The following is a 121,896-nucleotide window of genomic DNA, read 5'->3' as shown; positions in this document are numbered from 1 at the left end:
GAAAGAGAACATAAAAACAGTGTACACATGCTTCTATCTGGGTAATTTGTTTGGACCACAATTAAGTAAATAACCAAGAAACAGTTTCCAGAAAGGACAGGGCTAAAGAAGTGAACACTTAATCAGCCAGTTTCCCTGTTTCAGAATCTACAGGGCAACATTTGATTGGCTAAGACTGGAAAAAGTCCCCTGCAGGTGCATCATCTGATTGGCTTAGCAGGAAGGCCAGTTACATTTCGACACACACTCTTCATCTTACACAAATAAAGGTACGATCTCTCAGTGACACATGTACTGTAGGTGCTGTTACCTGAGCGGAGGTAGGCCTGAGCAGCAAACATGAGGACACGCACTCTTCTGTCCATAACCCTGCTTGGCCTGCTGCTGTGGGCCTCCTGCAACCGGGCCGATGACAATGACGCCAAAACTGACCAAGAGACCGAACTAGATGAAGAGAAGACATCATCAGATCCTCCAGGAGAGACAGACGAGGAGGAGGAAGAAGAAGAGGAGGCACCAAAGAAAGAGAAAACGGAGGAGATAGAGGAGGAGAAAGATGTCATGGTTCTCCACATCAACAACTTTGCCAGAGCTCTCAGTGAAAACCAGTTTTTACTTGTCGAATTCTGTAAGTATCACTGTACTATTGTTATTGTTACTATTGTTAAACAGCAGTATTTACCTTTATGTCGAATGACGTCTCACTCTTACTAAAATCTTTTTTACACCAAACAACAAGCTAAAATAGAGTGCGCCTCATTTTCTTATTTACACATAATTAATGGAGCAATGCATAAATTAAATAGAAAAAAAAAATCAAAAAGTGAATTCCTGTGCTACAAAAACGACATTGAAGCTGAAGAAAGCCACAGGAGATGAACCAAAGCCGCATGAAACGTTAACTTAGTTAAAATTGAGTTGTTTCGCAGAATGAATGTAAAACTGTTGCAGTTTTCTTTGATGTCTTTCTGCTCTACCCCTCAGAAGTACTGAGGCGTTATCACACAAATGTGCACACATGGCCTCTCCTGTCCAGATGTTCTCTTGGGTCAATTCTCCCACAGATGAGTTCAGCACAGCGAGGGCAGAGGTCCCAACAAGGAAACGAGCAAAGGGGATAAAGGAAAGCTTGTCCCAACTGCCACTGTTGCTATCAGCAGCTTATTTCCATGTTTATCTGAACATGACTGGCTAAGAGCAGAGGACTGTGGAGAGGCTGCAAAGTTATTTCAGTCCAATGCTGCATAAAGAAGATAACTATATTATGTGTGTTTGTGTGTTTGTGCAGATGCTCCCTGGTGTGGTCACTGTAAAAAGCTGGAGCCGGTTTACGCCGAGGCTGCTGGGAAGCTAAAGACGGAGGAACCTGCTGTGCGTTTGGCCAAAGTGGATGTCACAGAGGAGAAGGAGCTGGCTGATGAGTTTGACATCAAAGGCTTCCCCACGTTGAAACTGTTCGTCAAAGGAGATCGCAAGCAGCCTTTTGACTACACCGGTAAACATACACCACACACAGAGAAACACTTTTCAGACACTGTTGAAGCTGCTGTTCAGCTTTTCAGATTCACAGCTGTATGTGCCAATGTCACCACTAAGCCTGAGTGTTACCTGAACAGTCACCTCTGTGGCTAGAGTGTATGTGTGTCTGTCTGTTTGTTTGTTTGTTTGTTTGTTTGTTTGTTTGGGTTTACCTTCCCTCACTGAACCTGTCTACCAGCTTTCAGGTCCTTCAGTTATATGATGGTCTCATCTGTTCATTTTCTTTTAGCATCAAGTCAATACAGTTCGACTGAAAAATATGCTTCTTTATCCCAATTGTTCAGGAGTTCAAAGTATATAGATACTGTTTGTGAAGTGGACGTTTATGCTTTTCTTCAGATATGCTAAGATTTGCCGAGCTTAGTGTAAAGACCAATTTAACTCACTGTATGTACTGTAGGTACTTTGTTGTTAAGTGTAATACAATAGACAGATTAATAAATAAATAAAACATTCCCCAACCCATAGACTAGCTAAGTACTGGCTGTAGATTTATAATTACGGTGTCACTTTACAATAGTAAAATACAAACATAAGAAAGTGATTTTCTCAATAAACTCCAAGCAGGAAAGGGTAAATGCTCCCCAGAATTATTTTCCTTTCATTTATAAACTGGATGCTTCCTGTATGCTTCATGTTAGCTTAAATACACACAAGGAGTCTCTCAGCAGGAAATATCAATCACTATTAAAATGTAATGGTGGCAGTTTTTTAACTAGCAAGTAGGCCATGACAGTTGACTCTTTGTTCAGTCTTGATGCTAAATTAAGCTAACAATCTGGCTCCAGCATCAACGTCCACAGGCGAGCAATATTTGTTGAACTAAGAGCATGCAAGGCTAGCTGTTTCTCTCTGTTTAGGGCATTTATTCTAATCTTGGCTAACTGGCTGCTATGCTTCATTTTTTTTGCGCACATAACGCATCAATGTTGTCATCTAACGACAAGAATAAAAGCACATGTTTGACTATTTCCCAAAATGTTAAACTGTTCCTTTAATGCTGTTTTATAGTCCAGTCAAGTTTGACTCATTTGTCAAACACATTTAAAAAACAGCAAAACCAAAGCAATTTTAATGAACAATTGTCATAAGTACCTACAGTAAAGCACATTTACAGTTCAAATCGTGACTTTAAATGCCATGTCTGAGTCATAGTGTGTGTAAAGTATAATCGTGTACCTTACATGTTTAGAGTTTGTTGTGTGAATTGTACATAAACACACCTCAGCCTAATTGGTCACACAACAGCATTTTAATTTAATTAAATTCACTTCTTAACCTGTTTTAATCCCAAATCATATTTCGTTAACACACATGAAAGAACTGTTGACTTGATTTGTTTGTGTTGTGTGTTTTTTTTTTTTTTTTTAAGGTAAGAGGTCATTAGAGGGAATAATCCAGTGGATGAAGCGTCGCGTGGGCCCTGGTGCTGCAGTGCTTGAATCCACCGACTCTGCAGCTCAGTTTATCGATTCCCATAACATAACTGTTGTGGGATTCTTTGAGGTATGTGTATCTTAATTTATCTGTCTCACTAAATAAATCTCAAGATTGTGTACTTATGTTAAAATGTTGATATTTGTGTCAGAATCTGGAGAGCGAGGCGGCCAAGACGTTCAAGGAACTTGCTTTGGATGTTACTGAAACTGAGTTTGCTCTGTCAGCCAGTCCTGAGGTTTTCCAGAAGTATGAGGCGAAAGCCAACACAGTGGTGCTCTTCAAAAAGGTATGAATAGTTTTGATACTAAATAAAATACACAGTCATTTTTATCACAGAAAGAAAAATCCCTTGTACAAGGAGTCATGATGTTAGTGTTGCTGCCATCTAGTGTTTAGAGGAGGTGCATATAGAAAGACAATTATGAGCCCTCACAAATCGACATATTTGCATATTTCTCTGTCACATCTTAGCCTGCTTTGTTTACATTTAGGGGTTTATGTTCGACTTTATTGAATAGCCTATATGTTTGAGAGTGGGAAAGCACTGTTAGTGTGGAGATTTGGATTGGGCAGAAATGTATTTGATCTAGCTCCTTCAAAATATTATATTGAACTTTAAGATTTAGATTGAGGGCTTTTGTTTAGAAGAGGGACAAGGCTTAAGCAACGTTCATTTTTATTATCTATATATAATATGAGGAAATAATTGTTTTAATCATTATAATAGTCAGGATAGTTACCAGGATCACCAGGTCAATATGTTATTTTGTGTTATCTCATAATTTGCCAAATCTCTCAAAGTACCTGTCAAGTGTTGAGTTACATCTGTGTACATTTTTTTCCATGATACCTAAGGTTTCTTGTGTGTGTGTGTGTGTGTGTGTGTGTGTGTGTGTGTGTGTGTGTGTGTGTGTGTGTGTGTTTTGTTAGTTTGATGAAGGCAGAGCAGACTTTGCGTTGTCTGAAGATGGGACACTAGACAAAAAAAATCTGACCGACTTCATCAATGAAAAAAGTCTGCAGCTGATCATCCCATTCAGCCAAGAGGTAAAACGCACACATATGTAGACAAATAAAAATGTTTACAAACTAACATAAATCCAAAATTCTATTCAAATGATAATCTCTTTTTTATTTCAGGTTGCAGATAAGATCTTCTCCTCCAACATCCACCTGCACAGTCTGTTGTTCATCAACTCATCTGTGGACAGTCAGACGTCTCTGATAGAAGAATCCAAGACTGTGGCCAAAAAGTTCAAGGGCAAGGTAATAGAATGATCTATAGCAATCTGTTTGAGAGTGGTCGGTGCGTTGGAGAGTGTCTTTAGAAATAATGTATCGACAGAATCACATAAAACTTCATTAACCATTGTTGCTTTTGTTTTTGTCTTGTTTTTTTTGTCCCTTCTGTTTTTCATAGATGCTATTCATTTCAATAGATGTGACTGAAGCTCTCTCTCATGTGCTGAAATACTTCGGCGTGTCAGAGCAAGACGCCCCAACTTCACGCATTGTCAACATGGAGACAGGAAAGAAGTTTGCCATCGCTTCTGGGGATCTGACAGCAGAGTCACTGGGAGAGTTGTGTCAGGCTGTCCTGGATGGCACTGCTAAGGTAACACAAACACACATTGTTTAGCCCTGTCTAAAGGTGACTCAGACACAACATGAAAAAAACACATTTTCCCAATTCCCAAGCAGCCACAGAAACTCAATTTTGATCTTATAAATAAAAGATTATTTAATTTTTTTTTTTTTTATATCAGGTTACATTTACATATCATTCCATCAGGAATTAACTTCAAGGTGAATCAGGGCCAACATTACAGACAAAACAAGTCTAATGGAGAGCTAACCGAAATGGCCCAACCTGAGAAATCAAATAAACCCAAATACAATCAACTTACCGCCTTAACTTTCAAAAACAGGAGAAAACAAGGTTAAATAAACTGGCGATTCACCCCATATCTCCTAAATTCTAAAATGAAGGATAGGAAAGGGGAGATATGTGACTGTGTAGTTTTTAAAGAGTAGTGCTTCTAGTCCATTAACATATTTTTAATGTTTTAATATCATATGTAAATTTCAACATGGAAGAAGTTAATGCTGTTGTATAGTCTAGGGGGCGGCAGTAGCTCAGTTTGTAGGGACTTTGGTTGGGAACCGGAGGTTCGCCGGTTCAAGTCCTGGTGCGGATCAAACCTGGAAGTTGGTGCCCTTGAGCAAGGCACCGAATCCCCAACTACTCTGGTGCACTCTCTGCTTAGCAGCTTTTTTTTCTTCTTTTAAAAAAAAAAAAAAATGGTATCAAAATAAAAAAAAAAAAAAAAAACAGTTGTATGTAAATTAGTGTATATTGTGTTTCTCTGTCTCCTGCCCAGGGACTACAGATGTAAATTAGCTGTAGCTAACTCTGGTAAAGCTAAGTGGCTGTACACTGTCCCTGTCAAAATAAACCAATAAATGAATAAATTAACTCGTTGCAATACCTTCATGCTCATTAAATAAGGAATGACTTCCGTTGCAGCCTATGACCTGCCGAAGCCAGAGATCACCTCCTGTGGTTGGCACTCAAACAGAGAGCACATACACTGATGAATCCAACAAAGCCAGTCTGAGGCAAAAAATAAACCTCAATACAACTAATAACGACCACAGACATAACAACATTAATGCACATGTTTAATATTTAGTCAAACAGCAACAATAAACCCAAAATCTTGTGTTGTGTTGCAGCCCTACTTTCGTTCTGAGGACATCCCAGAAGACTGGGACAAACTACCGGTCAAGGTTCTGGTGGGGAAAAACTTTGAGTCTGTCGCTCTGGACCCGACCAAAAATGTCTTTGTGGAGTTCTGTAAGTCTGTCTGCACTGTCAACAAAAAGGTCAAACTGGAACATTCATTTCAAATGCCTGGTTTCCCTTTCTAAATGTTGTACAACACCAACACAACAACTATTTTTTGATATCAATATTTTTTCATTAAAATTAGATTTAAATTGAATGGGTACAACCCCCGAGCTTCCCAGGTCACACTTTAGATTGTGTATAAGAAAAGGGTGTAGTGTAAGAGCCTTACATTTACATTCTTTGTGAATGCCAGTATGGAGCAACTCCACTAGTTGCAAAAATAAGTCTTATGGTATAAAACCAGAAAAAAGACCCAGCTAGCTAAACTAATAATTACCTTTTCAGTGAATTACGTATTTGCAGATATATAGCTGTTTGACCCTCTAACATTGTGTGTGTGTGTGTGTGTGTGTGTGTGTGTAGATGCTCCATGGTGTGGACACTGTAAGCAACTGACTCCCATCTGGGATCAGCTGGGTGAAAAATATGCAGACAATGACGACATCATCATAGCAAAGATGGACTCCACAGTGAACGAGGTGGAGTCTGTTTCTGTTGAAAGTTTCCCAACGCTCAAATATTTCCCAGCTGGTGAAAAAAAAGAGGTACTCACACATACACTCATAATTCCAGAGATGATTTATTCAGGGATTTATTTCATCCTGTCCTGTAATTTTCATTCTTATTCTCCTGTGTTGTTGTCCTGCAGGTGATAAACTACACTGGGAAAAGAGATCTTGAGACCATGTCTAAATTCCTGGATAACGGAGGAGTGTTGCCTAAAGAGGATAGTGATGAAGAGGATGACGATGACTTGAATGACGATGATGATGACGCTGAGGAGGAAGAGAAGAAGGATGAAGACACTGATGATGACAGCAAGGTTTGTATTTTTACCACTATGTATTTTTCTCATCAAAATTAATCTACTTGACTCACCATCCTTCTATCAAATGTTTCTCTCTGTAGGAGGCCGACGAGTCTGAAGATGGATCAACCGAGAAGACATCTAAAGATGAACTGTGATGTCACTTTGGTTTCCAGTCAATCGGGATCAACCTAGCATCTTTCAATTTTTTCATATTAAAATTAAGTTGGTTTACAAACATAAATGCGAGTTCCACACATGACTCATTAAACAGGCTTACAGTAATGGGTGTCCTCATTCTTATATATTTAAACAAGACAGCTCTATACAACACATACTCCCTTTTAAAAAATATGACATAAACTCAATAGAGCTTTCTATAGCCTACTATAAATGTAAATTACTATAAATAAGTTACATTTGCCTCCTAAGACTACTTCAGACTTTTTTAAACAGAAATGAATTATAAATAAGTGTTGCAGATATATTGGCACCATAAAAATCAACATAATCATTACTTCAGCATTTTGAAAAAAAAGGAACAAATTACAGAGTAGGAAGAGATTGTATTGAACTGTGAAGAAAGAAGTGTGGATAGAAAGAACAACAATGTTGATACAGTGAAGGGAAAAGAGCAAGATGTAGGATAGAAACAAAGTGTGTGTTTCATATTCCTGAATGAAATCTGCAAAACAAACAAACACATGCTGGTACAAATGATGACTGAGAATAAGATAGCTCAGTTTGTTGCCAGAAAAAAGCATCATGTAATATTTGAGAGAGGATAAAGGAGAGAAAAAGTTCAATTTGAGTATTCAAGATAATGTCAAATTGTTTGAGAAGAGAAAGAACATAATCGTTTTTTATTTGCCAGACTTCTGCTGATTTCACTGTGGAAATAAATGTGCAAAATAAAGATGTATAAAAACAGCTGTCCCTCACTCAAGATTTATATGTGTTCCCCTCAAGGCTTTGAATATCCCACCAGCTGAGCAGACAACCAAAACATTTCTTTGTCTGCAAGGTTGGTGATTGTCTTTCAAATCAAACTCTGCTAAATGTTTTTTAAGTTTATTTTTAAGTCAGGCATTAGCTCCTCTTCTGTTTAGACAAAATTGTTATTAGGATTGAATTCATCCATTCTAGTGGACAAAGTTAATACTTAATCTAATCTAATCAATAATTAATGAGTGGTTAAAGATATCAATATGTTGATACATTCATACATACAATACATACATCTGCCTATACTGTTTATATTCTGTATATACTATATATATATATATATATACATAGTATACATGTATATACAGAGAGAGAAAAAAATAGTTATAGATATATATTATAGATATACATCTGTAATGAAAAAAGTCCATTAACACTTGCTCAGAACATATGTCGAGATTGATGCATCATGTGATGCAGAAAAGATGTTTTGTAAAGTCACATGTGTTTTCAAAATAACATTGAAAAAAATGAATTTATGGTTCAAATGAACTCCTCTGGTGCATTGAGGTAAGCCCAACTATATCTAGCTGGTAGTGCTCCACCTCCCGCACCAGTTCCACGTCCCTAAAACCAGTCTGTGCTGCCAAGCGATTAGCATACTTAGGCCCCAGCCTATACCTGCTACCCGGTTTAGCATGTACCCAACCTCCATGCCTCTCCCTGTGGGTGTTGGGCTACAGGGTGTAATACATATTTGTATTTATAAATTACTTAAATCAAATATATGAAAATGTGAATAATAATTTCATATATTTGATCAAATTTTTGTTTTGACCTAATTTGTGCTTTGGTTTGTAGTTTTATTCCTGTATGTATTTAAGGAACAAGAAGAAATTACAACTTAATATTTTGTCAGTTTCGGTACTAAAAATAAAGTTGATCAGTTTGTCATAAGAATTTAGAGTAGAGGAACAGATGTCTGTTATGAAAGATATAAAGTTACAAGCTAAGCCTATAGACGAGGTAAACAAGTACACAGAGCTGGTTTTCAGTCTGTGGAAAGTAAAATGTTTCTAATTCCAGAGGAAAACAGGTTCAGCAGGTTGTGATGTCACCACTATGGTACGTGTTCCCTCCTGCCAGACAATCTTCCTAAACGTCCCAGGTAAGACCACTGCTTTCATCTATCTCAACTGTGGAATGACTGAAAAGAGGACATTTAATACCCTGCAGGCAGTTTTTAAGAGTTTATTCTATGTGGATTGCAAACCTGTACTTGTTTGGACCAGATACCAAGGACGGACTTCTTCTTGTTTATATAAGAGAGGAGTGTTGTGTGATCTGGAATGACTCGGCTACTTTCAAGTGTGTTTAGTGGCTACAGTTGGTTTTAGGTATCATATTGGCAGGGAATCACAGATTGAGGTAAAGTAATGCAGTGAGATGACATGATTCAGGATTACATTGTTACATGTTAGGTATAACTCTATGATATTTTGAACCTTAACATGTTATTCTAAGAATTTATGGAGATGATGACCTAGTTTAGACAACAAACATACTTTAACTACTTCAATAAGAGTTTAAAGATTTGATATCTCTAAATGATATATGTTCTCTTGTATAAACTGTGCTCTGAAGTTTAAAAATATAAGTTATCCAACGCAATACTTAGTAGCAGACAAGGAATTAAAACATCTTTTTTTAAACAGTATCACATTTCACTTGGCAACAGTCACACAGTGTCACAGTGTGTTAATGTCATACTTAGAAACTAAAAACAAATACTCTGTCTTTAAACATCTGTGGCTCTCCTCACAGTTAAAACAATATTATCTGAAGAGTGCCTCACTATTGTCTGATTTATAAAAATGGAGGGAGGAGGTGACACCAGAAATTCTCACAAAAATAAGAGTATGAGCGCATCAGACTCAACTACAGCAATCAGATTCGAGTCTTTAGCCTCTGTATGATGGTGCCATGAGGGCTAGCTCTGACATACTGGCAGAAGACTATAGGAGACAGACTGTGAGAATCTGGCTCCATACTGTACAAATCATTTATATTCAGAGTCAGCCTTGTTAATGTATCTGTAACACTCAGGATACAAAATTTACTTTACTTTAAATAAAATATGTATTTATAAATAATAAATTATCAAAAAACAAGATGTAACAAATTAAGGTGTACCGAGTTAATGTAGGTTAGACTCTTGGAGCTGGTGGAGAATTAATCAAACACACAACACAGAATGTTGATAACCGGTTTTGTATTTCAAAGTTCAATTTTTAACAACAAAAAACACTTGAACTTAATCAAGGACAATCCCACAATTAAATAAAAGAAAATAGGCCTTCAATTCACAGATTCTTAAGGGCACCTTTTAACCTCCATACAACATATGCTAAATATTCCCAATTCTATTCGTATAAATCAATGCACCAAAACACATTACACGTACTGCTGTTATTTGTTATGTGTGTGCAGAATGTCCAAAGAATTCAGATGTTTATTTAGGTAGGGGAAATCCTACCACACCCTTTAACCACAGCTTGAGGCCTGCCTTTTGAGGGAATCTTGAGTCTTTTGAAGTTGCTCCTTTAGCTCGCCATCTTCTTGGCTCCGGCAATATGGCCTGACCTGTTTAGGCAAACAGGTAACAAAATCACACGTCTGCTCAACTTGGGAGCAGCAATTTAATCAAATGTTCCATTGTGGATGTCTCACCAGTGTTCAGTCCTGAAACATTCCTCCTCAGCAACAGCAGCTCCTCAAGGGCTTGAAGTCTCAGTTCAGTTAAGTCCAGCTTTGTGTCCAGGGTTGAAAGCACAAGTTTTTCTTTCAGAAGTTCTCCTTGACTGTTTTAGGAATGTCTGTGTCCTGCTGCCTTCTGACGGACTGCTTGATGGGTTTCAATCAGGTGATTAGTGCAACTGGGGAAAGGGGGTAGATGCCTGTTGGCTGCAGACTGCATCCAATTGGCTCAGGATTTGAATGACAGATGCTGTTGTCCGGTACATTTAAGCCAAACTGTTGTGTTGTGTGAGGTTTTGGTCTTGATAGTAAATTCATGCTAGAGAGGAGCTGTGTCAAAAAGTTTTTGACTGGGATTCCAAAAAAACTTCTTTTTTTTTCACCTTGCATGTCCAGTGACATCATAAAAAACAGGCGGGAGAACAAGACAGATAGCAGTGACAAAACAGCACAGTCACTGCCATCCCCTTTCAACAATAAACACCAATTACCCCTAGTGGGATTAATTAATGAATGAAAAAGTATTTCATTAGAATTTATTAAACCTCTACAGATTCTGCATACAAATTCAAGAATCTGAAAGCACACGGCCAACTGTTGGTCTCTGAAGTGTTCTGTTTTTTGGTTTGTTGTATAAGTAGATAGATAGACTAAATTTAGTACACCTAATTAGAATTAAGAAACATGTTCCCATTTTTTTTATTTAACTTGGTGTTAAAGTTCACAAGAAAACATTATATTTAAAAAAAAAATAATAATAAAGCTAATTTCTGAATTAAAATGTAATAAATGTGTTGTCCCAAGACAATGATGTAAAACAAAACGTATTGCATGTTGTCAGAAAAAGATCATCTTTGACAGCTTTCGTCTCACTGTTCTCATTGTCTTCATCAGTGGGTTGCAGTTTGATCGCACTCAGTGAATGGGGAATGATCGTTTTGATCTTCTCTGCTGAACACTTGCTGTTGTCCGCTTCGACAGGTTAGGTCCACTGATTTGTTTCTGCTCCACATTCAGTATGTGTACACCAGAGCTCATTATACCTGTGGATGAAAAGTGGTCAATACCGCTGAACACTTGTGAAGACAGTTATTTAAAACAACAACATTAAACTCTTGTTCCTTAACCTCTGTTTCATAACTTTGCATCCAATTGAATTTAAAGGGTTATAAATCCAGGTCTGAAATGATAACCTCTTAGAAGGAATCAAGCAGAAAAGAAATGCAACACAAAGAAGAAAAAAGCTGCGAAAAGTCAAACAAGTGTGCGTTTGTGTTTACATTACATATGAATGATCTGCTGTCTCCTCTCTTTAGCTTCCTGTCTGACTGGATGATCCCCTGATGGAACCCCCTTCATATGAGGAGGCCCGTCTCCACCCTCCTGCTCTGCACATAGAAGGATACAACATCCACCCTCCCCCTTCATATCACGTCTCCCTCCGCTCTCCTCCAACACCTCCACCCACCTACGGAGAAGCAGGTAAAAGAAATCTCCTTCATCTTTTTAATACCACTTCTATCACTGTCAGGTGATTTGAAAACAACCTCTAAGTCTTTGTTTTGGCTCTATGAGCTTAACTTTCTTACTCTGTTTTTCAAAAAGAATCCCATAAGAATACCCAGACACAGCAGACTTTGTGTTAATTAAGTTAAGAACTGATGTTTCTGGGGCGATGGTTGAGCTCGGTTAGTAGAGGATGCGCTACATATTACAGAGACTACAGTCATTGATGCATCCCTCGCAGAGTCGTATCCCAGCATTGGCCCTCTGATGCATGCCTACCCCACTCTCTCCTCCCTACATTACCTGTCTCTATTCAGCTGTCCTCTAAATCAAGACCAAATGTCCCAAGATTAATAATTAAAAAAGTTACGTTTCGTCTCTTTCCCTTTTGCCTCTTAGTGAGGTGACAGAAACCTGCCATGTTTGCTTTGACACACTGTTATGTTGTTTGCTAACTCAAAACACTGAATACTGTTCAATGTCAACTTTTCTTTTTTTTTTTTTGTGATGCATTCATGAGTGGATTTAAATGGAAATAGTCTTATTCTACTGGAGTTGAGTCGTGTCTGTTTCTTAGAAACTGTTTGAGGGTATATCTATCATCCTTTGTGTTCAGCAGTAATTAAGAATAATTAATTTGTTTGTTTGATGGAAAAAAGTTAGAAACCGAGCACAACAAAGCGAAGAAAAAGAAAAAACTGAGAAAAGAATGAAATTAGTCAAATCTGAGTGAGGTTTGAGCGAGTAAATTAAAGTGAACCCGAGATAAAATGGAGCAAACAATTAGTTCGAAAGTTGTCATTATAGAGGCACACATGAAGCTGTTTTGACTCCAAGCCTTGGCCCCTTGATGTCTAACCCCACGCTCTCCCCTTTTTTCCCCCTGTCTTCAGCTGTCCTATCAATAAATGCAAAAAGGCCCCAAAAAAAAACTTAAAATAGAAAGGTATTTTGTCATTGTAAAATGTAAATACGTGCATACTGTAAGCACTTTTTCTTTCTAGTAGTAGTCCAGCAGGATCCATTTCCTGTCCTGACTCCACCTCGGCTGCCAACTGCTGTGACATCACCTTCACGAAACACTGGAGTCATAATCCATCCAACTACACAAAGTATAAATCTACTACACTCTGAATTTGAATGCATACCAGACAAACTGAGAAGGTAATTCATAACTCATTTGCATCTTGTTTTCTTCCTGATATCCCCCCATCCTTCCTGTACCCTCTGAATGCCAGTCGGTGTATCATCGTCTGTCGGCGGCAGACAAACGCAACCAGTCGTGACACAGCCGCAGCCTGTTCCTGTCGCATTGACATATCTGGGAGACGTCCCAGCCGTGGTACACTGCCCACACTGCCACCGTGTTGTCACCACCAAAGTCAAATACCTGCCTGGGACGGCTGCCTGGTGCATGTGTTTACTTCTCTCCTTGATGGGGTGAGACACAAACCCACACATGCATGATTTCTAACGTCAGTGTGCTAAACAAAGCTTCATCTGTGTTTTCTCTTGGCATGTGTGTGTGTGTGTGTGTGTGTTTCAGGTTTATTTGCGGTTGCTGTCTGATCCCGTTCATGACACGTAGCCTACAGGACGCACATCATTCCTGCCCGCATTGTGAAAACCATCTGTACACAAACTCAAGATGACACTGTCAGGATTAATACGACCCCTCTCCTCCAAGGATCAACCCAAAATCTCATAACATTCATAACATATTTTTGTCGCAGTATGGATGAATAAAATGTATGTTGTACGATAGGAATGCAAACAGTTCACTGCATAAGCTACTCAGTGAAGTCAAAGTGAATATAGGTGATAAAAAAATGTATTATTTAAGGTTTTAAAGGAAATATTGATCAAAGTGAAGGACAGACCTGTAAATTTAGCTGCAGGAGCTTTTTAAAAAGTGTCCTCTGACATTATATACACTTGTTACTCTAAGAAGTATGGTCACTGTTGTCACAATCTTGTAAATTCAAGAGTACCCTTGCTTGCATTTATGGCAGTCAGAATTGCTGTCTTTAATATGTTATGCCTAAAAACATTTTATTTTCACCTTTTACTACTAACCTTCTTTTCAAATACCATCTCTGACTGTTGAGATGGTCGAGTTTTACAATTCTGGAAAATGTAAGAGTTCTTTAAAGAGTGGACAGGCATTTCTTTTGTAAGAATGTATTTTGGGGTTTATAATTCAATGACAATGTCAATATCAGAGTAAGAGGGTTTGTTTTAGTTGTGCACCACTTTACCAAATGGGTGCAGGATGTTCTACAACAACAGCTAAACCAAAGTGAACAGAGGAATTTTTTGGCCTAACCTTTTCCAGCTACGGGATTTAGTTCATAGTTTACATATACAAATGCATTTTCTATATTTAATATCAAAAGATCAAACTGTGTTACTTTTAAATGCATACAAAGTTACATTTTATGTTTACACTGATGATCAAATGGGCAATTTACCAAGCTTGGATGTCACACATGATTTTATTTGTTAAAGCCAACAACAACACATTGACTTGACATGTTATCTTTCCTGTCTGAGTGTGCACTGAACGCACCACTGACTTCTCCTGCACTCTACTATTTACTTTATTGCACATTTTAAGCTGGCTTATATAGCACCTTTATCATTTTTATTAAGTACATGGAAGTGAAATGACCTGATACAATTCCAGTTTGAACTTTGCCCACCTTGAACACGAGCTTCATGAACACCTGTGTGGCTGTGCAGGTCCTTTAAGGTACAAACTGCTACAACTCAAATGATCTGAAAGAAATTTCAAAACAAAGAGGTGCACAAGACGATAGCTATGTTAAATATTTTAATTGTAATTAATTAAATGCATTTTATTTTTTTTTAAATCAGTTAAGTTTAATAATTTGATTCATGCAAAGTAAATAAAGATGTATGATTAAGAATTTTTAATGATTTCAACTAAATCATGAATTGCTAAGTACATCACTTACAGGATGTAAAAACATGGGCCTATGAAGTTGTTTCGCTAGTGATATAAACTTAACATACTGTGATATAAACCTGCTGTAAATACCTGGTTATTACCTGAAATATGATGCTCAGAATGCCTGCTAAATAAGTCTTTCTTTTTTAAGATATAAATGTTGTCATTGTATTGTTATTTATCATTCTATCATGTTGATAGAGAAATAAAAATGTGTCTTGATTACTCTAACAAAGGTGTGAGGTTGTTTTATCTTATGAGTGACTCCTACATATGTGAAAATAGGCTTTAGTGACAGAGCATTATGAGCGTGTGTGTTTCTTTGACCTTGTTTAGGCTAACTGTGTTAGCACAAGGGCATTTAGATATTAGTGATATACTTGATAGGAACAGCAGCCAATAGCAGCGATACAGCAAAGCTCAGATAGCAAAGTTAATCAGCAACAGACAGGTGGGTCTAGTCGGCAGATAACAAGAGCATTCACAACTACAAGCTCAGCACTGATACACACACACACACACACACACACACACACACACACACACACACACACACACACACACACACACACACACACACGCGCACACAAAGACTCTTCATATATGCCTTCCCTTCCACCCGTCCCTCCACACCTACCTGAAGCTTCTTTCTACACCTGATCCATCAGTCTGAACTGTCATGAGGACACTGTTGCTGCTGGGGGTGTGGGCTTTGTGTCTATGTGTGTTTGTCGCCACTGACACACAACCTAAAGGACAGGAATACGACTTATCCCCTGAGAAGGATGAGGTTTTACAGCTGACGAAAGGAAATTTCAAACGGGCACTGAGAAAATATGAGCAGCTGCTGGTGTACTTCAGTAAGTAACACACAGAACAGGTTGACCCACATGTTTGTTTGAGATGTGAAAGACACAACAACAAAAGAAAAAAGAAAGCTAAACAGCCACTTCACAGCAGTCGATTTATTATTTTCTTTATTCCTACTCACTGAAAGTGTGTCTGTTTTTCTGTGTGTTTGTGTAGATGCTCCTCTGACTGTAGAAGGCCATCGGGTCTCAGAGGCATTTGAAGGAGCTGCTGCAGAGCTTCAGGGCTCGGAGGTCAAACTGGCAGTGATTGATGTGAAAAATGAGAAGAACCTGGCTGAAGAACTAAATGCAACAGACCACACTATCAGGCTGTACATCTCTGGAGATAAATACAACCCTGTGTCCTGTCCTGGTATGTGCAAAGGAAACAAAACAGTACATGATTTATATGTATATTCATTTAATTGAATGGCTATGGTAAGCAATTAAAGCACATTTGTTGTAAAAAAAAAAAACTGACTTTAGCCTTAGCAATTAGCTTAGATTAATGCTGAAAATTTGCACATAGCTGTCCCAGAAACATAAGTGAAATGTGTATAGACATATATTTATTTCTGAACATTGCCAAATTTGTAAATTAAATGCAGAATGTTATGCCTTTTGAAGCAAGGAATAATATCCGATACATCCCGCATATCATCAGTATAGCCCCACTGTAAAATCTGTCTGTTAGAATCCTGCTGTAACCCATCTTTTTACCTCATGAAAAAACACTTAAATGTGTTGGCTAGTTTGCTACTTCAGTAAAAGGACAACTTGTTTTGCTTCTGTTAATGTACCGATTAAACTCTTGGGTTATAACATTTCACTTAACACATTGGAGCATACTTTATACTTAAAAACAGCCACACTAGCTGTTTCCTGACCCTAAGCTAACCACCTCCATGGCTCTAGGGATAGCTAAATCGTGGAAATGAGAGTCGAATTGATCCTTTTTTCTAACTTGTGGCAAACATGCAAATAGGCACATTACCTAAAGTGTTTAACTTTTTGTGTAATATCCATAAAGCTGTTTAATCATATGTACAATTCTACAATTCACTGACAAGACGCTTTTATCCAAAGAGACGTACATCAGAGAGTAACAACAACACAAGCAAGGGTCTAGAAAGAAGCAAACAACGTCAGTACTGTAAGTTAGAACCAGCAGCTTTCACAGGTGCTGACAGGCAATGCAGAGAGGCGTAACACAACATCGACAGCTGTTCTTGAGAGTTCTAATCAGCATGAAAACCATCCTAAATAACATCATTGTCATTATCAAACAAAAGCACAAACCGTCATTATCATCATGAAAATCATCATCAGTATCACTAAGTGTGAAGGTGTTCATGAAAGAGCTGGGTCTTTGTAGTTTGGCTACAGTATAAAGGGGAAAGCTGATTGGCTGGATTGTGGTTTAGCTCCTCAGAGTGCAGCCTCCATCTTGACCTGGCTGAAAAGGAGAGTGGGGTCTGCTTCGGACCTCATTACCGATCTGAGCCAAATAGAAGCCAGAGAGGAACTAACAGTGGTTGGATTCTTCAAGGTGAGTAAGAACAGTTTTCCTCAGCTCCTCATTGGTGTTGCAATTGTCATCAAATTGTCTGAATATCATTTTTTTTTTTTTTTTTTTTTTTTTTAAATATGTGTGTAGGAGCTGAACCAGGAGTACATCCAAGTGTTCTACGCTGCAGCAACTGACCTTCCTGATGTTAATTTTGCTGTGACACAGAACATCGAAGTTATCAGCAAATATGGTCTCACATATGACACTATATTTCTGCTTAAAAAGGTAATTTGAATACATGCCAGGCACAAACACGTCTCTGATGAAATGGTATGTATGTTTCAGAGTACTGTGAATGCTCCCTCGTTCCTCAATACCTTTAAACATTTTTATGAAATGACGAGGAATAGGACTGGATTTGACTGGAGGTTCATCACTTCTTATCTGTGTGTTTGTGTGCTGTGTTTGTGTGTGTGTGTGTGTGTGTGTGTGTGTGTGTGTGTGTGTGTGTGTGTGTGTGTGTGTGTGTTACTGTTTCTATGTTTGGCTGCTACAGTCTAAGCTCACCCAGGCTTATAAAATGATGCCTCAGACGGCTAAAGAGGAGCTCATCGTTTTTATCACTGTCTACCAGATGGATCCCGTCACTGAGTACACTGGAAAGGTACAGTAGAGTATGGATTCACACTACTGTCCATGTGGAAATGTTATGTGGGTTTCTTTTGTAATCAATTAACCGAGATAGAATACTTCTCGATATCTATACATTAATAATTTGTGTGATCTTTGTCGTACCCCCTTTTTCATGTAAATGTGATGAGTATCACAAATATAAGCTTTTTCACCTGATTTTTATATTTTCCCCCTCACATTTAAAATCTCCACCCAGGGAGGGCAGCCTATCTGGCAAACAGACACAGTTAATGATTCTATACATATGATAGAATGAGTTTGGGTTATTAGAAATTAAGCTGAACACACTTGGGTAAAAATCACAAGCACGCCAACTGACAACAGACAAATGGCACTGAAAGAACCTCCTCATCGACTGAAGTCTACACCTTCTGAGCACTGTGTGTTACTTAAACAGATTAAGTAAGGGGAGTTGTCTTTCTATAACAAAACAAGCAGTTGTTTCATTTGCATGGTGTCATATTTTACTAGTTAAAGGGAAACTTCACCCGTTGAAACATGAATCTGTACTGACATTGGGTCATACGTGTAGTAGAAATGTGAAATAAATTTTGAAGTTGGTGCCTTCTTGGCCGAGAAAAGGCAGAAAGTGTCTTTTTGGCTCATGTGGATGAAAGACACCAAATCCCAGAATGCACAGCACCGCAGGCCACTCCCACTAAGGTCCTCTATTTACATACATTTACTACAACACATACTGCCGTTTCCTCAACTGATTCCCAGATTTCTTCCAGAAGGAATTGGTATCTTGGAAATTCCTGGCAGAAAACAGACTCTATGTCCGTGTCCATAGGCAAACAGTGAGAGCACCGACACTACCAGTCCGCCCCATCGTCCTCACCGCCGCCGACAGGCTGGTGTTATGTCCCTGCTGCAGCAGCCGAGACACAAGGCCTGCCTGTCGGCGGCTGTGAGGAAGCTGACTTTATTTTGCAGCTCGTAGAGATAGCCACAAACATCTGATTCGAGCACAAGACCTTCAAAATCCCCTTCATCCATATCAGTTTGAAGTTGAAACATACTTTTATCAGCATTATCAGCTTTCTCCATAGAGCCTGTTAGCATAGCTTCCAAGCAATATGGCGGACGTTAAGTTTCGTTTCTGGGAGTGAGTTCCCACCCACTGATCTGTGATTGGTCTGTAGCTTCAGTGGTTGAAAATATGAGGAACTAGGCGTTGTAGTTTCACACCGCTAACCGCAACAGCTTCCGATGACGCAAAATGATGATTTTTGTGTCATCAGAAGCTCCTTTTCAGACTCAGAAATACAAAGATTTCCCATCTCAGGAGGAAATGAGGGCGGGATGCACGACCATTCAAAAATACTACCAGGTTTCTAATGATACAAAGCTTAATGGAAATAGGTGAAGTATCCCTTTAAGTTTTGACCGCCATAGGTTTCCTTTACTTCTCAGTAATTTGAATAGCCAACAGTGAAAACCGCTGAGAACATTTATTATTTATTTATTATTATTGATTTATAGAAAACACAACCTTATCTTGAATGGTTTCATGTCATTCTCTCTTGTAGACAGCCCCTCAGATATTAACATCACCTGTGTTAAACCACGCTCTGCTGTTCATCAAAGAAAGCTCTGCTGATTTCAAAGAGATCCACTCTGCATTTCACAACACTGCAGAAGCGTTCAGGCTAAAGGTATAGAGATCAACGACACACACACACAAGGGTGATTCAAACACCATCCTTCAAACACATTTTAGAATAATATTCTTGTTAGTCATTGGAGCACTTCAACTCTGCATGTGTGTGTTTCCAGATTTTGTTTATTTGGGTCAACGTTGAGGAGCCACGTAATGGCAGGATGATGGAGTATTTCCGGGTTCGGGATTTTGAGGCTCCTCTCATTCGACTGGTCAACCTGACAGACCATATAACCTACCACCTGCCCTCTGAAACTCTGGACGCAGAAACCATTAAAACATTCTGCCAATCCTACCTGGAGGGCACTGCTAAGGTAACCAACGCTGTCATCTGGTTGTGATACATGACAGGAAGTGGAACAAATCTAATCCTTATATAAATGATGTGTTTGTGTTCATGTTAACATCACAGCCTAAGATGCAGAGCGAGGAGATACCTGAAGGATGGGAGGAGCAGCCGGTGAAGGAGCTGGTGGGAATGACACTGGAGGAAGTGGCCTTTAACCCCAACAAGACTGTTTTTGTCCTCTTCTGTAAGTCAATACTCCTTCATTTAAATACTGTCCAGGAAGCTTGGAGTTTATCATCTGCAGGTATAAACAAATCTGGGTGAATACCACGGTTGGAAACCAGCACCCTCCACCCGCCAAATGCTTGTGTTTGGTGTGAATTTGCTCTACTTATTAGCAACAGTGGCTGGTAAATATAATGAACATAACAGAGTGATTTGTCACAAAAACAATGTCAATTGAACCCCTGTCTTCTGCTTTTTCTGCTCTGACTTTGTGAGCAGAGCGATGCTGATACGCACGCTCACTGACCAAACGGCTCTGCCTCCTTCTTGTGTCGGAGCGAGTTTCAGTGTTTACAATCATAGGCATGTGCTAACATGGCTTGGCTGAGAAGTGAACACACAGCGAGTTATGAAAACATCTTTCTATGGTTTCATGCGCTCACATAAGTTGAGTATCGCTTTGAGTATCAGGCTTGTTTTAGAGGGAAAGGTTGGTGGGTGGGCACGCTAGAACATGCATTCATAGGCACAATTGCAAAATGAAACTCACTTTCCAGCAGAAACCTTAACGATTGTGAAGACTCTTCAAATAAGCTTATATACTTTTAAACTGCAACTAAATCTGCCTCTGAGGACATGGCTGCAATAGAAGCTCTAACCAGCCTCAACATGATGAACTAAAATAACTGGGGGGGGGGGGGGGGGGGGGAAGCAATCACTATGGAGAATTTTAGCACCTTTAAGCTCATTGTTTAACACTATTAAAGCAGGAAACTGTTGTCGTCAAAAAGCTCTCATGAACCTTCTTCTCACCCAGAAACAAGAATCAGTAAGATACAAAATTAGAGCTAAATAGTGTAACTGTTTAACTGACCCTTATCAGTTAACCAGATATATGGCTGCCTGTGATTGATAATGTTGCTATGGTATGCTGCATTTGTGAAACACTGGTTTCTAAGACATCATCAGATAAAATGGTGGTATCGGTTGTGTTTGCATCAGCTTCTTACAACTCACATTTACCTTATTTCTCAATGGGGATCTCAAGCGGCAGTATTATTATGATGGTAAAAAGGAAGGTTACATAGTGTTATAAGTGCATAAGTTAAATGAAAGCAAGACTTACTGTATGTGTAACTGTTTCACACGTTTGTTTTGGAGAAAGGTCCAAAGTTGTTTCAGGAGATATTGACAATAAAAAACTCTGTTGGGGAGGTGTGTGAGGACATGTTGACAATCCTTGCTTCCTGGGCTAAACTACTGTTATTATACCACTTGTTCACACCACTTGAACGTAGAGGCCCATACTGAATGTGTATTTTAGATCTTCCTTACAGTAAAGCGTCCCACGCTGTGTTTCCTCTGTGGGAAGAGTTAGCTGAGGCCTTAAAGGACCGAGAGGACATGGTCATCGCTCGCATCGATGCCTCGGCTAATGTCATCAACATGTCGATGCTGGGCTCGTACCCATCTCTCTGCTTGTTCCCTGCTCTGTATGCTGAAAGGGTAAGCAGTCCTTTGGTTATTTTGCAGCATTTATCTTTATTGTCAATATTTTTCTGTTTATGATAATTTGACACAGTAAAGACATAAAAAATGTAGAGGGATGATTTTGGGGACATTATTTCCCTTATGAATTAAGAGCATACATTGTTTAAATTATAGATACATAGTTTAATAAATCCCTTTAAGTCTTACCCATTAGAAAAGCAAATATTAGTAAAATAACTGATCCAAAGTTTGATGTTTGATATCCTATCCCTGTTCTGTTGGGTTAACTTAACAATTACTGAGGTAATACTATTGTGTGTGATATCTGTGTTTCTATTAGGTGGTGGTTTACACTGGTAAAAGGAAGCTGAAGGACCTGATTAAGTTTATTGATGAAGAGATGGAGGAAGCCAAAAAATACAAAGTTCTGGTAAATTAACTTCCTAAATTCTCTGTCACACAAACAGAAAACATCAGCCACCATGGTTTGAGTATGTATGAGCTTCCTTTTTTCTGTCTGTGATAAAAAATAAACTTGTTTCTTTTGTGTCTGCAGGAGGATGAGGACAGGAGGAAGTACATGGAGGCCCTGAAAGCTGAAGAGGCAAAAAAAGCCCAAAAAACCAAAGAGGAGCTTTAATCCAAAAACAAAGAGAGTAAAGTGTGTATGTGTGTGTGTGTGTGTGTGTGTGTGTGTGTGTGTGTGTGTGTTTGATACCTTTTAGTTGCATCTCTCTGAAACCAGATGGATTTTTCTACTCAATCAAGTTGTATTTAGCCATCAGACATGTCAAATCCAATAAAGTTTTTGATCAAAAACACAGAGGTTTAAAAGACATCTTTCATTTATTTCACTTCTTGGGTCTCTGTTGTCATATTTGATGTCAAAGGAGCAATATGTAATTCTGACACGTAGCATTTAAAATGGGTACTGCAGTCCCCGAATAAGGGCGAACAAAGGAGGAGGCTGGGGTGGGTGGGGCAAAGCTTTGTCAGCAGCAGTTACATGTTAAAAAAAGATTCTAGACATGTTAGTCAAAATGTATGACAAAAGAGACACATCATGAAGGTTCATTTTGTTGTCATTTTTTTCTCTTCTTTTTGGGACTTTAGGGGCTTCCTACAAACTTATTACAAACATATTGTGAAAAAAATAAAACTTAGCCAAAACAATGGACACCCATAACATATGCAACCGAGTATGTAGAAATAACAAAGAATTAAACAAAGGAAGAAGGAATTCAGCTCTCAGAAAAACATGAAACAGACAATTTTGTGTAAATAACCAGAAAAACTATGAAATATGCAGGTGTATATTTGACCCTCCCTGTTTATTATTGGGTTACATTTACGTGAGTGACGTAGTCTAGTGATGATGCTACTATACTGTGACTCGTGTTGTGGAGAGGCTTAAGGACCATGGATAGCGGTAGGCTATAGCCTTCAAAAGTAGGCTAATTGAAAACGGAACTGGTTGGCTTCTTTTGATTTTAATTGATCATTGGTGTGGCTAACAAAAATCTTTGTAGGGGTGCAGTCGACCGACCTAGCTCTAACCTGCCGCTGTTAATAAAATAACTTTAGAATAGGCTAAATGTAATCCAATAAAATAATAAGAAGATAGGCCTACTGCACTATTTTTTAAATATTGCCTGCCTTGAATTAGCCTATTGTATTGTGTGGCATTGGTAAGTTTATTAGCATTTCCCTTAATGAAAAAATGGATACTGAAATAGAGACAAAGAGAAAGATAGAACAATAAAAATACAATTACAAAACAATAGGCTACACACAATAAAAACGAGTTGAAAAAAAAAAATCCATGGGTTTACATTAAGGATTTCTATGTAATGCCATAATGAGCAGACATAGCCTATAGTCTGTAGTCTGCGGTGCAGCGTGTTCAGCTCTCGGTGACGCGCTGTGACTTCACACGGAGGCTGGAGGAGGACGCCGCCGCTCCGAGCAGCTCTTTCTCCGTCTCCTCTTCTTTGTCAGCGACCGTCGGTGAAGCAGAAAGCCGGAGGGATGCAGCCAGCGGGCGCGTACGGCGCCGGGAAGGCCGGGAGCGTCAACTTCGATCCGGTCGCCTTCTTCACGCATCCCCGCACCATCCTCAGGCTGATGTCATGGGTAAGTGAGCATCCTCTGCAACGTAAAGGTTTCTATGAATGGGACAGGCCTACCTGCAAACCTGCTCTGTTTCATTCACATTGTCTTGGTATATCTCGCGCTTTGTTCATACACAGCCAGCTCATGATTAATATAGGCTACTCCAGATTTTAAATTAAGATCTAACTACTGATTTCTAAAATGTGTTGTAGATCGATAAGGATGATCAGAAATCATGTGAGTGATGCTGCTCGAGCTTCAGCAGCAGCTTCTGATTACCATATGTTTATCTGGAGCCTCTTTGTGTCTAGATGGTGCTCATGTGTTTGATTAAAATGCCCGCTAGGCAGAATGTAACACCTCTCTGTGTAATGTCAGTGCAGCTGTGAGTCACCACACAGCGTTTAATTTGTGCCCTGGAGGAATAATTCGTTCGAAGTAATTCGTTTTTTTTAAAGGAGGCGCAGCTCAGAAGAGGGACAGAAACCTTCTCCCTGTCTGTCTTATAATTACATTTCATGACACATCTGCCGCAAAGCACACCAAGCAGTGAAACATAACAAGGGAGGAGAAACAAAATCAAATCAAAAAGAAGATATCTAAAGAAAAAACAGATACAAATTGTAACATGTCAGCACGTTAAATAGTTTTAATTAAATTAATACAAATTTGAAGCATATATAGGCCCTACATGCTTTTCAAGAATTTACATTTAAAGCATCTGTACTCAACTACAAAAGTTACCAGTTACCTTTCAAATTCAAATAGCCCTTAAATGTAAATCACCCACAAAATGATTATGATTTCTAAAGGTTTAAGCTGCTGATAATGGTTGTTTAGATTGGGTTTAATTACTCTAACCGCAGCCTTAACGTCATGTGCTTTTGAATGCTTTAGTGATCATGTTACAATACATATCAAAAGTAAATGTGACACAAAGCAGCTGAAATCAAAGTGAATCCTTCTAATTACATGAAGTGCAGGGAGCATTGAGCTTGAAAATCACAATCTCGTCGCTCCATGACCGTTCAGTGTTCACCAGTGAGTCAGGTTCATCTCGAGGCTTCTGCCTGTTAAAATAAGTTTTTCTTTGCCACTGTTCCCAAGTGCTTGACAATGCTATTCATGTTGGGTCTTTAAATAACATCACAAAGAGAGCTGTCTAGACAGTCTCTTTATGTAAAGTGTTAAGCGAGAGAAAAAGTCCATCATATTTTGTTCTTTTTAAATGAAAATGGATTGAATGGGCAGAACTACAGCCCGACATAAAATGACCACAAATACATAAACAACAACATATTCCAAATACATGCATTACCTAGACAAACAATAAGTCACATTTCAATTTAATTTAATTCAATTCAAAAAACTTTATGTTCCCCCTGGGGGCAATACATTTGCAGGTTTGATAGATAAATAATAACCAAGCGCTCAGAAAATATCTGCCTGGCTAGAAACATTTTAGGAGGGGGAAGTTGTAATTATGTTGTTGTTTTTGGAACATGGGTGAACAAACAACGACACCTTGAATGGTTCTTCATCCCAATTTGGATGGAGGAAAATCTATAGTTAGTAGACAATCTTATGAACGTATTTTCATTGATTGCTTCTGCTCAGGCCCTGATCTGCTTTTCTCTGATGCTGATTTTTTAGGGTTTTTTTTATTCCTTTTTTCCTCAGTGTGAGCTGTTTTAAGCAGCCTGTCTAAAGTTTTGATATCCATTCTTGGTTGTTTGTAGACCCAAAATAACTATTACAAACTTAGTTGTGTTTGTATCTTAAATCAGTTTCATCTGTGGCCTTTATGAGGAATGACAGGCATTCATACTCCAGTGTGAGTTCATTCTCTTCTGCCTGTTAGATAATAAATCAGCACATGTGTGTTTCCCTGCAGGTTTTCTCCATGGTGGTGTTCAGCTGCATTGTGAACGAGGGCTACATCAACATCGGCAGTGAGCGTTTGCTTTGCGTCTTCAACAACAACGCAGACGCCTGTAACTACGGCGTCACTATCGGCGTGGCCTGTTTCCTTGGCAGCATCTTTTTCCTAATCCTGGATGTTTACTTTCCCTCCATCAGTAGCGTCAAGGACAGAAGACGTGCTGTCCTGCTGGACCTTGTCTTTTCTGGTACACTTAATTATAAATGGACCGCTGTTGAAAGAAAATGAAATGAATATGCGGTGAAATCTAAACATTTATATTTAGGCTTCAACATGAAAAAGCGAGAACATCCGAAAGAAATGGCAAAATGTTATCATCTGTATCATTTTGAAGACAGAATAACATATAAACATAATATCCTGTATTAAGAATAAAAAGTAACTAGAAAGACTCTTAGAGTGCGTAGACCTCCGCTGAGGCCTTGTTCAAGCAACAATATGTAGGTTTGGTGGGCGTCACGGTCTCTGAGTGAAAATACAGTCATAAGACACAGTGCTGTTACGACACCTTTTAGACAACTTGCAGACAACCGCTGAGAGTGCAAACCGTCATTACATTGTGAGAAACCAAACAACCATAGGTACAGTAATATTTGAGGATTTTTCACAGATATGACTCTCAAAGTGTCTTCACCCCGATGTCTGCAAAATGATTTGCATGTGGAGTATCTGTGTGCATATTCAACTGTTACCATGCTATCTTTAGGCTGTGGCTAAATGGCTTCATTGGAGAGGGTCATTTATTATGCTAGTTGTTTGAAAGTTTCTAAATTTATAAAGCTAACTAGAAGATCAACAAAGAAAAAGTCAACTTTTTGGCTTAAGAAGGATTTGTTTGTATGAAATACTGAGACATGACTTATGTTATATGACCTTCTGCACCCGACAAAGCTGCCAAACATGAGTCAACGATGACACCGAATACGCAGTAATCAAGTGGTCCCAAACATTGTTGATAACAACACAGCCTAAAGTTACATCCAGATCTGTTATGAATAATATCTGTAGGGAAGTGCACTCTACCATCGGATGGTTTCTGTATGTCCGGCTTCTTGCTTTTTTACGTACAAGCTTCTCACAAGATGACATCGGCCCGCTGCCAAAGTTACATAGTTACATAGTGCAGTAAACAGGCAACCTGGACATTGGAGAGACGCCATTCTCTCTGTTAAAAGTTATTGTATGATCAAATTGACCTTCAGAACTACTACTTTAAGGTGGCAAAGTTACATATTGTTGCTTTAATGAATTAGGTCAGTCATTATTGCCTGTTCATGAGTAGGAATTATCATAAATACTTCTTACGCCAATGCTACACTTCCAATCAATTTTCATGAAATCTTCCTCATAGTTTTTTTTTAATCCTCCTGACAACAGGCTGAAACCATGACCTTCTAATCCACGATTATAAAAATGTCCAAGATACGTGACATAACCCAATTTGGGTTATTGGTTCCACTGTTCAAACACTAGTTTAATATATTTAGAAAATATGCATTTGTATTTAGTTGACAAGAGTTGTGTTATTAACTATATATTTTTTTTACTTGTCTGTTTGTACAGTCAATATGAAGCTACAGCCAGTAACTGGCTCGCTTAGATTAGTTTAGCAGAAAGACTTTGCAGAGGGAAAGGCAACGACCAGCAACTTAAAAATTGTATCTCCTTTGTTTAATGTAGACAACTGTTGAGTTGATTTATCTTGTATCTTCTTGGTTTTTATGTTGGGCAAAAGTTATGCATTCACTTTCATTAATTAGGACTTAATTAGACTAATTTGACTGACGGACGCACGCTGTAGGTGTTTGCCTGGAGGCTTTAGGTCCACCTCAACAGGAGCTCTTTGCCTTTTCTAGATCCAAATTTAGTTGGAATCTGCATTATCATTGTGGCAACCGCCATTGTTTGGCTTCAAAATGCTCAGAAACCACTGGGTGACATCATTTAGACTGCGCTCATGTTTTATACGGTCTTTGGTTCACTCATTAAAGTACAGTTCAAGAAAACATATGCAACATACAGGTGAATGATGATGATACATTTTTTCCCTACCTCCAGGTCTTGCCAGCTTCCTGTGGTTTGTTGGCTTCTGCTTTCTGGCCAATCAGTGGCAGTCGACCTCTCCAGATGAGCTCCCATTGGCGCAGGGCTCGGATGCTGCCAGAGCCACCATTGCTTTCTGCTTCTTCTCCATCCTTTCCTGGGTCTGTATTGTATGCTTTTTTTTTTACCTGTTTGTGGTCGTCTGTGTAAACGTGTCCTACGCCTGTGTCTACATTCATGTGTGTTTGTGTGCATCATCATGTGTGTGTGTGTGTGTGTGTGTGTGTGTGTGCGCATGTATTCCAGGGGTATCAGTGTCTGCTGGAAATGAACAGATTTAAGAGTATTTCCTTCATGGAGGACAAGCAAAGGCTCCTGCCCAGGACCCCTCCCGCCCTCTCTCTAGTCTAACACACACACACACACACACACACACACACACACACACACACACACACACACACACACACACACACACACACACACACAAACACACAAACACACATGCACAAACACGTGCACACACAGAGTCCAGCCTGTGTATTTCAGATTGAACAGCTAAAGTTTGTTTGTAGTGTCAGGTTTCATTTAATAATACTAAGCTATAGAATTGGCTGATTCTCATTTAGCCATTTAGCCATTTGCAATAACCACAGACCTTATTTCGGCCATGTAACCAAAAACCCTTTTGGTGGGTGGCACAGTGGTTAGTGCGCGTGCCCCATGTACAGAGGCTACAGTCCTCCAAGCTGTCAGCCCGGGTATGAATCTGGCCTGTGGCTCCTTTCCCGGATATCATTCCCCACTCTCTCTACCTGATTTCTGACTCTATCCACCGTCCTGTCTCTCTAATAAAGGCACAAAAATCCCAATATATGTCTTGAAGAAAAGAAAAAAAAAATCAATCTATTTCAAGATCACTTGAAGATGAAATGAATTTCATGTCTTCAAGACTTATTCCTCCTTAACGCTAGAGTTTGACTTTGACCAAACAAAAAAGAAACACTTCAGATTAGCCGCCAGTGCTCTTTGTAAGGTTTCAAGGAGAGAGTGTGGAAACAGGACCTTCTCTCAGCCAGACTTCCCTGCTTTAATAAATGAAAACATGACCAGTCAGACTGATTTATCTTCAACTGAAAACCCACAGTGCATAATATAGCAATCTTACCACCAAACCTAAAGCAGCCATTCATCTTGCTGTCAGAGAATGTCGAGGAGTTAACCTGTAATTGTGTCAAAAGAAGTACAGTATCTTACAAAAGATCTTATTTTAAACTTTGAAGTCATTTTTTATTGTTCCATGAAGACATAATGCCATTCTTCTTCTATGGAGGATTTATAGCCTTGGACAGCGAACTAACCAAATTGTGTGACTTTTTCACTCTTTTTTTTAGGTAATCTAAACATTTTGCACATTACTTTAAGTTATCTAGTTATGAGAAGTGAAACTCTGGCTTTCTAACATCTGAGTGACATCTTCAGGGTTGTCTTCTTGAACTTGAAGAGCACTATCTGCTGACCAAAAATCTACATACGTCTACATTGAGTAAGGAGTATTTAAAGACATGAGGATACCAATCAGTGAGGGTGTAATACTATGATCTATTACAAGTCAGATGACAATGGTTCTGTTGCCTACAAGTTTTAATCTGAATGTTCATCTGCTTGGTAAAACATAAACAGCAAACTGATGATGATGATTGATGTACCATCATTTAAAATGTTAACATAATTATGGGTACAGATTTTGTTTCCATGATTTGTTCACTTTGGGGAGGACTGGAAATCATTGTCAGCACTTCTCAGAAATGAATGACAAATGAAAGTTATAGGAATTATTCTATTTTGTTTTTATTTCCACAATAAATGGCTTGATTTAGTGAAGGCAACAATGTTCTAAATCCAAACTAAGTTTCTCAACAACTTTGTGAAAATGATTACCATTACATTTGTACATGCATTTCTGGTCGTTTGGAAGAATCCAACAAACCTTGGTTTTCCTTTGACTTTTTAAAGAGCCATCAAAAGGTTCATCCAATTATGTTCATTACCAAATACCTGCAAAACTAAAGGCTCTCCCTTCAGCAATAACTAGATTGTCATTCCTGCTTATCTGCCAAAAGTAGCATGTTAACACACTAGCACCTGACACCTAGCATATAAGCATTGGCATTATTGACATTAGCACTGATTTTGTTAAAGCAACATAGCCTTGAAGGACTTCTTTACATAGTTTTTACTCTCGCAACACATTGGCAACTGGGGGCCTTGCTTCAAAATCCATTGACCAGCATGATTTCCATGCTGGTCAATGCTAGTTTGTCAAACAGGTAATGTAGACAGCTGTGCTTTGAAAGACTAATAAAATATATCTGTGGCAAGATTTCCTTTCACCATACAGCAGCCTTATTTACAGCCTGACTAGCAAATATAGAATTAGGTTAAAGTTTAGAGACAACGTGTATGACCAGACCAGTTATGTAAGCTGCACTAGAATAGCTGATTTCTGGAATCTTAACTGCTGATGGGTCCAGGATCGAACTTCACATGGACTGATTTCCATTTACAGTATACAGCAAATACTGTACCTCCTGATCATTATAGTAAACCAATTTCATAGATTGCATATCAAGATTGATGGAAAAAAGCTGTCAGGAATTGAAGCCAAAAGACTTACAGCTCCCCCTGCTGACTGACTGCAGGATATGTCATATGCTAATCTAGTGCTAATTAAAGGACACGTCACATTTTTCTCACACAGGGATTCTGTCGTGATAATTTTTAACGTACTGATTTATGTCCAAGCGCTAGTTTTTCTGAGAAATTTAGTGGAATTTAAGGCAGATGTAATGTCATGTTAGACAGCTTGTTGACACATGCAGCACCTCCAAGATCTTCAGGTGTGTGTCTGAATTAGAAAAGTTAAGGAAGAAAAGAAACATAAAGCAAAACTAACAATACAGTCATTGAACTTTCCAAAAAAACTGAATTTGTTCTCTCTACATTTTTAGTTAAGTTAATCCTGCTGGTCAAAATAACGCTGCCAGTACAATATGTCAGCGCCCATAGCCATGTATTTTGGTTTCACGTGTGGTCTATGTTGATGTACCATCAGTGGTCTTTGCTGTAACTGTTATGTATTTACACAGAGTGTAACTAACAGCTTCTGCTAATACGTGTGTTTGTTTGTGTGTTACTAACAGGCTGTGCTGACTCTGAGTGCGCTGCGTCGCTTCCTAAATGGAAGCAGCCGAAACTTGTTCACATGGCAACACCTGGAACCCGCTCCTAGCAATGCTCGAGCCACACCATACCCTATCGCAAGCGGAGCTACCATTGTAACTACCAACCCCTATCAGGCCCCGCCCTTCACTGAAACCCTAGACCCGCAAAAGCTCACACAGCAGAGACCCATGGCTCCTGCCTTCTAGAGACAGGCGGACAGACAGTCAGACAGAGGAAGCACGAGAACAACACTGAGAGTGACGCGGGCACAGACCCGCTCCTCTCTTTGGATTGGGGGGAATTTCAGGTCACGTGATGTATGATCTATTTTCACCATGGCAACTGCTAGCTCTGCTTGGTTAGTTGTAACTCTCTTGTGTGGAGAATAACTGTCCTCTGCTCATGCACACACAGTCACTCACGCACACAGACAGATATCAGCGCACGTAAACACAACTGTACTCACTCTAACACACCTGGAAACACGTGTATACTTGGAAGAACCCCCCCCCCCCCACACACACACACACACACATGCACACATTGTGACTGCATGTTCATATGGTGAGGTGCAGATTAACATAGATGTAGATCAGTGAAGAAGCTCCATTTGGGTCTTTCAAGAATGAGATACAGAGAGTGAGGCTCTTGTTGCCCCGTGACCAATCACAAGCTTGCAGACCTGGGGCTTGTCATTGGCTGAAATTTAAGACGGACAGGCAGCTTGACAAATAGGAATGTCAGTAAATGAGATGCAGTAAATTTGGTATATTTTCTTGGCAAGGAAATAAAGGCAGGACAGATGAATGCATTCAGAATGCTGTAGTGTTTCAGTGTGAAATATTAATGTGATTCAATATTTTATTGTGATATGCTGAAGTGGCAAAATGAAATATAAAAAATAAAATCGGTCCTTTAACACACCGCACACTACACCGGAGCTTCGCGTCTGCCTTTGTTCACATCATTTTTTACTTGTTTTTTTTTTCTCGCTTCCTGCTATGTGTGCAAGTGTTTAAAATGTTTTTATGTATTGAGACCAAGATCCAAGGATGTGTTAGGCATATTAAACAACATCTGCTGGAAGATTATAATTAGAAAGTGTGAATGTTGCTTATGAATGTTGAATTCATTAGCAGCAGCAGGCGGCAGATGTGTTGGCTTTATTTTTGGACATTGGCGGAGTGAATCACACATTTTACGCCTTTATATGTGGAGAAAGAAGAGATCTTTAGCAAAGTAAAGTAGGCAAATAAAAGTCAGTCAGGAAGTGGTTTTATTCCATCACTTTCCAATCATGTTACAGCAAGTGAGCATTTTATTCCCTGCTTTCATTCTGGCGGACCAATGTTATAAACATTTGCATCAGCCAGAGTCGTCATTATAATCATCATCATCATTATAATCAACATCCTATAACACTATCATCCTCATCATCCATCATTTCCAGCAGATACGTTGACATTCAAAAATGTATAAATTCCCCTTTGTAGTTCTCACATCATTGCTGCTGTGTTAATAAAATATACTCTTTGCCTTTTTCTACAAAGTTTTACACACCTTAAAATCACCTGAATAAGCCCTTCTGTACATCTGCATCTGTCTAAACTTCACCCCGTACAGCTTAATGTCTTTACGCATCAGGAGAGACGAACCAGCTCCGGCTTCAGACAGCAGGGGGCAGTCTAAATCTGTATACCTCTAATCACATGCTTCATCACGCTCACCTGCATCTGAACTACCTCTACCCTGAGAATACTAGGACAGAGAAAAGGAAAGTGGAGGGAGTGAGTGAGAAACTTAGCAGTCTGAATGTTCAAAAAGATGGGGTCAGGAAAAGAAGCGAGGTAGAGAGTATGAAAGCCGAGGTCAGACAATTATTTACTCAGAGGCTCTTAGTGCAAATGTATTTCTTTCCATCTGTCAGGGTAGGATGTATATAAGGGCGGGAGTTTCTCAAATTCCACAAAGATATCCATGTTTAATTTGGCTGTAATTTAAGAACGATCGAAAAAGTGGTGGCTCCAGTGGCAGTTTACTGTAGATTATGAGGTATGTAAAGATTAGTCTTAATAAACATACAAAATGCCACATGGTTAAATATATAGAATCCTCATGTTGCTTAACTTTTAAAAGATGCTGTAATGCTCTGTACTGTATTTGTTATTTTTGTAGAATTAATTATCTAATAAAATGTGCCTGCACCAATTTATGCAAGGGTGCCATTATAAATGAAGCACTTACATATGAAATCCTTTGTCAGCTTTTGTGAAACTCAACTATACTTCTAGATATCAGGGCAGGATATAAGGTAAAGTAATGGAAAACTATGTTAAGCTTATACACTGTTTACTTGTTAGACAATGAACAGAAAATGAATCAGTGATTCATTTTCATAATTGATAATTGAACATGCTGAGTATTTGATGTTTTATCTTCTAAAATGCAAAGATTCTGGGTTCTCTTGTTCAACATTTGAATAGAGGGGGTCTTTGGATATTGAGCACATTATAGGACAAAAGGGTTCTTGGAGAAAAAAAACGTGATGAGCCTTTTTCTATTATTTCTGATGTTTTACAAACCAAAATATAAACAACTAGTCTATCAAGAAACAAAACTGTTTGAGCAAGAATTAAATAATCAGAAGATGCAATCAGAAGCTGTGTTTTTCTCTTTTTCAACACATCTTTGTGTACACGAGCAGATCACACACTAGCTCACTCCATGCTGCATCTCTGTGGTATTTTATCTCATACTCTCACCAAGGCTTGAGTTGTGAGGAAAAGGTTAAGAGAGAGAGTAGAAGGAGGAGATCAAGCAAGGGGCAGGTTAGTGTTGGAGTAAATATAGAAGGGGGAAGGGGACTACTGTGTTTGAACTAAAGCTAGGACTATGATAGAAGAAAAGGAAATATCTTCTTGTGTGCATATTGTGTAAAAACTTCACAATGGGTCCTTGAACTCCTACACACCTACACACTCGGCCTGGAAGAGTCCTGCTCAAACACCCTGTGAAATTCTAGTGATTGGGCAGGATGAGGCGTCTGGCGGGTCCTTAAAAAATAGTAACAGGTATCTTTCCTGTTTTGGATTGTGGCTCCGCCCCCACTTATCTGCTCCAGTGGCACCAGGGTCCACCATGTCAGAAAATGATCTCTCCTGTCCGACTGAGTTTGTTCAGTCCTCCACAGAACTTCCCTCTGGTTGATTAGGAGAGAGGGTTGTGGCATCGAAGGACAGAGTCCGCCTTCTCAGCTCAACACTGCTGTCCATCAGCTGGGTTGCTATAGTAACAGGCTCCTCTCCTGGCGGCGGACTCATCCTATGCTTCTTGTTCCTGCTGGACACCGGAGACACTGATTGGCTGAGGCGGCACCGGTGCTCCCCGGGGCTCGGAGAAAGGTGTCTGCTTTTGTGTGAGGAGCCTGCTGGAGTTTGTGTGTGTAAGTGTGTGTGAACAGAACTGTTTATACTGCTCACTTCCTCATCGGCAGCATCTGAATGGGGGCTGGGGGCTGAGCTGGGACCGGGGCTCACTGCCCTGGAGCTACAGAGCGGGGCTGATAATGTGGAGTCGCCGCTTGGGACCTTCAGACTGGACAGGCTCTGCTGGCTGACGGGCCTCTTCTCCACATCTGTTTCAGAGTCGCAGATGGCCGGCTCAGGTACGTGTTCCTGCCCAGTGCTTTCACTGTGGCTGCGGCTGTGGCTCCTGCATGAGATGACCCTCTGGGCGTGTGCGTATTTCAGTGTGTGTACGCTGGAAGATCGCTGGCGTTGCGGTGTAGAAGAGACAGCTGGAACAGTAAGGTGAGTCTCTGCCAGATCGTCAGCTGAGCCGCTCTGATCCACAGAGTCAGAGCGTACTGCCTCCTGCAGACATAGACAGAGCCACAAATACACAACTTTAAAGTGATTATGAGTTGTATGTTTTATAAAAAATAAACACCTAACAGATGCCAGGATCAAATTCTCAACTGCAATCCCTTTCTGAAGCAACAAAACTGTAAAACACTGGGAGACAAATACACAGTCCTGCTTTGTATTCTTTTTGCAATCTTGAAGCTAATATAAAGCTAAAGAGTCTAAGTTGCTGAGTCATATAAAGTGGACATTGTTTTTCATCTATCTAGCCTCAAAAAGGAAAACCACCAAGGAAAAATGAAATTTTACTCAAACATTGTAGTTTGGAATATATCCAAACCTTGAACTTTAAAATGCATTCTAGTACAAAACAACTGGGATGAATTTAGTCACCCATGTTGAACCGTATCATCACCGTCATTTAGGAAGCGGGAGACACATTTACAGCAACCAATGACTGTTTCGATTTACTTACAGACATGTAAGTGTTGGTTGGACTTGAATGTTTAATTGCATATCCTATCAATTTACAGAAAAACAAACAAGTTATTCAAATGTTTCTGTCATTTACATTGAGATACTACAAATCATGTCTTCTTTACAACTGAGATAAACATTTAGCAAAAGTTGCCGTGCATACTCAAGAGTCTGCTTATAGATTTCTAAAATATAGAGGCAAAATAGAAGACGATACAGGCAGTTACAAAGAAGCAAAAGAGTTATAGAAACAACAACACAAACTTTCTTTGCACCACTATAAAATGTTCTTGTTTAATGGATAAGTTGGCTGCTATTGAAATAAATAAATATACATTTTTTAAAGCAGTAATTCAACTGTTTGCCGATGCAAGCTCTTTTAAAGTAAGGATTTATCTCTTTATCAGAAGGTATTTAAAGAAAATTTAGATTTTGGACTATCGAGTGGATGAAAACTATTAAAAGTGAATTGATGAGACTTTTTTCACATTTCCTTTATAAACGTAATATAAATTTGAATCCTGACAATAATTAGCAGAAATTAAGATGAATAAAAAAATTGTTAGTTGAAGTCCTTGTGTGAGAAATAAAGAGAAGAAATTGGATAAGAACGAACCTGTCTCTGTAGCTGTCTGCTTAAAGAGCGGAAGGACGGCGGTCTCCTTAAGGCGGAGTTTTCGGGAACATAGGACGGACTAAGCATGTTTCTGTCCAAACTGTCTTCAGGACTGAGCCAATGAGAAGGGCTTCTGCTGGCACTGTACGTGGGACTTAGTCTGAGTGAGGCGTGTCTGTCTATACTGTGGCTGGAGAGGAGTGTGGGTCTGTCTGTGTTGTGGTCTGGGTTCAGTCTGTATCCGTCCATACTGCGAGTCGAGCTCAGTCTCTGTCTGTTAATCCGATGAGCCGGGCTGAACTTGTATCCATCGATACTGTGTGCTGAGTTGAGTCTGTTTATTCTGTGAGCCGGGCTCAACCTGCATCCCTCTATGCTGTTGGCCGGACTCAGCCTGTGTGAAGAGTGTCTGTCGATACTCTGAGAGGTGCTGAGGAAAATCTTCGGCCTCATGCTGCGTCCAGAGCCCAGTGAGGCGTGGCTGATGGTGGGCAGAGCACCGGGAACCTGCAGCAGTGAGCCACCTCCGCTGGAGCCCAGAGACGACATGGATCCTGCAGAAAATAATGTGGCAAAGGTTATATAGAAAAAAGTGATGACAAGAAAAAATGTAGAGATACAATTTCAGTTAAACAAGAACTTCCCAGAATTTGGATGAAAAAATGAAACAGAACAGGATTGGGATAGGAGTCATTCTTCCTCAATTGGGACGATACACAAGTATTTTTATTGAATTGGAATGGGACAGGAGGAAAAAATAACTCCTGTATTACCCCTAGTACACTCCAGTATACCTAAAACTCAGCAAAACTGTTTCTTTCAAAAGTGCCTTCCATTGTGATGTCAAAAGTGGAAATACTCAAGGTTGGATAGAAGCAGTAGTGGATAAACACATGCTTCAAAGGCATACACTAATCCTACCAATTTGTCACATACATTAAAAAAAAAAAATCTCCCTCTGAGGTCTATAATGACACTGCCTCTGGTTGTACTCTATCACACTTAAACTGATTTCTGTGCTATTTCTGGAGGCAATAATCTTTACAGCATCAGTTGGTGGTTACAGCAGATGGAAAACTGTTCTTTAATTCAATCGGCTATATATATAAAAAAAAAGCCAAACTACCTGAGTAGCTGTAGATGGAGTAGGACTCCTGGCCAATGGGAGGATAGGGGGAGCATCTGAGAGGCTGAACATAGCTGTCGCTGGGGAGAGACAGCATGCGTCCCATGCTCTGCAAGTTGCCATGGGAACACTCCTCATCCTCCACCTGCACCTGCCAGATGAGATCATCATTACTGTCAAAGTTTTTGTCACCTCCTTTCCTCTCACACATGCAGAAAAAAGAAAACACGCAGCTTGTCCGTTACCTGGGCAGGTATGTCTGCGTTTGGGCCCTGTAGATCTCCGCCCAGAGACGCCATGCTGTGCCGTCGGTTGGCCTCCTCTCTCTCCCTCCTCTCTTCCCTCTCCTTCTTCTCTTCCATCTCTCGCTTCTCTTCCCTCTCCTCCATCTCCTCCAGCTGTGCTTCCTTGTTGCTGTCCTCCAGGTGCTTCATCAGTACAGCAACAACCACGTTGACCAGCACGAATTGAGCCGTAAGGACGAAGGTGACGAAGTACACAGGGGAGATCAGGGGGAGGTAGGTGAGGCAATGGCGCTCCTGAGGGCGACACTCTCGTAATGTGTCCTGGACAACGTGAATTAAAAAAAACAGGATTGAGATTACAAAGAAAAACTGTCCAAAAGATAAGGGTTCTTAAGGTGATCTATAAATTATCTATGTTGCACTTCCTCTCTTCTCCAACAGGGGGGGATATTGCTCAGAGTATGAAAGGACTTTGAGCCTGTCACAGAAGAATAAATCACTCTCCTAACCCTCTAATGTCAGCAGCTTTTAGTCCGTAATATAAACAGTGATCTTCTCTCTGCTGCATGCTAGGCCTGTCTCCTAACTAATGCTGCCAGACACACACATTTGCACTGACACAAACACAGACTTTTCCCTCCATTACTCTGCCTAATAAATCTCCCACAGAGCAAATGAGAGACAAGAAAATAACCTTCATAATCCCATTCCAGTTGTCCCCGGTAGACACCCTGAAGAGTGTGAGGAAAGCCATGCCAAAGTTGTCAAAAGTAGCATGGCGACTAAGACCCTCACACGGGTTTTCTTCTGAACACTCTGAAAGAGGATGAAGACACAGAAAAGAGTATAAGAGGCAATAAGTATGCAAGAAGAAGGCGAGGGGGGAGAATGAAGGAGAATTGTGTGCAGATTAGAGCTGTGATTACAACACTGATTCTAAACTGACATAATTAATATAAGTAACAACACAATTTATGCATGTTACATAATCCAGCGGTATCTCTCCAGTATCAGCTGTGGCACACACACACACACACACACACACACACACACACACACACACACATCAGCATCAATTTATATGTGTGCACACACTCACATGGTTTGCTTGTGCATGCACATTTTCACACCCACGCACACTCGCGCACATGCATGCACGTCTAGCACACACACACTAACCCAGTTTTCCAAAGAGCTCAACTCCCAGAGCTGCATAGATGAAGAACAGCAACATGAAGAGCAGACCCAGATTCCCCACCTAGACGGACATGTTACACGCACACACAGATATATTCAGTGTATGCTACACAGAAAAAAAAGACATGTACAGTATACACCAGTTGAGACGCAAACATGCAAACAGATAAAAAGAGGCTGTAGCTAGAGACTGCTAAGCCTCATTGCATTGATGTTTAATTCATCTTAAAAATACAAGAAGCCATCCTAATAGCATGGAGTTCAGTTAGATTGTAGATTTGAAGTTAAAGAGAAACAAACGAGCCTGGATCCAGACTTCATGAACCACAAACTGTCTTGTTTATTACAATTACAAAGCAATTCGCAGGGACTTGGCTTGCATTCTACCATGAGGTATGGAGAATTTCAAGATGAAGTGCAAGGGGAAACGCGACACTGCAAACACCAGGTTTCAATCCCCAGCAATGATCCATCACTTTGAAGACAATTGGCTTTATTCCTGGGTGGAACGGCAGTGTATGTTGCTACACTAGAGATTCTTAGAGGTATGTTGGATCACACATGAAGAAGGACATGGGTAATTAGAGGGATAGAACTCTATGATCTTGGAATTACACATGCACATTTGAGAGGATATAATGTAGCTGCAGTTCATCAGCAGGAACAACGGTCTTTAAATATATATTTTTGCGCTGAATATTTGTTAGATCTCACTCTTACCCTGCACCATTCTTCCTCCTCCTTTCTTTCTCTACTGTCTCATTTCTCTTAGGTTCCCCTGAGGGTCCACTGGGCCCAGGAGCTGTGGAGGATCCTTTCTGAGGACTTCCCCTGCCCTAGAGCATTCAGCGTTCTCATTCCCCAATCACTTTTCACATTAAGTGTTCACAAGATTAAAGCTGTTTCCACCACAGGAACTCTCTCCAGATACAAGGAACCTTTCCAATAAGACAGAGCTGCAGCATACTGGCTGCTCATTCATCATTATTAAGCACTCATGAGCACTACATTACCATTGTCTATAATGTACCTAATAACTAGTTACAAAATGTCCCTACTTTCTTATTTGATTTGTTTCTTTAAAATTTAAGTTTCAAGAAGTTTGCCTAATCGGAGGAGAGTAATATTTCGCTCCTATGTATGCTGAAATCGTATTGTGTAAGTGACAATACATACAGTCATGAATCTTGAACTCCTGCCTTGGCTAATGCTCAAATAGTACAGACATTTGACAGTGCATGAACCCCTTTATCTAAATTTGGTCAATTGTGGCTCCAAAAATCAAAGATGAGGACGAATAAAATGTCTTATGAGGCTTCAAACATTGATCTACAAACAAAACGTCATTTCAGTTACCACCTCCACTTCTTACAGTCTATGTCTACTATACCTTTAACACATATCAAAGCTGAGGTTGTTGATAGTGGTAATGCTTTTTTTTTTGCTTTTATCTGATCAAAACCCAAACAGAATTAGAGCATTGACCTAATGAGGGCACTAGATGAAAGTTAAGGGATCACAACAGTCTTACTAATGCATCCTCTGAGGATTGTAAACGTGAACCAGGACATCTATGCTTGTCTCTTGGCCAATCAGATTTGTTTAATGGCCCATACCTGGTTAAATATTTGTTTTGAGTGTAGCTCGTACCACTGTGTTGATCTTCTCTCAGAGTTAGGAGTTAAACAGAAAAGAAAAAATATTTCTGCTGTGATAACTTGACAGGGTTTTACAATCCTGCCTCAAAGGAAAATACATTTCTGTGTGGTGTCTTTATGTATGATAGGCTTTCAGACTGGACTTTCTGCTTCATATTTTATCTTCTCACAGATGCCCAGTAGCAAAACACTGACACCAAAGCCTCTCTGAAAGTTAAAAGACCATCAATAAGCCTTCAGCTTAAAATAGAATGTGTGTATTTGGTGACACTGCTTTTACACTGAACAGTCTTCTGGGGGTTTCAGTGTTGTTAGTAAATCATATGGGGGGAGGGGGGGGGGGGGGGGGGAGTCAGTGCCAGCCCTGATAAATTGCAAAACAAAACAAGCTGTCTGTGGTCCTTCAGATCTGGAAACTGGGCAGAGGCTGGAAACCAGAGTCACCTTATATATTACAGCATCAGTGTTGCCTCTTACCTGAGGCAGAGCTTGCATGACTGTGTCCAACAGAGCTCTCATTCCTGTAGCCATCTTCAACAGCTTCAGCACTGAAACATGGCAATGTGTCAGCTCTTATCAGCCACAAAGCGTCCCGTTAGTGTGGGTCATTGTGTTTTTGTGTGTACCTCTTGTTATTCTTAGGACTCTCATAATGCGTATGATGGTGGGGTTGATGGGCAGGGAGGCATTCATTTCTATTTCCTCCAGCGTGATTCCCATAATGGACAGCAACACAATGGCGAGGTCCAGCTGGTTCCATCTAAACATACACACAATCCATTTGACTTTTTCCCAGGATGAAAATGTATATTTGAGAGTTTCTTTCTATTCATGTGAGAGAGCGTGAATACCTCTCTTTGAAAAAGCGGCGCAGGCCAAAAGCGATGAGCTTGAGAATGGCCTCGATGACAAAAACCACGGTGAAGACATAATTGCAGTACTTCAGAATCTCCTCGAGGTACTGCAGGACACACAGACAAAAGAAACTCACACACTTCAAAAGGGCCCGCTGTGGCTGTACTGTACCGCTGCATCCCGCTTCATTACTATGGTTCTAGGGCAGGTGGTGGAAGGTGTTGCCATGGTTACCTTAGGCTGGTTGTAGTGCTCCATGCTCATGGTGAGGAGGTTTGTGAAGATGATGGCGCAGATAAAGAGATCCATGTAGCTGCTTGTGCACACGGTGTGGATGGACCGACGCAGTGGGGAGTAGTCGGCGTAGTACGGCTTCTCCTGGGCCCCTACGACACACACACACACACACACACACACACACACACACACACACACACACACACACACACAAACACGCACACACATGCATATACACACGGCCATTAAAATGCTTCTGAGAGAAATATACGATATAAGCTATGAAGTCACTGATGAAGAGGGTGCCAAGTGGCGCACTGCTGCGTGTGTGTGAGTGTGCATATGTGTGTGTGTGTGTGTGTGTGTGTGTGTGTGTGCATATGTGTGTGTGTGTGTGTACAAAAACTAAAAGTGCCACCTCAGGAATTCAGCCCTATCCATCACACATACACACACACACTTCATGGCACCTCAAGGTGTCTTTGGGCAGAAACCCTTGGTGTCCACTGCCAGACATCTAACTGACAAAGAGGAAAGCACTACTAGAGATTACAATGCAGCGAGGGGAGGATGGAGAGACACACAAGCGGTAGAGAGAGTGTGTGCAGAAGTGTAAAGAGTGTATCAGAGCATATGTGAACAGAAATTATGCATGTCCTCATACAATATGTATGTGGAAAAGAAGAGGTTTATCATGTGTGTAACGTTACATAAATACATGTAATATATGTGGCAGCTGTAGTTCAGGAGGCAGAGCACATTGTCACATCAGGACTATCCTTTGGTGTGTAAATTAATTAGATGATGATGAGCCTCGCATGGCAGAGTCATTACTGGGAGAATGGGAGTATGTTGACATATAGCTTCAAGTGTTCAGTGGTCAAAAGAATAAAAAAAAGTGTTTTATACATGCAGCCCATTTGCTAAAGTATGTGGATACCACTGTCTTATTTTCCAATGCAAGAGCTTCCAGTGAATTAGCATACAGCAGTTTGTGAAGAATTTCCTATTTCAACTTTACAATGTCTGGCACCAAAAAGGAAGATCCATAAATACATTTCCTGTTAGTTGTTGGAAAAACTTGTCGAGTCTGCTGAAAGCCTTGGTTTCAAACCAATCCAACACCTTTGGGATGAACTTATCGCTCAACATCAGTGCCAGATCTCACTAATCCTGGATGTCTTCTAAACACAAAACCGCATCACACTCCAGTTGCACTACAGCTCTGTCACGCTGCCAACATGTTTCAAGTGCTGATTGTAAGCATTTCAGAGGTGGATGGTTTTTAAAGGGTTATTTTACTTAGCGGTTAGATTTCATCATAGCAGGAGAGGCTTAGTGGATTTACTTGAATTATTTACAACATCAAACGTCTGATTTTGTATCTATATGATATTAAAAAAAAGAACATTCTCTTCGTTTTTTAACACTAAGCTATTCAAAATACATTTTCTCTTTTGTCTTCTGTTATATTATTTACACAGTGCTTTATCTGCAATGGTTTTATTTTGTAGCAGACATTGTTCTAAAGAAACTTAAGAAAACCATGATTTGAACAAAAAAATAATATGCGATTTATGTGTATTATAAAGGGAATTCTACATCACAGAAATGAGAACTGCTCCAGCCAAAACAGAACTGATTTGAAAGATGGCAGAACAACTGCTTATAAGAGCCTCACAGATTTATGCTCATGGTTTCAGATGATGAGTTCAAAATATACTGTCACTGTAATGTTCAGGTTTCCATAAACTTTTAGCCATATGTTGTACATGTCTTGCACTCCCTCTCCCCCATTCCCCTCCTGTTTTCTCACTTCTTCTCCTTTTCTCCAACCGCTTCTGACGTTTCTCCTCCCTCAGCCGTGCCTCCTCCTCCTCCTGCTCCTGCCGACACTTGTGAAAGTTCTCCACCACCACGCCCACGAACATGTTGAGCACAAAGAAGCTGACAATGAGCAGGAAAGAGATGAAAAAAAGCAGCATCCAAGGGTTGTTGTTTCTTATTGGCTGCAGAGAGTGAATTAAGAGGAGGGAGAGAAGAAGAAGAGGTGGTGGGGGGGGACAAAATGTTAAAAAAAAAAAGGAGGACCAAAGAGTGACGACAGGGGGTGATGAGGGGGGAGAGGAAGAAGAGCATAAACAAGGAGACAATGTAAATCCTGAGTCAGCAGTGAAGCAGCAAGCACTGTCAAGCCACATCTATTTATCTGTCTGCCTTTTCTTTTCCTACACTTCCCTTCTCTCCTGAAATATTTCTCCTTTCTGCTGGAAAAAAAACAACTTAAATTGTGCTTGAGACTGACAAAAAACAGGAACAAAATACTGTGAAATACAATAAACACTGGCTGAAAAAGTCCTCCTGTTATTCATTTTTCATTTCCCACAACCTCTTTCATCCTCTGTATGTGTATGTGTGTGCTTTTATGTGTGCGTCTTCACCTGCTGGTCCACTCCGACAGCATCCAGACCATCATACATGATGCTGACCCAGCCATCTTTACATGACAGCACAAAGAGTGACATCAGCGCCTTAGAGAGAGGGACACACATTAATCAATGTCACGCTGTCAATCATTTAGTCAGAAAATGTGTCAGAGCAGTCCTTGACGTGTGTGTGTGTGTGTGTGCGTAAATGCGGCAGACAAACCTGTCCCAGGTTGTCAAAGTTGTATTTCCGTCGAGCCCAGCGGTGTCCTTCCTCCAGGCACTGGGTTTTGTTGGTGATGTTACTCACATCAAGCCCGTCACAGTAGAAGAACTTCCCTTTAAAGAGCTGCGCACACACACACACACACACACACACACACACACACACACACACACACACACACACACACACACACACACACCCATTCAAAGACAGATGTGCGCACAAAGACACCTCAAGGTAAACAAAGCTTCCTGGAGTGTGGAAAGGTGGATGTTTTGTTGTACAGTAAAACAGCAATGTGAGGTGAAAAGAGGTGAAATTATCCACTGTTTCACAAGAAAGAAAGTAAAAAAGCAATTTAGAATTAATATATTCCTGCCTTTCATACAACTTTAATCAAATAGATCTTTTATGGAGGCACAACATGCTTATCTTCTGACTCTTTGGACCATAGGGCCATGTTATCTTGTAGTTTTGATTTAGTACATCATTTATCAATCGTTTTTGAAAATGGTTAAACTTATCAATATTATCTAAAATGACTATATTTCATTAATCCACAAAAATTAATTAGAATTTAATTGGAAAAACATTCTCAGCACAATCCCTCTCAACTTAAACCATTGTTTTTTTTTAAATTACTTTCAGGGATTTCTGGCGCATAATCAGCAGCTCATTAGCATTTTCTCCCAATTTTTTCCCTTCACTTTTTATTACCTGGCGCTTTCTCTGAGATACGCCTCGAATATTTTAGAGCCGACTGAACAGTGTCCTCGTGCAGCAGAAAAGACAACAAGCTTCGGATGTTTGGGCACATAATCCTGGGTGAAAATGAGTATTTTCCCATGCAAAATAATGAGGCATATCTTCAAACAACAGAGGATGAACGGGGACTTTACAGTTTAAATGTTTACCTGAACCCCCAGAATTCCAAACACGATGAAAAAAGCACAGCAGATAAGGACGATGTTCCCGATGGGTCTGAGGGATGTGATCAGAGTTTCCACCACCAGTTTTAGACCAGGAGCTCGACTTATCACCCTGGGACACACACACAAACACACACAATCACAAATGCACTACACACTATGGTTTGAACAAAACATCAATAAGGCAATATACTGCTGCCCTGACTTGTGTGATATAATTATCAAATCGCTGTAAACAAATATCAATATTTCAATTAAATAAAAAAAACGAAGCCCTAAACAGATTTCTCTGCAGTTTTGACTCACTGCGTCACTACTTCATGACTCCTCACGGTGTGGCTTATGACATGAATGAGGGTGACGTGAACCGAAAAGAATGGCCAAAGAATAAGTGGACGGTGGGATAAAAGAAGAAGAGGACAGCAGATAAAGTATGACAGCGGTGAAAAGAAGGTCAGAGAAGAAGCATGATAAGAAGTAAAGCTGACACCAAAATGAAGTTCATGAATAGATCAATTCTGCACTATACCCGTTAAGGGGCACTTTATATTCTTCAGTTAGTCACATATCTTGATGTATTATTGTATGATTGTCTTGCAGTTGATCAATTATTGCAGAATGACCGTGTCCTGATATTATTGTTATCGTGGGCTGTCTATCATTTCAAATCGTATCAGATTGGCTCTTGTCGTATTGTACCGTACATTACCCTACGATTCCCAGCCTACAAAAACACAATATTTTATCAATGCAGTGATCGCAAACATCCAGTCGTCCTACCTGAGTGGCCTCAGTGTGCGGAGTAGACGGAGCACTCGGAGGATGCCTAGGATTCGATTACCGCCAGCTGATGCGATGGAGACCAGGATGTCCACAAGAGACACAAACACCAAAACTCCATCTAAAATGTTCCAGCTGCTCTGCAGGTACACACCCTTTCCAAAGTACAACCCCATAGCTACCACCTTAACACGCACACACACATATAGAGAAACACAGAGCTCCAGCTGAATTATCGAAAATAATACAATAATATGAGGTGTAAAACGTGACTAAAAGCAATTCTGATCCCCAACAGGGAGGAAAATGTGCCATTTACAAGTAAGGAGAGAAAATGACTTTGGAGTGAGACGTGTCTTGTTATGGTTACCTTGATCATCATTTCACCCACGAAGATCACAGTGAAAATGTAATTGGACACACTGAGGAACACGCGCTCCTGTCAAACACACACACACATTTGTCAATTTAAGGGCTTCGAGTCACAGTGGCTTCAGCTTTGCTTATGAATTCAAACTCCCAGCAACGTGTTACATAATGAGCTGAAATAAATCCATTACCTCTGTTGTAGAAACATAATAAAAAGCATACTGAGTGCAGCACATGTTCTTATAATGATCCCCACTTCCATCAGCAAAAAGCAGATTAGCAAGTGAACAGATTGTGTTGTTTTGGTGTGCGTGTTTGTGTGTGTCATTCTCTATTTGTGATGACTGAGTCACTGTTTTAAACATTTACTCTGAGAACATTTTAGCCCCTTCACACTGCTTTGTAAGGCTGTTTGAGGTTTGAACTTGATGGAAATGTTGCTCAGGTGAGTTAAGTGTATTTAACAGAGCTTAACCTAAGGGAAAAATGCATTTTAAAAAAAACACTTTTGAACACAATGAGGACATTAAAATCTACAAAATACATTCAAAGAAGCCAGGCCACACAATGAATACAGACTCAAAATCAAGACTATCTTAAATGTTTAAGTTAAAGGTCAGACACATTACGCAAACGGGGAACCTCACAAGTACAGAGAGAAAACATGTGACTGTATGTGTTGGCATGTGTGTTACCATGCTGTTGGGCTGTATGTCGGGCCTCTCGAGAGCAATGGTGATGCAATTCAGGAAGATGAAGAGGAGGATGATGTGATCAAACATCTTGTGACCTATGATCTTCTGACACCACTGCCTGAAACTTAAAAGAGAAAAAGAGAAAGAGAGAGAAAGTCAAAGAAAGCATACTCAGTTTCTCCTCCATCATTTTTTAAATGTAATTATTACACATCAGTGCATTTGTCAACATAATGTGCAAGTTTTCACTCGGACAGATTTATTGATAAAAGTGTAAAGAGTGTTACTAAGCCATGGCGGTATCCTTCACACCTTGGCTGTGAATTTTCACACATGATGAGGCTTAAGCCATCTACACCACTCAGGAGAATACCGAGGGCTCTATCTGCGTGTGTGTGTGTGTGTGTGTGTGTGTGTGTGTGTGTGCGTGTGTGTGTGTGTGTGCGTGCGTGCGTGCGTGCGTGTGTGTGTGTGTGTAGTGTATTTACTGGTTGTTTGGAGAAAACAGATAGAGAGCCCACTCTTCATGCTCCAGGCACCACTGTGGTTCATATGGCTCCAGAATCTTCTTCAGCTTCTTACATAAACTCTGAAGGGAACAAACAAACACACACACACACACACACACACACACACACACACACACACACACACACACACACATTTATTTGCATAAGAAAGAAAATGAGCTCACCTACATGCACCGATATGAAGGAATATGGCAATAACTTACATAGTTCAATTCATCCAAAATGTTTAAAAAGAACAAAAATTAAGCAGGCTATCTGTTGTAGCATGAATTCAAATCAAAACTAGGTTTTCAAACAATGTTAACCATGTTAATTCCAGCCTGATATTAATTTGAAATAAGCTCATTAAAATTTTTCAAAGTAACACAAGTGTCTAAGGTCACAGAGATTGGAATTCATGCCCTGGCAAGTTAATTAGCAGCAGCTTTTCAACTTTTGCGCACAGCTAAACAAGTTCTTTATTTACTTGTGTTGACTGAAAATAACCAAAGCGTGACTATTAAAATGTTATTTTTTTTGTTTTGACCTCAACATAAACCACTTTGATATATTTCCTTCTCAGGTTTGCACATAAAGAGCTGCACCTCCTCAATCTCCTCGTCCTCCTGGTCACTGTTGTAATGTGTGGTTAGCGGAGCGTCGTCATAGCAGTGGTCAGAAGGGTGAAAGGAGGTGCCGTTGCAGTCAGCCTGGTGGAGCATGGGAACCTGCAGGTACTCGGGCTGGTCCAGAGACTGCTCCCTGCTGCTCGAGATGGAGCTGGTGTGCGTGTCAGACAGCAGGGACTCCATCTCTCCTGACTGGCTCTTCCTGTGGAGGCTGGGGGCTCGGCCTATGCTGGTCCAGCTGGAGCGACGGCTCTCAGGCCCGCTGTCCCACAGAGACTGTGAAGACAGCTGCGGAAAAACAGTAACAATTAGTTAAAAATTTCTGACAGATTTAAGATGCCATGTTGCCATGATTTGGAACAATGCATTGACGATGGATTTTGTCTGGATTTTATGCTCTACCAGCCTGCACAGGAGGAGAAACTTGAGGGATGTACAATTAATCAAAATACAACAATGATTTTAAATAATAATATCTGTGGGATCTCTTTCTCATATGACAACAATTCTGTCAAATAATTATTAGCAGGAAGATCGGTTGCATTAAAACAAACACTCCTAGTTTCTGCCAAAGATGCATAAACAAACAACATACAGGCATTTCTTAAAATTACAAACAGATTGAAGGAGGAAGTGGCAGGACATTATTTCATTTTATTTAACAGTGTAAATAGATCCAACGTGTGTGAGAGAGAGGAGTAAAATGCAATGACAGGAGAAGCTTATTAGGAAGTCACAGAAACCTGAAATTATGTCAAGAGGAACAAATGAAAAAAATGTGATTGTACTGTGACGTGCATGTGCTTTATAGGAAGCACTGCAAATTAGTACAGTCACTTGAAATGGCACAAAAAAGGTGAGGCAAAACTTCAGTGGAAAATCCCCACCGCTAAGCTCTCAAACATCCACAGCTGGAGAGAACACCAACACTGACAGCATCATGCCGCCAATTAACAGGCAGCGACAGTCGAAAAGAGCAGCAATGCGTGCGCTTGTGCCTGCACTGCACAGGTTACACTCTCTGTCACGCCTCGAAAACCACATTCTTCTCCTTCACCGTGTGATCAGAGCTGATAGGACACTTTCCTGGGTCCACTCGTGCATCAGACACATTTACACACATAACTAAGACAGTCAATAGAAAAGATAACCAGTCAGACTCAATTAGGCTGTAGACTAAATATTGTTGGAACCTGGCTCGACTAGCGTATATGGGTCAAATCTGTGCTACACAAAACAAAGAGGACCCATGAAAACCTCATTACACACAAAAAGGACAAACAGAAAACAAACCAATACAACCTGTGCAAGGGCATAGTTGTGACATCCAAGGCAGCTACTATTCTAAGGACATCTAACACCATCCAGTATTTATTTCATAATCCACCAGTCATGATAAACCCAATCTGGCATTTCCTCAATTACATCAACATTTGTCTTTCAGTGAGAGGAAGGCTATATGACTCAACTGATAAACAGTAAGCGGTAGTAATGTGCCAAGGAAAAGAAGACCATGTGCCAGGAAAAAAAAGTCTTTGACAAGCAGACTGCCAGCTAATACAATGCTGGTAACAAAATACAATTTTTTTCAAATGTTTTATGAAGAAGGAAATGCACTTAGTGAAGAGCTAGGTTTTAAAACTAGCCGAAAAAGTGTGTCTCTTTTGTTGAGACACACTAAATGTGAAAACAACAAAATTCTGCCTGGTGGTACCTTAAAATATCACTTTTTAGGTTGTTATGCTTCTCCTCATTGAAATTAAAAAAGTCTGGGTTTTTTTTCCACAGACAATAAACTGAGCTAAATTTGTATTCAGGTCCTCATCCAAGGTCTTTGAGTTTTCTTCCAGTGAAGTCCTAACAACTGTTTTGCTCGCAAAAGCACCTCTTATCAAATATAAATCATTGTCTGCTTTTTAATTTTGTTAACTTGCTCCGTTTGAGTTCCTCACTTCATCAACTTTATTAAAGATATATAACTTGGCAATGATTTTTATAAAAGCCCGGGACCCAGACTCACCGTTGACCTCCGCTCAATGCTGTTGATCTCCATGGAAGCAGCGCTCGCCCGGCGTGACTGGCTGGAGTTTATGGTGGGCGTGGCTGCAGTGTGAGTGATGACGGGCAGAGGAGGCTGTTGAGGGGGGGGCATGGAGGCTTTTGGGTTCAGGAGACCATTGGGGCTCAACATCATTGCTTGTATTTTGAGCTCTGTAGAAACACACAGGCAGACAAACATTTTCACATGTGAACGTTTTCATTTTCAACCTGTTGCTACAACAAAAGACAAAGAGATGATTCCTTGTTTATTTTATTTGAGGAACTTTCTTCCATCCATCCATTTTATAAACCCCCTGCCCCTTTTTGGGTAACAAGGGGCTGGAGGGTTCATTACTGTCAAGGAAATATCTAATTATTTACAAAATGTCAAGACTTTTTTTTTTATGCACAATTTATAATCCAATGAAGATTTGAAAATAATTAAATGAAGTAAATCATTTAAAGTTAGCAGAATTCTCTCTGACAGAAAATGTAGCAATCTAAAAAGTTGGAAAGTATCCAAATATTTTTTGGAGCTTTTGGAGTCTTCTTTAAAAACAGGTGATGGGATAGAAAAGACTACAGACCTTATGGCCAACAAACAGTTACACTAAAGCTGCTTTTCCATTGCATGGTCCTAGAGGTGACCTCATACAGTCGAGTACTGGACAATTCGTTCGTCAGTCAACTGCCAGTTTCATAGTCGAGCACAATGATAATTCCATTCCTCCTATATGGGGATGTCTAGTGTCTGATTTTAGATAGATTAGTCTGTTTTCTCCAAATAATTCATGACTCATAGCCTACAACATTCCAACAAATTGACAGCCTAAAAGATAGCCTGTTATTAAAAATACAAAAAGACTTCTAATGCAGTTCTGAAAACCGCTCGTACTTTAAATCAATCTCCTTAGTGGGTGCATAAAGAAGTCCCCCCGAAGTATTGATAGAAGCAGCATATCCACGTTTAGAGAATTTCATTGGCTACAAGAGACGTCAGTCATTGTCGCAGTCAAGTGCAATTGGCAGTCAGAACAGAGGCGCAGCCCCTCCTTTCAATAAAGGCTCTCATTGGTTGTTATAGGCTGACATCAAGTGTCATCAAAAGGTCAGCGGAATAGTTTTTCAAACAGTTCTCTTGATCATTATGAACTCAGGGCTGCTGTATTGGACATGTGTAATATCATTACAAGATCACCTTATATGTAGACTGCAATGCAGACTTAATTCTGGGTTTTTTTTCCAAATAAAAAGATCAAGTAGGACCCTGGTTTAGCTCAGTCAGAAGAGCAGCTGCCCCACGTACTGAGGCAAAGTCCTTTAATGCATCGGCTGCAGGTTGGGCTCCTGACCTCGGCCCTTTCACTCATGTCAATCCCACTCTCTACTCCACATATTTCCTGTCTCTCTTCAGCTGTTCTATCTAATAAAGCTGAAAGGTAAAAAAAAAAAAATAGAAACAGAAAATGAGAGTAAATGTGAGCAGCTTTATTAACTTTATTAGACCAAAGGGTTTCGGCTTGGGACCTTCATCAGGGTCATCCATAAAGTTCTAATAAAGTTAAAGAAGTTGATCTTCATACTACAAGTGTTGCTGGAGATTTTGGACCTCTTCAAACTCTTCACTGTCTGTGCACTCTGGTAGTTGGCGAAGTTGTGCCAGAAAATCCTACTCTGTTTCTTCAGTAAATGTGAGCAGAGCAGAGGGAAATGTTAGCAGTCATTCTCTGGTGTATGTTAAAGTTTGTTAGTGAATAAAGGTCCATAGGCACTCTGGGAAATCATTTTACCATTCCTGTTTGTTTGAAAAGGTTTTGTTTGTTTGTAAAATCAGAAATTAAGTTGGCCTCAAAGGTGAAAACATTGACAGAAGGAGCCAAGCTGTAATATGCCAAACAGATCCCATGGGGTAATTGTATGTGAGTGATATTTCTGTCCAAGAGTTTGTACCTGCAGCGTAGAGTTCTCTCAACTTCTCCTCATCCTCGTAAGAGAGAGATTGTCTCTCTTCATCTGCCTCAGATCTGTTTGCATCTCCCTGAAAAAACACACACACACACACGCAGCAACTGTATCAGCACCATGAACATAATCTTCATCATCATCCTTTTCCTTTTCTCGCTGTCTGTTGACTGTTGTAAAAGTGAAAAATGTGAGCTTGAGCAGAGTGAAAGACTCAGAGACAAAGGGACGGGCGGAGGGGATCTCCAGTGTTCTCGAGTTGAGTTATGTGCATGGCTTTGGCAGCGATTCCCTGTAGTCACGCCAATAAAGCTTTACTGAATTTAATTAAAAATCACGCCAGAAAGATGGAGGCAGACAGCTTTGGCAAAGGGTATCTGTGCATTTGTATGTATGTGTGTGTGTGTGTGTGAGAGAGAAAGTGACAGAGAGAGAGAGAGCGAGAGAGAGAGAGAGAGAGAGAGAGAGAGAGTGTGTTCTCTGATGCTGGAGATAAAAGATGAAAACTAAACAACAAAAGCTCACCAGCTGTGAATGGCAGGCGATATCAAACACATCCCACCCCTGGAGAGTATTTGGTGTGTGTATGTGTGTGTGTATCTAACAGCAAGAGAGAAAGATAGGGAGAAAGAGAGAAGGGGATAGATAAAGAGAGCGAGAGATAGCTAGAGAAAGAGAGGACAACTGAGGAAAAAAAGAGTGATGGATAAAGAGAGCGAGGGGAGCAGCCACACAGACAGGATGGTGGAGATTATTTCGGTGTAAGCAGCTTTGGTATCAACAGCACAACAGAGCTCAATTAGTCCCCTTCTCTCCGCCTCATTCTCTAAGTAGCTCGAATAGAAAACCCCATCTTTGCCCTTACTTCGGCTTGAAAGCCCTCCACCAAAATGGCAACTAGCAGGTTGAAGAGGACGTAGTTGCCGAAGGTCATGAGGGCGACGAAGTAGAGTGCAGCCAGCGGTGTGGTGGAGGCCATCCCGTTATACAGCACTGCGTTCCAGTCCTCCTGGGTGAGGATCTGTTGGTTGGAGGTGGGAATACATGAAACAATGTTCATACTTTACTCCAGATAGAATCCTTTTAAATATGAAGACAATACTTTAAATGATAAGAGACGCATTTATAGATGCTCTACCCCGACTGACATGTGAGAGCTGATCTGAACTGATTTCATTTATATCTCCATCTGACAATATTTTACCTCCTATCCACTTTCAAACCACTTTATTACATTTTACTATGATTGTTTGGCCCAAAAAAAGTGCTGGAAGGAAAAACAGACACACTTTGGAGGCAGGGTTGAAGGTTGTTTTGCTTTGTTTTTCTGTCATTTTGTTGTACATATACTTTGTTTATTGCTATCATAACTGTTCTAATATGTAAATGCAGATTACAAGTAGTATGCTCATACTTCCACCAAAATAAGAAATCCTGAAAGAAAACACAGAAATGAAACAGAAATACAACCATCATTAAAAGAAGCGATAGTGAGTGTAATCATGTAAAAAACTGTGTATGTATTCCTCCTTTAATATCTCATTGTCAGCTGAACAGTAACGATGCTCATCAGTGTGTAATGAGCTCCTGTGGAGTGCATGTTTCATTACTATTCCTCCCCCCTCAGCTTGCGTATCTCACCTGCCCACAGGGAGAGTTTTTAGATTTCGTAGAAAAAGTGGAGTGCAGCTCTTCCAAATTGGAGCAAATGAAATAACGTGTAAGATCATCAGCGCTAATACATGTGACAGCAGCAGCTGCCATATCACTCTCATCCCAAATAAATTAAAAGCTACATTAGACTGTAATTCATAGAGATGTTTCTAAAATGAATAGTGTTGGATGTTTATTGGTGTATGTGAGCTCATAAACGTATTCCAGGACATTTCTCTGACCTGAAACACGGTGACGGTCGCCCACAGCAGAGAGTCAAAGTTTTTCCTGTCAGGTAAAGTGTCTCCACTGTTCTGCTGCAAACCAAACTTACAGCCAAACAGATGCATACCAAGGATACTGGCAAACACAATCAGACACACATACAGACAAAAAAAAAAGAAAAACAGAGAAAAAAACATTACTTTCATTACATTTTAATTTGGATGTTAGGAAATATAATGCAGTCTGGGTGAGTAATGATGTTCTCGTACATGTTCTAATATCTATTGTAACAAAGAAGGAAAAGGTCGGTTGTAATGATAATGACTTCCGTAAGGTACAGTATAATCAGAATCATTTCAGCTGCGAACAGTTGGCTTTTGAGTCTCAGAATGCATCATCACATTTAGAGAAAAGAGGGTACCTGAATATGAATATGAAGAGCATCAGCAGCATGCAGAACGTGGCCACATTGTCCATTGTCTTCATCAGCACAACCAGTTGCCTCCTCAGTGCTGGAAGGAACCGGACCAGCTTCAAAACTCTCAGCAGTCGGAAGGTACGCAACACAGACAAGCCTCCCTCTGCCTCACCAACAATCTCCCACACACTAAAACACACACAGATAATAAACAGATCATAAACAGAAAGCAAAAGTCATACACAGAGCACCAAGGGAATATCTGTGTCCTAAAACTGAGGTGCCACTCTTCTGAAGTTGGCACTAGTTGTACCCACAAAAGCCCCCTGGCAAGGTGGAAAAAGCTTCAAATTATTTCCGTGTGGCCTGTGGCAAGTGAAAAAGGGAAATGGGCCAATGTTGTTTACAACTAACCAGCCAATAAAGAAGGTGAAAAGAGTGTGCACTGGCACAGTAAACAAGCAAAGCCTTCAAGTGCGGATACATAATTTAGCTTGTAGTACTACATAATGGAGTGAATACAGACCCTCTGGAATGGGAGAGTCCAACTAAATGGCCTCACTGCCAAAGCCAGCATCACTGTGACAGTCTCAGATGATGCAAATGCAATGCTGCCAAGGACTTTCAAATGACAGGGTACTTCCATGGCAACAACTTTCCAACAAACTGACAGCCTAAAAGATCCTTTATCAGAATCTGACCTGATGATGACAATGACGCTGTCGAAGCCGTTGTAGGGGTTCTTGAGGTATCCAAAGAGCCCAAGAGCCATGACCTTCAGCAGCATCTCCAAACTGAACAGACTTGTGAACACCATGTTGCTGATCTCCAAAACATCTGTCAGCTCCTGCGGCTGAAGAGCAGAGAGAAAAAGACGAGAGATCGATGCACAGATATGGAGCAAGAACATCGAAAAAATGGAGAAATAAACAATAACAAGGAGACCAGCAGCAAGATTGGCAGTAAAATAAACAAGTTATGAATTCTTAAATGCTACTCTAGGCAACAGTTTATGTGGATAAAGTCTCTAAGGGAAGCTGCCCCAGGATGTGAACACAGTCTAGCTTCTTCCCACAGTCCTTTGGAGAAGAGAGAGTGAATGTACTTTCATTATTTATACTAATGAAAATGCTAAGAGAACTGGTTGTCAACTTTTTGGGTGGGCCCCACTCTGGACCATAGAGGCATTGCAAGCATACAGCAGATTACAAAACAGGAATTCATCTAAATTAATAAATTAAACTTGGCTTGTGTTTTTTTTATACTTTCACATTCAAACACAATGAATATGAATATGTTACAGGGGCATTCATTGATTATTTGAACACTGTTTAATAACGCATCAACTGTTTGGATTTATCCTTGGGAATATTCACATTATATGACTCACAGTTAAAAGAGTCAATTCAGAGGGACAAAGGGCAAACTAAACTTTTAAAAAGTTGTCTGTTTAACCAAGGTCTTATATATTGTACTCTGTTTTTTTTTTTTACTTTTGGAAACATAAAAATAGCTATGGCATTGGATGGCATTCCTTTCATATCTAGAAATCAGAAATTGTGATTTATTTCTCACAAATTGATCAGACCAACAAAGCATTGCAAACATGTAGTATGTGTGTCGGATCATGCTCAGTGACATCTGCCTGACACAGAGTTACTCTCCAGAGATCAGAAAACAAGTCCCAGAGGTGTTTCAGACTGAGCTCTTCTGGCCATGTTGACTGAAATGAGGGAATGTTGCCCACTAAAATGCATGCCTTTTTATTTACACTGAATGGGTTTAGTTAATTGTGGATTTCTACAGCATAGAGAAGAAAGGTCATATCAGGCTACGAGGGAAATGTAGTCATATACTACTATGACTGAATACATTTCCATTGTTAGTTTGGGTCTCTTTAGATCGTAAAAAAGTGTTTAAATAGGGCTGGTCTTACTTAAGAAGTTAAGGCCAACCGGATCTGTCATAATGCACAGGAAATAGGCCAAATGAAATCTTTCATCATCTCCCACAGTCTAGTCTTGCATTTCAGCCAATCACAAAGTCAGATCTCCCCTCCTCCTCCTCCGTACGTCTCCAACCTATCCTGATCGCCTTTCTCACTCTGCCCTGTCTCTACACAGCTCACTCTCTCTCCCGTCCCAGGGTCACGATTTAATTAACACTTCAGGTTATGAGTTTCTCCATATCCCGATACATGTGCGCGCGCACAGACACACACACACACACACACACACACACACACACACACACACACACACACACACACACACACACACTCACACAAAACACGCTGTGATCCCATGTGTCTGCTGCTGTAAGTGTTGATTGGAGAGTAACTTCATTGACTCCACCGCACACAGTGATTAGCACATCCATTTCCAATCAACTGAAGTCACATAAACACATGTAAAATTGCACATACACACACAAAAGCATGCAGCCTCTGCACAAACATACCTGTTCGTGGTACTCAATGCCCATTGACAGTGTGTTTATAAGGATGGCAATCATGATTCCTCTGTTGAAGTATCTGCTGCCAACAATGAGATCGAGTTTGGTTCGGGGTCCCGCCCAGCAACGCTCCAACAGCCTTTTCTTTGGCTCAGACACCTGTGCATCACCATGACAGGGGCTGCTACAATGGCAGGGGCTGTTACTATGACAAGGACTGTTGCCAGGGCATGAGTTGTTGTACCCGTGCTGCTGGTCTTCAGTCTGCTCATGAACATTTTCAGTGTCGCCCAGTTGGTTGTAGTACATGCAGTACGGGCATGCTGGGGAATCTACTGGGACTTCACCTGGCAATGTTATAGCAGGATGCCCAGCACACCCACCTGGATGGACAGAAGGAGAGGTGTTACAGAAAGGTCATACATGCACAGTGACAGGAAGATTGTAAATAGTTAATTCTGTATGTTGACATTACGTCATGCAATATATATTGGCTGCTCGATATAGGAGAGCCCCTTCATTTCATTTCTAGGAGACAAAATTCAATAACATGGAAGCAACTTAGCAGTTGGGATGCTTTTGTGCAGAGGGGGAGTTCTTTTATTAGAACAGGGATGTGAGGATATGTGTGTGTGTGTGTGTGTGTGTGTGTGTGTGTGTGTGTGTGTGTGTGTGTGTGTGTGTTGGGGGGAAGGAGCTTGGAGTGAAGCAGGAGTAAGATTTCAGCGGAATTCATTAGCAAGCAGCTCGGGAGGAACGCTCCAATGACATAACAACAAATGCAAATCTTGCACGAGCAGTTCACTTGTCATCACAATTACAACAAATTCATGTTTCACTGGAGACTGATATAGTAAATCCAATCTGGCCGTTCTGTGGTGTGTGTCTTTAGACAATGTGGGCAGTGAGGAAACTTTCGGCAGGCAGACTTTAGAAAAGAAAATGGCTCTGCATTACATATGCATAAAATACACTGTGATTTTCAGCATTTGGGCCCAGCATCCCCAGTGCATGAAACAGCATACTGAATTATTTCTACTCAACTTTTTGTTCATGGGAAGTGTCCCAGATACAATAAATGTTTTAAGTGAATTTTATTAAATAATGTTATTTAACTGATTTTTTTCACATCAAGAATAGTTTTATAATCAATGATAGTACTATTCAGATTATAAACAGTTTAATGTCTTCTGAGACCGGAGGAGCTCCTCAGAGTCTGAGACAATAAGTGCAAAACCGACCAAAGAGTACAGTCTAGACCTGCTTTTTTATTTTAAGTGTCTTAAGATAATATTTGATATGAATTGGCGCTACACGAATACAATTGAATTGACTGATTGTTTTATATTTTTCAGGCAAAATGTGTAAATTCAGACTCTATAGCTGTCAGCGCATTCACCATATCCTCACAGCTGAATCGAAGCTGGCCCGTTCTTGTATTTGTTGACAATGAATTATAGCGTTAAACATTCATCTATAAATCTGTTTGTTAAATTATCAGTACACAATCCAGATAGAAAACTGTATTTTTATCATCTGGCTTAAATTGATAAAGGTGATTTTCTTTTATTAAATTTTTTTATTAAAAGATTTTTTCTCTTTCAATAATTGTCATCAGAGCGCGGGATTTATGTCCCAGCCCCCATGTGTGAAGACTTTTGGGTTAAACTCCAATCAGCAGATCGTTCCAATCAACACTGTCTTATCATTTTTTCCAACTCAAGCCACTGTCCTACATATGAAGCCATAGCTTGGCTATGGGCTTCGGGTGGTCCCGACAACATCATTCATTCATAGAGACTACAAACCATTAATGGAAGACGTGCATTGGAAACCAGGGCTGTGAAATTTGCAAAGTGTGTTGTGTTTTCAGAGTTTGGCCTATACCCAGGATTAAGAAAATCAGGATATCTTGGGAGTCTCCAGCTATAATCTGAAAATCCATTTTCACTTTCTCTGTGTAAGTAAATTCTCCAATTTGATGGAAGAGGAGTTTTATCAAGCACCCTTTAAACCCTTCACATCCGGGAAATCAACAACTTTAAAACCTTAAGGACCAACTGGGAGCTGTGAGTGGACATTTCAGGTGTTTTCTAAGTTCTTAGGTCAAAAATGGTGTACGGTTTACTCAGAGTAACTTAAACAGGTAACATTAAAGAAGATGCTCCTGCTAAATCTGTGAAAAACAAGTTTTAATTATGCTTTGGTTAACCTCTGTGGCACCTGTTCATATTTTTCAAACAAGTGAAAGATTTTCCATCAAGGTTGTTATCACACGTAACGCAAAGAATAAAGGAAAGATCCCCAAAGATCTGCAAGTCATTTTCATGAGTAATCACTTCCTGACTTCCACATCGTGTCCTTTATCTGCCCTCAGACTTCAGGGAATCAAAGCATGTTACACAGGGAGGAGATCTGGATAGAAAGTACATTCAGATAGAACTGATGTGGGATCAGCTGTCTGGAGACTTAATCTAAATGTTATGCTCTAATTCCATGCATGTATTCTCTTCTTTAAAGAACTGTGGTTTTAGGCATGAAAACATCTGTCACATTGTTTTTATGGAGTATGCATCTGTTCTTGATGTGTGTATGCCTGTTTTTTGTCTTTTACACATTTAGTCCCTTATTCTCCATATTCAGACTTCAAAAAGGCCATGGGACTACAATTCCCTGGTGGGATCTTATGTAAGAGATACACAGATGTGTTGACTCTGGGCTAATTACCTGAAAGTATAAAAACACCACTGTGCTCTTGCTATCTGTTTTGCCATGTAAACCTGATCAAGGTCTATGACTGAAAGCTTGCCAATGAAATAGGAAAAAAACGGTGCAGACTTAAGCCTTCTGAAGTTCCCCTTCTTTCTTATTATAATGCTTTGAGCACAAAAAAAACGTAATTTAATTCACCTCTGCAGTGACAGAGGCATCAGAGGTCTGTGATCTGCATGGCTTAATGTGACTGAGGGGAAGTGAGGGGGGGAAAGCGCTTTTTTGTAACTTGGGTTACAAGCTGAACCAAAAAGATTTTCTCAAAGGACTGAATGAAAAAAAAAATATATATATATATACATAAACCTGCATTTCTCTGAAACCCAAACAGAGACACACCAAGAGAGAAAACTTTTTCTTATCAAGGTATAAAAGTGTTAAAGTTGCTAGAATATGTGCTAGATTGTTTTTATGCCAATGGCCCCCACATATTTGCATCCACTCCTGCAAGATTTATGTAGGCAAAATATAACCTTGAGAGCATGCGCACAGCCACAAACAAATATCCCCTTTGTTCTCACCATGCTCCACCACCAGCTGAGGCAGTCTGTTGACAGTTTCCATGGCAACCGGCCTCTTCGGGTCCTGGTTCTTTGCATCCAGGTGACTGAAGAGCGGTGCTATGAACGGATAATTAAAACCCTTCCCTCCATTACTGACTCCCGGCTCCGACTGTGCGGGCTGAGTCTGCTGATGATGCTGCTGATGATGATGATAGAGCTGATGAAGGTGTGACAGGTTGTTGGGGGCGTGGCCTGAGTGCCTGTGGGCAAGTCCGTTCATTTCCCCGACTCCACTCCCTCTTGCGGATCCTACGCCCCGGTCTTTCTTGCATACACACACACAGTGAAATTGTGTGCGTTTCTGAGCATAGCAGCGCAACAGCCGCCGACATGCTTTGCGGCCAAGGTGAGCCAGGTAGCGGATGATCTCCTCATAGCAGCTTCCCGGTTGGCTGTCGCTGGCCAGAGTGGAAGCTGATTGGTGGAGCTGTCGGGCGTGCTGCTCCGATTTCATTAAGGCGTGTTCTCTCTGCTTAGTTTCAGAAAACTGGGTTGCAATGACGACCAGGCACAGGTTGATCATGAAGAAGGAGCCCACCTGGTGACGACAGCATATACATACGCAGAGCACAATGCATGACATCAAGCTGTAATACAAGTCACTTTAAATGTGCGTGTATGTGGGTGCCTGTGTGTACTTACAATGATGAGAAAGATGAAGTAGATGAAGTTATAAAAAGAGTGTGCATCCATGACGTAGTACATGATGTCGACCCAGCCCTCCAGAGTAATCACCTGAATGAAAGCAAGCACACACTCAGAAAAACGGCAAAGTGTGGTGTGTCATGTTTGTATCACAGAAGCATTAAAAGTGAATCCGTGCACACAAATCCTGCTACCGTTCACCTGAAAAATGGCGATCCAGGCATATCCAATATTATCAAAATTAATAGCCCCTTTGTGTGGATTTACTTCCCCGGCCCGACACTGGTTGTAATACTGGTACCAGTTTACACATGACACTGGTTGATCCACTGTAGGTCCGATCTCAGGAGGAGCCTCCTCAGCACCCAGGAAGCAGAAAGCCCCGGCTACACGGCGACGAGGAACATCGGAGCACCTAAGCATCCCATTTTCTCTATCTGTTGAGCAGATGAAGGGGTGGTCGTCTGTGCCATCTGGCTGATAGTAGCCACTCAGGAAGGATATGTTATATCGCCTGGAGAACAAGAGTGAGAGGTGAATAAATTAATTGTATTTTATTTATTACACATGCATAAAACATATCAATTAATGTACACAAATGAAAGCTATGAGCCAAACACAGCCACACTAGTCTTAAAGAAGATGGAAGCCATTAAGAAATGAGGTCCCAAAATACTATAGCAGTACTTTTTAAAGACAGGTGCAAACATTGGGGTTCTTTGGGACTGTTTTCAGCCACAACATTTGGTGTGTGGGTACTTAGTACAGCAGGGTATGTGTAACTTAAACTACAGCAACCATGCTCATTTAAAAGAAAGACCATGTGAACCACTTATGTGTTTTGGAAAACACTGGAGCGCTATGGCTCAGAGGAATTTCAGGCTCTGGCTGCAAAATAATACCTAGTTGAATCACTTAATTGTTGGATAATCCCTAACATGGGATTTGTTGAAATTTAGAAAATTCATTTATTTATAAAAAATGCTGATAAATAAAATAAAAAGAGTCTCAAATAGAAATTACTAGTTAAGTTCAACAGAGTTTTTGAAAGACCAATAATTTCTTTGACCTTTTAGTCCCAAAAGACGCCATTTTTATTGAATAAAACAGAGAGAAAAATATGAAATACACCAGGGTGCTAAAGGAGGAAATGAGAAAACAGAGAGAGACTCACAGATGAAGGAAAGGGAAGAAAAGAAAGAGGGGCGGGTACAGCAGAGAGATAAACAATCAATCATGTGTGTTGTAGAGAGGGGTCACAGAGGAGCGTGACTCCCTCACTTCTAATTAGAAAAGGTCATTCTGTTGTTTATGAAGCGGAAAGAAATCCAAACGACAGAGTGAAAACAAAATCAATGGAAGGGAAGGTTCTGTTCAATATGCAGACTGCAGGTTTATATGACCAGATATGAACATATGACAACACAATATTGCCTTTCCTGTTAACAGCTGTAGCATGGTTGAAATGTTATCACAGGGATTGTGTCTTTGTTCTGCTAATCCACATAAAAAAAAACATCATCAAAAAATGACGAGAGTTTGACAAAGTGCTAGAAAGTTGTTTCCACTAATAACATCTTAAAATCCAAACATAATTTATATCGCTACGCTGTAGTCATAATAAACCTTACTATAATAAAACGTCCATAATATGATCTCTATTGTCTAACTAGGGATCATATTATGGACATTTCATGGTAAAAAATTTAATCTCTATTTACAGATTCTTCTAATAAAAAAAATATAATCTGTACTTGGAAGTCTGATTTTTCCTTTAAGTCTTCTGGTTTCTGTTTGCAGTCCAAGTAGTCATGAACAATCACAAATCAGCAGGCTTTGGTGTATGTATGAAAACAGACCATATGGAGTCATGACTGGGATCCCATCAGCTGTAGTTGGACAACAATGGTTTTATCTCTATAAATAGATATCTGCACAAAAGAGCAGCTAACAGCTAAAAACATTGAGTGAACAAACGCTTGACATCATGTTGCCAATCAGCGTTAAGATTCTTGTATTATCTGAAACTAGTAGTGTAACAGATCCCAGTGCCATTCAGATCAGCCCCCACAGCTCAGACGACCTGTGATCCTTGGATGGGTGGAAAATGTGTTATAATAATATTATCAAATAAATGTACTGCTGCTTCACACAATAAACGGCCGTAAAGGGTTGCTATTTCATTGTGTATGGAAACTTTGGTCTAAAAACTGAAGAAATATACCATTAACGGAAACTCTCTGTCTGGTCTTTAACTCAGGTAACACATGCTGCAGGAGTAGCCCGTACACAGACACACACATCCGCTAATGTGTGTAGTATCGTCTGTGTTTAACATTGTCTCAGTGATAAAAAGAACATTACAGCAAACGTGTTTTTCACAGAATGATCTCTGTTGTGTTTAATGTCAATGTCCTTAGTTGAGGGGCTAACAAACACTGTTATTGATTATCCGATCTGAACCCTGAGAATCCTGATCCATTGGGACACCATCTAAAATGCATCAGAATTTATCGATCCAAGACTCAATTCAACAGACAAGAATTTTAAAAGCATGATGGTTTTCTTTCAGGTAAAGACTGGTAATTGCAAATAAATCACCAGAAAATCAGTATCATATAGTACCACTTACATAAGTGTGCCTGAGTGAAGCCTCTGTGTAACTTACTATTTACACTTGAACTGTAATAAACCAAGAAATGATGGTGTTTACTTAGCAGTCATGGAGCAAAAATGTATTTTGTGCAGTGCATGGAAAAATAAGTCTCGGCTTGAAGTCATTTATGACTAACCCCGGGCTACACCTGAATTACTAAGATGTTGACCATGGCTCATAGAGGCATATACTGTCGTCAGACAATAGCAGATGTGTTTCAAGTTTGTTATATAAATTATGTTGGTGCCTGTTTAATTTTTGCTTTTCATTTTGAAAGAACTAAAAAACACAAGGTTTCCTATTATGAGCATTAGTAAAAGAAGTATCTATAATATTATTATATACCAATGTACAACATTTTCACTCGCTTCCAGCCAAATAAGGGTAAGATAAGCAAGAGCCTGTTATCACTGCTTTACTGGCCAACCAAAAAAAGTATAATAGCTATAAAGTGATTGGTAAAAATTGGAATAGTCACTTAACATTGAAACTGGACATAATAAAATGAATTGCACCCTGATTATATAACAATTAATACTAGTAATCTAATCTAACTAATCCACACAGAACCATAATTTAAAGACTGTCCCAAATTCAGCTGAAACTCACATAAGCCACTATCTCTAGATTAATATCGAAGCAGAATGGTTGACCAGATGTGAGGCCAGGAGGTGAACACAATGTTAGCTGATGTTATGTGATACTAAATAACTGGGTTTTGAGACCATGTGAGGAGGACTGAGAGTGTCTGACAGTGTCAATCAGACAGTGATGGGGCCTGGCAGGAGGGGTCATGTGGGAGAGAACAGGAGCGTCAGTAAAACTCTGAAGGTGGGTGCCGAAACAGCCACTGAGTGTCTGAATAACAACAACAAGAATTTACTTAGCCTCCTTAAGCTCCTGATTTATGATCTGCAATGCTTGAGGTTCCAGTAGGATACACATTTGCACGTTAACATCCACCCAGATGGGGCTGATTAGAGAGCAAACAGGATCAGACGATCTGTGATTTTGATCCCCTCTTACAAATAACAGCTGGGTGAAAGACGCTAATCAGTCGTGAGCAAACCTCTGACACCGTGTTTCAGAGTAATGAGGCCAGTGCATCCTACGAGGTGACGTCTCATTGTCACTATGGCAACTCACGTCTTGACTTCCTCTCCCATGAAACAGCGGTTCCTTAGAAGCCCCGCCCATAGCTGTACGCCAACGATGCCGAAGATGAAGAAGACAAAGAAGCACAGTGCCAACACGTTGCCCAGCATGGGGAGTGTGTCCAGGAGAAGGGTGACCAGGATACGCATACCTACCAACACACACAGAAACACACAAAAATGCAAAAACACCATGATTAACTGGAAACTACAAAAAAAATGAACAAAATCTGCATTTAAAGCTAATTGTCAGTCACAAGAAGTGTTGGCCATCCAGGAGAAAATCCCTTAATGTATTCTGCAGGAAACTGGAGCAGCTTTAAATTATTGAATGGGCAATAATTAGAGTTCAAACACTGATAATTGGCCTCCACTCCACTCTGCTGAAGAGCACACATCTGAAATCTTCCTCTACTGCTCTTAGACTTGGCTACTTCAAACATTCTCTTCGGTGTTACAAGAACTCCGCCTGGACTCTGCCAAGGTCACAGTGTGTGATTAAAAAAAAACAACAAGTTGGCCGGTGTGTGCATCGAGCTGTTAAGAACAACACGAGCATCACAATGATTCCCATGACTTTGTTCCCTGTGCCCTGATTTGTTTACACATGCATCCATCAAAAAGAAAGCTGCAGCAGTTAAAGGTTCAGCATCTAGAGTAAGTTAAAGAAATGAAGTGGAATTTACAATGCGGTCAGAGAGCACAAGGACAGAGACACATTATTCAATGTCTTGGCTGTGACTAATAAGGTTGCTGACTTTCAGCTGAGGGTGTTCTACATCAGATGATCAGTGTTGGAAGTGCATCTCATTCTGCACATGCTTCACTAATTAAGGGGACATATTTTGACTGGACAAGTTCAAATAAGACGAAAGAAATCCTGCACAGTCATTTTATTTGTTAGTGACCTCAGACAAAGGCTCTCTGAAGTCTACAACCACCTCGACTAGAAGTAATTGGTGTTAAAAGTTTTAATCCACGTACAGGCATATGGCGTATGTCAGTCAAATGACTTGCCTTTATTTAAATCACATCATCAATATCAATAGTCCAAAAACAGTTGTCCCAGGGGCAGCAGTCTAAGCTTAGAGTAGCAGGAGTAAGATTTCCCTAATCATGTTCATGTGACTGGAGCACAGTGAGCCATATAAATAAACAGCCAACGGAAGAGCGATAACAGAGTATTGAACTCTAAATATAACTACATTTACATGGATACAGGCGGACAGCACTTTCTTGAAGGTACTAAAAAATAAACAAACATTTAAACTGAATATAAAGGTTGTTCAGGCTGTGCTTGTCAGGGATCTGCCTAAAATCATATTGCGTATTACGTCACTGATGACAGCCAAAAGTACATAGTTAAAGGGCTGTATGAATGTAGCATTAGCCCCCCTAAGCTAACAGGTACTTGTGAAATGTATGGTGTAGTCAGTAACACTTGTGTTGTGAGAGTTGAATAGTCGATGGGAGATTTGCCTTACACCGACAGTCTACAAACAGACAATTTACATGTTCCTTCTTACGCTCTGTCAACCCTGTACTGCAGTCTGCTTCACTTCGTGTTTGTTTCGGAGGCTTAAATCTGCTCCTCAGTGAGTCAAACATACAATGAGTAGGATTGCTGTCAGGTCAACGACTTGTCCAGTCAAGAACATTACACGCTTTGACCAGAAAAATCTCTTTTTTTGCCCCCTCACTTCTCTCTTTACAATCTCTGACCTGCTTTGTCCTCCAGTCAAGAGAGTTTCTAACTCCCAAATTGGATGTGAACACATTTTAAAGCTTCTGAAAATTAAAGTATGGACTCTAGCCTCACAGTCACTGTTTAATTTAAAATACAATGAGGTTGAGCACAGAGCCAGAACAATGAAAGACTAAAAAACGTGTAATACACTGTGGGTGTAAGTTGGAGGAAAGAGGAGAGAAACTCACTGGGGACTCTGTTGATGGCTCGCAGTGGGCGGAGAACTCGGACCGTCCGGATTGCTGATAGGCTGACGTTGTGTCCATCAAGGGAGTACTCCAGCATTCTGAGGGAAGGAAAGCAAGTGCTGTGTCAGTGGCATCCTGATCAGCCTGACCTTGGCAAACCCAAAATGTCTACAGGGAATCCAGTAGAACGCAGAGCAGAGTTTCAGGGCTCTATCGCCTTTTAACTACCAATCACTGAGGTCTCTGTCTCTAAGGACCGAATGATGCCATTGTCATTCTACAGAGCCGTCACACACACACAAACACACGACACCCACGTGCGCTCACACACACACTTGACATTTAACTGGCATTAAACAAGTGTCTAAGCTTTACACAAAACACACACACACACACATTTTTGGCTCATATTTAATGTCACATGTGCGTGTGCGCGTGGCCATGTGTGAGCCCATCGAACACTCACCCCACTAGAACAATGAAGAAGTCCAATCTGTTCCATGTGTCGCCAAGGTAACCGCTTTGACCTATGACCCCGAGGGCCACCATCTTCACTACCATTTCCCCAGCGAAAAACACGAAGATGCCATCATCCAGAGCCTTTGTGCACGCGTAGACACACACACACACACACACACACACACACACACACACACACACACACACACACAAACCAAGAGGATTAGCGTCAACAGATTAAGTAGGAAAAAATTAAAGCAAAAACTTTTCAGACCCTTGATAATAAAGTCTCACAGCGGAACATAATTAGTTTGTAATAATGTGAGTTAGTGTGTGTGAATGTGTGTGTGTGTGTGTGTGAATGCGTGTGTGTGCTTTACCTGCAGCAGGAAGGGCGTGTGGTCACAGGGCTGGAACATCCCGAGAGTCACACAGTTCAGCAGGATAGCCAAAATGCTCACACGCTCAAACCAAGTGACAAACAGTTAAGGCTCAACGACACAGCAGGGTTTAAACACTGATTACATTCACACTATTCTAGATAGGCACGTTTCATGAAGCTGTGTTTGCAAATGTTGATCAATTAATTAATTGACAAGAGTCTCAGCCTATAACAAGTCGAGTAGATTGCTGCCTGTATATCCAACTTCAGCTTCACCCAGAGTTCTTCATCCTGGGCCAAACGTTAATATTCTGGTTTAAAATTCCAGACAGTAAATGTACCACCTGATGCAAATAGATGATAGAAACATGGTCAATGTTTTCTGGAGTCTTCCACTGAGAAATGATTACTGTAAGGACCAAAGAAAATTATTCACATAGTTTCCATTCTCATCAAACCATTCAGTGACCCCTTCTTGCCCTGCGAGGAGCCATCTGCATGAATTATGCTTCTCTCTTTTGTTCAGTGTTTGCCCTTGACTCTTCTCGCCTAAGACATTAGGCAATGATAATGTCTGAAGTGACCCTGATGAGACTTAGGTATATGTGAAAGGTGAAACCCTGATTTTATTGATGCGCAAAAAACATTACAGGACTGAACCTATCCATCTGAGCATGCATGGAGACATGAATCTATGCGTGAATGTTTGGCTCACTGCTTGAAAAAATCACATTTGGGAGCAGAAAAACAAATGCACTAACCTGAAAAAAAAAAATTAATAGGGTAGCAACTTGCAAAAATAGGCTTAAATGTATCAAGTTTAATTCATAAGAAGAACTTCTGACAGGGCATTCTGACATGTTTCATGTTCACAACTACAGAAGAAAGACAGCTACCATGAAACAGACTGCAAGACATTTGAAGTCAGGCTAAGTGTAAACTCGAGTATGGCGGGTGTTTGTTGCTTGTTAACTGTCAAACTAGACAGAACTGGATGGGGTTTGAAACATGGGGAAAATAGTCTGAAGTAGAGTGTTAAAGGAATGATTGTGTTGGATTCAAACAAATGCACACACACTCTTGCATTTGTTTGCAAATTTGAAAACTGCCAAACGGTTGACAGCAATGTATTCAAGAAGCAAGGACCCATACATAACAAAGCCAAGAGCATGTACACGGACACATACGCAATGACACATGTATACACACTATGCGCTGACACACAGAGTCCCCTTTCCCGGACACTTTGCTCTCAAGAGGGCGGAAAAATTAATGAGTGTACAATCCTTTATCACCCTTGAGACAGAGATTGAGAGAGAGAGAGAGAGAGAGAGAGAGTGGGAGAGAGAGAGGGAGCAGGGGTAATCTAGTGTCCTCCCTTTGCTGTGGTTGCTATGGGAACCCCCATCTCACCGTGGGAACTGACTTCTGAGTTTCACAATCCGCTTGCATCCTGTCTGGTCTGGATCCGATTAATACGTACACAAACAAACACTCATACACTGACACAAACAAACACACACACACTTACACAAACACACACACACAAAAGAAAATGCTGCCCTTCAGCACAATTCTCGCTGAAGCATCCTTCAATGCTGAGGAGGATTGTTTTAATCCCGTTTTACTGTTGTAAATTACAGCAGCTTAGAGAACCCTGAATGTTCATAAAACATAAACTGAAAACTCACACGCGCATAGTTAAACATGAGACGAGGCAGGGTCAAGGTGTGAGTGATGGATGAGATGGGAGTTTTCCACGCTCGGCCCATCATTCAACATCTAGAATAATACACAGAGGGGGACGTCCTCTCCTCCTTCTCTCTGTTTTATTCCATCTGTTGCTTTTCCTTCATCTCCCCTCCTCACACTAAACCTTTCCCTCTATCATCTCTCATTTTTCTCTACAGCCTTTTTCCCCTCTCTTTGGCCCAATTATTTTTCTCCACGCTCCACTCTGCTCCGCTCCTACTGCACTCTGTCTATCCCTCTTCCTTTATATAGCGCCGTATAATTTCCCATCTTCATTCCATATAATTTCTCGCATTTCTTTTTCCTTTTTTGCCTCTCTTATCATTTTCCATGTTCTTCTTTCTCTCCCAGCTGCTTTGCCCCTTGGCTCTCTCAGGTTTTTTTTTTTTCTGCCGTCACCCACATCTGACTGACCTTGGGTAGGGCTTTGGTCTCGGTCAGGAACCTGAGTCTCAGCCAACACAAAAACTACATCTACATTTAATAATTAACATTGCCAGAGAGATGGAAGGGGGAGGGATGGAGATTTAGATACAACAGAGAGGTGAAGGAGTATAAAAAGAGATAGGAACAAGAAGAAACAAGTGCAATTACAGATGAGGTGAAGAAAAATGGCTTGATGCAGAAAAGAAAGAAAAGGAGCAGCAGAAAGAGAGAGGTTAAGACCCTTGCGATTCAAGCTTTGAGTGTGAACAACTGAAAACATTACGTCCCCTCCACACTACTTCTCCTCCGAATTGCCTCATCTTCTAGACCTCTCCTCCACTCTCCCATCTTCAAGAATCCTCCACCCCCTTCTCCTCTTCATTATCATCATCATCCTCGTCTCCCATGATCTCCCCCTCTACAACTCTCTCTCCTCGAGTGCCAACACAGGTAATAAAGGTCAGCTAGACATTGTAAATCAAATCACATCACATCACCCTGATCTTTCTGGCATTATCCTCCACCCTTGGCTCTGATACACATTGTAAGGCCAGCGTGCGGAAACGTTTTCATATGCAACATTCATTAACTTAAAAGGATCGTCCCTCAGGACACGCAGGCCGTCAGGATACAAGCAGGATACGATTTTTTTTTTCTCCTGCATGCTTGAGTAGGTTTTACAGAGTGGTACCTCTGCCTCAAAGGCACCCTTATAAAAGGCTAAAGGTTGTGTCTTACAGATATATAACTCAGTTAAGAACCATTAAGAAGAAGAACTTCTGGGCATGTTGTAAAGGTCCCTTTGGCTATTTAATATCATTGCAATGTGGCACTTGCACTGTCCTACTACTTAACTCTTAAGTTGACCAGGAAGGAGGACCTCTCAAGTGGACCATTTGACCACTTAAGGCCTAGAAGAGCTTTACAGAGAGTGTACATAATCAATTAATTACAGGCTTATTACCATATACATATTGTAGACTTGATGAATTGTAGTAAAATAACATCACACAAGTCACATACTAACATTAGATTGCAGAACAGCTAGCTTATAACATCAAAGTCTTTATAATGACTCAATTTTACATTTACAAAGAAAGAAAGAAAACAGAGGCTACCTTGTGCAGCTAAGGTGCACAAGTGGTGTGACAGGGCATTGGTATACAATGACCTGTTGTAGAAACACATTGGATATGTATTTCGTAATAACTCTTATGATTTGATGTTTTTTAGTGAAGAGTATATATTTCACTCGATTATCAGCTAAATGTAATTCTGACAACAACCCTGGTTTTGTTTCAGCCGAGTAGTTTTCTTTAATGCACATCTCTATTTGCTTGTTTCCTGTCTGCTGCTATTCTTTCCCAAACAACAGATGAAAAAAAAGAATCGAAATAAGGATCAAAAACAATTGTAAGGATTTCTAGCAGTAGTTGTTATAAGCTTTTGTCGTTATCCAATCATGAAAACATATTTACCTTTTAAATACTAATATTAATGAATGTATGGTTGTTGTTTTTGATTTAAAAAAAAATAAAATTAAAAAATTAAAAAGAGTTCAAACTAAATCGGAAAAAGTAAGTGAAACTTGATTTGCAGCATCATTTATCAAGTCTGTAGTTATTGCATTGTTATTCCAATAAATACAGTGACTTAAACCTTAAAAAGGGCACTACTAGAGGAGCCTCAACTTTCAGCAAGAAATTGTTTTTATTTGCAGGATTAATCTGATCTGTGATGCATTTAAAATTACGGATGTATTGATGATATTAATCCAAAAATCTAAAGTCTATGTTGGAATCCTCAAATAGGAAATGCAGTGTATAAATGACCTGCTTGCCAGTTTCCTCATGCTCTTTGCTGCTTGGACCTACACACTCCAAACCCACAGATTTGATTAAACATAACCTAGTTAAGCTTGATCAGAAGTATGTGTGTGCTTCAGTGTTATTGGCGCAAGAGAGAGGGAGAGAGTGCCAAAGACAGAGACCAAGTAAAGTTACTGTCAAGTTTGTCAAGTCTTCTGGCTCCTCCCACTACGAGTGTGACAGCTGGTAACCATGGAAACACTTGCTGGAATCATGCTAATTGGCTGAAATGATTCTGACAGCTCACCCTAGTTTGAGTTAGACCTCCTCCCATCTATCGTTGTCTTCCCCCCCCCCCCCCCCCCCCCCCCCCCCACACACACACACACACACACACAGAGACACACACCTCAGCCCAATTAAGAGGCAGTTTATAAAAAAGGAGAGAGAGGGGGATAAAAAGCAGGACAGCGGATGGATATTGCGTAAAGAGGGATGAAATACAGAATAAAAAGAGATGCAGAGTAGAAGAAGAGAGGAAGGAAGAGAAAGGAACTTGTAAAGGAGTGACAGATACAGCTTTTCTCAGCTTTAAACAAAAGGAAACGCTCTGAATGTTTCATGCTCTGCTGAATAAGTAATGTCCTGTGCAAGTGTGTGTTTGAGTATGTGTGTCTTTCCCCGCACCTCCCTACATATATGCACGTGCTTCTGTGCGTGTCATATGTTACACTTAAAAGGAGCGTGATGACTTCCACATGGAAAGCTCAGCACTTCACAAAGGAGGCTCCTCACAGCGAAGAAACCGGAAATAACAGACATCAATGTAGCCTGGAAGGAAAACAAGAGTGTTATATAATAGCAAAAGCAAATCTTGTTTTTGGTCCAAATAAATTTGTTAGATGTGCGCCAGGGTGGAGAGATGTACAGTACGTTGTAAACACGGCACAAAAGAAGAATGAGTGTGTTTTCAGAGAGGGAGGAGATGGGAGCAAAGGAGATAGGAAATTAGTTTTGTACTGAGAAAAAAAAAACATAAAGGAAGCAGGGGTCACCTCAGGGAAAAGTGAATTTCAGCTCTTGGGGACTGCCCCCACCCCAGTGGGCTCACATTAATGTCCTTGTCGAACAATGTCCACCCACATTACTTCCTCCGCAGATCACTCACAAAAACCCATAAACAACCACACACACACACACACACACACACACACACACACACACACACACACACACTGTAAGTATGATGATCACGCAGATAAAATGGACATATGCCATTAGCGGTTCTGTATGGACAGCTGTACGAAGACAGACAGACCGACACACAAAAACAAACAAACACTGCAATCGGAAGTAACCGTGGCCATCAGGGCAGGCCTACGCTGTTGCCAAGCAACCAGGTGATTCCTCTAAAGAGCGTCTCCATGGGAGATTCCCTCGCTTGTGTGAGGGCATTCACTTGCTGGTGTGTGTGTGTGTGTGTGTATGTGTGTGTGCATGTGCGTGTGTGCGTGTGTGTGTGTGTGTGTGTATGTGTGTGTGCATGTGCGTGTGTGTGCGTGTGTGCGTGTGTGTGTGTGTTTGTGTCTGTGTGTGTGTTAGTAAGTGTGTCCGGTAAGTTGGTTCTGGTTACGGCCCAGCAGGCTACAGAGCAGCATGACATTTGTAGTTTATTCCCTTTCTTATCCTCTTGGTGTACTTTTTATTTATTCAGCAATTATGTATTTATATTTTATGGAGTACACAGAGTGCTGACGATGGCAAATACTAGCAGACGAGCACAGACAGGCGCACAATGACAACTGCACAAGCGAAGAAACACAGGAACGCATGCACACAAATAGAGTCAAAACTAGTGGAAAATATTAAATTTGGAGAGGGTTGACAAATCCCTGAGGTGTTGCTGACGTTGAGGCATGCCTCAGAGTATTCATAGCTGCTAACACATGCATGCTCACACACAATCACACACACACACACAATAACACCTTCACTTCTACAGCAGAAGTGGCTGAGACAGAGAGTGAGCGCTATGGGGGGAAATGGGAGGTGAGACGATGAAGACAGAACCAGAGCAAAGTGCGAGAGGTGACGTGAGTTTTTTTTATTATTTGTGACTCCTTCTGCTGTAAAACTGGAGGCTGGTAACAATGCAACTGACAGGCGGCTGTAACCCTGGAGATTCATTAGGGCTTGTCACTATGGAAACCTCCAATCAGGGAAAAATGTTTGCCATCCTTTTCTATAGCTAATGGGTCCGAGGAAATACCTGAAGGTATTCCAAGCCTACATATACACACACGTTGACACCCAGCGCTGACCTTCTTTCGATCATCCCTGTGTTTAGATGTAAAGTAAACATTAAGGCGGGGGGTGCCTTGTCAGTACAACAGCCTTGAGAAAGTACAGAGAGCGGAAACACAAACACACAATCCCTCTCCAACAGCAGACACTTATTCGCAGACACACACACATACACACACACATACACACACACATTTGCAGTATTTCAGGTGTAATCCCTGGTGGTGAAGGATATGGGTGGCAGACAGCTCGGAGGCACCAAGAGCGGGGTGGGCTGGTTTGGGTCAGAGCCAAGAGAACCACTGGAGCTAGAGAGGGGTACGGCAGCTCCTCTATTTCCTCCTCTTCCTCCTCCTCCTCCTCTTCTTCCTCCCCATCCCCATCCCGCTCCTCTCTCTCAACTGACACATGCACCCTCTCCCCCTCCTCCTCCTCATCCCCTTCCTCCTGCGTTGGTCCTCTGCGCTGCTCATGCAGGTCTGGGTCCTGGGTGCCCATCATGGCCGTGCTGGGAACAGCCTGAACCTAAAATAAAAATAAAAAAAGGGGTGGCATAGAGGCACACTGCAACATATGGATGCATGTATGTGTGTTTATCTGTGGCAATGTGTGTGTGTTTCTGTTGTGTTGCCTTTCGGCTGGCACTGCAGCTTCGCAAAAACAACCGGAACTGTGCTGACTGACAAGCCTGCTATCCTGTCCACGAGACCCTTCACCCTCCAGCAAAGCAGCACAGGAAAAAGAACTAAAACGTTTCTCTGAAACCAAAAGCGACCTTCAGTAGAAGAATCACAGCTGGGGAGTAGTTCTGTGCAGGAAATATAAATCTAAATAAACCCAAACAGAAGTGACTAATAGACACAGGAAAAGGTGCAAACACAAGAGTCAGAGGAGGCAACTGGAAGCATTAAGACCCCTTTATTCTAATCCTACAGCTGTACAATTCAGTCATGACAACTGGCCATTACTGCTGATGCCTTTAATCCAGACTGGCTTTAAACAATCTGGACATACAGATAAAGTAGCTTAGACATTTTTTTTTCAAATTGCAATGAGGAGAATAAAGTGTGTAGTCTAATACCGACACTGTCAGCTATTTCTTTTTTTCATTTACAGTTTTATATCCATGATGGAAAGTGTATATTTTAAGGAGCTGTAATATGTGATGAAATATCATGAAGCACAGTGACTGTAGAGCGTCAGCAGCCATGGTTAATTTGTTAAGTACTAACTTGAATTTCTTGAAGCATTGGAATATCAAGCGGGAAATGTCAAATTGAAAGATAATCTCAGTTTAAATTAAGAGCATGACCATGATAGTGGATTCATTTCTTACTGTGGAGTCTTTTTACTTCAGAATGTCATCATGTTTTTTTGCTTTATTGTGCAGTAATCATTGGAGTTTGGCAGGAAAAGATGGGAGATGGAGCATGTGACACAGTCCTCACTGTCACGAGTACACAGCAAACACTCCTCACAGGTCCACAGTCTGCTCATTCCAATTGCTTATTGATCCCCAGAGAGATTCTGGCAAATTAATTCCAAAGATACCAATTTGTTATCAAGTTGGAGCAAGAGCTGGATTATTTGGATGACGAACATAAAGAAGACTCGGGACAATAGAAGTCTAGCCAACCATGAGTCCATGCAGGGATACATACTCCCCTACAGAGTGACAGGACAACAGGAGAGCTGGCAATGCAAGTTCTCAGCACAGGGAGGAGTGTATCAGTGTGAGTGTGTTTGATGAAAATAATGAGATTGAATCTGCCAGTATCTTTTTTTTCCCTGTGAATTTCCATTATGGGCACATAGCCTAGACTGAGTGAGGAGTCCAGAGCCACACAGTTTAAGGCTTTTTGTTGTGTTTGAATAGTAGCTGTTGGACGGACATCAATTGACCATTGGAAAATAAAGCATTCTTCTGTGCAGTTAAAAGCCTGCTGATAAGTTCTTTTAAAACAGTTTTTAAAGTCATTATGAGCCTTTGCTAATAGCCGGGGCATGTGGAAATGTAATTTTCTTACTTAATCACAACCAGTGCCCAGAACCAAATATATTCACACATTTATAAGATCTCTGAAACCCTATCAAGCTCTGTTAAATGCATAGATTGCTCCAAATCTTAATCAATGAAACAACATCACAATATGCACCTCCACAACATTTTTATTTAAAAAATTTGACCTTTAGTTTTTACTGTAAACATACAGTGACACCCTTCTGAAGGCCAACCAGTATCATAGCCTACCAATGACATATGGGGCTCTAGCTTGTCCCAGCATTACACAGGGTTGGAGCACACAAAGGAGAAAAGGTGTGATTCACCCAATAATCAACTGTGGATTTATATCAAATGGAAAAAAACTGAGAGCAAGGCTCAAAATGTTTTTGATATCAAATTAAGCACCCAAATAGATATACCATAAAGTCAGATAAGGTGTAAAACTATTCATATAGTAAGCCTACCACATAAACTATACTTCAATCACCTAGGCTATTATTTCATTTTGTCATTTTCGTGGAAGACACCCCGCCACTGACTACGAGCGACATCAGCCTATTCTGGACGTTTTCTATTGCCACGTTATAGCCTAAGCGCAAAACCTGGGAAAGAAGAGCAAATAAAAAAGTACATCATAAAACATAAAAAGGGAAAACTTTGCCCTCCTTACCTGGGTGGAGCAGCGTCCATTCACCAGCGTCATTCACTCCGGGTCCGCCGTGCGCCCTGTGCTCCCGGAGCCCTGCTGCTCCATCTGAGAGCAGCCCGTTGGTACTCTGCCTCCTCCCCCCCTTGCCGATATCCAAACTCAGTCCTTCAGTCGGGATGATGAAAAAAAAAAGAGGGGCAAAATGAGGGAGGAATGAGACGCAGAAGTTTATATACCCGGGAAAAGTAAAGTTAAATAGAAACCAGGCGTTTCTCCGTGCGCCTGTGTTCCCCTCAGCTGGACACGCTCTGCGGTGTCAGGTACCGGAGTTCAGGCGCACCGGGGAGAGGGAGAGCCACGTCAAGCGAGCCAGAATGAGGCAGACTGCTTAACTCAAATTTTACCTTCAAAATAAGACAGTCTGGTCCCGGAAGCTAAATTCCACAGTCTTGTAAAATATCTTCTTAAAACTGTATTAAATTAAATACAATAACAAGTCGCTTAACACAGTATATAATGTTGAACAAACACAGCAGCTTCTTGAAATGGTAATTGACAGACGGATTTCAGCTTACATTTTCGTTCAGCATTACTTATTATTTTGTGCACCCATGTTTTTGGCTCTATGTGTAGGTAGTTTTTGTTTTGTTTACTATAGCTTTAAGATTACTAGCTTTAACAGTCCTTTTTTTTCGACTTTTCTGTAAACTTTCACACTCCTTCCAACTTTCATTGGTAGTTTAACTCTAGTTATTCATAGTGTTAGTTATACAAATTATCCTAGGGAAAGTCACTGTCTTAAAAAAGAGAGCTAACTTGACTGCCGGCAATAATATGCGGTAAGTAAAAAAACTAACTCCGAGTCAGGACACTTCACTCATTTTATGCTTACCTTTAAAATGTAATGTTAGGTTATAGTGCTGTTGTTGGACTGAATTACTTCCATTGGTATCATACACATAGCTTCCATATAGTGGGGCGCTGCCCGGACATGATGGGTGAATTTGAAATAAGCCTACTTGATGATATGCCATTTAAACTTCTCCAATATTACAGCTTTATTTTGAAAGTTTGAACTGGGTCGTCTTATTCTTAATACTAGAGAACTTGACAGTGATGGAGCACGAGAGCAAGTGAGAGAGCATGTGACTTGTCCCCTCTCCTCCGCCTCACGGTGTATTTAGCCTGTTCCCCACCCCATTATCCCTCTCTCTGGCGGTTGCCTCCCCAGTCTAAGACGCCGGGCAGTGTGTGTGTGTGTGTGTGTGTGTGTGTGTGTGTGTGTGTGTGTGTGTGTGTGTGTGTGTGTGTGTGTGTGTGCGTGCGTGTGCGTGTGTGCGTGCGTGTGTGTGTGTGTATGTGTGTGTGTGTGTGTGTGAGCGCTGGGTGGGTGCTGCTGTCATGCAAGTGATGATAGTCCACAGTCACTCAGCAGGGATGTGGATTCAATAAAACCAAGGATGTGGCAGAGCTCCAGCACAATACCTTTGAATCAGCTTCTGCCATGTCAGGTTTCAGAGGACAAGGAATTACTTATAACAGATACTGTTCTGTAGAGAATATCATTTGCATAATGATGATGCAAGAAATGTCTAGATCCTCAACCTATAGGTAAGAGTAGCTATAGCCTATACCAAAAGATATACATTGCATTGCGTTCATAACAATGTTTGTTCATTTTATGATTGTATTACTGTTGGATGTATATGATATCTAATATGTTGATGTGTAATAACTAGTCATTTTGAAATGTATTAAATGAAGATTTAATCTAATGCAACACACTACATTTCACAGGACTATATGTGCTCTTGGTAAAGACTGTGGAAGCAATACATTTCAACTACTTAATGTAAAATCGGCCAACATTCAGAATCGCTCAGATCAAAAAATAATTAATTGTTGTGAACAGTGGTAGCCTAAAAAGTGGTATATAATGTGAATTCAGAAATGTGCCCCTAGAAATTTTTACGTATGTTTAGGAACATTATTAATCATGTGTTGAAAATAAATATTTGTAGTTTGTTTTTTTCAGAATCCGAGAAGGGATCCAGAAGAGGTCTTTATTTAGGCTACAGTAATTGACATTGGGTTGATGCCAACAAGGCATAGAGTGAAAAGGCAGAATAGGCATCCTTAACGTCTTTAAATAGTGCTGAAACTCAACTACTGCTCATTTTTCCTAAGGGCGCTATATCCAATTCCCTAAAGTCCCCTTAGCAGACTCTGGATCCCACTTTGGGAACTAATATAAGAAGTACAGTATACAGTAGGTCTAAGAAAACGGCTTACAGTTCTGAAATGTTCCCTGGTTAATTTGTTTAATTTCTACATATAGCCTCCAAATAATATTCTGGGGATGTTTAATGTTTACACTCCATTAGACAGAATACAAGAGCCCCACGGTTGTGACTCAGAGGGGCCATAATTCTTATTACACACTAGAAAACAAATTTGGGTGGATTAAAAATAGAGAACTTTGCTATTATTAGATCCTACTGGCTGTGCTGGAGGAAAGCCATGTTGTGACCTCAAATTAAAAGGTCTTACCCTCTGTTCATGGGCAAATTTCAAACATCTTGAACTTTCAGGCTCAACTCTACATTCCCTAAGTGTGATCAGACTTAACGTCACTCAGAATTTAGTGGAGGAGCAATTGCATTATGAACTCAACTTGAGTCAAATAAAAATCAAGAGTGGTACAGACAGATAGAAAATGTCTAGAGAAAGGAAGAGAAACTTGAGAAAGTCAAATACAATAAGTTTTAGTCAATATTTTAATTTGACCAATTGGCAGGCACATGTTTAATATGTAACTTAAGGGGGTTGTTAGCTACACCTTATGGCATTACAGTTGGTACTTGGGGTATTGCAGGCTTATAAATACACACTGTAAATACCCTTCAGAAGTTAGAAAAAAAGGTGCATATACCACTGCTGAAAAAAGCTTTATGCTACCTCAATTTGCATCTCTTCCTTAGCTGTTATTAGCTCAATTTATGTTAGCTTTATGCTTTTAAATCTTTTAGCCTGCTAACTTAAGCATGTTAGCATGCTAAACACTCATTCCTCGATTAATGTAAAATAACTTTTATCGTCCTCTTGAGGTAATTTGGGGACAGACATTATATAATTAAGAATGATGTTAGTCATTAGTTTACACCTTCACACCAGAAAGTGCACTGAGTGTATTTTGGTACTCTTTGGATAGACGTCCATGTTACATTATAAGGTATAGTCAATTGGTCTTGGTTGGACTGGAGTATTTTCAGATTCATTCAGTGAACTTACAGGTATGTTTCAATCCACTGAAGTTGGGCAAGTCATCTTGACTATAGGGGAGCTTGTGTTGGGTTAAAGTCTCCTCCCCTGTAAGATTGTGTTTCCCATAGTTGTGTTCTCCGGGGTTTAGGTTAGAGTCTACGTCAGAATAGAGGAAACGGGATTCGTAACAAAGACACCTATTCATTGAGAAGTCAGCAGTCAGTCATGCTCTAAAACAGGGTGAGGGGTTAATGTGAATTAACACATACATTAGAGGTAAATAAGCATTCAGTGAAGTTGATACCAATACCGATTTAAGTGCAGGCCTCTGTTACTGCCTAAAATGCAGTAATGTGAATGTGCTAGAAAGTGTAACGTTCATCAAAGTTTGCAAATACAATCAATTACTGTTTTTTCCAAAATAGTAGCTAATTGTTAATCAGACTATTAACTGAGGAGTACTTGGTTTCAGCCAATACTTAAGTCTAAATGTATCCTAATCTATAGAGGAAACAATGGGTGCAGATCAGTATCTTAAGCTACCTGATTAATAACATAAGAAATGATCACACAAGATGAAAAATACCAGTTAGTAGTCTTTTTACAGGCAAAGTCTCTTTCCCTGTAAAATCATGTTTCCCGCAGTCGTACTCTCTGGTGAGGGTTTCAGAATTTGCCAACACTAACATGCAACAGCAACACCTTGCTATACACCTGTAAGTTTTGTTTAATATTTATAATTGATTTAGTGATGAACTCTTTTGAACAAGTGGCTGTGAATGTCTGTTCTAAACTGTGAAAAAAAACCCTCCCCACTAAATTGCTGGACTTGCAGACCAACATACTGTATTCGCCACTGCTGTGGCTATAAACTAAGATAAGATTTCCTCTCAGAGCAGGGAAACACCGTGCAATACCCCATCAACGCCCACAGCAGACAGACTCCTTCTGCTATCATAGCTCTTACAGCAGCAGCACACATCAAACATTTAGTGTGTCTCAACAGCACAGTTTAAGATATCTAGGACACGTTCAGCCGCACAAACACACACACACACATACAGACCTCCACTGCTAACATCTTACTCTCACAGAGAAGAAAACTGATGAGCATTGTTGGAAGTCGCTGTGTATTTGTGTGTTTCTGTGTGTGTGTGTGTGTGTGTGTGTGTGCATTGGCAGTAATTGGTTGTTATTGGGTCTCCCTGGCTGTGTGATTCCACTCCCACTCCCATCCGTTTTTCCCCCTCTGCTTCCAGCTCGTCTCATCCTCCTCACACTTACTGTCTCGTGTAACTCAAGCAAGACTCATTCTGCTCCACAGGATCATTTCATACATTTTTTACTCAAGCTCTGACAGTATGATGTTCAAATGATGGTTTACATTAGTCACTGAATAAGCATGTGCGCACACACACACACACACACACACACACACACACACACACACACACTCATGTACACACACGGTCAGAAATGCTTTTCCCTGTGTTATCGGTTGAGGATGGGTATCTAGGCCAAACATTATTATCAGTGTGTGCTAAGCGCCCCTTGGGTGTGTTTCCATGGTGACCATCACATAACATTATATATGGGGAAGTGTTTTATTCTAAGTCATTGTGACAAATACGGACACTCTGTAAGAATTGGATTACAGATCAATAATCCTGATCAATCGTTGAAAATGCCATGAAAACCTCCTGAGGGCACATGCTGATTCCGGGTGTGAATGCACACACATACAGTACATACAGCATGTCCACACAAATGTGCAGGAACACATGAGCTGTACGACACCAAGCCTCTGCTTACTGCTTCACATGACCTGGTTAAAGTAGTAGTACATGAAGAGGTTAAAAAGAGCGTGCACACACACACACACACACACACACACACACACACACACACACACACACACACACACACACACACACACACACACACACACACACACACGCCATGGTCAGCAGTGTCATATCATGTTGAAGTGTCAATTTTCCGAGCAGGGGTTAAAGGACACATTAGTAATTATCCGACTCTGTTGACTCCAGACCTGTCTTTTTTCAGCCTCGGAGTCTTTACCTTAATGTGTCTGCTTATACAGTTTTAAAAATGTGGGCAATGTCTCAGTGTATTACAGCCTGACTAATGCGGTGTAACCATTGTTTGTGTGTGCTATTATTGATAGAAAGTGAATGACTACTTGCTGGAAGGTAAGGAAGGAAGCACAGGATGTAAGGGGGGGGGGGGGGGGGGGGGGGGGTAACAATTTGCAATAAGGAAACATGCTGCAAAAAAGTCCCTGTGCTGTTTATCTTCACAATTTATTATTATTACATTTTTAAAATGTCCAAAGTGATGTGATCAAATTGCTTCTCTCACCGAACCAAAACTGCAAAATCAAACAACTCTTCGGTAACTGTCACATATGACAAAATAAATCAGCGAATCCTTCAATTAAAGAAGCAAGAGGCGGCAAATGTCTGTCTTTTTTGGGGTGAGGGGGGCTTATAATTCCTTCATTGTAGAGATAGGACAGTGGAGCGAGTCGGAAATTAGGGAGAGAGAGTGGGGAATGACGTGGGAAAGGAGCCACAGGTCGTATTTGAATCCGCTTTGAGGGCTAAAGCCTCGGTACATGGGGCACGCGCCCTTACCACTCGGCCACCGGCGCTCCCATGTGTATAACTTTTGATTGAAAATGACAGACAGTTAATGGGCTATCAAAAAAGTTGACAATTTTCCTCCGATGACCTACGTGATTAATCAACTTATTATTGAAACTAAACATTTTTAAAATGCAGTCTTTAAAGGAGAACAAGTCTTTGAGGCGTGCGTCATCGACGTTTGCAATCCACATTCACAAGTGATCATTAGCCAGACCAGATAGCATTTAAAAAAAAAACTCCAGTTAATTAAACCCTCAGTGCATCCTTCTGAATAAAAGGCCATGACAATGCAATAGAAATAAAGAACAGCCCCATACCTATATTGACAACAAACCATGCCCTCTGCCAATGGGAGGAGCTTGGTCATACCTTAACAACAGAGCTTGAAGTCCCAAGATAGACTCTTCTATATTCTTGGATGTAGATGTTGGTGGAATGAATTAACGAACGTGATTTAATATGCAGTCCCTTTACAACCTTTAGGAAGCTCAAGATCTAGCGCTTGATATTGATGTAATTGATGATTGAGGATGTTGTTGATGTTGTTGATTTTTAAAAATCTACTTCTATACTCTCTGTGCATTGCCTGTCAGCACCTACGTCTGTCCGATCTGACTGGAAGCTGTTTATTGGCACTCACTGACCTTGTTTCCTCCTCTCTAGACCTGGACCTTGACAGTGGCTTCCTTAAAATGTATAGCGGAGCTTGTGCAGCCACACCCACTGTAGATACAAAAGAAACTATTGTTGATAATTTTGGCCTTAAAACTGTTGAAAAACCCTTACACAACATTTTAATCAACCTTTTGATTATCATGACATTTGATGCAGGCTCCCATGTTCTCTTCAGGACACACATTTTTATAATACTCTGTTATTTACAATGTGCAATGTAAAACAATGCATTCGTTATCAAAGTAAGCCATTCAAATGCAACAAAAAGTTGAAGTCACACTCGGTTTAAACAACAACTATCATACAACCATATAACTGACTCATCCTTTTTATTAGTTGTAGGAAAAACAGAACTCTATCAGACAATACATTCCCACAACCCACTCTCCTGTCACTCTCTCTCTCTCCGCTTTTTGTCTGCATCGTGTTTACAAGCACAAATGCACGGTCGTCCATACAGATGCATGGGCAATCATGCACACACAGCCGCATCTTGTATACACAAACAGTACATTTATGACAGAGAGATAAAGGAGAGTGAATTTGTGAGCCAGTCAGTGGAGAAGCATCTTTTCTGACAGTTGGCAAACGTGAAGTTGCTAAGCAACCTTTGGCCTTGATGACAGGAAATGATGTCACGCTTGTAAGACAAAACACAAGCAGACACACAAATGCACTGGCAGCTTACAGGTGCACACATGCACACACACGTGTAGACACCCAGACGCACACACACATGCAGAGTGACCCTCACAGGGTGGAATAATGAGTTGTGATGATAATCGGGGCATGGGTTAAAACAATATATTAATCTTCTCTAATGGTCTCGCTGATCCATGAGTCCATTAAGGATGACCTTAGATATATACACATACACACACGCCCATTTAAATGCATGGACTTAGCTGGGAATATGCTTCTAAGTAGGCTACAATACATTTGCTGCCCTTTCATTTCTCAGAGTTCTCTCAACCCGCTTGTGAACTCATCTCCTGCCTTCGACTTCTTTCATCTGTGATCCACAGTCACGCCATCCCCCCAACTGGATGCACACACTAACAGCACATGCACATACACACACACCGAAACACCAAAACAATGAAGCTTATTGCTGTGTGCTATGGGAAAGAGAGAGTATAAAGGGCTGTATTTTGGAGCTGATGCATATAGGAGAAGATTTTTTTATTGTTAATCTGTCTCCCCTCCCGAGTTAAAAGTTGCAAGACTTACAGCTCCACACAGTGTTCAGTCCTTCTCACTGCAGTCGCTTCCCTCTGGGACCTTTTGCTTTAAATTATTCATGTTTGTAAAGGAACGAGCTGCCAAAGACCATGAAACTCACCATTATGTCAGCGAGCTGCTTTCAAGGACATTGTACCAGGTAAATCCAGCTATCTCTAAAAATATCTGGTAATCTTTGTGAAATGCTGCTGTTCATCTTTGTTTTGTTTTTTATCACCCATAGGTGCTGGTTATATTTTGGCCCTGTTGTACTTTGGGCTTCTTGTAAAAAATAATGACAGAAGCACATGATGAAACGTTGGAAAAGATCTAGTCATTATGTCTATTTTGTACTAATTGTTGTGAAAACCATTATTCACATTAAAGCCAATTAATTAAAAAAAGTTGTTTGAGTCTTTGGTGTGTTTTTACATGTTCTATCAGCTTCTGCGTTTCTGACTGAAATAATTGTATTGTAATCGTAAAATAAAGCGTATTTATCTATCAGCTGGAATGAACAAAGATTTGATCTTATTGGAGTCAAAAGCATCCACAAACAATTAAATGACATTTGATTTAAAAACAATCCTTTCTCTTTTAAATAATGGCCTGCTTAGTAACTAGGGGTGGCTATTTCAGAGGCTGGCAAGCGGGGGCATGCATTGGGGGTGGGGGGTTATTTGTCCTCCATAAAGAGGGAGTACAAAAACAAGCAATTCAATAAAGAGGGTGGAAATCAAACAAATGGGAAACAAAACATATCAAAAGGAATAAGCTAAAAACAATAAATACTGACCAGTTGACCACTCTAGGAAGACACAGTCCTCGACTGGGCTGGCACCTTCCTCCTGGTCTGGGTGCAGCTCTGGATAAATAGACTGCCTGAAAACAAGTTGTGCTGCTTGGGGTGACTGGTTGGGGTTGCTGGTGGTGCGCCTCTCTGGTGGCCTGGCCCTGCCCTGCAGATCACTGCTGATAAGCACTGTAATAGTGATATAGTTGTTTTTTCCCCTCATAATTGTTGTAGAAGTCCACTGTTACATATTTACTACACTACAGCTTTTTTTTTTTTTTTTACACATAAATGTGTCTGTATGCATGTGTTTATTAATTTGTATACTCAACAAAACACCAATTCATTTATTGCAATAATTATCGCTTATTTATTTTATTATTTTGTATACTTTTCTTTCCTCTCTCTCCCCTCACTTGATTATCTACCGATATTATAACTCTAGATCCTAGACCTGTCCATCCAGATCCATTATATTATATTTGTATGTTTATACATTGTCTGTGTATTGTCTCTGTATTCATCTCAATTTTTCTTGTCTTTTAGCAAAAATTACCTTATGTTTATTTCACCAGTACAAAAATAATAATTGTCCTTTTGCGACATTGAGTTTTAAAGTACATCAAAAATCACTAATATACTTCATCGCGGTCTATGTAAGACTTCTCATACATACTTTTTAATTTAGCTGTTTGATATGCTTTGGTAGTCTACATTAATGAATCATTCCTTTTAAAACGAGCCTGTTAGAAAATAATCCTTATCATATCCTCAGAACATACTATGTCATTATCCCTTGAATCCTTTTAATCATCATTTAGTGCATGCTTCCCTTAATTCAAGCCATTGCTGGGTTGTATAAGTAATTGTAATAGACCACAGATACTGAAACCCCAAGACTTAATGTTATTACTGTCTTTGCTCTGGTATTTGTTATCATTTAAAGAGACAGTGACACATTTATTATGGAGCGATTGTTACGGTACACTTGTGTGTACTTTGAACACAATTTAACTTTAACCAACAATATGTTTACAAGGAATGCCATCACTGGTTTCTTTAATTAGAAATGTATGTTTCTTTTTTTTTTTATAAAGTATCATTATTGTTTACCTGTGACACGTAATAACCGGGCCAAAAATGTTCAGCTGAAGTATTTTAATGAACTTTAAAGTACCAGAAGTAGTTTTGGCTGTACACCTGTTGAAACTTTGTCACACCTCTCATCTGTGTAACCGTCATTGTGAGGTCACAAAACAGAGAATAGTTCAAACACTGATTAGAGTAAAACTTAAGACAGTTTCATGAGGTCAAAACATTTTAATAAAAAAAAAAAAAGAACTACTTATTTGTAAGAACATTAATCCTCCACTTTGTCGGAAATCACACTTCAACATCATGTTCACATCACCTCACACACATTCACTCACTCAGACAATGTGATGGACAATTACTGCACCTTTGGAACAAAAACATGCAGATTGATTTTCAATTATTAATAAACACATCCTAGATGTTTACAATCCAGTGAAGCATGAATGCATACAGGTTTGATTTAACTGTAAAGACCTTTCTGGTGAGTTTGCCTGTATTAGCACATTTATCACAAATTCTTTACTATCGACTATTTCCTCAGAGCTTCATAATCTTCCAGGTTTTAACTGGATTAAAACATGTTATATTTATGGAGATTAAACCTGGCTAAGTAGTAGCTTATCTGTTTTTGTTGCCTTCTTTTATTCACATCACAACTTAGTTCAAAACTAATCAAAACTGCACTGGCATGAACTGAAAATGATGGCTGAGTAAAAATGAGATCATCAACTTGGAAATGGTCAGCAGAAAGATAATGTAATTGATTTGTAGCGAATGTGCTAAAACATGCTAAAACACATAGTAGTCTTTGAAAAAGAGCATACAAGTATCCCCTCTGCAATGAAGGTTATTCAGCATTTAAGCCTTGAACAGCACAAAGGGACGTGAGCAAAATAAACTGAGGAAAAAATTATTTGCATGTGAAGCAACAGTTCATCTCTATTTACAAATGAATCATACAGAGAAAAAGCTATTCTTTCTCTGCAAAGAAGCAATCACATCCCTGAGCACAGCATTTATTCCAGTCGCTCTGGCATACTGCTGTGTGTGATCAGTTATCTTCCAGTCTTTTCTGGCTCGCTCTAGGTTGATCACAATAGTGCAGTACGGCATGTCTCTCGAGTTTTTCCTGACCCAAAGTCAAAAAAGATGCAGAAACTTCAGTAGCTGTAAGCCAGGCACGACAAAACTGTGTGAGTGTTGGGGTCCTGCAGTGACATGAAGTATTTGAGTAACAGTCACACAGCCCTCCTCCAGTGTCTCGGACAGTCTAAGATCCATTTCATCTCTTCCCTTTGAGTAGCACATGGAGCAGCATGACATTGTTAGCCGTTATTCCTGGATACATCATTATCTCAAGGTTACAGGAGTTTTTGCCTATTAACATGGAACCTTTTCCTCTTCTTCCTCGGTCTTCTCCTCCTCTTCCTCTGCGTCTTTATCTTTGTTCTTTTTGTGTTTCTTCTTCTTGTGTTTGTGCTTATGCACCTTGTGTTCCCCTTCTTTTTCCTGGCTGCCATGCTTCTTATGCTTCTTGTGTTTTTTATGTTTCTTGTGTTTCTTCTTCTTCTTGTCTGTTGTAGTGGTAGTGGTGGTGGTTCCCGAGCCGCTGTGGTTGCTCAGGGTGGGGCTGTTGGAGGCCTGGCTGAGAGAGGGACTGAGGCTGCCACTCCTCCCTCTCTCCGGCTCAGATCCTTCTCCTTCGCTGTAATCGGGAACAAAAGCAGCCTCGTCTGTCTCACGGCCCAGGTCAGAGCACAGACGCTGTCTCCTGGGCTCTGGGCCACGAGTCTCCTCTCGTCCTCCTCCACCTCTCCCTTCTGCTGCTCTTTCCTCCTTTCCAGTCACTACGCGCCCCTCTTCTCTTCCTGCAGCTCTTCCTTCTTCCCTTACTCCTCTCCCTTCATCCCGCACAAGCTTTACTTTTTGTTTATCTGAATTGGTCTGTGTTGTCCTGCCACTTTTGCCCTCCTCCTTTGGTGGTCTCACTTTCTTCTCTTCTCTCATGACTCCTCTCCTCTCCTCCCTTGTTGTCTCCAGTCCTGCACTTCTGACAGGTTTCTGTGCTTCAGCCTGAACCTCTCTGCCTCTTACCCTCTTTGGCACTGGTGACGGCTCCTTGGGAGCACTAGGTCCATTTTCCTGGCCCTCTTCATCATCTTCTCTCTCCCATTTGGAGCGAGGAGGAGGCTGAATGATTGGCTCCTCTCTGGCAGGGCTGGGAGGGGGGCTGACAGTTTGGCTGCAGCCTCTGCTGTTCACAGGGCTGGATGAGGGCTCTTCTGCAGGTTTGGAGGTGACACTCTTCTGGTCTTTGTCCGACTCCTGCCTTGTTTCTTGAGTTGACCTAATGCAGAGTGAAAATATTATTAAAATGCACTGATTGAGCATTGCATTTGTTACCGACTGTGTGACTAACTGTGTGGACTTTTAAACAAAAAAAGTAATAGAAAGGCACAACAGTCTCACCTCAGGGAGCTCGCTGTTGGGCTTGTTAGGGCTTTACGGCTGATCTTCGGTTTGCGTTTCACAACAGTTTCCTCACCATCTTTTACTGCTGGAAGAGGAAGTGGGACACAGAAAAGAAACACTATTAATCAATGCTTAACCAGACGGCACAAAACGAAATCAAAGTCTTCTCAGAGGCATGCCCTTACACACAGATTCAAATTACCTTCTCGGTTAGCAGCAAGTGGTTTCTCTCCTGAGGGTACACTCCTCTCTGCTCTGTCCTTTGAAACACTCCTGGGAGAAATAGGAGAATGTAATTACATTTATTAAATGTGTTTACAGAACCACTGTAACAGGCTTCATTCTATCATAGACAAGGGATGTTGCTTTGACAAGCAAGAGGTACTGAATTTAACAGACCTGTCAGATTTTGAAGCTCTTTCTGACCCCTCTCCTCTTTCCTTGGAAGATGCGCTTGGTTTTTCCTGATGGTCTACTGCTCTCCTGGGGACAGCTGATTTCTCTCCAATGGTCATTTTATCCAGAGAGACAGACCTGCCTCCTGCACTTCCACTACTGGACCTCTTTCGTTCTGTCCTCACGGATCTTTCTCCGTCAGAGTTTCTGTCCACTGTTACAGAAACCTTCTGTGAGCTTGATCCAGGGACCCGGTCCCTCTCTCTGTCAGATGCCACGCCTCTATCTCGGTCTCGGTCTGATCCTGAGACTCTGTCTCGGTCTGATCCTGAGGCTCTGTCTCGGTCTGATCCTGAGACTCTGTCTCGGTCTGATCCTGAGGCTCTGTCTCGGTCTGATCCTGAGGCTCTGTCTCGGTCTGATCCTGAGACTCTGTCTCGCTCTCTGTCTGGTCCTGAAACTCTGTCTCGATCTCTGTCTGGTCCTGAGCTTCTGTTCTGCTCTCTGTCTGAGCCCTGCAGTCTCTCTCCAGCACTCCCTTGTCTTTCTCTGGAGACTCCCCTCTCAGCAGACGACGATCGCTCCTTTTTTCCAGCAGTTTCCGCTGTGCTACTGGGTCTGTCTCCTTCAGTATTAGCAGCAGATCGATCCGAAGTTGAAGGCGTCTTCTCAGAACCTGATGGTGTTCTGTCTGACGGTGGTGTCTCAGTGCTGCCTTTTCTTCCCAGATCTCTGTTTAGCTTTATCCTCCTCTGGGCCAAGGGCTTCACCTGAATAAGGACAAGAGTCAGAGACAAAAATTCACCAGGTGTTTCATCAGAAAAAGTGGACACACCAATTCTAAAATGACAGGCCTTTTAGAAAGTATGGATCAAAAGAAATGTAATAAAATAAAATAACCAACTTAATAAATAAGATCACTGTCATTTCTAGATATCTGTCTTAAAAATAACTAGTACTATACATTTTAGGGCCACTATTTAGAATGAGTTTCATTCTTTACTAAACTATTAATTATTTAGATTAAATATTAAGGGGTAAAGGTTTTCAAAAGCCAAAATGGCTCTAAAATGTCTAACCCTGAAACTCAGAAATACTCAGTTGTCATATAGGAGGAAAGCAACCAGAAGATGGTCACATTAAGAAGTTCACATTAAAGAACTCTAAAAAGGTTGATTACAACATGTTCTGAGACTCCATCAGGAGCCACAGCTAAGATGGGAAGTTACTTCATCAACATAACGCCTGATTTTAAAGTTATTCAGAATTGCAAATTGCTCCTGTTGTTTGAAGAGAATGAACAAGCAGTAGACCCACCTGAAGATCCATCAGAGGTCTGATTGATCCTCGATCTGCATCATCCCGACTCATCTCACGGCTCCCTGGTAAGGGCAGAAGACCGGGTCTGTCTGAAGAGGGTGGGAGTCTGTGGAGCGGGGGCTGATGAGACATGTGTGAGAGGGACATGACATCACCCCCTAATCCATCTATTCTCCTCAGCTTTCCAGGAGGAGGTCCAAGCAAAGAGCGACCCTCAACTCCCATCCTTCTCCGGCTGTCGCCCGGGGAGGGAGGTCTATGGAGGAGTGGGTGTCCATGTTGATGGGGGGTAGGAAGGAGACCGCCACCCTGTGGAAGATCTCTTCTCCCCCGAATGTCATGACCTAGTCTAGGAGTGTCATGAAGGGAGGAATGGAGTAGAGGAAGGTTGTGAGAGGGAAGAGGAGGGGTCTTAAGTAGGGGAGGCCTCACTGAAGAGCTTTTACTCTTCTCCTTTTTAGGTGTGGAGTTGGGGGCTTCTTCTGTTTTTTTACTAGTCCTGATCGGTTTTGTGACAGAAGAGGAGGAGAATGAGGATTCTTTCTTTTTGGTAGACAATCCATCACCTATCTTTTTCTTCGCTTTTTCACTCTTCGCCTTCACACCCTCCGTTTTTATCTTAGCTTTCACCTTCAGTCCCTTGTCCTTCTTCGTCTTGTCAGACGGAGTCTTGGATGTTGCTTTGGTTGAGGGTTTAACAGATGAAGCAGAGCTTTTAGAGGCTGGAGCTTTAGTGGTTGTAGTGCCACCTGGAGGCTTTGATGAAGTGGGGGATGTTTTATTAAGTGAAGGAAGTTCGTCCATTGGTTCATCTCTGACAGGTGTAGCATCACCTCTGTCTACTGACTGTGATGGCTCTGAATCATCCCCAGTCCTCTTCTTTTTTACTTTCTTTGCCTTCAAGACTTTAGTGCTGGACTTTGTCCCAGATGAGGAAGAGGATTGGGGATGGTGAGGTGGAGGACCCCTCTCCTCTCTCCCTCTTCTCCCTCTGCCCTGGGGGGAATAATCTCTTGGTAATGGAGACATTCTGTCCCGCTCCCTGTCTCTGCTGCCACGACCTCTGTGATGATGAGAGGGATGTTGGTTTTCATAATCTTTGTAGTATTTGTTGTACCAGTCTGCGTACTGCTTCTCCCACTGCCGATACCTCTCTCTTTCCCAGCGCTCATGGCCTGCAGGAGTTGGACCATTCACTTCATAAGGTTCAGGCTCCCGCGGAGGTTGCTTTCGCCCACCAGGGCTTCGGCTCCTGTACCCACCAGGGGAACGAGACCTAGACCTGAAGGGCCCTGCTCCCTCTGCTCCCTCCCAGGCTCCTCCACGGTAGGGGGGAGGAGTCCGTGGTGAGCCAGAGCGCTGATACCCAAAAGACCTTGAACGAGAGCGGGATCTTGTACGTGAGCGTCCATAGCTGCGTCCATTGCGTCTGGAATAAGGCGAGCGTGGATAAGACCGGCCATGGGAGCGTGACCGGGAGCGGGATCTACTGGGAGAATACGAGTAAGACCTGGATCTCGATCTGGATCTAGATCTGGACCTAGAGCGAGAGTAAGGAGAACGGCTGAATGGAGAGCGACTGTATGACCGTGATCTGGAAAGGAAAGGATTGAGAAGACCAGAAGGAATCAAGTGAAGAAAGCAGCTTGTGCAAAGGAAATAAATGTATGTAATTAATGTAAGAACTAAAAGTTGATTAGATCGGCGGTCTTATGAAGTTACCTTGAATAAGATGGTCTTCGTCTCTTTGGTGCATTTCTGTACTTCATAAGCTCTTTGTGGAAGTCTTTAGTAAATTCATCCAGTTTGGATGTTACTCTGCTGATAGATAGAAGGACAAAAACACTGTTAATTTCAAAATGTCTCCAATCTTGCACACTATACAATGTTAAAGTTCCCATGAAACAGCTATCTTAGCAATATTTGACAAACAATGAAGTTCACTAAAAAAAGAGGAATGCTAGCTTGGAGTTGCTGCGGGTATTTATACGTGCTCCAATAAATATACCTTGTATTGGAAATCAACAATAAAAATCACAAGTTATAGCAGCGCTTAAAGTCCAAAATAGAAAAGACTCACTTGTCCTGTCTGTGGTGCCGCTGTCTGTAGAATTCTTCCTTCGAGAGGGGGGGTTGAGAGAGGGGAGGAGGGAGAGGGAGAAGAGGAGGCTGGGTACCGGGGGCAACCCATGGAGGGTTGAGCACTGGTGGTCCAGGGGCATAAACAGGCTGGGGCTGGTAACTGAGGGGAGGAGGGAGGAGGCCAGGGGCAGAGGTGTAGGGTGGAGGGTATGACTGCGGGGGAGGCGGGTACAGGGATGGGGCTGGGTACACTGGAGGAACTGGAAGAGGAGGTGGAGCTGTATGGAGCATAGGGGAGGGGCGCTCTCCTCTACTTCTGAAAGGCCTGCTATGAAGAGAAGACGACAAACAATGTGAGACTTGTGTATTACAATACAAATGTTTGAATTGCAGACAGTCCTAAAGACAAGGTTACCTCTCCCAGTGTCTGCCTCCTCCTCTGTTAGAGTGGTGGGCTCGTGACTGGTGACCTAATGGAGCAGAGAGACAATTTGTTAGCTTCAGATCACATTCTCTGCTGTAAGCAGGGTACCGCAAGGATTCTCAAAGATTAATTTAAGCCATAAAAATAATTGTTTATTCCCTAAACTCTCTCATCCAGTCTACACTCCCACTACGCTCTCCGTTTGCACCTTTAAGAAAAAGCTAAACGACCCTGCTCTTAAATGAACACCTACAGTTAGCACTTAATATTTAAAATGATGATCAGGTTGATGATAATGACGATAATGCCATTTTTAGGTTGGTTTTGATGCTGATTAAAACTTTCATGCACAGCTGTCAATTTTTCTGCATTACTAGTTGCAGTTGTTTCAGTTCTAGAGTTTTGGTGGTCACAGTACCGTGCTACAGAAGCTTGCTTCTGACAGGTAGTAGCAATTGCGATATGTTTAGCACTATTCATGTAGGATTCCAAAGCCAGAACACCCACAGTACCCAACCTGACAGTGTTGCGGCACCAACCACATAGGGCCTCACGGTCATTTCCTGGAGCAGGGCTAACCCACTCGTATTATGGGTAACGCTGCCAGAGCGTATTAAAATTACACTCTTCAATTCTAACACAATGAGCTACCACACCATGTAAGACAGACATGGGGGTAAATTATACAAAATGGGATTCCCATATGAGCTTCAAATCAGCACATTCAAGAGTCAAGTACCTGACGTAATCAGTAGCTGTGCTGTCGTAATATCAAAATCATCCATACTAGTGAGTTAAAAATGTATACAGACAAAACATCAAATTAATTTGAAAGTTATTTATGGTGTTAGGCTACTTGTTAAAATGAAGGGAAGGGAAAATTTAAGACTGTTGCAAACTGAATTTAAGAGGTTTTTGTTTGTTAAATTTTTTTTGAGTGGTCTTTATGCCTTTTTTGATAGGACAGCCGAAGAGAGAGAGGAAATGTTGATAGTTAAGAGTGGGGGATGACATTGAGTAAAGGGCTGAGGTCAGAGAAGAACCCACAGCAGCTCGGATGAAGACCATAGCCTCTGTACATGGGACGCACAACTTAACAGCTAGGTTATCCATTGGAAGACTTTTTAACGAAATTCAAGACTTTTAAAGGCCTTAATTTAACTTTATTGAATTTAAGACTTTTTGGGTACCCTGTGTAAAAGATCGACTATAAACTTCTTACCTGATGATTGAGGTTGTCTTATTGGTGGCAAGTGGCCAGCGAAGTTTGAATGGTAGCCCTGTTGGAGATATGACAGTGATGGGTTAAGTTACAGTTCCTCCTGTTCACAATTTGTCAAATAACTTCAGATCTACAGTCTCAAAGCCATGAAGTTCGCCCTTAAAAGAGATAAAGCGAACACACCTGTGAGCCGGATTCTGAGTTTTGTGATGAGTCTGGTGTCACTGTAGGTTCTGGATCTGACTCACTAAAACATACAAACAGGTAAAAAAAAAAATTGGTCCTCATTTCAAATGTCATTAATTGAGCACAGACTTTAACGTATCTAAGAATAAGCTTACCCCGGTGGAGGCGGTTCACCCTGGCTGATAGAGTGAAGAGGAGAATGGTTTTCAACAATAGGTGCAGGACCTGGTGAAGAAACTTGTTCTTCCAGAACAACAGCAGCATGAGGAGGAGTCGGAGCAGCAGCCGCAGCAGAAGCAGCAGCTGGGGCAGCCGGATCAGGTGTAGGTGTAGGTGCAGGTGTGGGAGCTGGCAGCTGTGCTTGAGGGGCTGTGAGGGGGACACTTGGAGGAGGCGGATGTGAGATGTTGGCTAGCAGTGGGTCCTGCTGTCTTGAGTGCAGAGGCCTAAGCAATTGAGGGCGAGGTGGAGGTGGAGCTGCATTTTGAAGCTGTTTGCGAGCATGTTTGGTGTATCCAGTCTCATTCTTAAAGTTATTCACGGCCTGCACAAAGACAAAAACAAAGACATTTTAAAAATAGAAGTTTTAGTTTTTATTGAGTTGAATTTAAGAGTTCAAGTACCGTAAAAAATCTGGTGTATAAGGCGTACTTTATAACGTATAATACCTATTTTTCCCCCTAAAAAGTTGGCTGCGTGTTATATAGCGGTGCAATTTCTATTCCGGATTTTACCGTAAATAAACCAAACAATGAAAAATGTGCATTTTCGTTGTTACCTGTCGAAGAAACTTGTTGGCAATGAGATTATCAGGTGAAACGTCGGCCTGTTTGCATGTGTAGCAAATGTGCTCCTCTGAGTCTAACAACGTAGTCCTGATACCTGAAAAGAGAAAAGTAAAACTCTTCACAACCTGCAGAGAAGGTGTGTTTCGAGAGGAAGAAGACATAACCCCAACCTGCCTAGTCTACATATCCCCTAGAACATTCTAACATCACAGGGATTAATAAGAAAACAACCAAATACAATGGAATATAAACGTATAGAAACCATTGTGTTTTAAAAAAAAAAATCAAACAGAATTTCGACAGCTTCTTAAAATGCATTATGTCCTGGGAGAGTAGTTTCACTGCTGGATAAATGGATTGTTTGAGCCATTTCCAATGGGGATTTAATAACAAGCACTACAAACACGGACAGTGACACATGCAGGCTAATAATGTTTTAGGAAAATAATAAGGACTCTATAATAATTTTCTGGAATGCATTTCACTTTTATAATTTTGATTTTCAATTTTATGATGTAGAACTTACAATCATCGCAGTAACTGTTTCCACAGCAGGGTATTACTACTGCATCGGTCATCAGATCATTGCAGATTGGACACAAGAGTTCATCCGGGATCGGGTCTGTATCGTCTTCAGATGACGACTGGTCGTGTGGAACAAACGGAGGACGCTCCTTCTTCCCTTGTGCATACGCCTCCCTGTACAAACAGATATGTATTTTAATTTTGAGGACTGAAAAAGACAAATTCAACACTAATGTGCTCCACAAGTTTACTAAAAGTGTATTTGTGGGTGTCCCTGGTTACGACGTACCTATCTATAGCAGGTATAGCGTATTCTCCAGTGCTGGTTAACATTGCTCCCTTGGTGCCTGGTTCTGCTTTCACCATGAAACTCTGTGGGATGCCCTTACTAGTTCTTACTGGCTTTGGACCCTCCACACTTTTATCCTGTACCTGAAAAGTTACAACAAAACACAACCATCTTCTTACAAGTGAATCACTACTTTTTAGAAGTTACACAACACTTAAGTAAAAATGAATGCCACAGGCTACACAAATCAAACAATGATTACCATGAGTAAAGGGCATTGCCGAATGTAGTGACCAGCCTTTCCACAACGGAAGCAGGTGTAGTGAGCAGGTGGAGGCCCAACCGCTTTCTTGGAGTAACTAAAAAGACAAGTTGCATAAATGTTTCAAAACTATAAACAACTAGCCAGTGATAAGTACACTAATACATGAGCTTAAATGTGAAGTTTGACTTTAAGCCAATAAAAGCACTAGGTTTGTGAATACTAACTGTATCGGGTCATATTCATGATTTGACTGTGACATCATGGCTCTAATCTTGTCATCTTCTGATGCATTTGCATCAACAAGGTTTGCAGTCTAAAACACAAAAAGAAAAGCAGGGTGTGAACCAGACATTAAAAATACAAAAGTCGACTGAACTTCAAATAATAAGGAAGTCATGCAGGTATTTATACAAACAGTACCTTTGCGAGTTGGGCAAGTGACATAGAAGGAGAAGAATCAGTCTGCAGGAGAATCAAAGTACAGATATTAAAAGTGTTAACACATTGTGTAGTAAATAAACAGTGGAAGATATAAGCCCAGATAGTCCTCCACCACATCTGTGTCCAGTCCATTTGTGTCTCCATCCATTTCTTCTCACCAAAATTAAATACTCCAAGTACTTGAAATATAAAGGTATGCGAGGATGAGGGTTTAAATCAAGACAGGGTTTACTCTGCTGTGCGAATATAATCCCTGTGCTGACAGCGCTGAGTCATGCTTTGGGAAAATGTTTTAAAAGCCTCATCTACAGCTGTGTCTATTCAGAATTGTTTAGATTGACGAGATCTAAATTGTAGACAGAATATACCCAGAAATACTTTAAACAGTTATGTTATCTATGAAGAGGAAGGTCAATTTTAAAATAAAAGCTTTTATGAAGTTATTTTAACCTTTAAAAAAAAAAAAGTATTCATAATGAAAGTAGTGTCTACTCCCTTGCCAGGAAATATAAATGTATTACAGCCTTCATACAAAATGCACCTTTGTGCAGTTAGTTGTTGGTTAAAAAAAAGAAACCTGGTATGACATTTTAAAAAGAAATGAAGTGATAAAAAAGGAAGATTGTCTCTGTACGGATATTCAAAATAATTTGAATCGTGATAAACCAGAATAATATGAAGGGTCATTGAAAAGTATGGCAAACTTTCACGGCTACTTTCCATATTAACAAATCTAGACCAGTATCTATTCTGGGCGCATGTCACACATCTTTCAGTTGAGGTCCTAAAGCTTCCGCTGCAATGCCAATTTCTGAGAGAAAATACTTATCATTTAACTTTAGCTCACAATTTCTCATCCATCAGTCGGTTTTTTTGCATCACCTTGAGGATAACAAACTTTCTACAAACTCATCAAAACCAGTTCTGCTTTCTGTAAATTAATGAGCCAGCAAGGCATGGTGCCAAGAAGCTTCAAAGAAAATAGGGCGAAAACTTCAAAAAGGGATTATTGGTGGGACCCTCGCGTAGAGATGTTCCTTTAAAGAAACATAAGTACAGGTCCAGAGTTCCTTCTAATTTGTATCTAAACAAACCCTCAAACAACAAAGTGATGCATGAAACATCTTTGTAATTAGGTCCCAAGCACAGATGAAAAACAATCCTATTCATACAACAAACAAAACTGCAACTGTGGAAAAGTGAAGCATCTTTAAATCCATAAGAAAAAAGCTAGTGGGCACAGCGGTCCGTCATGATAAACAGAGCTCGGAGGAAAGACTGGGTATTGCAGAATGCTGTGGAGGGAACACACATGGATCTGGTGAAAGTGGTTCTGACACTGAACCACTGAACAACTTTATTGACAGGTTCTGCAGCTTACAGCTTACAGGACACACTACACCAGTATACGTCTCACTGCAGCAACCATGGAGGGCTTTCAGAGATTAACATGGTATTTAGTTTACTGATAGCGTGTCAGATCACGTCTACTTCAGTGACAAAGTCACAGCATCTCAGTTTTCAAAACTAGCTTCACCCCGTTCCTTCCAAACTACAGTTGTAACAATAAACTTAGATCTAGTTTCTGCTTCCTTGTAAAACAGACACTTAGGAATCTAAGCTGTTCAAAACATTTAACTCATCAGGAAGAATCTGTGAACCTTTAAGGTTAAGAGTAACGTGCAATCCATACTCAATGCAGAATAGAACATCTTCATGATGAAATTGTACAGGACAAAACATGAGACATTGGTAGATGTTAGCAGAGTAAGATTTTCAAATAAATATCAATGGTGAGTATTGTAACTGTAATAAAAGATAAATACAATCAATCCCAGCCACAAGTGACTCTGCTTGGTCTTCAACCACATATTAAATCAAATATTTTCACAGAAAATAAAATGACATGAATTATTCATACAAATGAACCATGTTTTCCTTTTACAAACCCCTTTAAAAATACATTAACTGGCCTGAAGCAGGCTACAAAACCATTTCAGTATGAAATACATTCTTTTACAATTTAAATGGTTTCTCAATCACTTATAAAGTGGCAACAGTTCAACACTTGATAAGTTGGGAGAATAAAAAAAAACAATAGTGGCTAGTCTGTTGTTTCTCTGTTCAACCTCATCTCACTCAGCCACAATAAAAAAACTTTAATCTGCTCATTTGAAAACAAAGGCAGGGTTTTTATAGAGAAACAACAAACTACTTCAACTGTGGTACCTCATGAAACCCGGGACACTCACAAAAAAACATCAAATCACATGTAGAGGTTGAGATCTCAACACATATGTTACCAACACACAGTGAACAGAAGATACAAACAACTCAATCTTTGTTGACAGAATGTTTTCAAGAAAGGTGATTAAAGCCAGAAAGAAGGGCAGAGGGAGAGAGGTGAGAGGAGGGGAAGAAGAGAGTGTTGATTTGTGGTTTGTTTTACATACGGGTCTAGAAGATCCGACCACAGCTGTGTCAGAACGATCTCTGTGGAAACAGAAATGGCAGAGAAATCAATCAAAAGCTGAGGCTTATCTTCAGGGCTTTAACTTATGAAGAGATTGTACTTCATGATTGTAGTAATCATTTAATTTCACAAAGTATACATACACAATGAACGTCCTGCCAGCGGGCTTTACTCCACCAATTGGAGTGCGACGGACGATCACAGATGAGTGTTTTGGGATGTGGGCTTCATCGTCAGTATACTCTTCAAAACACAAGGTAAAAATTAATTAAAAACATAACATTCGATGACAACTTAACATCTATACTAAAAGACCTTAACATCCATAATTTAAAACAATATAAGTCAACCAAATAAGACAGTAATGACGTAACTAAGATATGTACATGTAGCATTTTTGGTAGTTAAATGACAAGCCAGTGGTCTTTGATATGTTTACTGTTGTTCGAAGAACCGCCCAATTTCAGTGTGAACAATGATATATTAAGGATACCTATTTACACCTTTCATGTTGGCAGTTGATACTCATAATTTAGAAATGTGACTTTGTATAAAAATGTAATTTGATAAATTAACTTTTATTACAATAAGTAATTTTTGAAGAGGATGTGGCAATGACGAACAAGAAATCTCGAGAGGCCATCTTGGGTTTGGGGAAATTATTATATTTTTCTCTTATTACTGACATTTTATTTATTTATTTTTGTCAATTTTATTTCATTCAAAAAAGAAACAATAAAGTTAAGAAAAACAAACATAAAATCTCAATTTTGAATGAAAAGGAGCAGAAAGAAGATTAATCTTATAATATCTGTCCCTCTTTTACAGAAACACTGTAGAACATCGTAAAACAACAAGACACTTTGAAGACAATAAACTGTGTTTTAAACATTGAATTATGGAACACTGACTTAAATCATGTGTTTAAAAACGACCATTAAACAGTTTTCAGGACATCAAAAACTACAGAGAAGAGACTGTTGGATACACAGTTGTCCCCTTATATAAATGTTTGTTACACATTTGTTTGTGTGTCAGCTGACGACTTACCTTCTCGAGTCTGCGCATTGGTAATCTGCAGGTCGCAGTCTGTGGCCTTGAGGCGCTCTCGGCCCATGATCTGCCTCTTAAGCTCACTGAGGGTGATATGCAGCCCGTCGAAAGTGACTGTGTTGTATTCCAGTTTGGAAGAAAACTTATAGTGAACACACGACATTTTTTTTTTTTTTTTTTTTTTTACAGGTCTAGGAACTTCAAGTCAATAAAGCACAAGAAAGAAAAAAAAACCACACAGGCCTGTGTTATAATCAAAATAAAACAGCGTTAACACTACACACAAGAGGGCTGAATCTGGTCACTTTAATGTATAAACCTTCTTTATATTGGCTGGAAACACTACAGATAAAGAAAAAGGACTAAAACGGGGGGGGGAGAAGGTGTTCAGGTCGTGTGTAACGACAGAGTCCTTGTTATTTGCCAAAGAAAAATAATTGCGATGCGAGGCCAGGGCGCCATTGAGCGGCCCCCAGTGTGCATCCACAGTTTCTTTGTGTGAGTCCGATAAATACAACAGTGAGCCACCAAAATCCCAACAGAGTCCAGAGGAAGTTTAGAGAAAATCTATTACTTTGGATGTTAATGCAAAAGTCCGGTGGAGGTGAATTGTCCCTTGTTGGAAGCACAGGCCGCCTCGCTACAAGCTCGCTGTGCAGCTTAGCGGAGGGCCCTGTGATTTATTCAGTCCGTGTGGATATGTTTAAAAAGTCAAGATGAGACTCCCCCAAAAAAAAGCGTCCATGTATCTTCCGCTAGTCCACAAATTTGAAGTTATTCCAGAGTCCGTACGTGTGTTTTTTTTTCTAACGAAATTGGCCGAATAGTTAAATTAGCCGAGTAGCTAACGTCAATGCTAACATGCTACACACCACTTGCCAAACAAAAAGCTAACAGTACTGCCCACGTAGGCTTTCAAAATATCTACAAAATCCAACCGCTGCGATCCCAACACTCCTCTTCGATATACGAATATCTTCCATGGTGTAAAAAATAAATTAACAACTCCAGTGTTAAAGTTGATTTTTTTTTTAATCCAATCCGGTTCTGTTGTCCGAGGTGCTTCTCTCCTCGCTGTTTCATCAAAATGGCGCTGACCGGAAACGGAAGTAACGCGAAGGCAAGAAGTTAAGATTTAACCGACTTTATAATAACTCTACTAAAGTGTGTACTATATTACTCGACATTAAAATGTGTTTTTCTGTAATTCATAGTTCTTGTCCGCTCTGCTATTAAATTAAGTGTTGGCATAACATCAGGCTAATATCTTTTTGATGTTATATGTTAGACTTATATCTACTCTTAAAAATGTTCTATGTTTAAGTGAAGTTTAAGCATTAAGTTGTATTTAGATTGACACTTTATATTTAGGTTAAAATGTTTCGTACTTGCACTGTTGTTAATTTACTGCTCTGTGTGCCTTTGAATTGCCTTTGAATTTATTGACAAATAAAGTTTTTTGAATTTGAATTTGTTTACAAATTTACTTTAGGCCCATAGAAAAAAAGGTTTTGTTGCAACACAACTTTGTTTTGGTGGCAAAATGGGGCAATGGTGTCAAATGTCTTTAATTGTGTCGTGATATTGTCAAGGAGCCTCGTTGTAGCTTTATTGTTATCATTTGGCCAAAGCACATTGCATAAAAGCCCTCTACTCTCAGACTAATATTTAAATGCACACTCGTAGTCAGACTTATATTTTCCATTTTCTGTATTTGAAGTAGCGTTATAAGGGTAGCGTGGCCGAGCGGTCTAAGGCGCTGGATTAAGGCTCCAGTCTCTTCGGAGGCGTGGGTTCGAATCCCACCGCTGCCATGATTTTGTGTCGAGTACTCCTCATAGTAGGCTACTTGCGTACGAAAATTATATAAGCGCATAAAATGCTACCCTGCTGTGGAAACTTCTCATGTAGGCAAGTCTTCATTGACTCACCAAGCAAGCAATGTGATAATACATAAAACAGTATTTCCTAGGCTCTTCTGAAGGTCAACCGCATGAATCAGCATTCTGTGTCCATATTGGACAGGCACGTGGATGGGTGTCAATGGGTAGCCTAGGTGTGATATGAGGTGTAAAAGCGCACGGAGTAGTCAGAAGACTAGAAAAGCTCTATTTAAACTCAGCAGAGGGACAGTAAACTCAATCTCAGAGGAATATTTATGTTTAAAAAAAACAGCAGTAAGGACCAACATGAAACTACACTGTATTACAACGAAGGGTGTTAATTTATGGAACAGCTGCGGTGATGAAATGAAAACATGTAAAACATTAGGACAGTTTAAACACATTTTCAAAAATAACATATTTAACAAATATAAAATTGAGCAGTCAATGGGGAAAATTGAATCTATATCAGTCGTAAGGTCTGTACCATCTACCAATTAATGTGTGTAATACGTTATATCTGTTTCTTTTGTTACTTTGTTATCTGTATTATTCTACTTTATTTTTGAAAGCTTAGTCTTGGATTAATTGATTAAGCTAAAAAGATAAAAGGGGGTAGGACTGGATAAGTTATTTAACTTCATCCTACACCCTTTTCGAACATGGACTGGTTAAGGAAAAATAATCGAGCCACTACAGAAAGTATGCTTCGATTGCTGTTTGCTTTGTTTGTAATGTATATTTTATTTTATTTTAAAAACATGTTCGAAATTAAAATAAAAAAGTCCATTAACAATTTACATGAAACAAAGCCAAACTCTGAAGTAGAATCAGTCATCATGTTCATATAGGCCTACAGTGACTGTGTTATGAAATCTGACATGTAAAAAAATATAACAACAGGACAACATTTAATATAACAACTTACATCATAGCACATAACACTATAACATTAACAGACGTGACAAAACATACACTTCAAATAACTTGATTTATCCGTTACTGTAGAACTTCAGTTGTGTAAAGGAGCATCAGTGCGCACACAGCTCAGCACAAAAGACAAACAAAAACACACACATACAAGTGGCTGTATTAAAAGCATGATAAATAGGTCAAAAATAATTAGACAATAACACAATGAGGACAGCTCCTGGCAACATAAATGATAAGATGTATGATGTATTCAAAGCTGTTACATCAGTGTAGAGTGTGGATGCTGCTAGTGTATAGCTTGCTTTCACTTTAGCTTATTCCAGACTGCTAACTTAACGTTGTTTTCATTGATTTTTTCATGCAAATAGACAAATAATGTAGCTTGCTGTATGGTCTACTGTACGTATGTGCTCAAGTTCTTTTTTCATTGTTGTTTTGTTGCGTTCTGTTTCTTTGGGGATGTCAAGGTTGCGTTAGGAGTGACTCTTACATTATACCAAATTTACAAAGACATCACCCATACACTAGAAAGAACACACTCAATGTATGTGACCTCTTCTTCTGAATATAGAAAATATTTACACATCAAAATGTAGACCCTGATTGTGTTTGCACAATCAATGGTGTCAGGTGATTCTTTTTGTATGATCAGAAAAAGATGGCGCTGTGAGCGTAGTCATCACACAGCCATGGATGTTCATCTGAACGATGCTATATTGCCATGGCAACACATCAGGTTTCTTGGACCGAATGCTGTTCTTTTGTTTATACCGCAAAATCATCCCTAACACATCTTACTTATGCATGTTCAGACACATACAGTCCTTTATGTTTCCAGTACAGGAGGGATCTATCAGCCTACTTATAGTGTGTTCTTTTTTATATATATATATATATATATATCTTTGTACCTGGCATTTGCTGCTGTTCCCACATATTTGAATATCCTCCTTCTATTTCTTTACCAGACAGACACGTGATAGGTACAGTCCAGAAGAAATTACACTTCACCTAGAACCAAACTTGTCTCAATCAAAAGTTTCAATTTTGTTTGAATTTATAATCTTTATTTAATGTAAACAAAGACTCACTGACATACCTATAAGGGCAACACCTTGTTACACATACAATTTTTTACAATACAAACCCAGACACATTCCAAAAAAACTGAGAGAGAGAGGGAGAGAGAGAGAGAGAGAGAGAGAGAGAAATAGTTCTAGTATTCAGTGTAGTGTTTTCAATCTTGAGACCAAGTCCACAGCAGAAGAATAGGGCAGATTTTATAATGTCATTCCTTGTTGTAAATGTTAGGAGCTAGTTTCTTATTTCCGTGGACTCCAATCTGCCTCTCTCTGCATGTCTGTATTACACTCATATTCCTGTAACCAAATTCACTCTTACACACACAGAGAATAAAGATATACTCAAGATATAGCAAATGTAATAGCCAAGCACAATTACATATAAGAGCACAAAACTATCAGACTTCAACATTGTGTTGCTGTTTATCTGATTTTTCTGATGATACAGATTAATTGTGTTCAGAGCTGGAACATTAAGATAATTAGAAAACAGCATCCTTTGAACATACTTTGTGTATAGCTTCTCAACATGATTTTGATCTTTTCTTGTTGTTTAATAGAAAAGTAAATTCATGTCTTTTGTTTCAAGACTGTTGGTTGTAACCTGGAGATGTCACTTCAGTTTTGGAATGCAATGGAGGATTTTCAATTCTTAATATTTCAAACACTTAACATATTGCAAAAATATTAAACTCATAAGTTTCTTCACCCCCATTTCAGACTCCAATGTTTTCATTATTCTCATTCTAAGAAGGAAGAGAACTTCTTCTCGTTCAATGTTTTCTTCTAATAGAAGTTCCTCTCACTTCCTCTCCTCTTAAACAGGCGTCGTCCTTCTGTTGGCCGCACAGTTTCCCGGCAGCATCTCTGTGTTGTTGTGAGCAGCTGCAGTAGTTAAATCATCTTCATCCATGTCAATTTCACTGTCTTTGAGCGGTGAGGCCAAAGTGTAGAGCATGAACTCTGACCCCACTGTCACAGGTGATGGCAAACCTGCCATTGTGATCTTAGAATCATCTGAGAGGGATGGCTCTCTGTCCCTTAGCAAGGATGTCTGAAAGGACTGTAAGTTGGAGTCTCCTACACTGTGGTTGCTCCTGGAGCTGTACCTGCGGCTGCGGTTGCTGTAGTACCGATTGCGGAAGTAAGACGAGGTGCGGGAGACGGGCGGCTTCATGAGGGAGGGCCGGCCTTTAGTGCGGAGCTGACGGTGTTTTTCTATAAAAACATGCACGGCCAGGACGCCCACCATCTCAGCCAGCACGAAGGACAGAGCTCCGAAATAAAAAGACCAGCCGTATGCGTAGCTCTTCTTGTTGTCGCTCTGGCTGGGGTCACCGGAGTTGGCTGATATGTAGACGATAATACCAATAATGTTGCTGAGACCTGGAAGAAATAAGTCGGTTTTATCTGTTGTTAGTTTTGTTGCTGTGTGTATGTCTTCTTATCTTTTAAACTGTCTGACAGACAGACAGATGGACAGACATGAGAAAAAGACAGGTAGACGGACAGTTAAATAGACAGACTGACAGGAAACAGACAAGCAGGATGTCAGGCAGACAGACAGACAGACACAAAGGCAGAATAAAAGACAGGAAGACAAATGGAGGGAAAGACAGACAGACAGAGAGGTAGAATGAAAGAAGACAGACAGAAAGGAGACAGGCAGAATGAGAGACATACAGAAAGGGTTACAGGTAGAAAAGAAAAATAGTTAGACTGACAGGCTGACAGACATAAAGACAAACAGGGAGGGAGAAAGACATATGATGAGACAAAAGTAGACAGACATAAAGGCAGCAGGCAAAAACATTGATTATTCGTTTTGTTTGGGTGTGCTTCTAACCTGCAGAAACAAAGAGTATCCCTGCACAGAGGATGACATTGTAGCGTGACTTGTAGAACTCACTGGCAGCTACACAAACACCTCCGAGGAATAATAACCCCACGCTGAGGATGGGGAACAGGCTGGAGGCTCGTACTGCTCCTGAGGCGATAAAATGGGTAAATTATAACATTTGCGTATAGGCTACATGTACCTTCTATTTAGGATTTTATACATACAGACATTTATTACTCACGTAGTAAATACTCTGCAGCGTCCTGCTCATAGTCTCCATCTTCAGCAAAATGGTCGATGTCTTTGCAAACACCCCGAAATGTACCTGCAGAAAAATAAAGAAAAAAAACCCAAATAAATATATAGTATTACTATCAATTAATTTGATAATAACTTTGCCTTTGGGTTTCTCAGTTCTGTTTGATTATATAACATGAGACACATACTGAGACATTTATAGCGGACACATTATGTTTGACCCTGTAAACTTGGTTTTCTCCATGTTCACATGCAATATATGATGCTATCAATCTGATTAGCTGTATTGTGTTGATATTTGTCTGACTTTGTACAATTCAGCCTGATCAAAAAGTACTATGAATAAAAGCAATAACTGTGTCTCCACCTCCTGTGTACATTTAGACATGAATGTGAGAGCCTGGCAGCAGTGGTTTAAATCAGCCGTTCACACACTTTTTGGCTCAAAACAAAATAATGATCACATATATTGGAATTTGGAATTTGTAAGTTTTGAGCAGATCGACCAATTACTTACCAGTGTTTCACTGGTAAGTAAGTGAAACACTGCTTACTCTACCATTCAGATTTTTTTTAAGTCTTTCAACTAAATATTGGCTCAAAGGATTTTCTTATTGGGTATTCCTATTAGGTCCTTTTTCTGCAAAAAATAAAGTAGAATGACTTATAAACATTAACATTTCGAAATTATTAAAGAAAAAATACAACTGGAATTAAATAAGTAACAATTGAATGTTATGTAATTAAAACAATAAGTACATTGAACTCACACTTTGATCCTGTAGAAATTAATGAACCAGCTGCACACATGTTTCCTGTTGCCACTAACCTTTGGCCCAGCTGTGCCTTTCCACATTTGCACACAGGGATTTATTGATAAACGTGTCCCTCTGCACTGCACTGATTGACCAGTTATTGATGGTGTGACTAGTCGCCATGGTTACCAAAATAATACTCGCTCAGCAGCTGCAACTCGGGCCACCATGAGCAGGTCAGAGGGAAAAGCACACAACTAAGAAGGCTTTTATTCTAATTATTGTCAGGGTACAAATAGAGATTAGGTAACATTTGTTTTGCACCTTTTCTCCTCACGATTTGTTTGCTTTCAAAGTACCATTAGGTCTTTATCAGACTGCTAATGTGGTGGGCACTTCTGTTTTAGCTTGAAATGAAAGCGGGAAGATGCTACCATTAGGATATTAAGGATGTCTGTCTGAGAAGCCTGTGGATCTTTTGTATGTCCCATTACTGTTTATGTCTTTCTTGTGATTTAATACAGATAAAATAACATTAAACAGATTTAAAGTGAAATAATAAAATCTTCAACGAATAATGTATATCAGAAATGTTGACACACACACACACACACACACACACACACACACACACACACACACACACACACACAAACACAACAACAACAACAACAACAAAGAGGAACCAGAGAAAGCATTGATGTCCTTTGCATTATTTTTTTACCTATCCATTAAACCATTTAGCTAAACTAAGACGTTGTGGGAGCAGAAGCAGAGGGAGGGATGAGAGGAACAATAGAGTTGAATTTTTTCATTTCATTGAGAAAATAAGAAAAGCTGATTCTATTAGAAAAACGTTAAATATTTTAAATGTCATTTCCATAGACAACATATCCAATACTTAACCCCCTCCTGCCCACCATAAAATGCATCTTCATGAATTTTGCCATCAATCAGAAATAACCCATAGGTAAAATACAGGCACGAGTGTTTGAAGCTTTTTTTTTGTGCCAACAAAGCATTTCAGTAGGTAAAGATATTTTAAAAGAAATGAGAACTTGTCTCAGTGAAGAGATGTGCCCACAAATCTGAAATCAAGTTTTTCACATGGTAATTTTGAAGTGGCCTTAAAAACCGGTTACAAAGTACAATACAGCATATTTTGTCTTTATTTTTGAAAAATGTCTGTTTTCTTTCCTTGTTGAAACTTAGAAAAAGGTGCCAGATACCTGCTAATGGTTTGTTGACTGAATAACCTTTGTCTGTTTTGTTTCATTTTTTTGTCTTGTAAGTGTTTTTCCCCCAAAGGAAGACATTGAATTTCGACTACAGGCTTTACTGTTATCAGCCTTGGATATATTAAATGTTTGAGGCTCTTGTACTGTACTTGAGTATTTCTATTTCATCTATTTAGACACGCTAGGCCATTACAAATGTCCAATCCATGACAATTAGGAAAAGTCTGTCCTATCTTTTCTGACTCCACTGTTTGGCTCGGGTTGGCCTACTATTTTGGGGATTCATATTTTAGGCCTCTAAACATATGAGGAGTTCTGTGAAGCAGTGGTATTGACGGAACATCTCAACAGTATATTGGCCTAAAAAGGTTAGACTAATTTGATTCAGACAATAATAATCTTAAGAACTTTTTAACACTAAAGCACTCTAAATGGATTACTTTTGTGCTTTGAGTTGGCTAAATTTAGTTTTGAGATTATGTAGCCTACTATAAAGGCTAGCCTACTAAATAATCACTAACCTACAGGACATAGCCTACTCGCTAAGAGTTATTTTATGCTATAGTGTTGCTATATTTACTCTAGTCTGAATACTTTCTCTACCACTAGGAAGTTACTTGGATTATTTTTATATTTTATACTGTAGGCCTTAATAATTCAGCAACATCCTCATTGGAAAAAGTAGGCTGCAGAAAATAGGTCTATAGGCTATGGCTACTCTCCAATAAGAACAAAAAAGGCATGCACGCAGATATGACTATTGGTTGCTATAGCTACTCAAAGGTTCAGCTTTGTTCGTGAGATCTCTTCTCAGTAGTAGAAACCTTGTTAATTCAGTAGTGACAGGAGTGTCTTTCATACCCTCGGTGCAGCAGGTCCTCCACAGACCGGAGTGGGTCAGGACCTCCTCATTTTTGCGGACGGTGTCGTTGTCGTTTTGGCTCTTGGAGCGACACACTCCTCGAGAGTACAGCCAGTAGTCCGTGCCAACGGCGATGGTCATGAGGCTGAAGGCGCAGAAAGCTCCCGCCGTGGTCAGCAGCATCATGACACCCCGGTTACACACCCTCATGTCGGCTACCTCCTTCTCGCCGCGGAGGGGACAAACACCAGCGGGATTTAACAACTTTGCATAACTTTCCCTCGGTGTCTTTTCTTTGTGTGGATCCAGTCGGCAGAAGGAAACTCGGATTTGATGCACATTTTCTTTAACCTTCGCTGTCCTCTTGGATATCTGTGCAGGTTTAGTGACGACTCATTCGTCCCTGAACTTTACACCGAGTTGTGATACTTTCGTGTCAAGGGCGCAGAAGAGAATCACGGGATTTTGCTTTGTTGTCATACCACAAAACAAGAAGTAAAAGAGAAAGAAGTAAATTCAGGCGGAAACAAATTGTTTTTAAAAGAAAGGCAAAAAAAAAAAAAGCTCGTTTAAAAAATATATCTTATACATCAGCGCTCATCTGGACACCTTCTAGTTCATTGAAGCTCAACTCTGTGTTGCATTAACATCATAACCCCGCCTCCCACTGTGTGTGTCTGTGTGCGTGTGGGTTCCTGTTAATCAGCATGCTACTACTACCTCAAAGTGTACAGCCGGATTCAGTTTACAACGTTATCCACCGATTCAGCACCATGGACAGCAGCACAGTGACAACAATTGGAGTAGTTTCAGATTAAAAATAGGAAATTCTAAAGTAACACAATTCTCGCCAAACAATTTTGCTTTGTGCTTTTTATAACATTATTCCAAAAAAGCTACATAAATAGCTTACTTGTTCAGCATTGAGAACATTGTCACATTTCCTTTTTTTCTTGAAGTTATAGAAATAAAGAATAAACAACTATTTCTGATGGTGTTTTAAGCGAAATTGTCTGTGATGGGCATCGTTCAATGATTCATGAGAAAGGGTTTTGGGGGCTTGCTGTAGCCCTGAACAGTTTCTACAGCCAATAGGCCCTAAGGTTGCTCATAACCGCAAACAACCATAAAGAAGGACAATTTTGTTAGGAGGCAAAATCTTCTGTTTCAATATTTCAATCATCACAGGGCTCTTTTTTATCTGAGATATGTAGGATAAAGTTTAGAGTAAGTTTATTAACACAAACCTAACCCTCAGTAAATCATAGAGCAATCATATACAAGGACACATGCTATTGTTGCTGTTGCTATTAAAACATTTAGTTATAGACACAGAAAGTAGAATAAAATTACATTTTAATTTTGAAATATTTATTTTTCCTGGTTACAACTGAAAGGATGGGCTAATAGTGTGGAGTACAAGGTTCAACCTTTTCTTCCATATGTGAAGAATATGTGCATTGAATGCATCGATGCTTTTTTAAGAGCCTAGGACATAGCAAAAAACAACCACATTGGACTGCATAACATTTTAAGGTACACTGAATAAAGTTTATTACATAATACTTTAACAATCTCAATAATTTACAGCCTAAAAATATGAATTCCATTTTAACTCCTTATAAGTTATGTATGAAAGCTATTTATTTATCATATGTACTTTATATTTAAATCCTCAAGATTCCATCCAATATGATATGGGAGAAGGGTTGCCCCTTGATTTGAACAAAAAAAAAAAAAATCTGAATATAAATATTTAAGGTTTTGAATATAAATTGACATGAGACTTCTGGGATGAAACCAAGCTAAATTATACAGGACAAATATTTGGATGGCAACCTAGACACTTGCAGTCCAACCCAGCGACATGCCTGAAAGTATTCTTGATATATTGAACTAACTGCTTTTAATACAAAACACTCCTTTTATTTTAGAACCTTTTTTGAAAACAGTTTATTTGCAGTTTTCCAACTGGTTAAGTTGTTACATAGAGCATGCATGTAAAGTTGTAGTCACTGCTCTAAAGTCACTGTGTAAGATGTTTAAAGAGTAACCACACTCTGAAATGGTTCTTGTAGCTGTCAATATGTTATTATATTGCTTATGTAGATACACGTAATTTTAAGATATTTTCAACTCAAGTCAAACAAAACATCTGCAGTACCATTTTTTTACAAAGAAAAACTGAACCTTTCACACTTGTTGGAGAGACATCTGTGACATTATGCCAGGAACTTCAAACGAGTGCTGATATGGTGATTTGTTCAAACCAGTAAACACACCAACCAGTTACCAAAATAACATCATTATAATCACTTTAATGTAGGTATCATATTGTGAGTATCTCTCACGCGCAGGTAAAGACAGCGCATGCAAAACATGTATACTGTCCTGTTACACAATATCTTCAGTTGGATTAAAAAAGTTGCCCTCTTCTCCTCCTCTTCTTCTTCTTCTGCTACTTCCTTTTGCATAGAAAACACTTCATTCTCCCCTCTTCCCCCTCTCCCTCTTGTCTTATACTTTTCTTGTTTCCCCAGTTCCTCTCCTTAAAATGTAGTGAGTGTTAGTTTGGGACAAGAAAGGACTTGGGTAGGAAAAAGAAAGAATTGAGTTTAAATTAAGATTGAAGGAAAGGAAAGAGGAGGAGTAGAAGGGGAGACAGTGAAAGCTCGGAGTAGTGGCAGGGATAAAGTGCAGAGAGAAAGGGAGATGGGGCAGTGTGGAATGGTAGAGCAGTGTACAATAACATGAAACCATCTCTAGCTCCAGATCCCATTCCTATTTACACATACACGAAAACATACAGAAATATTACATCTACTTTATATGTTCTTTTCACTCATATTTTCTTATCAAGGACAGCAAAACAGTCTTTGTTCCGTGCTTCATAAAGCAAACTCTTTCGCCACACATATTTTGACACTATTAGAAACAGCGTACATGGTATTCATGGTGGAAACCTGATTTCAAAACTCACTTGCATCAATAAATACAAAACACTGAGGGGGTTTTCTTTCTCTGTGATGTCAAAAGCAAATTTTAAGGAGCTACTGTACCAAAAAAAATGGCATGCATAGAGGAGCTGCACCACAAAGACTGTATAGGCCTACACAGCACTTACCCACTGCTTACACAGTGCCATAAAAAAGAGAAAGAGCAAGAGACTAAAAGACAGAGACAATTTCTAGTATCACTGTCTTACAAGAATTTAGGGGGTTTCTCTTGGTTTTTTTTTTGCATCAGTTTGGAAGACAAGACATGCTTAAGTTTAAGGACTAACTTAGACATAAGCTTATTATTCAGGACTTTTATCATTCAACATGTTCCTTTTTTTAAAACCATAACCACGTGTCTCCGTGTGTTCTGACTTTGCCTACTTTTGGAGACATGTTGTAGTTGACAGACCATTTAGGAAGGTTTGTCAAACTGGAGACAAGACCCGTGCCCCCATTATCAGGAAAAATGAGAGTTTTGTCAGTGGTTAAGGTAAAGGCAAGGTTAAGGTAATGGTACGGGTTGGTCTCCAGGAGAGGAATCTATGTCAATGTAATGTCCTCAAAAGTTCACAAAATATGCGTGTGTTTGTGTATGTGCACTTGTACATACATCTTTGTTGGGACTAAAAACATTTTTAGACCTTCAGAGTGAGGACATTTTGTAAAGTGAGGATATTTTTGGCTAGTCCTCACTGTTTGACAGTTCTGACTTTGTTTTAGGTTCAGGTTAGGTTTAGGGTGAGATGAATGTACTGTCAATAAGTGTCATTTCACTAACAGTATATAAGTACAAGTGTTTGTGTATGTGTGTGTATGTGTGTGTGTGCGTACATGACTTATTGATCATGGAATGTTTATGATGCAACTTTTTCTCTTTAAAGAGAAGAAAAATCAAGTAAACAAACACACTAACGAAGATCAATAAGAGCACATTCACTGTGACTCATAGTCATCAGGCTTAGTATTGACCTGCTCACCATGAGGTCCTGTGAATACTACACATGCTTGAAGTGTTTTGAAAACTGGTTGTTGACAAAAGGACAAATTTACCAGAAACCAAGTACTAGAGGTTATATCCGTCGGCAGTTTTACCTTATTCTACTGCTTTTGTGTTTTCTGATGTGTCAAATGTGGGGGTTCATGTTCTTCCATAAAGATGCTGGTTTGGTTTGAATTGGAATAAGATGCTGTTGCTTTAGCTTAAGGGTATTGAGTGTAGGTGGTTTGATGATATGCATCTTTGAACTGGGAACAAAAGTCTTCTCCAGCTGTGTCAAATGAGCAACATGAACTTTTCAGACTTGGATGATGAATTCTGGGTTGGTGTAGGAGAAGCCCTGAAACTCATTCTGGTCCAGATTCATAATGAAGAGCTTGTCTGTGGGCGTCAGCTCCACCACCATCTTTGTGAACTCCTTGTCGAAGTTACCAACGTCACGGCGAGATTTCTGTGGCAGAAAGAAAAGAAGGATGGAAAATGTGTGAGAAAAATAAAGTCATTAAGTAATTTGTACGGATTAGGGAAGTACAAAGATGACAGACATTATGATCAACTGTCCCCTTAAACCATAGTGATGAAAGCTAGAGAAGAAGAGCTTATCTATTTCAGCACACAAGAAGACACAATTTGCAGAGTTGGGAAAAACAATGATTTGCGAGTCACAATTATACTAAATCTAGACATCAGTCAAGACAAACAAGTCCCAGATCAACTTTGTGTACTGAGATTGTGTTTATAGTCCTAAACAAGTCATTATTAAATGGGGTTGTGCCTAGATGTGCCACATTTACTTGTGGTTGTGTCTTTATTTTGATAATTTCTACTGTGTACCATAGTAAAACACAGCATTGGACTTACTCTCAGACGACTGGAGTTTGAGTCCCATGTGAAACCCAGCTACATGTTTAGCCCCGCCCCCGACCGTGATCTTCTCCCCATCCATGACTAAGTAATTTTGATCCCTACACCAAAACCTAATTATGAAAGAGCCAACGTTTGTTAGCTTTGTAGGTTTGATACCAAACTTTACAGGTACAATTGATGAATTGCACATTTCCAGCCCTGAACTAATTAGAAATGCTCAATGCTGAAATCACCACCTACAAAATGTCCTGTACTAGGTGGTATAGCCTCATAGCAGTTTTTAAAGGGGATAATGTCGTAGTATTAAGGTTTCTAGTCAATGTGGATAGTTACTCCAGTGTGGAACTAATGATGACAGGAAGCGCCATTTGTTTTAATGTTTGCTCTAGAGCCTGGCCTTTAGTTCTGAAAACAAACTTGAAAACATTTGAACCTATCTTTTAAGTCTTAGTTTTAGCAACAGACTCGTGTTGATATGTAATAAATCAAGTTGTCCAGTTGTTGTTTTTTCCAAGTCTAAGTACACTCTAGTCAACACCTCTGCTCATCTGAAAATGGTGGCGACGCATGGAGTCTAGACTCAGAAAAAATACTAATGACTCCATACATGACTAGGGGAGCAAGTCAACAAAAAACAGACACAGCCTGCATTACAAGCCAAAGATGAAAAGGACCCATCAAAACATTTCAACGCAGACAACAAAAGATGTGAGCAAGACCCAAGACAAACGTCCGAAGCCAGAGAGGAAATGTTCCAGAGCAGAACAGACAAGGATCAATAAGACAGACCAGCTGCATACCAAACCACAATCCACTAACCCAAGATTCACACAGTGAGGTGAAGTAGTGAGTCTCATGCACACACACACACACACACACACACACACACACACACACACACACAAAGCATTTAGTTTCCTACCTCCTCCACATGTCTCATCACAGGGACTCCAGCTGAAATGAGGAGATGCTGAAAAAATCCCCACCTAATGGTCCAAGATTTCAGGTACTCATTCAGCTCATTTTTGTTTACAAGGCAGGTGTGACCCTCCACGTTTACGTCTGAAATGTGTATTCATCTTAAATTGAGAATTCATTTTTGTCAAAATATTATTTCTTCACCCTAGAAATCAAAACCAGTTTAATGTTCCATGAATAGTTTGTTATGATGGAGGCAGACGCATCTGGCTGTAGATGTTTTCCCTGATGTGTTTGTGGATGATCTTGACAAGCATTTTCTGTTCAAATTTGTTATTTGTTTCTTTTAATGTCCAATTATGTCATTTTTGTATTTGTATGTTTGGCTGCTCGTTGTTTGTGTGAAACTCTGTTAACTGTGCTGCTGCCTGCCTTGGCCATCAACAAGTTTCTTTCCCGGTTAAATAAAGGTTAAAGAAAAATTTAAAATAATAATAATATTGTCTTTCTTTATGTTTTTAAGCTTAGTCAGTCATCTTGTTTTAGCTTAGCAAGAACCCAAGTACACGTAGTGTCAAATTTAAGTGTTACCATTTTGGTTGTGGCAACATTAACAAGGCAGACACAGATGTAGTCTGGCAGGCACCAGTGAGTATATTATCAGTTTCCAGTCATACAGGACAATTACACAATTCACAGAAGCATCTCTCTCATCCAGAACAATTAATCCAAATATCTCTCTGTTATATCTATTTATATTTATTTATCCCTTTTCTATCACTCAATATGTCACTACTGATATAACATCATCACAATAAGTGCTCTCGTTTTACACCTGTAAGAATTATTGTCTTGATCAACGAGCATCTTTAGATAACAGAAACAAATCTGAAATGCCACATCCCTTTTTTGATACAAGCTCAAAGAACAAGATTTGACACATAACTATCCTGCATCTGACACAGTAACAAAGAAAAAAAATACAATCTGCCTCACAATAAAACATATCTTGTCAGACATTCATTTTATACATAAAAATAACTTTCCAATGGTATTGTGTTGTTGGACAGAAAAGCTATATGCATATTCTAATAGTTATACATGTACTGCAAAATGGCACAAGATGGCTGCGCTTCATCACAGTTTTTGAGGACAGTAATTGTCAACATCCTCATGATTCTTAATCATATTTTGGCACTTTTGAACATCCTGTTTTTGTAAGCTAACAGACTACCAGCCTCACAAGACTTGACTGAGCTTTGTCACATCCTGCAAAAACGGTTGTAAATCATCTAAAAGATATGCCCTCTGATAATCACAGCACAGTGTTATGTGGTGAATGTTTAAAGAAATGATAAGAGAAAAATAAGCTGTCAGTCCAAAAACATTGACTTGATGCAGACTTAAACTCTTGTAGATGCAGGTATTCAGAATTCTGTCCTCTGACTAGTAGAAGATTAAATCAGCAAAAGTTCTAAGATAAGCTCACCACAGCACTGACTGAACATAAAGTGTAGAACTATTTGGTCCTTAGAGAAGGGAAATCAACATTAATAAACTCATTAGTAATCAAACAATCATAGCAAAGCAAGATTTCAGTTTCACTTCCACTGTGTGAATATTACCAATATGTGATCATACTACACTTATCAATATTACTGATAGGTTGTCATAGTCAATATGCATTTACAGGGAGGGTGACACAGAGACAGAACAGGATCAGGTCAGCCAAGAAGTCAGACTCGGACATGAACCTGCTAGTGTGGAGGAACAACATTTCTGCACTTGAGATAGAAATACAGCCAGTAGAGTTGATATGAGAGCAGCAGTGTACAATGACTTGCTAAACCAAAGAAAACTAAAAATCTGTCTCATCACTGGTAAAAAAAAGACCAGATTTATACCAGCAACTTGACAAATTACGAAGAGATTATCAGCACTAGAGCACCCGTCTGCACTTCCATATGCACCTTGTTCCAAGAAGAAGAAATTGATTGTTGCTTTTTGGGTGATTCAGTGATTTAATTTAATTTCTGAGGATGAGATGATAGGATTGATACCACTCTTTTGTGGTCCCATCAAATACAGAGCTGAAGTGACAAAACATGTTTCTATTGGGGAAGACCCTCACACAAAAAAGGCAAGGATCACATCGGTGAACAAGACTACTGCTAGTGAGCTTTTGTGCTAACAAGCTTACCGCTAACTTCTACTGGGTACAAAATTGTATGCAAGTCCTTTTATGAGGCAGCACACCTTTACATTTATTTTTCAAAAAGAAAAAAAGGATTTAAGTCCACAGACAATATTTGTGACTCTGTATGGATGTACTTAGGCACATTGGTGCTCTGAGCTTAATGCTAATGTTAGCAAGCTAAATCATAGACTGTATAAATAAAGTGGATCTATTCTCTGGATCTGAAAAGTGAAGCCAATGCAAAAGTGCCTTAAATGTGCCTTTTTTCTAAGGACCTTTCATCTTACTTAAGTTTTTAAGGGTTCCTTTTTATAGCCACATGTTCATTTTTTAAGCATTATGGTTAAATTCAGAGAAAAATAGAAAATAAAGTTAAGTATTGTTAAGCTTTTACAGCAACTTGTACATTTTTTTGTAATAAACTTTCATTTTTTGCTTTAATTCAACCATCTAATCCTACTATGGTAACTTCTGGCCCCCAAAAAACAATACGTTTGCAATGGCCAAACTGCAGGCATGACATGTAGATCCTCAAACAAGATGTCATCGTTGGTAGGTCCACTTCTTTTATAAAGTCTATGGCTATAATTCTCTAAATGACAACGTTAACTTGCCTTTGTTAAGTAGGTATAAACCATGGTTGACAGTGTTCATTATCTTAGTTGAGCGAGATTGGCATGCTTACATTTGCTTATAATGGCAGAGTAAAAAAGTAAAGCTATGGATTATATTTTCCTTCTAGACAATAGAATCACAGTGATAAGGTATCATTAAGCTACTGCTAAAACACACAAAAAAACAACAACCTTTTTGCAATTTTCCCCTATGCTGTAAAGAAGTTCACTTTTTACCTATTAGCTTCTAAGAGCACCAGTAGAAAAGACAATGGTGCTAACGAAATGTAGCTTAAAGCTGCCTTAATCCGTCATGTGACCCTTGCCTTACAGGTCTTAGTGGCTGCTTGAGAATCATCTGCTTTTAGACATTTTTATGATGCAACTCTACAATTTATAGGTTTTTCTTTTCTAACCAGCACTTGTGTGCAGCATCTCTGCTTGTCTCCTCACTGATATGACAAAATGTTTGATAGTAGTAACTCTGAACAACTACTGAACTCAACATGAACAAATATGTCTCAATATTAACGTTATTCTTTTTTTTAAAAACAAGAAAGCCAGATAACAATTAGGGGGAGCTGTACTTTTATTTTAACTTAGGAGAGAACAAGGCTAGTTGTTTCCCCTGCTTTCAGTCTACATTTTAAGCAAAGCTAATCACCCCCTGGCTACAGCTCTGTATTTCATGCACAGATATGAGTCTGCAACAATGTCCACATCCATTCCTCAGAAAAGAAGAAACTGTTTTGCACAAATTGTGTTACATTCCTTTAACATTTCCCCCAGCTGAATGCAGCCTGGATATGACAACAAGGGGATTTTTGTGTTGTTTTCATTTTGTATTTTGTATCCCAAGTGTGGGGGGGTTCCTAGTGCAGCGCAATGATATGTAGCATGGTCATTGAATTGTGTTAGGGTACTCAGGGTTAACAAATGAGAAGCCTTGGAATTCTTCCTGGTCCAGGTTGGCTATAAGCTCTTGATCTGGGGGGGTCAGCTCTGGGGGGTGGCGTGTGAAAAAGCGATCAAAGTTCTCCGCATCACGCCCACACTGCCGTGAAGAGGAGAGGAGAGAGAGAGATGGAGAGAGATGGATGCAGGATGGAGTGAGTTTGATGAGATTGTGAAGAAAAAAAGGACAACAACAAACAACAAAGAGAAAGAAGAGAAATACAACTAAAACATGGCATCAACCAATCAAATCACTCACAGCCGAAACTGTGGAATTCCATTGGTCCGTACATGAATCAATGACATCTCAGCTTCATCATTGGTGACTACACTCACAAACCTCAGCTCTGTATTTGTCAGAGTAGTGACCAATGGCAGGCGATGGTCGGGTTAGGAAGAATGCCCTCTCTAATCCTTTTTATAACTTACCTTGAAAGTCTGATAATGCTTTTTCCTTCCATTCTTTGACAAAATTCTTAAAGTAATCAGTGCAGTGCAGGTAAAGTTCAAACTATGAACTAAGAGTATTTTGAATGTACTCACAGCTTTCGGTTTGAAAGGGGGCTGGACCTCTTTATTCTCCAGTTTTTCCCAATCTATATAGCGGAAGAAGGCGTGCTCCTTGATGTCTCTCTCCCCCTCTGGACCACAGCCTAGACGCTTACCTGGGTGCTTGGTCATCAGCTAAAAAACACATAAAAGACGCACAAAGTGAGAGGAGTTTGGACATGCATGTGTGTGTCTGTGTCTACTTCATCCATCCCTTTTTCAAACTGATCCACACACATTAGTCATTTGCTAAAGTCAGTCACTTTGCTTGAGTCATAAAGCATTAGCGAGGAGGGGATAAATAATCAATTGCATTCTGTTCGGGATATAAAATAAACTTTAAAGATGTATACAATTTTATTACTTTTTTAATATCCATCACATTTTTCACATTATATTTTATTTGCAATGCAATTTTAATAAATGCCATAAACCTACAACAGTTACATAAGTTACAGCCATTTGACCACAACTTCACCCCGCTTATGTAGTGCTTTATGGCAACAGAGAGAGCAGCTTAATTTGAATTAATTACCTCAAGTGATGTCACTTAAGTCAGTGTGAAAAGTTGAAAGCATTGTTAATAATGAAAGTTCCAAGTTCATTTTTGTCCATCATGTATCCAACAATGTTTGAGGATTGCAATGTTAAACTTGTGCTACTGCAGCTAAACAGAGCTAACATAATGTACAAGCTCAAATAAGGAAGACAATTAAAAGCATCACGGTTTATCTGAACTTAATCTGATAAGTAACAGTATCTTAAATACAATTCAGGGCAATTTTGTCCACTCCCAACACCTATCTCCACCCATCGTGGTAGATGGCTTGCGTATCTCCTTTCTAAATTAATTTGTACTTTTATTTCCCTTTTTGTGTCCAGGAATGACCTGCAAAGTTCTTAACTCCAGCTGAGAGCTTACACTGTTCCACAGTGACCAGTGTTTGAATTTGATAGGGAGAGGGTTTAAGGAGCATGTTAGGACTGAGTCTCTGTGTGAATGTGGATTTGAGTATACATTCTCACCCCTTTGCAGATAGCAACGGCTTCTTTGGACATGGACTTAGGGTAAGAGACATGATGCTCCATGATGGACTGGAACAGCTCATCCTCATCCTCTCCATCAAAAGGTGGCTAAAAGGGAACAAAAACACTTCATCATTTCCTGTTGTGGTAAAAATCATCTGTTCCCAGCAGTTCCCTCCACTGGTGCATACCGACCTGGCCTGCAAGCATTTCATAGAGCAGCACTCCAAATGCCCACCAGTCCACAGATTTCCCATACGGTTGATAAGCTATGATCTAGAAGACAAAATGTTACATTGCTTGATTTTTAGAAGTTAAAAAGTGTAATTAAGCAGATCCAAAACTCCACACACCTCTGGAGCTATATAGTCTGGTGTTCCACAAAAAGTCTTTGTTGTAATCCCATCGAACATGTTCTCTTTGCACATTCCAAAATCTGCAATCTTTATGTGACCTTCAGAGTCCAGCATCACGTTGTCCAGCTTCAGATCTCTGGAAAACACACACACACACACACACACACACAGTATTACTAACACCACACCTGAAGTTTAAATAACTATAAACAGATTAAAGTGATTCCCAAATGGACTCACCGGTACACAATGCCTTTGGAGTGAAGGAAGAAGAGTCCGATGGCAATCTCTGCAGCATAGAACCTGAAATACAAACAGCAGTTTATATATTAATTATGATGTGGAAAGGTAGTACAGTTTGTGTCATTGACAGATAATATGAATAAAAGAGCATACTTTCTGGCACTTTTATGAGGATGAAAACTTTAGGTTTGTTAATTTAAAATGTATTATATTAAGTATTTTTACTTTCAGCACCATTTTTTAGTCACCAGCATTGATACCATGACTTTTGTCATCTTGTTCAAAAAGCCTGTTTGGAGCTTAACCAGTGCTCTGATTTTGTATGAAAAATATGACTTTGGTTAAGTTTCACGTTAGCAGCTGTATCAAAACTCAACAATCACCTCAAACTGAACTTTTTAAAATGTTTTTTGTTTGTCACAAAAGCTCAAAATAGTTCAAGGGTACAGACATCTAAGAATCCCAGATTCGCTGTGAAGCTGATAATACAATGCAGTGTTTAGCTGGTGAGAGAATACTGCATTTAATGTTTTTTAAAGTTCAAAGTTGAAGTATGTGGTTGTACTCACACAGCATGAGGCTCTTTGAACTTGCCGACTTGTTGGATCTGGTACATGAGGTCTCCTCCGTTTATGTACTCCATGACAAAATACAATCGGTCCTGTAGGACATAGACGAAATGGTAATGAAAGAGAGGAGAAAAAATGACCAGTGGGTATGTACAAAATGACCTGGATGTTGTCCTAATCCTGAATTAAACAGCCTCCATCTATCATTTATACAACCCATTTTCCTGAAGAGTTCAGCTTTAGGATTTTTGCATAAATCAAGTCAATCAAATAATATTCAAGTCTTTCATTATGTTCTCAAGTTGCAGTGTTTCTCTTCCCACCTTTGAAATTTTGGCTTTGTTGTTTACATGCTTATCTACCCCAGCCTCGCAAACTGATGGCTAGGTGGTTTGATTATATCAAACAGAACTGACAAGCAACAGCTGTGTGTCGCCAATTTTGTTATTACAAAATGCATCGTTTGTTTATGTCCAAAGAAAGCTCCATAACCCCAAATAATGCGTATCCCACAAATGATCATCTGAAATGCTACATTTAATAATAAGGAAAGATTATTTAAGATATAACCACCTGTGCTCATACAAGTTTATTTCTTCTTTTAATGGAAAGGTTCCCCATCTTCTCTTTTGTTTTCTGTTTTTTTTAAAGTGTAATTATAATTATACTTTAAAAATTGAAAAGAGGGATTGCTTTGGAAAGGCAAAATATCTACTGTCCACAGAGAAGAATATTTACATGAGCTGTGTATAAAAATAGTTAGAATCACTGTAAAATGAGTGTCCTTGTTAACGTATACAAGAACAGACCAGTCAGGGTAACAGGTTGTTTATTTGCCATGGCTCTAATCCCTACCATGGTTTGGAAACAAGAGTGCAGCTGAGTGAGGAAAGGAGGTTTCCCAGACAGAGCGAGGACTCTCTTCTCCACCATAGTGCACTCCACATCGTCGTCCTGGATCACTACATCCTTCTTCAGGATTTTAACAGCGTACAACTCATCGGTGCCCTTCCTCTCAGCCAGCATCACCTGTAGTGAGATAACAAAGACACAAACATTAGCTTCAGGGGGACTTAGTAGCTG

General features: G+C 40.1%; 9 protein-coding genes and 1 non-coding gene across 20 annotated transcripts in view; 5 read left to right on the top strand and 5 right to left on the bottom strand.

Annotated features, from left to right (window-relative positions):
* Positions 1 to 282: 282 nt before the first annotated feature.
* Positions 283 to 7,628, top strand: pdia2 (protein disulfide isomerase family A, member 2). Its single transcript, XM_061055990.1, has 11 exons — positions 283 to 628; positions 1,289 to 1,495; positions 2,912 to 3,045; positions 3,128 to 3,265; positions 3,910 to 4,026; positions 4,120 to 4,245; positions 4,400 to 4,594; positions 5,716 to 5,836; positions 6,254 to 6,435; positions 6,540 to 6,713; positions 6,800 to 7,628. Exons 1-11 carry the CDS (start codon positions 340 to 342, stop codon positions 6,854 to 6,856), a joined length of 1,740 nt encoding a protein of 579 aa, XP_060911973.1. The 5' UTR covers positions 283 to 339; the 3' UTR covers positions 6,857 to 7,628.
* Positions 7,629 to 8,715: 1,087 nt separating this feature from the next.
* Positions 8,716 to 15,130, top strand: si:dkeyp-75b4.8 (lipopolysaccharide-induced tumor necrosis factor-alpha factor homolog). 2 transcript variants are annotated; one of them, XM_061055933.1, is made up of 5 exons: positions 8,716 to 8,811; positions 11,717 to 11,882; positions 12,911 to 13,018; positions 13,145 to 13,346; positions 13,453 to 15,130. In XM_061055933.1, the coding sequence occupies exons 2-5, from the start codon at positions 11,744 to 11,746 to the stop codon at positions 13,556 to 13,558; spliced, it is 555 nt and encodes a 184-aa protein (XP_060911916.1). In that variant the 5' UTR covers positions 8,716 to 8,811; positions 11,717 to 11,743; the 3' UTR covers positions 13,559 to 15,130. The 2 variants fall into 2 exon arrangements, with proteins under 2 accessions (XP_060911916.1, XP_060911924.1); XM_061055941.1 differs by having other exon boundaries at positions 8,717 to 8,811; positions 12,914 to 13,018.
* A 288-nt stretch (positions 15,131 to 15,418) lies between these two features.
* Positions 15,419 to 22,261, top strand: zgc:136472 (uncharacterized protein LOC678514 homolog). The gene is made up of 11 exons (XM_061055898.1): positions 15,419 to 15,737; positions 15,904 to 16,101; positions 17,153 to 17,277; positions 17,386 to 17,523; positions 17,795 to 17,902; positions 19,464 to 19,589; positions 19,711 to 19,908; positions 20,007 to 20,127; positions 21,433 to 21,614; positions 21,940 to 22,029; positions 22,156 to 22,261. Exons 1-11 carry the CDS (start codon positions 15,557 to 15,559, stop codon positions 22,237 to 22,239), a joined length of 1,551 nt encoding a protein of 516 aa, XP_060911881.1. The 5' UTR covers positions 15,419 to 15,556; the 3' UTR covers positions 22,240 to 22,261.
* Positions 22,262 to 22,738: 477 nt separating this feature from the next.
* On the top strand, positions 22,739 to 31,854 carry LOC132988480 (synaptogyrin-3-like). 2 transcript variants are annotated; one of them, XM_061055921.1, is made up of 4 exons: positions 22,739 to 23,732; positions 25,606 to 25,840; positions 27,712 to 27,857; positions 28,003 to 28,200. In XM_061055921.1, the coding sequence occupies exons 1-4, from the start codon at positions 23,628 to 23,630 to the stop codon at positions 28,105 to 28,107; spliced, it is 591 nt and encodes a 196-aa protein (XP_060911904.1). In that variant the 5' UTR covers positions 22,739 to 23,627; the 3' UTR covers positions 28,108 to 28,200. The 2 variants fall into 2 exon arrangements, with proteins under 2 accessions (XP_060911904.1, XP_060911895.1); XM_061055912.1 differs by lacking the exon at positions 28,003 to 28,200 and adding an exon at positions 30,900 to 31,854 and having other exon boundaries at positions 22,754 to 23,732.
* Positions 31,855 to 32,180: 326 nt separating this feature from the next.
* Positions 32,181 to 67,261, bottom strand: LOC132988430 (voltage-dependent T-type calcium channel subunit alpha-1G-like). 2 transcript variants are annotated; one of them, XM_061055843.1, is made up of 33 exons: positions 67,075 to 67,261; positions 66,702 to 66,835; positions 66,236 to 66,333; positions 64,293 to 64,452; positions 60,692 to 61,004; positions 60,488 to 60,580; positions 59,804 to 60,383; positions 56,517 to 56,893; positions 54,758 to 54,909; positions 54,060 to 54,245; positions 53,656 to 53,773; positions 52,626 to 52,781; positions 51,749 to 51,836; positions 49,779 to 49,969; positions 47,735 to 48,046; positions 47,109 to 47,209; positions 46,621 to 46,744; positions 45,927 to 45,995; positions 45,557 to 45,741; positions 44,762 to 44,888; positions 43,845 to 43,970; positions 43,637 to 43,726; positions 43,012 to 43,204; positions 41,193 to 41,344; positions 40,955 to 41,064; positions 40,730 to 40,863; positions 40,581 to 40,651; positions 38,428 to 38,506; positions 37,943 to 38,064; positions 37,249 to 37,569; positions 37,004 to 37,148; positions 35,878 to 36,431; positions 32,181 to 34,793 (listed from the first exon to the last, which is right to left on the bottom strand). In XM_061055843.1, the coding sequence occupies exons 1-33, from the start codon at positions 67,111 to 67,113 to the stop codon at positions 34,098 to 34,100; spliced, it is 6,396 nt and encodes a 2,131-aa protein (XP_060911826.1). In that variant the 5' UTR covers positions 67,114 to 67,261; the 3' UTR covers positions 32,181 to 34,097. The 2 variants fall into 2 exon arrangements, with proteins under 2 accessions (XP_060911826.1, XP_060911818.1); XM_061055835.1 differs by having other exon boundaries at positions 37,004 to 37,154; positions 67,075 to 67,186.
* A 5,880-nt stretch (positions 67,262 to 73,141) lies between these two features.
* Positions 73,142 to 76,350, bottom strand: LOC132988509 (proline-, glutamic acid- and leucine-rich protein 1-like). Its single transcript, XM_061055952.1, has 2 exons — positions 76,042 to 76,350; positions 73,142 to 73,891 (listed from the first exon to the last, which is right to left on the bottom strand). Exons 1-2 carry the CDS (start codon positions 76,072 to 76,074, stop codon positions 73,424 to 73,426), a joined length of 501 nt encoding a protein of 166 aa, XP_060911935.1. The 5' UTR covers positions 76,075 to 76,350; the 3' UTR covers positions 73,142 to 73,423.
* Positions 76,351 to 85,942: 9,592 nt separating this feature from the next.
* LOC132988393 (E3 ubiquitin-protein ligase RBBP6-like) lies at positions 85,943 to 100,393 on the bottom strand. 7 transcript variants are annotated; one of them, XM_061055787.1, is made up of 20 exons: positions 99,671 to 100,393; positions 98,764 to 98,863; positions 98,601 to 98,640; positions 96,127 to 96,168; positions 95,931 to 96,019; positions 95,704 to 95,800; positions 95,442 to 95,584; positions 95,154 to 95,326; positions 94,618 to 94,721; positions 93,995 to 94,383; positions 93,837 to 93,900; positions 93,654 to 93,711; positions 92,423 to 92,477; positions 92,006 to 92,335; positions 91,648 to 91,746; positions 89,923 to 91,519; positions 88,609 to 89,375; positions 88,412 to 88,482; positions 88,207 to 88,291; positions 85,943 to 88,084 (listed from the first exon to the last, which is right to left on the bottom strand). In XM_061055787.1, the coding sequence occupies exons 1-20, from the start codon at positions 99,834 to 99,836 to the stop codon at positions 87,118 to 87,120; spliced, it is 5,436 nt and encodes a 1,811-aa protein (XP_060911770.1). In that variant the 5' UTR covers positions 99,837 to 100,393; the 3' UTR covers positions 85,943 to 87,117. The 7 variants fall into 7 exon arrangements, with proteins under 7 accessions (XP_060911770.1, XP_060911803.1, XP_060911796.1 ...); XM_061055820.1 differs by having other exon boundaries at positions 91,648 to 91,743; XM_061055813.1 differs by having other exon boundaries at positions 88,207 to 88,294; positions 89,923 to 91,465; positions 91,648 to 91,743.
* A 1,012-nt stretch (positions 100,394 to 101,405) lies between these two features.
* Positions 101,406 to 101,487, top strand: trnal-aag (transfer RNA leucine (anticodon AAG)). Its single transcript has one exon. It is a non-coding gene; the product is annotated as a tRNA-Leu (tRNA).
* Positions 101,488 to 103,394: 1,907 nt separating this feature from the next.
* Positions 103,395 to 109,211, bottom strand: cacng3a (calcium channel, voltage-dependent, gamma subunit 3a). Its single transcript, XM_061055758.1, has 4 exons — positions 108,524 to 109,211; positions 105,653 to 105,736; positions 105,418 to 105,558; positions 103,395 to 104,957 (listed from the first exon to the last, which is right to left on the bottom strand). The coding sequence occupies exons 1-4, from the start codon at positions 108,732 to 108,734 to the stop codon at positions 104,389 to 104,391; spliced, it is 1,005 nt and encodes a 334-aa protein (XP_060911741.1). The 5' UTR covers positions 108,735 to 109,211; the 3' UTR covers positions 103,395 to 104,388.
* A 1,613-nt stretch (positions 109,212 to 110,824) lies between these two features.
* LOC132988452 (protein kinase C beta type) overlaps positions 110,825 to 121,896 on the bottom strand; it is a 40,644-nt gene continuing 29,572 nt past the window's right edge. Inside the window, exons 10-17 of one of the 2 annotated variants that reach the window (XM_061055874.1) lie at positions 121,669 to 121,842; positions 120,814 to 120,905; positions 120,242 to 120,304; positions 119,999 to 120,137; positions 119,841 to 119,921; positions 119,646 to 119,753; positions 118,614 to 118,754; positions 110,825 to 112,971 (exon numbers count right to left, since the gene is read on the bottom strand). In XM_061055874.1, coding sequence (XP_060911857.1) covers positions 112,819 to 112,971; positions 118,614 to 118,754; positions 119,646 to 119,753; positions 119,841 to 119,921; positions 119,999 to 120,137; positions 120,242 to 120,304; positions 120,814 to 120,905; positions 121,669 to 121,842 — 951 coding nt within the window. In that variant the 3' untranslated portion in view covers positions 110,825 to 112,818. Of the gene's footprint in view, positions 112,972 to 114,936; positions 118,171 to 118,613; positions 118,755 to 119,645; positions 119,754 to 119,840; positions 119,922 to 119,998; positions 120,138 to 120,241; positions 120,305 to 120,813; positions 120,906 to 121,668; positions 121,843 to 121,896 lie in introns of those variants that run through there. The other variant, XM_061055865.1, reaches the window with a different exon arrangement.

This window comes from Labrus mixtus, chromosome 2 (genome assembly GCF_963584025.1).
Source record: "Labrus mixtus chromosome 2, fLabMix1.1, whole genome shotgun sequence".
In the NCBI taxonomy this organism is placed as follows: Eukaryota; Metazoa; Chordata; class Actinopteri; order Labriformes; family Labridae; genus Labrus; species Labrus mixtus.
The sequence above is the reverse complement of the archived record's forward strand: the minus strand, read 5'-3'. Positions and strand labels throughout refer to the sequence as shown.

What these genes read in the sequence shown, in the direction of transcription:
- pdia2 (XM_061055990.1), top strand. Translation starts at nt 340, where the DNA reads ATGAGGACACGCACTCTTCTGTCCATAACCCTGCTTGGCCTGCTGCTG. An exon ending in CTGTTGTGGGATTCTTTGAG is followed by an intron (nt 3,046 to 3,127) that starts GTATGTGTATCT and finishes TATTTGTGTCAG; the next exon opens with AATCTGGAGAGCGAGGCGGC. An exon ending in CCAAAAAGTTCAAGGGCAAG is followed by an intron (nt 4,246 to 4,399) that starts GTAATAGAATGA and finishes TGTTTTTCATAG; the next exon opens with ATGCTATTCATTTCAATAGA.
- si:dkeyp-75b4.8 (XM_061055933.1), top strand. Translation starts at nt 11,744, where the DNA reads ATGGAACCCCCTTCATATGAGGAGGCCCGTCTCCACCCTCCTGCTCTG. An exon ending in ACCCACCTACGGAGAAGCAG is followed by an intron (nt 11,883 to 12,910) that starts GTAAAAGAAATC and finishes TTTTCTTTCTAG; the next exon opens with TAGTAGTCCAGCAGGATCCA. An exon ending in AATCCATCCAACTACACAAA is followed by an intron (nt 13,019 to 13,144) that starts GTATAAATCTAC and finishes TCTGAATGCCAG; the next exon opens with TCGGTGTATCATCGTCTGTC.
- zgc:136472 (XM_061055898.1), top strand. Translation starts at nt 15,557, where the DNA reads ATGAGGACACTGTTGCTGCTGGGGGTGTGGGCTTTGTGTCTATGTGTG. An exon ending in GCAGCTGCTGGTGTACTTCA is followed by an intron (nt 15,738 to 15,903) that starts GTAAGTAACACA and finishes GTGTTTGTGTAG; the next exon opens with ATGCTCCTCTGACTGTAGAA. An exon ending in GACTGTTTTTGTCCTCTTCT is followed by an intron (nt 20,128 to 21,432) that starts GTAAGTCAATAC and finishes TGTGTATTTTAG; the next exon opens with ATCTTCCTTACAGTAAAGCG.
- LOC132988480 (XM_061055912.1), top strand. Translation starts at nt 23,628, where the DNA reads ATGCAGCCAGCGGGCGCGTACGGCGCCGGGAAGGCCGGGAGCGTCAAC. An exon ending in GCTGGACCTTGTCTTTTCTG is followed by an intron (nt 25,841 to 27,711) that starts GTACACTTAATT and finishes CCCTACCTCCAG; the next exon opens with GTCTTGCCAGCTTCCTGTGG. An exon ending in TCTTCTCCATCCTTTCCTGG is followed by an intron (nt 27,858 to 30,899) that starts GTCTGTATTGTA and finishes TGTTACTAACAG; the next exon opens with GCTGTGCTGACTCTGAGTGC.
- LOC132988430 (XM_061055835.1), bottom strand. Translation starts at nt 67,113, where the DNA reads ATGTTCCAGCCCTGTGACCACACGCCCTTCCTGCTGCAG. An exon ending in ACACGCCCTTCCTGCTGCAG is followed by an intron (nt 66,836 to 67,074) that starts GTAAAGCACACA and finishes GCGTGCACAAAG; the next exon opens with GCTCTGGATGATGGCATCTT. An exon ending in AGCACTACAACCAGCCTAAG is followed by an intron (nt 41,065 to 41,192) that starts GTAACCATGGCA and finishes TGTGTCCTGCAG; the next exon opens with TACCTCGAGGAGATTCTGAA.
- LOC132988509 (XM_061055952.1), bottom strand. Translation starts at nt 76,074, where the DNA reads ATGACGCTGGTGAATGGACGCTGCTCCACCCAG. An exon ending in ATGGACGCTGCTCCACCCAG is followed by an intron (nt 73,892 to 76,041) that starts GTAAGGAGGGCA and finishes TTTTTATTTTAG; the next exon opens with GTTCAGGCTGTTCCCAGCAC.
- LOC132988393 (XM_061055771.1), bottom strand. Translation starts at nt 99,836, where the DNA reads ATGTCGTGTGTTCACTATAAGTTTTCTTCCAAACTGGAATACAACACA. An exon ending in ACTCAGAATCCGGCTCACAG is followed by an intron (nt 93,712 to 93,836) that starts GTGTGTTCGCTT and finishes TATCTCCAACAG; the next exon opens with GGCTACCATTCAAACTTCGC. An exon ending in GGAGGCAGACACTGGGAGAG is followed by an intron (nt 92,336 to 92,422) that starts GTAACCTTGTCT and finishes TTCTCTTCATAG; the next exon opens with CAGGCCTTTCAGAAGTAGAG.
- cacng3a (XM_061055758.1), bottom strand. Translation starts at nt 108,734, where the DNA reads ATGAGGGTGTGTAACCGGGGTGTCATGATGCTGCTGACCACGGCGGGA. An exon ending in CGCTGCAGAGTATTTACTAC is followed by an intron (nt 105,559 to 105,652) that starts GTGAGTAATAAA and finishes TTATCGCCTCAG; the next exon opens with GAGCAGTACGAGCCTCCAGC. An exon ending in GATACTCTTTGTTTCTGCAG is followed by an intron (nt 104,958 to 105,417) that starts GTTAGAAGCACA and finishes TATTTCTTCCAG; the next exon opens with GTCTCAGCAACATTATTGGT.